Raw genomic sequence first — 129,458 nt, forward strand, 5'->3', positions numbered from 1 at the left:
TGGAACTACAAAAACAGCATAAAATGATAACTTGGGATTCATGTCTGTAGTTTCTATAAAGTTGCTGTACAGACACTGTAGTGTTTTACTGTTACCTTCCCTTCTGTTCAAAGTCTACCTATGGGGATTGTTTAACACAACGTTAAAATTATTTATTAATCCCGATTCTACTGAGCGCTCACCTTCTGTTCTAAAATAAATAACTTAGGGCTTGGCTTGAGGTGTCTTAACCATTCCAAAGTGATACTGAATTTGATGTGTGTGGCATCCAAAGTCCTTTCAGGCCTTTTCTCTATCACTTTATATGCAGGCATAACTTTGTCTCTCAGAATGAAATTCTGCCCTCGTGTAAGAGAGAGACTTGGGGATAGATGGTCGCTCAGGTGACTTGAGTAGAAATCATTAAGGCTTTACATAGAACTGGATTTTAATTTTTTTACTAGCAACAAATGCCAATCATGGGATGGACTCTCATCCCTTTACCAAGGACCCTTTCCAGTATATGACAATAATGCATTATCATTTTTATACCAACAATACTAATAATATTGTTAATACTAACATTTTGGCCTTTAGGGCTTGCTTAGAAAGAACACTGTGTCACCAGGCACACTTACTATTTTGCCAAAAATAAAGCCACTTACTGGAATACACGATTTATAAAAGCACAGAGTACTGGGAAGTATCGCAGAGATCTGAAGAAATCCTCAGCCAGTGTCTGTTTTGAATGCTTGAAATCAGTTATGGCTTCAATGAGAAGTTATTTTGCAAACTGAGAATGCTCCAAGACTCTCAAAAGACATGTTGGAACAACTGACACGGCTTGCAGATACCCCTGAGCAGCTCCAAGGTCCAGAACAAAATGGAAGACTCTGGAATCAGTGCGTCCTCACATAGACATTCAAGAATGAGAAGCCAGCCAATGGATTTGCAGGGTAGTCTGCAACAGCCTGTTATCAATTGCCCATAGATATCTGTGATTTCTGACCCATTTTCCTGCTAGCTTGGTAAGTAGGTATCCAATGAGGAATAAAAGTAGAGAGAGAGATAGTGAATAGTAATGAGCAGGGGATGCTGAAACACTAGGGCAGCTAGAAGGAGTTGAAGGGAAATGTGTATACAGGCTGTCTTGTGTGTCTTTATTATTTAAGCATCAAACTCTGGGTTGTCGCTGGAGCCGCGTGAAAAGCAGAGGTTTTAGTTTGCCAGGCTGTCAGGGAACCTTTACGTTGCCTTTATTTTGCATGCGTTTGCATCTCTAATATTTGCTTGGAGTTTCAGTTTAACTTTCATTTTAAAAGCATATATCAAAACTTTGCTGAAGCTGCCAAGTTTTCCCTTATTTTGTCTGAAGCCACAAAGATCTCTTGGCATTACCTCCTCCAGCCTCAACGGAGAGAGCAGACACTGGATTCTGACTTCTGGAAGCAGCTTTAGACCAGGCTCTCTGATGCTCAGAATTCAGCTGTCCTCTGTTCACAGACATCCCCTCCACTGTCTTCTGAGGAATGGGACATCCGGTGATCCTTACCTCTACCAAGTCTTCAGGGGTGACCAGATGGCAGCCACCGGAGTTTCACTAACACTACTTATCTGAGGCACAGCTATCAGTCAGCTGAGGAGGTTGCCAAGCAAACAGATTGAACTAACAGTTGAATGGTTAGATCAGAGAACTCCAGGCTTAGGTAGCTTTACACTTGGACTCTGAAGGCAACAGGTTGGTTAGGAGGACACAGTCATATTCTCCTTTGTCACTGTAGGTCATGCATAACAGCTGCTGCTGGGTGAAAGGGATAATCAAAGAATGAAACAATGCAAAGAACAGGATAAAATGTGAATCAGGCTGGATACAAAAAAGAGATGTAGTGTGGCAGCAAGAGAGGAGAGAGGAAAATATCTTTCACTTATAAGAACAGCAGAATGAGGGAGGGGGCTAAAACCTAAAGGAAATGAAAAGTTTTACAGCAATCTGTAAACCTTGTAGAAGTAGTTCAGAAGACCAAATCTGACTCCAGCATGCTCCGAAGGCGGTTTCACAGCTTTTCACTCATGCAGAGCAGCAGGAACACATCACCTCTGTCCTTACACTCTTCATGGCTTCCATTCCAGGGCCTGATTCAAAGATGCTCTGATTTATCCCTGGGCTTACACCACAGCACCCATCTCCACCCTCTTCTCTTTCTAAAATCAACTATGGATTTCCCTATGTTAGTGGGGACCAGCCTTTTTTGGTTGTGTGACAATTTAGCCCCCCATGCTCCCTGAGTGGCAGTTCAATTCCCTTTCCCTGACAGATCTGTTGTTTCATAGTTTCATAGTTGGTAGGGTTGGAAGGGACCTGAGCAGATCATCAAGTCTGACCCCTGCCATGGCAGGAAAGAGTATTGGGTCAAACGACCCCGGCAAGGTGTTCATCTAGCCTCCTTTTAAAGACCCCCAGGGTAGGAGCCAGCACCACTTCTCTTGGAAGTTGGTTCCAGATCCTAGCTGCCCTGACCGTGAGGTAGCGCCTCCTGATATCTAACCTGAATCTACCCTCTGCCAGCTTGTGACTGTTATTCCTGGTCACTCCTGGTAGTGCTCGGGGGAACAGGGACTCTCCCAGTGCCTGCTGGTTCCCCTTGGCCAGTTTATAGATGGCCACCAGATCCCCTCTCAGCCTTCTCTTGTGGAGGCTGAACAAGTTCAGGTCCTGTAGCCGCCCTTTGTAGGGCCTGCCCTGCCGATCGCTGATCATGTGAGTGGCCCTCCTCTGGACCCTCTTGATGCTGGCCACATCTCTCCTGAAGTGCAGCACCCTGAACTGGACGCAGTACTCCAACTGCAGCCTGACAAATGTCATATAGATGGGGAGGATCACCTCCTTGGACCTGCTCATGATGCATCTGTGGATGCATGACAAAGTGTGGTTAGCCTTACTGACTGTGTCCTCACATTGTTGGCCCATGTTCATCTTGGAATCAATAGTGATTCCAAGATCCTTTTCTGCCTCTGCACTGATGAGAAGGGAGTTCCCCAGCCTGTAGGTATGATGCTGGTTCTTCCTCCCCAGGTGCATCACCTTGCACTTGTCAGTATTGAAACCTGTCCTGTTCTCATCCGCCCACCCCGTAACCTGTCCAGATCTAATTGCAGCATGTCCCTCTCCTCTAGTGTGCCCATTTCTCCCCACATCTCCCCACATCTTAGTGTCATCTGTGAATTTGAACGAGGTGCTTTTCACTTCCTCATCCAAGTCACTGATGGAGATGTTGAACAGTGCGGACCTGAGGACTGAGTCCAGGGGGACCCCACTGCCCACATCCCTCCAGGTCGAAAATGACCCATCCACCACCACTCTCTGGTGTGTGGCCAATTGGCGACCCATTTGACTGTGTAGGTGTTGACACTACAGTTGCCTAATATTTTAATGAGAATGGGGTGAGAGACGATGTTGAAGGCCTTCCTAAAGTCCAGAAAGGCTATGTCCACCGCAACACCTGCATCTAAGGATTTGGTTACCTGATCATAGAAGGCAACAAGGTTGGTTTGACAGGACCTGCCTCTAATGAACCCGTGTTGGTTGCCCCTAAGCATAACCTCCCCCGCTGGTCCCTCGTGGACATGTGCCAGAATAATTCTCTCAAAAAGCTTACCCAGGTTCAAGGTAAGACTAATTGGCCTATAGTGTCCCAGGTCCTCTTTCCTCCCTTTTTTGAAAATGGGGACCACATTGGCCCTTTTCAAGTCCTCTGGCACCTCACCAGAGCACCACGAGTGCTCTTAAAGCTGTGCCAGGGGTCCCACAATGACCTCTGCTAATTCCCTCAACACTCTGGGGTGGAGATCATCAGGACCTGCTGATTTGAACACATCCATTCCCACCAGAAGTTCCCTGACTAGGTCCTCCCTGACTCTGGGCCTGGCTGTGCCTCCCCTGGGACCATCAGGGATCCCAGTGGGGGTGGGGATGACCTGGTCCCTTCTCAGAAAAATGGAGGCAAAGAAATGGTTAAAGAGATTAGCTTTGTCTTCTGGTGAGACCACCAGATTTCCTAGCGTGTCCTGCAGAGGCCCCATGTTACCCGGTGCCTTCTTTTTACCCCCTTTGTATTTAAAAAAAGACTTCTTGTTATCTTTGATGCAGGTAGCTAGTCCCAGTTTCATCTCCGCCTTGGCCTTCCTGACTGCCCCCTACAATCTCGAGCCAAGGAGGTATAATTCTCCTTGGTGATGGCCCCTCCCTTCCATTGGGTGTATGCCTCTTTTTTAGCTTTGAGACACTCCTATGTGCTTTTGGTGAGCCATGGGGGCTTTTGAGTACTCTTGACCCCTTTGATCCGTGTTGGGATTGCTACCCTTTGGGCTTGGAGGATCATCTCCTTCAGGAACGACCGCTCTTCTTGGACTCCCAAGTCCCCACCCCTCCGGGACCTCAGTGCCTCCCCAGCTAGTCTCCTTAGCTAACTGAAGTCCACGGCTGCTGCCTTCCTTCAGGCCTTTGCCACCTTGCACTGGATGGTGAATTCCAATAGGTGATGATCATTGTCACCCAGGTGGTCGAGCACCCACAGTCCCCTCACCAGGTTGTCGCTTGTGGCCAAGACCAGGTCCAATAAGACATTTCCCTTGGTGGGACTGTGCACCTCCTGGGTTAGATGGAGGTCCTGTAACTTGGCTAGGAACTTACGTGAGCGGTCAGTCCTGGCTGACTGCTCTTCCCAGCAGATGTCTGGATAGCTTAGGTCACCCATGATAATCACGTTCTTTGACTTAACTGCCTCTATGAGCTGACCTGAGAATTCCTGGTCTAGCTTTTCTCCCTGGTTGGGTGGTCTGTAGTAGACCCCCACCGTTAAGTAGTAGGAGGGAAAGTCCTGTTCCACCCAACCCCCTTGTTCTTCTTTCACTTCCTGCCCTGTGTTCCCTTTTCCATCTACTGCTCTTTCTACTTCCTGCTCCAGTTGCCACTGTTTTGTTTGTCCCCTTCATCTAATCTATCACACACAGAGGCTGCCCATGCCACTTGTGGCATGCATGCTGCAGGTTGACTGCCCCTGGTCTAGCTTATGAAAAGAGGTTATGCTAGCCCTAGTTTAATTTCAACATCATTAACCTAAACAAACACTAAGTGATTTCTGTTTCTAGTCTAATGGTGTATAAAGCTAACAGAGGTGCATCTTGGAAAAGGGGGAGCTCCAGCATGACACACTTCAAGGAATGTGAGCCTCTGGCTCAGCTCTTCTGCAGTCACAATAGCAAATTCTTTGCTATTGGCAGCAGACACCATTCTCCATCTTGCCATTGAAATCCCTAATGCAATAAGGACTTCCCAAATCACCAGTGATCCCATGCTGATTATAATCTAAACTCAGGCATGCAATTTGGGGTGAGGATTGCCTCAAAAGTGAAACAACTTCTGGCCAGCCCCGGGCTGCTCGGGGAAATCCTCGCCCAGCCAGGACTGCTCCAGAGGCAGGACTGTTCCTGGCCAGTCCACAGCTGGGTGGGGAAGCAGAGAGCCAGGAGCCAAGCAGCTTAGGGATAGGGTGGGGCATGGTACCCCATCCCAGTGCTGCTCAGGTAGATCCCCACACACCTGGGGGCTGCCTGGGAGCTGCGCAAGGAGTGAGACAGCTCCTGACCAGCCCCCAGGTGTGTGGAAAAGCTCCAGTCTGTGCCAAAAAGGGCAGATGCCGGTGAGCCCCATGTCCCCCTGCCTGGCTGGCAGAAAGATTCCCAGCAGCTGCCCCAAACCCAGGGCACTCCCAGAGAACCCACAGCTGGGCAGGGAATCTCTACCCAGCAGGGGGCTTGCTGGCAGCTGTGTGTCCTGATGGGCATAGGGCCAGGACCTTGGGAAAGCCTGGAGCTCCCTCTGGCTACTGCAACCCTGTGCAGATTTGCTCCCAACAGTGAGCACATACAGACGTGCTCCCAGGGAATGCCTAGTGCTCAGTATTTTACTGTGCAGTAAGCCTTTATAGCATTAATAGTATGTGTAGATACACCCAGTGGGAGGTCCCAGATGCCCACAAAGCAGTTTTCTCCTTTCCAGGAGAAGGGGAAGGAGTTGTTCTGCATGATTCCTGTTGTACTGTAGGCAAATGCATGTTGTTTTCACTGTGTGTGGGAATAAAAGGGGATTGGTTTAAGGCTTGCATGCAGAACTACCAACCCCAGGTGTTAAAATATGTCAGACATCAGCTAATTATGAGATTAGCTTAGTAATTGTAAGAGTCCTTTATAAGAAATAAATGTAGGGTTATTTTTACTTGTCTTCTGATCTCTGAAGCTTCGAGGGGCACTTAGCATAGGTTTTCTAATGCTTCCCAGCCCCCATGAGGGCTAGAGAGTTAAAAAAAAAAATGCTAAGATTATTGTGAATTACTTGATTCTCAGAGCTGTAACTTTATATGAAAGATTTGTTGTATTTTTTGAAAATATGGGACCAGAGAGTTTATTTTGGGCTTGGGGTGTGTGCTTCAGTGCATTGAAGGGTTGCTTAGGGAAAGGGGTTTGGAATAGAGCTGCCATATCATATATCTCATAGGATACCCTGTTGCCCCACTACCTTAAATTCTCACGTGCTCAGCTGAGAGGCAGTAGGTAGCTTTCTGCAATTACTTCTTGCTGGCCATGGTAGGAGCCTGTTGATCACAGAAACTGTGGTTGTCAAACAGACAGGAAGACTGTCCCTACTATTGGTGAGAGCTGAAGGTCACCATAGACCAGCATGAAAGGACAGGCAGTGCAGAGATGGCAGGAGAAAAGGCCACGGGACCTTTCCTGTCTAAAGTACCCAACCACAAAAGAACACCAAAGAGCCCATGAGATTTTCCTGCTGCCATCTCTAAGGCAGGGTTGTTGGATTCTTGTATGAATGAGCTCTTCTGCCACCAGCTGGTCTCCTGCATTGTGTTTAGCTTGATTGTAATACTCACGGTAGATTTGTGTGTACATCTCCCATCTCCACCTTCTAATGCTCAAGTGAAGAAAATTTGTGACTTTTGTCCAGAAAAAGTGTCACATACAGGGCTTCATAAAACTTGACAAATATCTGTAGGACAAGTGTGAAATGCATCTGGATGTGTATGCATGTAATGCTTCATGATGATAGAAGGTGATTGTATATTGTACCTACCCTTCCAATCTGGACACTTCCCCAAATTGTGGTGTGAGGAGATAATTACCTCAGCATACAAAATAAGGGATGCCTTCAGCACAGGAGTTACAGATGAATCTGTGTTACATGGAACATAATGAAACTATTTCTGCAGCATCATCAATAAAAGAATAATACCACATCTAACCAACAACATAATACATGAAAGTCAAACTGGGTTCCTTCCCAAGAAACAAGCGCTGACCACATATTTACTCTGCATCTCATAAATAAACATGAGGAATGCAGACGCTGAAGAAGATATTTGCCTACTTTATAGACTATTTAAAAAGCTTTTGGCTTAGTCTGGCACTTGGGGCCGAACTGTAAATTGCTACAAAATGGAACTGATGGAAAAAGTTGGCAGTATTGAATGCACATAACAGTCCATCTTATGTAGGTCATAAGTAAACAACAGGCAAAGGGAGACTTTCAAGCAAGAAAGAAGAGTAACACAGGGACATAACCTCAGCCATGTTCTTTTCAGCACACGTATCAATGACCTTCCAACTCCCTGGAAAGAGTTCCCAAACTGAATCACTTTGTTAAGTGATCAAAATAAAATGTCTTTCAATACAGAGAAATGCAAGGTGATACATCTGGGAACAAGGGATGCAGGCTACAATTACAAAATGGTGAAGAAATCTTGGAAAGCAGTGACTCAGAAAGAGATTTGGGGGTCATCACAGATAACAGCCTTAACCTGAGCTCTCAGAGCTCTCTGCTGTAGCTAGAAGGGCTAATGTGATCTTTGGATGAATAAAGAGGAGGAATACTGAGTAAAAATAGAAAAGGGAGCTTGCCTCTGTCTCTAATATTGCTGCTAAAGTACTATTGTTAATGAGTTAATGAGCACTGGTGCCCACATTTCAAGCAGGATGTGGAAATGCTGGTGAGAGACCAAGAGGGTCCCAGGAATGATCCAGGAGCTGGCAAAGGAAGGCACTGACTCTATTGAGTTTGTCAGGGAGAAAGCTGAGAGGTGACTTGGTTAAGTATTTGTACAAGAAAAAAAAATTGGATAGTGGTGTGGGGCTTTGCAGTTTTTCTGACAAAGGCATAACAAGATACAGTAGCTGGAAGGTGAAGTTAGACAAATTCAGCCTTGAAATAAAATGCAGTTTCTTAGTAGGGAGGGTAATTAAACACTGGAGCAGCTTACTAAAAGAAGTGGTGCAGTCACCATTGCATGGAGTCCTTAGGTTAATGTTACATGGCTTTCTGAAAGCACGATTTAACCTGCCTTCTGGAAATATATTGTATGGTTTGTGCATTATACGGGAAGCCAAATTAGATGATTCAAGTGGGTCTCTTCTCTCTTGGACTCTACAAATTTATGCAAAAAAAGTCAAAGGGTCTAAGCATGTGACTAATTAACTGTGCAGTAAACATCTCAGCATCTACATGTACACCTCTGTTAGAGCACATGAAACTAATAAACACTGCAGCACAAGTCCTAACCTGCTCTGGAGTTTTTTCGTGCACAGCAGCACATGTGTAGATGCTACCCCAGCTGGCTGTGGCACAGGGAAAGCCAGCAGGCACCCCCACGCTGAAGCACCCTTGCACCTCAGCCATCCCTTCTGCAGCATGTGGAGCCCAGCTGGAGCAACGCTGGGCTTGTAGGCTGACCCCACCACCCAGGCCACTATTAGCCCAAGCTGCTTTGACAGGGCTCCATGTGCTGTTCATGAATAAATTCGGGAGCAATAAGATCTGGAGTTTATTTGTGTGCATTAATTGCATGTGTAGACATGCCCCACTTTGTATGGTCATTTGCATTTTTGCACAGTGAGTGCAATATACTACCAAAACAGAAGGGTAGCAGTTTGCACTTTCTTTACCTTGACATTAATAACTACTCTAAGGCAATAATGAGTTGAAGCCAGTACACCTGAATTTTTTACTAGTTATATTAGGAAGCTTCAGATGGACTGTTAAAGCATCCTAAGTGTAAATTTGATCACGTGCTGCATGCTTGACTATGGTTAGGTTCTAGAACAGGGGTGAGCAATGATTTGGGCCAGAGGGCCACTGTGGGAGTTTGGGTGAGCTGTTGCAGGCCAGGTTACCCGCCCCCCCAGCAGCTTGCTAAAATTCCCTAAGTGGACCTCCAGCCCAAATAACTGCCCACCCCTGATCTAAGGGCAGAGAGGACAAAGGTTAGGGGAATCTAAACTCCCTCACCTTTCCCCTGCACTCTCTCCTCTACCCCAAGTCCCCAGCATGCAGCTGGGCTGATGCCACACTGCGTTCCTGCATGCCTACATTGAACACCTGCAAGAGAAATTTGGATGCTTGTCTTGCTGGGATACTATGACCCCAGTTGATTTCTTGCCCTTCAGGCAGGGGCTGGACTCGATGATCTTCCGAGGTCCCTTCCAGCCCTAATGTCTATGAAATCTATGCCGCTTTGGGCCATGTGGATGCAGCTGGTGTGGCATCTGTCTGACCCGGCCATGTACCACAGATTTGGGGTCATGCAGGAGCCACATCAGCTGCTCTAGCTGCACCCGTGATGTAGCCAGAAGTGGCATGTGGGAACATAGCGCAGCACCGTGTTAGTGCAGCACATGCCCCTACCAAGCCCCAGCCTGGCACAGTCTGGATAACCTCTGTCCCCCTGTACTCCCTCCCCCACCAGCAGGGAGGACCTTACCTGAGCTTTGACTCACTGGGGGTTGACCTTTCTTGTCTGTGAAGAGCTGCATGGCCAGAGCTGCACACAGACAGCCTTGCCAAGTAGAATCCTGGCCAGGAGCTTGGCGTCCTCTATCTTGGAGCATAAACTGCAGGTTGCGGGGTGGGACAGTATAGCAGAGCTGGAGAGGGGAGTGGTGGCTGCTGCTGTTGCAGCCTGCTGGCATGGGGAAGGGAGTAGGGCAAGAGGTGCCAAATGCCAGGGCAGCTATGGGCTGGATACAATTTTCCTTCAGAGGACCAGCTGTGGGCCAGATAAAATCATTTGGTGGAATGGATCCAGCCCACAGGCCATATATTGCCCACCCCAGTTCTAGAATGGTAGCTTTGTGTATTCTTCATCTGCATGCCCTCAGTATACAGGTGTGAGAGGCTACTCACACTTATTTTCACTCACACTTATTTTCACTGTTTGTCAGTGTGGGTTATACCAGGGGTGTTCCAGATCTTGTCCCCAGTGCTATGTCATCTGGGTCATGAGGCTCCCAATGGATCTGTAGGTAGCCCTGTGAGCTGTGGTTCTATGGCCTAGATTGGGAAAGCAGGGCAGTGCAGGGCCCAATCCTGGTGCACAGGGGCTGGGTGGGGGCAGCACAGGTCCCCAGAGCCTGATCTTGGTCAGGCAGAGGTGGCATGGGGATCCTGGATCCCCATCCTGGACCCAATCCCAGCTCCAGGACCCAATCCCAGCATGCGGAGGCAGCGCGGAGCCCAATCCAGTCCACAGACCTGCCCCTCACCATTAAAGTAGCCCATGGGGCCAAAACTGTGAGCACAGTTGTGTGATACTATTTGAGATTACAGCGTGCAGGGGTAAAGGGTAGGTGGATCAGATTTTGTGTCCACTCATGGGTGACTGGTGCCTCTTGAGTTTGGGGGGGGGGGCGGAGGGCATGTGCAGACAGATCTTTCTGACCGGGGGGAGTGTCCCCCGGTGGCCAATCACGCTGACGGAGGTTAGTCTCTTGCATCCGATTTTGCTCACCAAAAAGCAGCCGTGCCACTTCCGGAAATCCCGCAGCCACTTCTGGAAGCGGCTCAGCCACTTTTGCTGGCAGCCCTGCTCCCCTGCTGGCTAAACAGGGAGTGTGGCCTGACAGGGGGTGCACCAGCACTCTCCCACCCCCATGCACCCCCTATGTGTCACCACTCACTGACCCTACCTTCCAAAACTGTAAGCATGGAAACGCTGTCAATACCAAGTTATACAAACTTTGCTAAAAGGTCAGCCCTTACAGTAAGGTCTGCAGTGGGGTGGCCCTCAGTTTTAGGGTCAAGTGTGGGGAGTAGGAAGATGCCAGACAGAAGTCATTCTGTGGATGCCTTATAATCAATTTAAGATAAAGGTACTTCTTAGCATAAGAATCTATAATTTGTCAGGCACTGATCCTTCCGGATCATGGTGAATACATGAGAGGTCACCCAGACTTTTGATGCATACACCTAGGCAGGAGGTTTTTGGAGGAGTGGTGGCTTCCCAAAACTTTCACCCTTCTTTAGGGCACTGAAACAGAATTCAAAGGCCAGACTGGATTCAGACATTTGGTGCCTCCATGGCTGTATTTTGTAGGGCTGTGCGAAACAGCACCATTTCATTTCAACTTCAGTCTTACCGTTTCAAAGGGACAGTGTTTCTTTGTTTCATTTAGTTTTGAAGCACTGTTCCATTTTGTTTCATCAAAACTGTTTCGCTGTTTTGACGTGTTTCGACATTTTGTGTGCAGATCGCAGGCCCGTGCCCCCCAGGAAGAGCTGAGGAAATGATCAGAGAGCTGGGGGATGCAATCAGAGAGCTGGGGAATCAAACAGGGAGCTAAATGTCAATATCAGAGCAGTCCTTACCCCCTCTTCCCCCTCCCTCTCTTTAGTTTCTGTTTAGCTGCAGCCAACTGGGCTTTGAAACTTGAAATGTTTCGAAACTTTCAAAATGTTTGAAGCTGTTTTGCAGCTTTTTGTTTCATTTTGATTTCCCTGTTTTGAGCTCAAAACACATTGAAACAGTTTTGAAACAAAATATCCATCGAAATTTCACACAGCCCTAGTATTTTTTGCATAAGTGTCCAGAAATTGAACCCAGGTCTCCTGTACAAGAATTCTACCACTGAACCACAGGGGACTTCCAGAATCTGTAGTAGGTTTGGATAAAAGCCTAAGATTCATTGTAGTAAAAAGAGCTAAGAAAAATCCCTGGACCTATAACTGGTATAGGGCAGGGTCTAAAACAGCTGGGATTGCAACAGCAACCCACCCATAGAGTAGTGATAGAGACTCCTGGCAGCTTGAAGGAGCAGTGGAGACCAATGAAAACAGCAGGCAGAGCAATGCTCCTTGTATCAGTGGCAGCAACTCCTGCATAGACCTCCCTAACCAGCCCTCACTATTTTCACTGGTGTTGCTGGTAGAGCCCCAGATAGCAGCCCTGGGTAAGACTCCCTTCCCAACTGACTGGACTATGTGGTTCCTCGCTGGGTTTGACGGTGACTGTGACCTGTTTTGAGTTATAGTTAAGGTTTAATAGTTAAGTTTTTCTGTACGGTGTATGTTTGCTCCCTTTTCCCCTTGTAATAAACAATATTTTAGTTTAACATTTGCTTGTGAATGGGGAAGTTTGTTCTTTTCTCAGGTTTCTGGGTAGGGACTCAAAATTTGAACAGTTTGTATAAAACCCCTAAATATGTATAGAAGCTCTTTGTTACTGCAGTCTGTTTCCTGGCAGGAGGGTTGCATAAACAAGACAGGTGTTAAGGCCTCCTGTGATAACAACACCACTAAATAAATGCAAACTCTTGGACCAAACAGCCACCAACACTATTCACCAGTACTATTCAGGCCATGAGCTGATCTTCAGAAACTAGAGAGGGAAACAGAGAATCAGAATACAGTGCAAGCAAGGGTCCTTGTTTTGCAAGTGCTCATGCACACAAGTAGATGTCTGTAATCCCATTGATGTTATTAGGACTACTCATGCAAGCAAGGCTAGGCACATGGGTGCAGGATAGAGGTTAGAGAGAGGAGCAACTGCTTAACCAGTGTGGCAAGGTAGGGGGAGAAATGGAGAGAGCTTTTCTAAGCAGTTTGCCAATTTATAAACCTGCAAAATCTTCATAAATATTGTCATTAAAAGTATTCAGGAAAGGAAACTGTATACTAATCCTAGGAGAAAGCATTAGATAGTGCAGGGCTAATCAAGACAAGGTAGTAAGGACAAACAGACATGGGATAATATTCTAAATCTAAACTAAAGCACTTATATGCAGACTGTGCCTCCCAAGTCACAAGTGGGTTGTCAGCTTAATGCCTGGGGCTCTTTGCAGAAATGTTATCAGCATTGTTTTTTTCCTTCTTGTATTCATTGCATTGTATAAAGTACATATACAAGGTCATATACCAGTGCTACTCTGTTAGAAATTTGACATACAGCCCTATATGATGTACTGTAGTTTTTTCTTTTGAACTGGAGTATGTTTGCTGCAATCTCCTGAGAGACAAATTGGTTAAGCCTCTTTGGTTAAGCACAGTTGTCATTACCTGGGCATGCATGTGATGTCTGTCTCATTTACACTTTGCAGATCCATAAGTTGTAGTTTCTGCTGGACTTTGTCCTATTTAGACAGGACAAATTATGACAGAGCTTCCAAGCCAACACAAGCACTCAAGGAAGTGCACCAGGCAGAAGTAGAATGAGTCTCCCTCCTAATAGATTTACACACATAAAAAGAAACTTCTGGTGCCCCCTCCCAGCCTGGCAATGAACAATCCCTCCACTTGCAGAGCACTAGAGAATTAATTTTTTTAAAAAACAAAATCCAGTCCTGTAATTCTTCCTAAGTATCAGCATAACACTAACTTCCTGATCAGAGAAGTGAACAATCTTGCCCAACTCTAAAGAATGCACCGGCTCCTTAGAACAAAGCTTGCCATGCCAATAACCTGGCAAAGTCACTGGGAGGAACAGCTCAGACCCAGCAGCAGAGATTGTTGGAAATCCCTGTACCTCAAACTTTATAAAACTGAGGAAGCAACCCTAGGTAGAGGGTAGACCACACAAAATGGGAGGAAACAGGGTAAAAGCTTTGCAAGGAAGGTGGCAGGCAGGCTGAAAAGAACATTTCTTTATTGTGGGTAGGCATGTCTGTCAGGTAATTGGGAACATTTGTCATTAAGACATCCCCCTCCAAAAAAAACCCCAACCCTCCAAAACTTCTGTGAGCAATCTAGGGAGAAAGGACTAGAGACAGCAGAGGTAGCATTAACCTGGGCAGCAACCTGTCCTGATATCACATGGGGGACAATTGGGATAACTAAACCTCACAACTCCTCTATCCCCAGACAGATACTGGCTGTGGGGTGATGGAGGGGAGCAGGGACAGCCCCAAGCATGGTGCTGTGCTATCCTGATCAGGTGTGTCCAGGTTTGGATTGGCTTCTGAAGTTTTCTGCCTGCACTGTTGAAGCGTTACACAGCTCAAGTGTCCCACAGGGGTGCATTGTGTACATGTGTGAAGTGATGGGGGGTGGATCCCTCCTGCCCTGTGTGTGTGTACAGTACATGTGTGTGGTTGGGATGGGGGGGAGCACCTCTTTGTGCTCTGTGCGTGTGTGTGTACACATGTGTGTGGTGATGGGGAAAGGATGGCACCTCTGTGCGTCTGTGTACACGTATACACCTGTGTGCTCTGTGTGTGTATATGTGTGGTGGTTATGGGGAGGGGGATGGCACCTTTTCATGCTCTGTGGGTGTGTACCTGTGTGTGGTGCCGGGGTGATGGTACTTTGCTGTGTGTGGTGACATGGGGGGTGGTTTGTGTGTGTATGTGGTGATGGAGTGTTGGCACCCCTCCGTGCTCTGTGTACATCTGTGTGGTAATGGGGGTGGGCTGTGTGTGTGTGTGTACACGTGTGTGTGGTGATGAGGTGCCGGCACCCCTCAGTGCTGTGTGTGTGGTGGTGGTGGTGGTGGTGGTGTGTGTGTGGGGGGGGGGGTTGGCACCTCTGTGTGTGGTGACATGGAGTGGGGGGGGTGACCTCTCAGTGCTGTGTGTGTGTGCAGTGCTGGGGTGCTGGCACCCCTCCGTGCTCCGTGTACATCTACGAATCTGTGTAGTAATGGGGAGACGGGACGGGAGTGTGCTGTGCGTGTGTGCATGTGTGTGCGGTGATGAGGGGCTGCCCTGTCTGTGCTCCGTGTGCACACCTGGAGCGTGCACCCCTCCGTGCCGCGTGTACGTCACGCGGCCGCCGCCCTCCGCACCCAGCCCTGCCCCGGCCCGCGCCTCCGCTCCTCGCCCTGCGGCGCCTCCCCCCGGTACCTGCGGGGGCTGCAGCGGGGAAAGTTTGTGCCCGCGCCTGGCGGGAGCTGCTGCTCCGCCGCGCCGCCGCCTTCCCCGCGCAGGCGGAGCCTCCCCGCCCCTCGCGGCCGAGCGCTGCCGGGCGGGGGGCTGCGGGTCTGCTAGCCGCGTCCCGAGCCGGCATGGGGCCCCTGCCCCTGCCCAGGCTGCTCCTGCTCCTGCTCCTGCCGGGTGAGTGCGGGCGTGGCGGGGAGCGGGGGGTGGCCCGCCGGGGCGTGGGGGCAGCCGGGGGCCGCCCGCCTGCATGCTGGCGCACACGCGGGGAAGGGCCCCCCACACTCTCTCTCTCCTAGGAAGATCGCACTTACACACACACACTGAAGAAAGATTCACCTCTACACACACGCGCGCACACAAAAGATTCTCCCTTACACATGCAAGAAAGATCTCCCTAGTGCACACTCGCTCTCTTTCTCTGTGTGTCTCGCTGTCTCATGGGGGAGATCTCTCTCTCTCTCACACAGACACACACGGGCTCTCTCTCTCTCTCTCTCTCACACACACACACACACACACACACACACACACACACACACGCACGCTGGCTCTCTCTCTCTCTCTCTAAGGAAAGATTTCCCCCTTACATGCACACATGGGAAAGATTCACCCCTACACACACACGCAGAGAAAAGATCTCCCCAGGACCTGTGCACACACACACACACAAAATTCCCGCTTACACACACACACACTGTCTCTCAGGAAATCTCCCCAGTGCACACTCACTCTCTTTCTCCGTGTGTGTGTGTGTCTCTCTCATGGGGAAGATCTCCCTTACACATGCACTCTGAGGAAAGATTTCTCACTTACACACGGGGAAGAAGATTTACCTCCACACACACACACACACACACAGACACACCCGGAGGAAAGATCTGACCTGTGTGCACACACACAATATTCCCTCTTACACACTTGTGAGAGATTCTCCCCTACATTACATACATACACATGCAGGAAAGATCTCCCCACCCACCCCCACTGTGGCATTATGGGCAGCAGCGGGAGAGCCGCACCCCTGCTGCCCCACCCTGTGTGGCAGGCACAGGTCACTTTGCCTGGTACAGTTGTGTGTGTGTGTGGGGGGGGGAGGGGTTAGGTGCTCCTGTGAGCTTCCCTGTGCTGCCTCATTATGTGCACAGAGGTAAGGCTGCTGCCAGGGTGCGTTCACCATGGGCAGTTCCTTCCCCCCCCAGTCCTAGGCACAACCTGGGCAGGTCCTGGTCCAAGCTATGCTTTGGCCTCACCTTGAACAGGGGTGGAAAATCTTTCTGCTGGACCTAGTCAAGCAAGCAGGACTGAATCCAGAGCTCCTTATGCTGCCCAGCAGCACCGTTGCTTTCAAAGCCTGCTTGGCACCCATTGTTAGCCTTGTGAACTCTAGTCCCAAGCCAGCCCTGCCAGTTCATGCCTGCCACGTTGTGGGGGGGCGCTGATTCATGTACGGAGCCTGCTTTGAGCTGTGTTAGCTGTGGGTGACCCTGCTAGACAGGGAAGAGGGTGCACATTGCTCTGGGGCAGGCACTCCTTTTAGATGCTGTGCAGCCTTTCTCCGTAGGTCTAAGGATCCCCTTTTCATGGCAGGCAGGTGAAGTACGTGAGCTGGGATAACCCCTGAGCAATTAATTGTTGGATAATAATTTCTAGCTGCTTTAGACTAGATGGAATATGTTATATGACTCTCGCAGACTCAGTAAAATAACTGAGATGTACAAAATACTGCTCTTCTTCTTGTCACTCTCAAGGGACATTTAAAATAGAAATAAAAGGAAACATTACTTCACACAGTGCATCACTATCCTGTGGAATTAATTTCCAAATGAGGTCAGTTGTAAGGTAGCTGGAATTATAAGGCATTGGGATGATTCTGATGTTATGAAATTTCTTGCTAATTATATTGTCTTTTATATCATAAAAGAATGATCTGTTTAAGTGTAATGAGATCTTCTATTTTATGGCATAAAAAAGGCTCACTTTAGGGTTTAGGAAGGGATTTTTCTCTTACACTCCACAAGTGGCAAGGTGCATTATGTCATCTCCCTTTGAAATGTTGGGTATTGGCTACTATCTGAGGTAAGATACAGTATTTGATAGACTAGTGTTGTTGAATTAAATACTAGGGGTCTGTGTTCTCCTGTCACATCATGTAGGTTGCTGGGGTAATTGCATAATTAGCATAGTTTTATTGTTTGTTTGCTAGTGCTGGACAATGTATAAAAATAAAGCTAGTCTGCTCTGAACAGTATGCAGTTTTAGTATTTTTTTTCTCCAGAAATGTTTGCTGTGTAGCTCTGTGGCTGCTAGACGTGTTGAAGTAGTAGCATATTTAGGTAGAGAACAAAGAGACTTAGAGAACTTATGCAAGACAGAATTGCACACAGTACTTCAATGGTGCTGTGTCATATCTGTAATTGGGTAGAGGTGCTGTAGGTGTTTGCTCATGGACATACCACACCACACCTAATTCTTCTGGGCAGGCCTTGAGGAAACCATTTGGTTAATTGCAAGTAACAAGTGGGAAACTTCCTATGGTAAGTGGTGCTTGTGGATTGAGGGGAGAGGTGGGTGCTCACACCTACATTTTTGCAAAATGTAACCTTCCATTTAATGCTAAGTTTCTAGCCCACACAGTAGCCAGAGAGAATCTCCCAGAGTCAACTTGTAGCTACCTCCAGTAGAGTTGAATATGGAAGAAGGGATGTCAAGCAGAGACCAAGGTGCTATTGCTGGGTCCCAACCACGCTCTCCCCCTCTAGACATTTGAAGTCAGGACTGAGGTTTGCACCAGTCTTTTACCTAATTAGTGATGCCCTCTCTCCTTCAAATTCCTATAGGTGTTCTGGTAATAGGAGTGTGTTTTAAAAAGAACAGGAGGTTGGAAAGGACCTCCCGGATCACTGAGTCCAGCATGTGGTATTGAAATTAAATGATTAATTTAGATTAAGATAAATCTCAAAGGCTTCTTAGTAGTGCTACCCTTGTAAGAGATGAAAGGGGAATGAAACTCCTGTTTAAAAGAATGATCTGAGGCTCAGCAGGCAGAGTGAAAGTAGGGACTCCTGGATCTTATTTCACTGATTCCCTGTGTGATCTTGAACAGGTCCTGTTAGGAAAAAAAAAACCCCTTTGCAGTTATAGTTCTGTTTTTTAAATTTTTAAAAGCAAACCTGTATGGACCTCGTGCTGCTATTTATGGTGTAGTTTGTCTAAGTATTCTGGGTGGTTGTAGTGGCCTGTTGATTTTTTTTCATTTATGTAGGGAATTGCTCTAGTAAAGCTGGAGGCACTGCTGTGCCTCAACATCTGAGCCTGCCAGGGCTGCCTGGTGAGAAGGGGTATGGTTTGGGGCTTAGATTTCTTTTGGTGTAACAAGAGAAGCCTGGAGGTAGCAATAAGAGGATTGTAAAAGACTGCTGGACTAAGTTTGGGGAAGTATGTTCTCTGATGTTCTGGTGTACAAGGTCTATGCATTTTTAACAAATTCTGTCTTTTAAAACAATCTGTTTAACAAATGCAGACCAGATTCTCTGCATCGACCTGTCTGTTTTAAAGCAATGCTTGCAGATACTCAGTTTACTACTCAGAGCCTTTGGTAGGTTGGGAAAAGGATTTTGAGGTCTATAAAAGTTCATTCCTCACACACAATTATTTCATGAGGTTTTGTATCGCTCATAAGTGTAATGCAGCAAATGATACGTGTGGCTTTAAGTGTTTGTCTGTTGTATTAGCAACTCTCATTGTTATCAGAGCGGGTAGCTATATAAAGAAAACAACCATCACCACACTTGTCGACTAGGGACCCATTAGTGCCAGTCTGCAGGAATGTTTTGGAGACTAGACTCCATTCCTGCTCCTTATTTCTGTGACTTTTTCAGGGCAGGATTGGAGCATATGGGCTGGGCAGCTTGAGAGAAGCTTGCTCTGCCATGGCTCATGCTGTGCATGACTTCATTCTCCAGGGCTGTCATGCCAACACCTTTTATCACATGAAAATTGCTAAGAAGACCAAAGCATCCATAATAGGGCTTTGAAACATCCATAGCAGGGTTGTGGAGTTTTTTTTTGTTTTGTTTTTTGTTTTTTTGTTGTTTTTTTTTACCCCCCCCCCCCGAAAAATTGTTTTTTGTTTCTAGGACTCAGTATATTAAATCACTGACCTGAATAACTGCATTTTCAGTTATGACTATTTGAAAGTAGAGGTAAGTATTTCAACCCTTTTTTTTAATAGCTGGTGGTGGTTTATAGAAGAAGTGGCTGTTTCTGATCCCAGTTTCTCTCGAGTTAGGCCTCCCTCAGTAGGAACACTTCCCTTGTGCTTTCCCATGCACAAGATTCTTCTTCCTTGCCACAGATGCCCTTGGGACAATTTTCTCTCTCCTGTATGCAGGCTCTGTCTAGTATTATGGCTGTTCTAGAGATCACCTTATATGGATCTCTTGGCTTATTTGTTATGGCTTGCAGCTGAAGTTGTTTGTTATTGGATGCAACAATAAGCAGTAATTTGAATCAAGGTTTAATTCAATCTCTGCAGTAAAAGGCCTCCAGTAATTAGTTGCCTGTGAGTTGCTACAATCATGAACATTACGGAAAAGTCTTTTTATTCTTTTCTCTGCACCTGCAGTTAGTTTCAGGGAGCATTAGAAAAGCAGAAAACTGGGGAGTCTTCAGGTTCCAGACAGCGGGATGGCGGAGAGGAGAGGAGAGGAAGGGTACAGGGGTTAGCAGCTGTGTTAGAATAAAACCATCAGCAGCTGTACATGTACATCAGCAAGCCCCGTATTTCCCTTGCTGGTGCCTGGGCAGCTGCTAGTGAGTTCACCAACAAATAACTGGTATTCTTGTTGGTGGCCTTCTTCATTTGCCTCTAGGAGGAAAATGAATGATGGAGCTTGTGTCCCCACTGATGTTTGGACAAATACAAGTCCTGAGCTTAACTTAGTGGCTTGTGGGTTTGCATTAACTGTGAGACCCTCTGACACTTCTCATGGCCTTGGGGGAACTTTGTTCCTTGCAGATGTTCATTTTTTCAAGCCAGTATTGCCCAGGGTTAGGCTTGGCAGGATTTGATCCTTATTGATAGACACCAATAAACATCGATTTCACCCGATGCTAACAGACTAACAGAAAAATTGGTAATCAGTGGAATTTACTGAAAGGAGACCAAAAATAAAAAAAGACATCTAGGATGGAGGTAAGAAAATCTGGGGTAGGGGGTGTTGTACATGTGCATGCACATACGGAGGCTGCTGCAGGTGCTAGGGACTGTGCTGGCAAAGCTGTGCTGAGAGTAGGGTTTGGAGGGTCAGGGCTGGTAGCAGCAGGGAGCCTGTTGCTGCTGCTGTTTGCTTTGCCCAGGTCCCAGCTGGGGCAGGGACCACATTCCTACAGAGCCTGGCCTGGCCTCTGTGGGAGTTTGGCCTCTGCCCCAATCATACAGGCCTGGCTTTGTGAGAGTTTGGCTTCTGCCCTAGTTGGGATCTAGGCAGAGCAAGGGGCCAGGAGGCACTGGTTTCCCAGATGTTACCAGCCCTGCTCCTCCCACCCTCCCTCCCAGCACAGCCTTAGCAGCACAGCCCTCAGCTCCTGCAGTGGCCACTGTGCATGCGTGAATGGGATAAATTGATTAAAAAATTGAAAAACACCCCCAATTCCATATAACTCTGAAAATTTCAATCAATGAAAATTGAAATAAATGCTTAAAAATAAACTGATCTCTAGCTGTCTAAATTAAAAACAAAATCAAATTTTGCCAAGGCTAACCATAATGCATTACTTTCTCAGTCCTGCTGCCCATGGATTAGTGAAGGTTGAGGACCACTTTCACTTTTCCTCAGAGGTAGACAGAAGGCCCCCAAGGGAGCGATTGCAAAGAAGCCTGCTGTCTGTGCTACTGCTAACCTTGCAAGGAGTAGCTTTTTAGAGTCAGCTAGCCCTCTACTTCCTAGCTCCATTCTGTCGTCTCTGGGAAAGGGAATTATTATATATACATATTAATGACATCATTATTATATATTCTTCAAGTGTGTGTGTTGGGGAGAGGAGGGAGATGTAGGAGTAATGGGAAGAAGTGCTCATCCATGCCCCCTTCCCAAGGAATGGTCAGAGGCAAATATTGGAACTGTTTTTTCACTTGGAAGCTAGGCTGCCACAGCTGACTTTTAAGGGGGCACAGAGGCTACTTACTATTCTGTTGAGAAGTAGTGGTAGTTCTCCTTTTGCCCTCCACTCTCCACCCTTTCTGGCTGAAAAGCTGTAGCTTGTTCACCTTCTCAAGATCATTCTCATCTTTGGAGTGATGTTTCTCATCTGCCTGCCCAAAACTGCCTTGGAGAGGTAGGCAGCACAGGTGTGTGATTCTTGAATTCTTCCTACCTTCACCCTCTTGTGGCAGCAGCTGCTGGTTCCACGTAGATAATATTGTGTTTATCCCAGTTACCTACTCCTGATATAAACACCTGCTTGATCAGGCTCAGTTTCCCCCTCTCCCTACAAAAAGTCCAGCCATACCTTTTCAAAAGAAGTTCCCTCTTACTTAATGTATATATGTGCATGTAAGTCAACCTCATTACAGAAACTCTTTTCCATAATTATTCTATGCAACTTACAGAACTCAGTAGGCTGTAACTTCTGTAGCACCTCTAGCAAATCTTACAATATTCAGAGACAGTTACAGACACTTCCAGTTTTCAGATCTAATAAGTCTAAAATTTTCTACCTCACTCAAAATTATCCAGCCTCCAGTTCTTGTTAATCACTAGTGTATAAAGCAAATTTGAATTCATTCTGTATATAAAGGGAGTTACAAAAGAACCAACACATTTTTTTAATAGAGAAGATACAGTTGTCCTAATAGTAAAGTTCCAGAGGATGGGAAAAGATTGTTTATTTGAAAATGTGAGATAATTTTGATATGTAGAGAAACCAATCATTCAACAATGTCTTATTGTTTAAACAAATTGTCTAAGCTAGCTAGGTCCAAATAAGGCTTACAATAGAGTATTTCAGCTTCAGCGGTCATTACCTTCTGGCTCAGTAATTCCTGGGGAGGGGAGGGCGGAGAACTACTTTAAGATAGAGTTAAAGTTGAGTGCATATATTGGTAACTTAAGAGTAAAAAAACCAAACAATTACAGCTATGTTATAATTATCCCTAAAGCAGGCACAACTCAGTCTCAGTTCTCCCCTCCCTACAAAAAGTCCAGCCATACCTTTTAAAAAGAAGTTCCCTCTTACTTAATGTATATATGTGCATGTAAGTCAAGAACTGGAGGCTGGATAATTTTGAGTGAGGTAGAAAATTTTAGACTTGTTAGATCTGAAACTGGAAGCGTCTGTAACTGTCTCTGAATATTTGTTGTTTGTAGACCTTTTAAGATAAAATGAAATCTTCAACATCTGTAAGCACTCTGGTAAACAAAAATGTTCAAGAAACAGCCTGGGTAGCTTAATGAGGGTTGTCCTTTGAAATGCATTTGTATCTGGAGTACTAAGCTGTTCCCTGTTATAGGTGACATGATTCTTGTGCTGAGGAAAGAATGCTGTAAAGACCCCTACCAATAGTAGGGTAAAAGGAATGTATCAGTTAGCGCATTAGTGTGGACCTACTGTGCGACTTACTGGTTAAATGTTTGTTTTTTAGATCAGAAATTGTTTGTTTTCCCAACCATAGAACTGATTGCCAACAAGTTAATCCAGTCCAAAATCTTTTAACTTTGAAGACTCCTTCCAAAGTTCATCTGTTTATAGACAAATTCTAAAATTAACTATCTAACTGTTTTTAAAGTTTTGATGCATTTGACTTTACTGAGGACAAAAGAATAAAATAGATGTTTAGTTTTTACACTAAAATCCTTTTGATATTGAACATCTTTCTACAGCAAATCTAAATAAGTGAAATTCAGTTTTAAGTGGAAGTTGAGGCACTCCTGATGTTAGAAATTTCATATCTCAAAAAGGCTCAGATATATTGATAGGCATAAAAATAATTCAGATAATTTGTCTGAATAAGTGTGAGAGATAAGACAGGATGGGCTTCTGTCAGAGTGAGATGAAGTCTTGGAATTAGACTTCTAAGGTTGTGAGAGAATTTCCATTAACTGTGGCATTATAATTAAGCTTAACATCCTTAGAGGCAAGCTTTCTGAGAGGTAGGGTGAGGCTACTAAATTTCAAGGAGACTTTTTTTTTTTTTTTTTAAGAGAAGCAATTAGTTGGGGCCTGAAGGAGGAAGTTAGTAAATTAGAATCAATATAGACTCAATGCAATTGTCATGGTGGCTGCTTAAGATGTACCATGGAATCTCATGGAACGTATTCCTACTGCAGAACATAAAAGGAGGTAAAATTCAGGAAAAATCCTAGCATAGCTAAGTGTTAACGACCAGGGTTCATGTGGGCTCTAAAAATAACCCTTTAGCAGATGGAAATCCAGTTTAACTAATGCTCACAGAAAAGAACAATCATTGACTAGTAAATTGGTGATTAAGGTTCTGATCCAAAGTATACAATGAGGGAAACTGAGGTAGCCTGACTATAGGAGGGGCAAATAGTGCTCTGAGAGAGGGGTAAAAACATACAGTATTTACTCAAATGGAAGATGAAGTTCCCCCTGCTCCCCCATCAACATGGGGGAAGAAGCCCCTTGTCTTATTTGCTTACAAAGCAGGTAGGGGAGCAGGTGGCGAGGGGGAAGAAGAGTGGGGGGGGGCATTCAGGACAACCTTTCAGTACTTATATTCTGTACCTGAAAAGTTACAACAAATGTATACATTTTCTATATATAGAATTTAATTTTGGTTTTTTTTGGGGGGGGGGAGTTGTCTTATATTTAGGGTCATCTTAGATCATAGAATAGTAGGGCTGGAAGAGACCCCAAATGATCATTGGGTTCAGCCCCCTGCACGAGCAGGAAAGACATCTGGGATCAGACAACCCCAGCTAGGTGATTGTCCAGTCTTCTCTCAAAGACCTCTAGGGTAGATGATTGCACCCCCTCTCTGGGGAGCTTGTTCCATAGTCTGGACACCCTAGTTGTAAAGAAGTTTTTCCTAATGTTCAGCCTGAAACTATCTTCCAAGAGTTTGTGGCCGTTGTTTCTAGTTTTCCCCCAGGGAGCCGTGGTGAACAGTTGTTCATTGAGCCTCTGATGTATGCCTCTGATATGGCAATAACTTGCAATCAGGTCTCCTCTCAGCCTTCTTTTCTTTTGGTTGAAGAGTCCAAGATTCCTCAACTTCTACTCACATGGCTTGCCATGCAAGTCCCTGATTACATGGGTGGCCCTTCTCTGGACCCTCTTGAGCTTTAGCCCATCATTGTTGAAGTGCAGTGCCCAGAACTGAAACAGAAGAAAGCTGTTGAGTTTCAAGTAGGAAGTGTAGTGCGTCTTTCTTATACCCAGGGTACAAAAGAGCCATCTGACAGTATGGAGTACATCACCTTGTACCACAAGGAACCATGAGAAAAGAGCTACTTGGGGAAGTTGCTACCTAAAAAGAAGGTGAGGTAAAATACTGTCATAAAGGGGTATCAGGAAGTGCTGAAACAAGTCAAATGGTATCTGGTCCTGATGATTATTACTTGGATGTTTTAAAGGAGCTAAAGAATTAGCTGAGCCACTGACAAAAATAGCTCATTTAGTAGGAGGCTGAAATTTAGACCAATATTGTGCTCTACTTTTAGAAGGAATCTAACGATGGCCTTTGGAATTAATTGACCACTGAACTTTCATATCAGGAATAATAGATGAGGAACTAATTAAAGGCTGAATTCGAAAGCAAACTACCACAGCTGCTAATAGGCAGAGCTGGTAGCAGTGTTTACCGTTAAGTGTGCCTGACACCTTCCATTGTAAGACTGTTTTCAGTTGCTGATTAGTCTGCCAAATTTTAAACATTTGGGCTGAAATTTTCCAGGCTGTGTTTCTTCCTCAGGTGAAGTCTCTTTCTTTCTCTTTTTTGACTTTTTAAAACTTTACTGTACAAATTTTAAAAACAAGCACTGAAAGTGCAAAGGTATGTGGTCTTCCCAGGGGCCAAGCACAAAATACTTGTCATCAACAAAAAACACCAGATCATCAGAGACTGAAACCTCTTTTTCTGTGCCCTTTGTGGGGTTATCTATGTAGGACCAGATGTCTGTCTTCCACCTTGCAGAGCCTAGCATGACACAACTGGTCCATGCTTTGTTGCAAGATGAAGCATCCAAATTTAATTATGATGTGCCTGGACCAAAAAGCAGTAGAGTTGGAGGGTTTTGTCTGAGTTGGGCCCCATGAACCAGTTTCTGCAGTTTTTCAGTCACCATTTGGGCCTGGATCAGCAGGAAACTGGCCAGGACAGATTATTCTCCTTTTGATTGCTTGGTATGGGATGGAGAAGATGTAGGCAGTCTTAGAGAAGTTCAAGTCTGGTATGCCAGAGAAGGTGCTGAGAGCAGCAAAGAGCACCTGCAGCCGGGGGACAGTCTGCGAGGGTGTGGAAGAGTCTCCTCTACCTCCTCTTTGCAGAAAGGGCAGGCTGCTGATGCTGCTGGGTCTAAATGGCAGACAGAGATGCCCATGGCCAGCATCCCACGCAGCAGCTGCCACTGGAGGTAACCACTTCTCGTGGTGATGGGCAGCTTGTACAGGGTGTGCCAGGCTGGGTGGGTTTGGTCTGGTGCTGTTGCTAATAGATATTGCCTCTAAGTTATGTCAGGGTAGGGTGGCGTGCTGCGTTTTGACTGTCGGCATATATGGTGCCTTTCCAGACAGGATTTCAAAGCAGCTCCCACTGGGCATGGGGAGGGAGAGCAGAGTGCCAAGCCTGCCACTCTTATTGCTGTTTATTTCCTGGAAAAATGTTTCCATTATCAAGGTGAGGCAGAAATGCCCTTGGGGAAAAAATTGTTAGGGAAGTCCTGCTTGGGTCAGAAATGTGCTCTTTTTGCTGCTTAAAATTTGACCATTTTAAGCCTTAGAGAAATAGTTTGGTACTTGTTCAGTGGGAGCTCAGGTCCAGGTACTCAAAGATATTTAGAGACCCAACTCACATTGATTTGATTCTGCCTCATTCGTGGCACATCTTCCAAACACTGACTAATGAAGCAAAGATCCTATAGCTAACAGCCTCTAACTGTACATGTTATGGTCATATCCAGAGCAAGTCCACTTCATTCATTGGAGGCAGGAGTCCCATGAAAACATACGCTATAAAATAATTAGACTAGCATAATATGCATGCATGCACAGGGGCTAAATTAACTTCCTTTCTGGTACTTTCTTACTCAATTGCTGTGGCATCCTTAGTGTATATATTTTTTTAAATAAAAGTACAAACATGCGACTAACCTGATAAATTTGCAGATGAAAACAAACAGGTAGACATAATTGCAGAATGAATGAGTTAGTATAGAAAACTTGTAAGTGTGAAAACAGATGAAGTTATGAGATGTAAGAGGTGAAGAATATAGACTGGCTGATTATTTCATGGAAAGAGGTGATCACAAGACCAGGACTTATTGTCATGGAGTAATTGGCTGCTCTGGGATGGAAGTGCATAGATGACACTTCTGCTGGTCTGACTTATACCAGGGGATTTTTTTCCCCTGGGATAATTCTGTACTACAATTGAGTAAATTTACATGGGGCAAGGAATTAATGTTGTCTGTCTTCTGCTTGCTCACACCAGTATAAACATGGCATGCATCCAAGCCCATAATTTGAGGGGAATTAAAAAATCACATATTTTTGAATGTTAGATGACAGAAGTGAGAAGTAAGAAAGCTTGAAACTGCCTAAGTATCCAGTGGCAGTATTCACAGTCTTGAGGTCTATTCCCAGATCCTGAGAAAGTGCTCCCTGCTTTGTGCTGCTCCCTCAGTGCCACAGTGCAGTCTTTCTTCTTTCTCTGATGCAAGTTCTCTCTCCTGGTCTCATGGTGCTGCTGCCTTCAGCCTTGCCACCCTGGATCTCTTGCTAGACCCTGGGAGAGTCCTTGGTTCAGTTCTGCCACCACTGGCAAAGCACCCTCTCCCTTCCCCTGTCTCCTCTTCCGAGAAGCCTTTAGCTTCTTGTGGGCCAGCAAATCCTCGGCTGGTCCACTTCTCCTAGGCAGCCTGCAGTCTGCCTACTGCCTCAAGCTGGGCTGTAGTCCCTGCCAATCTGCAGGCCCCTAGAGCCGGGAGTGTGAAGGCTGCTGCATGCTTCTGCCAGTCAGCCTGCTATAGCTAGGCATATAGGTGTACAGTAAAATAATGGATATTATAAGCAAGGTCACCCTGTTGGTTCTGTGGACCCGATTCAGACCGGCTCTGGTGCCACTGCACAGGGCCAGTCTAGTGGGGCACCACATGCAGTGTGCTCCCTAGACTGGCTCTCTGTGCTGTATGAAGCATCTGCAGTGCCAGGTCTGGTCTGTGTCTTGTACAGTGTGCGCCAGACTGGCTCTGTGTACCTCAGGCATCCCACAGGGACTAGTGCTAGTGCCACATGCAGCATACAGGGTTGGTTCGAGACTTGTGGGCCAGAGCTGGCCTGCTGGCCATATCTCTGACACCTGTGGCATGGACAGAGAAGGAAATTTGGTAGAGGGAAAAGGCAATGCATTCAGCAGATAAAGGGCAATAACAATTTGGTTTGGCTGTAACTTGTATTTCCATAGCCACCTAGCAAGGCAAATAGGCTTCTTCATTGAGGACCACCTTGACCATGCAACTTAAATATCTTATGATTACCTGACCATCCCTGGAATGAAGCAAACAATTTATATTATTTTTAAAACCGCCTGTTTATGTGCCAGCTTATTTCTCCCCTAGGTGGTTGATTAGGATAGGTTTCTCTCTCTCTCTCTTTTTTTTTTTTTTTCTTGACCCTGGATAGCTAAATAATCTTCATTTACTCTAGGTATATTAAGTGCAGCAGCCAACGTGCTCTAGATGTGGTTTGATCATTAATGGGGGTCAGAAAGGAAAGATCTCTTTTACTACAGTTACAGATTTCTAGTAGCCATATTGTGGAGGTTCCCTTTTTCTCTGGCTATCATTGAGTCAGAATACAAATTTAAGTGGCTCACCGATCTGTTCCACTCTGTGTATTTCTATGCCTACTCATATAAAATGGATATCCCTCTTCCACTTGTGGCTTTCTTTAAAACCAAATAACATTCTGAGTAGTTGTTTTGACTGGTACTTGTTTTCTGGCTTTTATTCTATTCCCAAGCATTTCCTCAGGCATCCCTTTTTATCCTTTTACCTCTAGCAGACATTTTAATAGCTCCTTCCTCTGCTGCTGCTACAGTTCCTTTCAGGAAACTGGAGCAAGCTGCCATTCCACTTTTTGGCTTTAATTGTGATCAGCCTGGGCCCACTACCCTGCTTGAAAGGCTCAGTTTAGGCATGCTGCTGCACACACACTTCATGAGTGCAGTCCGAGACTTTCGTTCCTCCTGAAGGCATTTACTCAGTTGCCACAGGGGTAGGCATAGAAATGAGTCATTTCTGGGTCACAACCAGACTTCCCCTTGGATGGCAGGCCTCAGGTCCCAGTAAATTTGTTAGTGTTAAAAGGACAGTCATCAAAGCAATGGATTGAAAGCAGTTTCAGCATGAGTTCTACTTTTGGCTGAACTGCAGGGGTATAACATGGCTTAGGTCTTTTTAATGATTATTTATTTCTCTTCAGATGATATGGGCATAGGGAATATTTGAATAGGCTGGAGCAATAAGGTTTTCCCCGCACATTTTGCATACAGTAAACCGAATGCTGCAGGAGAGGAAGTCATGGGGACCTCTGCCAGTTATTAATGGATTCTGTTGTATATCCTATGGCCATGGAATTTGCCTCTGAATCCACCCTATAAAATGCAATTAGAAATGGAATCCTAACTTATTTTAAAAGCTCCCTGCCCCTGTGTTAGCAAAGCAAACCATCCAAATATATATCAAACTGGAATTAACCTGACAGTCTCTATCTGAATTTTCAGACAACCAGAAATCCCTGCAATTTTTTCAAAGTAGTTCTTTTATTATTTGGCTGTTAAATGGGCATCTTGACGATTCAAGTTTAAAAATTTTAATGCCATTACATTGCTGATAATTTTAATAGAAATATATCCACTAATGGACTTATTCATTGTGGTTGCATACATTGATTGGTGTTGAAGTTTGCTGAGACTCTTGGGCATGGAGTTGAAAAGAGGCATATCCTTTCCCAGTGCCCAAAACTACTAATGCTTTCCATATACCAAAGAACCATCAATATTGCCTACCTGGGTGCCAAAACTTCTAGTTTTTCCTATGTAAGAGTTGTATTGGTAGTACAGAAACTGTATATCATTTTGTATATTTAGGGAGGTATAAAATGGATGGAACTTGAGGCGTCTTTAAACATGCTCTTGGGTGGGGGGCTCTTTAATTAGAGTGGCTCCAAGAGCTGTTGTAATTAAAGTGCCCACAGCATCACGTATTCAAGGTCCTGTGATTCAGAATGGTGGTGGGGGTGCTTTCTTTAAAGCTTGTTCAATGAACTTTAGTTAAAGTGCCCCTGCTGCCATTTCTAAGTGCGGGGATGCTGAATACACATGCCATGGAGGCTGCTGGAGCATGCTAATTAGCATACTTCAGCAGACTTAATTAACTGAGTCAGCTCCAATACATGCTAATTAGAACGCATTGAAGCAGACGTCTGGCATGTGTATAGGCGCCCTTGATGTCTATTCATGTTTAATTCAGCTGAAAACTCAAACTTAATTGAATTCACTGCAGAATTTTCAGCCTGCTGCAGAAACCTTGCCCTGTTTGGAACTCTAAGTTTGCTTTGGTGCATGTCATATGGCACTTTCCACTTGGTTTAGCTGAGTGTCAGAAGGAAGCTTCATCCATGATTGCATGCACTGCTTTGGTGGCTATCCTTTTGTGAATAACCTGTAAAAGTGGCATTTCTTTTAAGCCGTGATGATTCTGGGAAGGATGCCTATTTTAAGTAAAAAAGTAAAAAGGCATAGCCGTTTATTTTACTACCTTAAAAACAGTATTTATTTTGGGGGTGAGGGATAAAGCAGGTTTAGTCTCCTTATGTCTTTGGAAGGCTTAGCACAAAGGGGCTGAATGGATCTTATTTGGGCTATTGACTTAAGGCTGTGCATAAGTCTGTCAATGGCATAAAGCTACTGACCAGCACTGGTTTGTGGGAAGTTAGAAGGAACAAAACATGCAGCCAGGAAATAGACTGTGGGCACCGAAGGGTGGCTTGTTCAAATGCTAGAGGAAAAAAGACCAGAGGACAGCCATGGAATGGGAGACAAAAATGCCAAAAGCCAGAAAGAAAGGGAAAGAGGTCTGTGAAATGATAGAAAACCATCAACAAGAAACAGTCCTAGTGTAATCATATCCAAGGTTTGCAAGCTGCAAATTCCCCTGTGTAACTGTCTGTGGGGAACAGGACATTTATATTGGCGAATAGTAGATTTAAGCCGTTAACTTACACCAAAACAAAAATCAAGATATTGCATTCTGTTCCTTTTTGGTTGTGGAGGTGCACTATGGAATGTGAATTGATTCAATTTTGCTTACCGAGTTTGTGGATAGTTCTGACACTGCTGCTTATGCCTGGGAAAATGACACGGGCTTTGAAGTGGTTTTATTGATGCTACACATTACCATGTGGCTACGTTAGAACTGACAAGGATTGCATCCATTTTTTTGCTGCTGCTACTTGGGACATCTGTAGGCTGGAGCTTTTCAGAAGAAATGAGGAACTGGAGGTTGGGAAATGGATACAGAAACAGTGATCTTTTCTCCTATGGAATTGGCAGTTGCCTGAGAAGATCAATGTTCTCTTTGACAGGATAGTCTCCTTGCTGGCAGCAACAGAAGAGGACCCTCATTTGTTCACCTGCTGGGGAAAGGCTGTTGCAAATAAGAAGACACTGAGCAGGCACTAGGTGTGTCCCAGTAGCAGGTGGCATTGGGCAGGTGGTGGGGGGGGAAAGCCAAAACCTTGGACCTAGTGTCCACGCTGTATGGTGCCCTTGAGGCTTCAGTGTGTATAAACAAGTCATAGTAACTCTGACACAATTCAGTTGTGTTTCTGATGATCACTTCCTTTATTGTGTGTTGCGCACACTTTTTTTTTTTCCAGGGGAGGCTGCAGTGGCAACTCGGTGGTAGCTCTGCAGATTCTTCAGAGAGGGAATAAATACAGTCCTTCCAATCTTAGATGCACTGATATCAGGTCCATGGAAAGTAAAATTCCTGTATATGAAGGTCACCTGGATCAAGGTGGCATGGTGCCTGCTATATTTCCTTGGGGTCACACTATGCCTGTGGGTGTGCTTTAGCAGCCTCTGTAATGATGCAATTCAACATGGATCTAATCTAGTCTAGTTGAACTGAAGCTTTTTTACTTTTAGTAGAAAAAGATGACGTGTATGCACTGAACTGAAGTGTATAAAGAGCTGCTAATTCCTGCTGAGAAACTTGAATAGTGCTAATTTAAAGATGTGGGCTTATCTGACGTGTATTATAGTCTTTCTTTTTCATTATCAGCAGGAATATGGGAACATAGGTACTCTTCTGGCTTTTTTTTTTTAAGAGCTCTTCTCTTTCTGCACACAGTCATAACCCTGTCTTTTTTTTCTTGCCTGTCTTTATCCTGCTCCTGTTAACTCTTCCTGCTCTAATGCAGTGTCTTCCCTATAGTGCCCGAAGAGCGAAGACTGAAATGCTCATCGATTTTTCTCCTGGGCATTGTGCTGCTTCTCCTTTTGACTGTGCTGGAGAGCCAGGCGCCAGTGGAGCTGTGTTTCTGATTTTAAGAATGTGGGAGGTGGGAAGTCAGGAGATGCCCACAGGTCTGTGTTGAATTTAGTCCTTAATGGACAGAGGATTATAACCAAATTATTTGGTACTCTACCTCATTAGGATTAAAAGACAGTAATTCTTTGATTCTGAGTAACAATTCTGATTATGATTTCTGCATTTACATACTGAATTGTGTACCGGGTAGAGACTTCTGCAGTAACTTCAAGTAAACTCAAAACAGGATATTATAATCAAAATAACTTTGAAAATGAATAATAGTACAGCATTTCATATCTGTATTGTGATGTACAGTTCTGTTGAAACTTCTGTTTTGGAAATTTATAATGCCACCAAGTTTTAAATTTGTTGCACAGATTTGGATTTCTGATGTAGAATGCTAAAAGCCACTACTGGATTTGAAGTAAAGGTTTTGTTGCTTGAGGTCAGATTTTCCCCATGAGTTCACAGGAGCCTGTGTGGGGTGAAGCTTGTGGCAGGGGATAGGACATGTTATATTCTCTTCTTGATGCATGCAGAGGGAGATACGGAGTGAAGTTCTCTTAAACTTCCTTAGTGTCTTGTTCTGGCAACCATCAACACCATACTGCATCACCGAACTGCCTTCAGTGTTTGCATCTGGCAGAAGCAAATAGATAGAGTTGTTGGGTATTTCTCCTAAAATTAATAGTCAGATAACTAATAATGAAGATACTAAACTTGCCAACATAGGCATTTTGAGTTCATATCCAACAATAATGATTGAGGCGGCTTCCCTCTTGGCTGTTGTTTCAGGTTATCTGTAGATTCATGACTTCATTGGTTTACATTAGATTTTTGTTTTGGAGATTTTCTTGCCAACCATAATTACCAAAAAGTCAACTGTTAAAAAAATGTTTAGATTCTTGCATTCAGTTCTGTGTCACAGGCTGGATTCTGTTGCCTTTTGCAGCTACAGAAACACCAAAAATAGGGCTATGATTATGACTTCAAGTTGAGAACAAACAGTACAAGTAGAAGAATTCATTAAGAGGCCAAAGCTCTCATCTTACAAACTTGTTTATATTGCAGCAGCAACCAGATGCCCTCCTCAGGCGGGGAGGAGGTGCTCCTCTGTGCATGAACTCCTGAAGAAAGCTTACCAGCTAGAGCAGTGATTCCCAACTAGAGTGCTGTGACATCTTTTCAAGGATGCTACAGGGTGCTATGCAATATTAGCAGGGTTAGGTGTGCAGACACACCTACACATGATGCACCAGATTAAACCGAGAGATTTAAATAGGAATCCATAGTATCAAAAACATTCTGACCTGTTATGGTCTTTCGTCTTTCTGATTTTTTTTTTTTTTTTTTTTCAGCAGAAGAATTCTATCATTTTTTCTATAGTCAGGTGAAAGCTAAGAGGTGGCGTTTCTCAAAGACTGCTTTGAGTTCAGAAAGTCTGAGAACCACTGAACTAGAGAGTAGGAGGTGTATAGAGTGACTTATAAGAACTTAAGTGCAGCTTCTATCATGAAGACTGTACAAATTACTCACCCCTGAGTTCACTCATCCATCAATGGAGTGAAAGCAGAATGGGATAGATATCAGGGGGAAGATGGTTACTGAATGTGTAAAATGATAAATAAAAGGGGGTATGTCCTGAGGCACAAAACAGGTATTTACCATATTTACTCAAATACAGGATGAACTTTTTTCCCCAAAATATTTATTTATATATATTGATACCTCTACCAATCTGTCTTGTGCCAGTTGTGGTTCATTTGACAGCTCAAAACACACTTTTACAGTTACACCATTCCTAGTCCCGTTACAGAGACTGTACTACACCCATGTATCCATGTGCCTGTTACCATCATTTTTAATTGTTACAATTATGCAAAAGACTTCCTCAGTGCCTCCCTCCCCCCCCCTTACCAGTTCCCCTGCCTGTTTGCCCAGTCCATTCACTTGTCATTGTATTCGTTGTCATCTCCATCATCATTGTTGTCCTCATTGTCCTCTTCCTAATTGTTCTCCTTGGAGGGCTTGTCTGTGAGTACCTACCAGTGCAACCCATCTGAACAAGAGCTAGTGCTCATTATGCTCAATTCCCCATAGCACTGACACTTTCAAGTCATGGTGAGCCAGAAGGTCCTGAGCCAGAAGGTATGTACGTTGCATACATTTTGACTACTTCTTCACTCTGATAGCTGAGCTGTGCCGTTCTTTCCCATTTCCACGAATTCTTGGTGGTTTACCAGCCTTAAATGTCTGGAAAACATCACCAAATTGGGCCCCAAATAGTTCACCCACAATCCCTCTGTCACCTCCTCTCTCAGCCTCCATGAGGTGAAGCCAAATCAGGTTGTCTGCACCTCATCTGCATATACATTTTTGGAGGATCCCAGGATGTGTGACAAGAACACCCAGTTCCAGTCATGAGTTAGGGCTAAGGAGCACATAGCTTCTTTTTTGGGGGGTATTTGGATACACACACATACTAAATATTGATGAGTCATGGGGTTGCCATGGCTTGGAATATTGACTCTGTTGGGGCCCAGCCCAATGAACTGTATGGTAAATCATGAGCCTTTTGGCTTTGTAATAATATTATGTGTAATATATCAAGCAATGGCTTCTCGGCCATTTGGGTAAGATCAAGTGTGCCAGGGGAGATCTGAATTCTGAGGTCTCTGGACTTGGGGCTTGCACATTGGGATGCCTGTCTAGATTTTGGGAGTATCCAAAGCCTTAGATTGATGGGTCTGGGAGGGAGGATACTTGCCTGGTGGGTGAGCTACACAGACTTGATGACTGAGTTCTGTTTAGTCCAATTTTGGAACTTGATTATTGGGTTTTGCCCAATTGAATTTGGAACTGATTTGACCTTGATAATGTTTTTAAACTAAAAATAAACCTCTATTATATCTTTTAACTTTACTTCAGAAAATATTTTGTCTTGATTTATATGTTTTTGAGTAGTGTATTTAGAGGTGATTGCATAAGAGCTCAAAATAAAGTTTTACTCTTGTATGTTGTATGTGGGGTGGTTGGGGGGTGGGTTTGTATGCGAGTGTGGTAGGGTGTGGGGGAGGTATGCAGGGGTGTATAGTGGGGTGTGTGGTTGTAGTGTGGGGTGGGTTGGGTGTGCATGTATTGGGGGCTGCCTGAGTGCTAAGACATGGGAGCTGGTCGGGGGTGAGTGGGGGAGGCAGGGTCAGGGGTGCGTGCAGCAGAGCTCAGCTGGGTGGTACAAGTGCAGACCTTTGGCCTTGGCACTCCACATGGGGCCAAGCCCCACCTGTTCTTTCTTACCCAGTATAGATTAAAAAAACCAAATCGTATACTAAATCATGCCCTGTTCTCTCACCTGTACCTACCTCATGCTTCCTCCTGGAATGACCCCATCCAATGCACACAGCTTTCTAGTAGAGCCACCTTCTACCCGCTGGGCTGCTCACAAGTAGCTGCAAATCATGCTGGGTGGGTGGGAGCTGAAGCCCGCCATGCTGGGGCAGGAACCCTTTAGTGTCTCCTCTCTGCCCGCCCCCACTTCCCCTCTTGACTGAACTGCCCAGAGTGCTGCACCAGGGACAGGAGGAGGAGCCTCTGGAGGCAGGGGAGCAGAGCAGTTCCAGCTGGAGCCCCAGCCGAATCCCGGGAGCCGCCCATGGTGGCAGAGCATGGGCCAGGCCAGCCCCACCCCATTGTCCAGATCCCACGAGCTGCATATGGCAGCAGAGGACAGGCTGGGCTGACCCAACCCTGTTGCCCGTGGCTCCCAGCTGGAGTCCCAGGAGCCCCGTGGAGGCATAAAGGCAGGCTGGTCTGGCCCAGCACAACTGGGCGGGGCTCCATCAGCTCCCAGCCTCCAGCTCCTCCTGCCTTGTGGCTGAGGGTGGGGTGTGTCAGACCAGGCTGGGGTGGCTGCAGAGAAGCAACCATGGGCTGGTGATAATTATCTTTTGGAGGGGCCCTGAAGGCCAGATAGAATCACCTGGTGGGCTGGATGTGACCTGCAGGCTATATTTTTCCCACCCCTGGTTTAAACTGAATCAGATGCATGCCCTGTAGTCTACTTACTGATTTATGAGCAGAGGGGTTGTGAGCTGTGTAGGCCTGAAGTCAGGCAGATGGCAGGGTAGAGTTGTACCTCCTAAACTAATTCAGAGATATATAAGCTTTTGGAAGCAACATTGGGTGAGTTGTTACTTATGAAGCTTATGCATCTCTGAATTAGCCTATAAGGTGCGACTGTACTTTGTTTCTTCTCTGTTAATTGTTGGTAGTCTTAGCTATAAAACGACAAACACTGCTGCTCTTCTGGTGTTATTTGACACAATATCTTCATTTGATATTGTGTAGTTTAATTAGGCTGATCTCTTGGGAAATGCCCAGCAAATGATTAACTTTTTAAAAAAAAATTCAGTTCTAGTTTACAAGAAATTAGTGAGAATAAATTGACTTGTTATTTACGATCCCACAAATGTTGTAGCTCTTCTGCTGGTTCTTCATTGGCCATATAAGGGCTTATTAGTTTTTCTTTAGTAAGTGTAATAACTCTGATTACTTTTTAATAATTAACCAACTTTATTTCAGGATGTTATTGTTAACCTCACTGATGATATTGCTGTTCACGCACGGAAGTAAAAACGAGTTAATTTGGGATGCACTAGAAGAAAAAATGTCTTACTGAATGGGAAGCGGGGGAGGGAGGGAGATGGATGAACACGGGGTTTTTTTTTAAGCTTCAAAGAAGGAATTGCAAACAATAAAGAATTCAGAATGAAAATTACTTTTAGTGGGTTACCAAGTGAAAAAGGTGTTGCTCTTTTACCGTGCCTTTTAAATTCACATATTGTGATGTTATATATGGTTTACATGCACTTTAGAATAAATCTTTTAATTAAAAAAATGTTGACAAAACTGGCTTTATAGTTTTTCCTTTTGTATAATTCTTTTTCACACTCCATTCATAGCATATGATGAAGTAGACTAGGAGTGGGCAATTATTTTGGTTGGTGGGCCACTCAACGAGTTTTGGTGAGCTGTTGAGGGCCGTGCACACAATCTTTCAGAAGATATTATTTTAATGAATTATAGATTAGTAAAACAAATCATATACTAAAAATCAAACATCTACTATAACATATCTTAATTCCAAAGATAATTTTTGTCTTGATTTATGTTTCTTTGAGTAGTATATATAAAGACAATTGCATAATAGTTCAAAATAAAGTGTTGCTCTTGTATATTGTATACTGCCCCATGCCTGCTGATGTCCCCAGCCAGCATGCACAGCTTCCTGGCGGGGTTGCTTCTGGTGTGGCTGCAGCTGTCTGGGTACCGCTAAGCTTCCATTTGCTCCTCCTCTTCCTCCTGTCCCTACTGTGCTGATATGGGCAGTGAGGAAGCAGCAGGGGCCATAGGGACAGGTGCCTAGCCAGGTGGGCAGGAAGCTGCAACTGGGTGGAGCCTGCTCCAGCATGTGGAGCTCCAGCTTCTGGCTACCCTCTCACCATTCGGCTATCCCCAGGGGCCAGGACTGGGGCAATGCTGTCAGCAGGAGTCGGGGGGGTTTAGGTGGGAGTGTGGTGCAGGTTGTCCTGGATGGGAGTGCGGCACAGGTTGCCCCAGGCGGCAGCAGGTGTGTCTTGGCCCCATGCGGAGCACTGTGGGGGCAGCCCTGAATCAGATGCAGTGAACTGGCAGGCTGTATTTTGCCCCTCCTGAAATAGACTGTTACCTACAAAAGCTTATGAGTTTCTGAACAAGTTAGTCTGTGAGGTGCTGACTTGCCCAGCCTTCTGCCTGGCTTCAGACTAACACAGCCTAGTACCACTCAACTCCTTTTCTTCTGTCTGTTAGGGCTTTGTTAATACAACATGTTGGCTCTTTCAAGATACGTTGGCATCTGAGATGCCATCCTGAGAACAACAAAGGGGATTTTTCTATGTCACATGGCCTTCAATGCCTCTTGTTCATCCTGTTTTTGATAAATATATCTGACAACAGGCTTTCAGTTCAGAATTTTTTTGCATGGAAATTGACAGAATGTTGTCAGTTTTCTAACAGGTTCCCCCTTCCCCCCCTTCCAGAAGAGCCAAGGGCTCCGTTTTTTGGAGGGGTATCTCCCCGATTAGTCTAAAAGATGTGCAGACTCATGTCTTCAGCACTAAGGCCGGAGTAGTGGAAGTCCTTGTGTGCCCACTAGCGTGGATATTTTAAAGCACTGATGCATGCTTTTCTGACTGGACATAATCAACCACCTCTCTGAAAACCTGACCCCAGGCATGTAAGTCCTTTGTTACCCAAGTGCTATTCACAAGCTGAGGGGCCATGCCGGGAGCTGGTAACAAAAGCTACATGTTAGTCTTTTATATGGTATTGTTTATTTAGAAGGATCTAAGTTTACAGAATATGCATTAAAAGCCTCATGGTGTTTTTATCTGGACCAAACTTCAGTTTAAGATTTTCAACTCAATTCAGACTTGTTTGTGACTTTCAAATTGGATGTTACATTCATTCTTTGATTCACGTTGTAAGCTTCTGTGAAGGACACTAATGCTTTGCACATCATAATAAGGGTGGCAGTAGCCAAGAGTCTTGTTTGCATCACTGGGTTCCTGGATGGTTGTGTTATCTTGTGCCATGGTTGGCTAAAACTTGGTTCTAGAATCTTTTGCTAGACAAACCTGCAATCACATAGTATAGGATATGTACGACAAGAGGTGGGAAGATACACATTGTCATATGCAGTCTGTCTTCCTCCCATTGCAATATGTGTTTAAGTATGCGGCCAACAGTAGGTTTGTTTTGTTACGTTTATTTTGATATTCTTCTAAGCTAATTTTCAGTTTCAGGTAATTGTGTAACCCAAAGATCAGCAGCTTCCATGTACAATAAGCTCTGGCTAGTTTGCCTATGGGGTAATTTTGCCATCCTTTTCACTTACCCTTATTCCTATATCCCTAGTGGCTCCTTTTCCATCCCAACCCCAATGATTAACTCCTTATAACTGGTCACTGCTGGATAATTTTCCATTGTTTGCCTTCCCTTTGGAGTGGCGAATTAACCAGTTTACTGTCTAGTCGTAAGAGTAATTATGGCTTCCTTTTTGTTTGCTGGATATTTGCATAACATAACTGACGAAGAACAACCCTACAACCCATCATCAGCAATAAGAAATAGCATGATCTCCACTAATGCCGAAGGGAGAGAAATTGCTTAGAATTTTGCGCTTGGTATTTTGTGAAAATTCTATCTTAAGATATCTGAAGCTGAGAGTTGTAAATCATTAGTCATTTCTAAAAATCTTATTCTCTGTATCTAGCTGGCTGTTTCTTACCAGGCTGGAATAGTAAGTAGCAGGCATGTTCTTCAGATAAGGATAATTTTCATTTAAAGTTCAGGAGTTGTGTATCTCTCTTTCTCATGTCCTCTCTCCCCCAACTGAAGCTTTCATCTCAGCTACTGTTTTAAAAAAAATTACTCTGTTGCCCAGTACAGTACCATTTGCCTTTTAGCTGGAAGCGTAGCTCTTCAGGTGTGCCGTTCATGTACTGAGGTGGGTCATACGGCTAATGAAAGTCATGCAAGCTCTTGTAGCTCTATTTAAAATTACAGTTTGGAGAAGGGTCTAAAGTAATTTCAGCAAGTTCTTTCTAAATTCACTGTGGGGTAGTGTGCAATGTGATCATGCTTCTGGTCAGGACCAAACTCATTTTGTGACATGAGATTAGAATTTTGACAGCTGAAAAAACTCCTTTGCAGTCAGGGTGTCCAAACTGTGGAATAAGATCCCTCCAGAGGTGGTCCAGTCACTTACTCCGGAGGTTTTCAAGAGGAGACTGGACAGTCACCTCGCTGGGGTCACCTAACCCCAGTTAACTTTCTGCCTAGAGCGGGGGAGCTGGAGCCCATGATCTGCAAGGTCCCCTCAAGCCCCTAACAATCTATGAATCTAGAAAATTCAAGTTGTGAGGGTTAAAATGCCCAGTGGCTCATTTAGCATCCATCAGTACACTTGCAAATATCAGGAGTTGTACCACAGTTATAAACCTGATGTATGGTGATTCACTCTGAAGTAAGCAAGAGTGCCATCCTGGGTTATGGTTGCAATTGAGGATTGTTATGCTCAGTTTATAGTAATCTTGAACATGTAACCAGGTTGAATCTGGTTTTGTTAATGTTGAATTTGGCTAGGTTTTTGAGAACTCTTCTCCCCACTGCCCCATTTTTGTGCTCTCTGACCCTTGGTAACATTGATGACTACTGAGGTACAACCAGTGGAAACTGGCTTGCAGAAACATCTGGTGGCATTTATTACTGTGCCTTAATACACTGAGGTCTGGAGCATAGACTTTGGTGATAGAGGATGTAGTCTGGAGATTTTTCCTTATGTAGATGACAGAGATGGGAACTGGGAGATGGTCCCTCAGTCAAGCTAGTTGAATGATTTCAGCCAGGGTGCCACACAATTATATCATTGTGAGATGTGTAGATTCACAAGATTAACCCAGAGATTTCAAATAGGAACTCATAGTTTTAAAAACATGCTGCCCTGTTGCAGACTTTATGCATTCTTTGCAGCAGAAGAATTGCTCCAATAGTTTCCTGTGGTAAAAAACAAACAAACCTAAGAGCTAGCATCTTCTGAGGGGTGCCCTGAGTCTAAAAAGGTTGAGCTAAAAACTGAGCTAGTTACAGCCAGATAGAAGGTTTGCAAAGGTTGTCTACTGATGTATGATCACCAGGGATCTGGGTTTTCCATTCACCACAAAAAAAAATGGGAAAACCTGGATTTTCTCCTTTAAAGGAGAAAAATGTGGGAAATAGTGGGTTTCCCCTTGTAGGCTGGCAGAGATCCAGCCTGCAAGGGGCTTGGGGGAGTGGGAGGAGGCCAATCAGGAAAGGGGCACCATGTGCATGTGTACATACATGCACATGGCCATCGGGCAACCTTGAGAGCAGCTCCTGCAGGTAAGTCTGGGGGCGTGGGGGGATTGAGACCCCTATAGTGATGGAGGGAATTGAGTAGGGCTGGGGCTGCTGCCCATCCTAGGGGGTGCATGGGGCTTGGGGCCTGGATGCATGGCTGCAGGGTGGGGGCTGCCAGTGGCTCGTCCAGGGGGTAAGGGAAGGGGCTGGCTCTCTGCTGCTGCATGCACTCCTGGGGGAGGGGCCACATGTCCCTCAGATTTGTTCGTGGGGTGGAGAGTGGGTGCGGGCTGGCCTCTGCAAGCTTGGGGCTCTATTCCCTGTTGCCCTCCCCTAGGGGCCTACACAACTCAGTGAGCGGGACTTGTCACGGCAGGGCAGAGCAGGTCGGGAAGCTTGGTGCCACTGCTGCAAGCTCCATATCACCATAGCTGGCAGGGGGAGCTCTGATTTTCCATGATAAACAATCCAAAATCAAACACCAAAATATACAGGTATTTAGAATTTATTTTATTATAGTGATTGAGGCACGGGTAGGCTTCCAAATTGCTTTCAAAATTTGTAAATATATCCATAAAGCATTGTTCTCAACAGACATATATAGATAGTGATATTTCATTTTAATCACAGAAAAATATGGATTTTGTGGGGCTTTTAATCAGAGATTTTGCAATTTTTAAACAGAGAAAACCAGGATCCCTGATAATCACGGTTTATTAGTTCTCACTCGTATGCTGTCTTTATTGAACTCTGTGGTCACTAGAGACCACTCCTTTCATGTCTTTCTGAAAGTTTCTTTTAGGCCCCCAGTCTTTTCCATCCCTTTCCCTGGCTCCTAGTTTCATGAGATGGAGAGAAAAAATAACTGTAATGAAAAATTGCCTCGTGTTAAACCAGTGGCGCTTTAACATCCCTGTTTTTGCCTAGGACTGGAGTTGGAGGACTTTGCCTGGGATGAGAGGGTTTTTCTTTGGGCCCTTCTACAAGTTCAAATAAAAGCTAGATAGAAACCAACTATAGAGTTTTTGCATATTTTCAAGCACTAAGTTTATAACTGGTTTGCTCTTTTAATGCTCTGGTTGGTTCATGATAATCATTTTTATCATGTATAATTACTTTGCAAATGTGGCCACTCTAAGTTTACTGCATGTTTAACCAATGAATTGTGTAATATATGTAATGTGTAGCAGGGGCTTTTGTTATGGTCATAACAAATAATAAAGGTGCAGTAGCAAGGACTAAATATGTGATGCCTCTATTTTCAATTCAGAAGTGTCTACACAAATCTTGTATCGGAGGAGGAAAAGCTCTACTGTGTCTCATACGGGGTGGAGGGGGGATGAGGGAGTATGTACACATGCCCCCACAAGATCCTTTCCAGCCTTGGGCAGAGGAAGGAGGGGTAGCAGGGTGGGCAGTGGGAAACATCTTTGTTCCTGTTTACCCAGATGCTGTACAGATTAGCTTACTAAACAGGGCTGCTCTTTTCTGCGTGACCTGAAATTGGCTCTTAAGTGCTAATTGGGGATCCAGTGGTCCCAAGAGAATGGGTCTGAAAACAAGAGGCTTGCATTGGTTTTCCATGTCATCGCTGTGCCCATGAGGTGGCAGATTGCCTTTCATTAGCTGAGATGCCCAAATGAAAGTTTCCAGTAGGGGCTATTAAACTACAGGGACACCATCTGGTGGAGGAGAAATCAAACGGTCTGCTACCCCACCTTTGTTTCTGCTTTTACAATATCCAATGTAGTAAGCCTTAGCTCATGACAGTTTCTGTGTGCTTTTGCACATGCACGTGAACTTTTGGTAAGTCTGTGAGGTACACGTGTACCCTATCTTCTACCTGAACTGCCACAGGCTGCATCTCAGGTTGCATAATTTAGTGTGGTAGTATCAAAGCCATCCAGCCCCGTGGGCTGGATAAGGACTGCTGGGCTGGACTGGGACTGATTCCTTGTGCAGTGCCTGGGGTGTTGCTGGGTCCAGCCTCCTCGCTGCATCATAGGACCTGGGGACTACTGTGCATGTGGCAGCAGGTCCAGCATGAAACACATGCTGCCTGCAGTGCATGGGCTGAACCTCATGCTTCAGGCAACACTGAAGTCTGGGCCAGAGCCCCATGTTGGCTCTGCATGCCATATGCACTACAAGCCCCATGGGTGGGGTGTGCTGCATGTGGCATGTAGAGCTGGACTTGCCACACGCCCTACATGCAGCACAGGGGGCTGGCACAGGGCACAAACTGCATGTGGCACCCAGCCAGTTTGGCCCTGTGCACTGGTTTTGGCATAGCCTGATCTGGGTTGGTTTTGGAGCTAGCATGCAAAGCCAATCTAATGAGAAGCTGCATGCAGCACATGCTCCAAAGTGAGTCCCCTGGGCTATGTGCGGGGTATGCGGCACCAGCTCCATGCTGCGTGCAGGGCCAGGGCCAGTGCATGAGGTCAGTATAGCGACCCATGGGCCAGGTGGCCAAATGGTCAAATGACTTTGTGGGCTGGATCTGGCTCATGGGCCGTATGTTTAACACCCCTGATATAGTGACATGGAAACTAGGAATGCCTGACTGTCACTGATTCACCACATGAGCTCGGACAAGTTAGCTAAGCTGCCTGGAGGATGTCTACAGTTGCAAAATAACTAAATTACATCACAGAATCATAGAAAATTAGGGTTGGGAGGGACCACAGGAGGTTGTCTAGTCCAGCCTTATGTTCAAAGCAGGACCAGCCCCAGTTAGATCATCCCAGCCAACGCTTTGTCTAGTCAAGTCTTAAAAACCTCCAAGGATGGAGATTCCACCACCTCTGTGGGTAACCTGTTCCAGTGTTTTACTACCCTCCCAGTGAGAGAGTTTTTCCTAATATCTAACCTAAACCTCCCTTGCTGCAACTTGGGGCCATTGCTTCTGTTCTGTCACCTGCCACCAATGAAAACAGTCTAGCTCCATCCTTTTGGAACCCCCCTTCAGGTAGCTACTATCAAATCCCCCTTCAGTCTTCTTTTCTTTCTGCAGACTAAATAAGCCCAGTTCCCTCAGCCTGTCCTCAGAAGTCATGCACCCCAGGCCTCAAACCATTTTTGTTGCTCACTGCTGGAATCTCTCCAATTTGTCCACATCCTTTCTGTAGTGGGGTCCCAAACCAGACACAGGACTCCCTGTGTGGCCTCACCAGTGCAGAATAGAAGGGAATAATGACTTCCCTTGATCTGCTGGCAGTGCTCCTGCTAATGCATGGTACTCATGTACCATGGTGGCATTGCCATACTTGTACTACGTGCCCAGAAAGAGCATGGACAGTATTACCATCCTGCCATAACACCGAAGCTGAATGTTTTTATTGTCAGTGCTTTTACCTTGGCTCCCTGTGCAGCTGATTTTATAGTGAAGATGGAGCTTTAGATAATTTTCCGTAATTTACCTGTCCTACAAACATCAGATTTGTCTCAGAAAATGCAGCTGTGAATACACTGTCAAGCATGGGACCAGGGTGCTCCTGTACTGCATATTGTACTGCTTGTTCAGCATCTCCAGCAACCTTACTGCTCATTCAGCACCTTACACAATCTGCAGTGACCGCATGTGTAAATGGAGCAGAAAACTCTGCAAGAGTAAGACAAGCTGGACAGACTAGAGCTGGCATACTCATGTTGGATATGTCAGTCTTGTACCTGCTGCTGCCTGTAATTTGGCTGGGCTGCACAGGTCAGGTTTTTTTTTTTTTTTAAGACTAAGATGCTAGTTTCTTTTAGTTGAAGTGCAAGTTTCTACAAAATCAATCTGTATGGAGGCTGATTTCAAATGGTTTCCAAAAAGTGGAACATGGACAGGAAGTTGTAGGCATGTAAAGGGAGGAATAAGTTGTGCCTGAAAGTTTTCTGTGAACATGGATAAAACTATATAGCTTAAATCAGAATTGGGGTAGAGTAGTGGGATGAGTTGTGTGACCATAACCAGTTAGGACTGCATGAATGACTGATTTTTATTTTGTTCATTGATGGTTTTGAAAAACTAAAAGACTTTGCTTTGGGTTGCATGAAAATGTTTATTCAGATTTCAAGTAATGTTAAAACTGCTAGCTTTTCGTTCAATGTTCAAAACATCATTTCACAATGAAAGATCTGTTACCTGCCCACACACCACCGCTCCCATACCAGAAGTGCCAAACATCTGGCCCTCAGAGCCATGCCATTGCCATCTGGCATCCAGTGTTGACCCAGCAGAGCCTGGGATGCATACCATTTGCAGTGCCTGCCCTGGCTGCTTCAGAACTGTGTCTCACAGCTGAGTGCATGACACAGATCCTGGAGTGGCTGGAACAGGCGCTGTCTGTGGCACAGTCTGGCCAGGCATGCATAGTGCAGATCCCAGAAGCACTATTCTTAGTGCCTGCCCCAGTTGGGCTGTGTTACACATGGCACCTGCCATGGTAGCTCTGAGACTGTGGTACATGTGGTGCCTGCTCCAGTCAGTCTAGAACCTGCAGAGCATGGCACCTGTAAGTGCCACATGAAGCCCTGGGTCCTGACCTGGCTGAGCAGGTACCGTGTGCAGGGTGGTTCCCAGAGCTGCTAGCACTAGCACTATGGGTGGTGTGTGTTCTGGTGTGGGAACTGTGTGGTGTAGTCTGCCTGGGGTGGGCACCAGGTGTTGCACATCTGGGATCCGTGCTACAACATGCCCTTGGTCAGGAGGCACTGCATGCAGTGCTCATGCCAGCTACTCTAGGATCCGAGTCATATATGCCTGCCCTTGTAGAACAGCTCTGGGATCTGTGCTGCATGCACACAGCACTCAGGCACTCTGGGATCTGCTTTGCATACAGCACAAGTCCCAGACTGGTTCATCTGGGTCATGAACTGCCACTCTTCCAGTCTGTGTGGCCACATGAGTTTGATACTCCTGATATATATGGTGAACCCCCCCCCCCACACACACACACTTTTTTAAATGTTGAAATGAAACATGTGAGTTGCCTCCTCTGTGTTAGGTCTTGTTTAAAATACATTTAGTTAAAATGCAGGTTCATTTATTGATATGTTTGCCAAGATAAAACCTGACTAGTATTGCTATGTGGGGCCAGTCTCTGAAGTGTCTTGTGAGGTTGAATCAAGAATAGAAATATTTCAGGTTCCAGGGTGTGCTCTGTGCTGTATGTTGTACAGAGAGAGAGCTAGTCCCTACCAGAAGAACTTTGAATCTTTAGTAAAGCACAAATGTCTAAAGGCCATGGGCTGGCCCTGCTCTGGGAAGACTGGAGACAATAGTTATGACCATAGAGCCTTCCAGTAATCAATGATTTTACCTAAGTGTGATCCTGTAAATTCCAGTTAGCCAACACTTCAATGCATAAATATTTGCAGCTTGGTTTAGCATTGCAATTCTCCCCCCTTCCACCCCAAATTTTCACGAACCTATTTCCACAAACCTTTTCCAGCTTGTGCAAATTTCTCAGTGCTGAACTTGTTCTTTTCACTGTTGGTGGCTCTTCAACTTGTTCTTTCTTAGTGCAAGTCATTCAGCATTCCTCTTAAGACTCCAGTAGCACCTTCGGCTGAACATCAGAGAATTCTTTCTCTAGCTGGGAGGTCAAAGTATCAGTTTTGAAATACCTGAACTCCTGGAACCAGAGGTTTAAATGCCTGCATGGGCTACTCAGTCTGTTTATTCCTTGGAGATAGGTAGACTGAGTCTCAGGCAGATTATGATGTGTGGGCCTTTTAGGTTAGACTCATAAAAAGCACAGTTTTGGGTTTTTATCGACTTTTTCCCTCCTCCCCCTTGGATGCTTTGTGTAGACTTATCACAAATGGCTCTTCTGTGCAGCCTTTTATCTTTTAATGGTCAGTGGCAGTGAAAGGAAATTGAGCTTTGCATTTGATAGTTTCCTCTTAAATCTGAATGCAGCTCTAAAATGCAATTTTAGCAAAGGTGTCTAAACTTTACTTACCAAGGGCTGACGTACCAACTTCTGACAAGCTGCAGTCTTCTCTGATGAATGTAATCCTTTATACAGGGGTGGTCAGGAGACCACATTGCTCTGTCTTTATCTGATTTATCTTGCTATGTGATGTGCATGTAGCGCTGCACGCTGGGACATGGTGTTCTCAGTAGACTGATACAGAAGAGTGCTGTAGGCCATATTTAATTAGTGCCCCATTTTGGTATCGTGGCTGCCAGCCACTCCTTCCTTATATATTCCTGCTTAGTTTACCAGTCCCTTTTTTCCACCAACGATGCAGCAGTGTATTCCTGAGGCAGCTTGGACAGATTCCCCTGGTTCCTCCTGGCAGCCAGAGAAAATAGGCTGCCAGCCTTTTTAAGAAGAGTGCAGTAGGGTTGTTTTTAAAAGGTAAGGGCAAGAAGGGTGGATACCCTTTGTCTCCTTAATGTCTAGAGCTCAGTAGTCTGGAATGTTGCTATCTGTGCAGGATAAGAGAATTCAGGGTGAGTGGCAGTCAGCCTTTCCTCCCTTCCTTGGTGGTGGATAGGAGAACTGTTCCACAGCAGGTGAGTTGTAGTCAGATGTGGTTAGCAGCCCTAGGTTTTTTGTATGTGAAGTGTGTGCTCACAAGCAAAGTTTCTCTCATCTCCTTTTCTGCAACCCCTGAAGTAGACATGGGGCTTTCCTCTTTCTGTTGTTCCCGCCTGACTTTGATCTGGCCCATTACACACAGATTTCTCAGGTGCGGGCAGGAAGGAGGTGGAGTTGAACTGGGCATTCATTTGGCTCATCATCGGGGATCCTGGTTTTCTCTGATTAAAAAATCACATATTCTCTGATGAAACCCCTCAAATCCATGGTTAAAATGGAAGGCCCACCCACAACCCCCCAATCCTGCTGTGACTCTCACCACCTGCCCACAGCTCCTGCTTCCTCAGCCCTGCTGGAGGGGGGTCCCAGCTATCAGGACTATGGGGCTAGGGACTGGGGTCTGCAGCCCCCTGCCCTGGGCATGAGACAGTGACTCCTGCAGCAGAACAGAGCATGGAGCCAACACCCCCCTCCCCCCCGGCTGCCTGCCTGCACAGCTGCAGCGTGGGGCTATGCGCAGGGGATGCGGGCAGTGTAGAGCTCACAGCGCCAGGCAACTTGTGTAGCTGTGCTGTTCCCTGCAGCACCAGGTTGTACATGCTGGGTTGCAGAGGCCCTTGGTGAGGGCAGCAAGGCAGGAGCCCAAGCCTGAAGCAGGCAACATGCAGCCCTGTGCCCCATGCACAGAACTGGGGGGCATGGGTCCCTTCTGCTCCCTGGGGTTGCATGTAGTGGTGGGAAGCAGCTTCCCCCTGCCCAAGCCCACAGCGGGCAGCCCGCACCCACCCCGCATACAGACCTTGGGGTAGTGGGTCCTCCCTGCCCCCCAGGAATGCCCACAGTGGTGGGGAACCAGCCCCTCCTCCGTGCCCTCCAGGCGAGCTGCCTGCAGCCCCATCTCTCTCTCTCTCGCTCTCTCTCTCGTATATAATATGTGCACACGGCCACCAGGCAACCAGGAGAGCAGCTCCTGCAGGTAAGGGGTGGGGGCAAGAATTGAGGCCCCCATGAGGGAGGGAGTTGGGCAGGGCTGTGGCTGGGGCTGTTGCTCAGCTGGGCTGTGAATGGGGCTTGGAGCCTGGGCTGCAATATATATATATATTCCCCCCCCACACAACTATTTAAGTTGGTCTAAGAACCCAAAGAACCTTGTCTGCCTATGTCCTGAGACCAACACAGCTACAACCTGCCTCCATGTGTTATATTGCACATGACACCCCCTTCCTGACCTCCAGGTGCCTCCCAGGCTCCTGCAGGCTGGAACTCTGCCAGCCTGCAGGGAGCGCATTGCAAAACTGCAAAATCTGCAGGTTTCTCCGGTAAAATGAGAAATCTGCGTTTACTTCTGGTAAAAGATAAAATCCACAGTTTATTTCGTTTTTCTGTGGAAAACAGAAAACCAGAATCTCTGCCATATGCTGAGACCATAGAATGTCCTGCCCTTCCAGCAGAGCTCCTTCTCCCTCAATGCAACTTATTCATTGTGTCAAAATCATCTGACTTGAAAGCTTCACCTCTCTGAGACCCCAGGTGCATAGCTGCCTACGTGGGGAGCTTCAACATGACTTCCTAGTCACCTAGTGGAAGGATTGTTATTGCAGCCCTGCTATGCCATTTATGGTGAGTACTTTTTCCCTTTGGATGTGCAGTCTCCTGGTGCCCACTTAAGAAGCACTGAGTTCTATATTGCTCAAATGAGTTGAAACAGTGTTTCCTGGAGGAGAAAAAGGACAGCAGGCCAATAATGTAATTTGAACACTTTTCATTTCCTATATATGGAGCCAGTCCTCAGGTGGGTTGGATGGGGATTTGGGAGATACTAAACTTGGGGAGAGAGAGGTAGATGGACACCTATCTTGGCTGTCTCAGATGGCACTAGGATTAGAATAGTCTATCTGAATTACAGTCTGATCACATTTCTGAGGCTTCACTTAAGATGCAATATGCGTTTCCTGAGCCTGATAGAGATAATAGGTTTTAAGTAATTACACCCAGGCTAATTCCTTTTGATAAGCTTTCTACATTATCTAAAAAAAGAACCCTGGCCGCCTGGGAAAGAACAATGTAAATGTCTCTCTCATGCACTCTTCCATTCAATCTTTACTGTCTTGCTATGATTCGCTGCAGATCTATCAAGTCATAAAAATCTACAAGTCATGTTTTATGTAGACAGTAATGCAGTCAGGGAGGTATAACAATGCTGTTGGTAGGCATTGTTATGGAGCAGGATATGGAGCCCTACATGCTTGGGACACTCCAGTGCCTGTATGATGCTTACAGCTTAGCTATAAAGAATGAAATTTGGCCTCCCTTAATGGAGCCCCTGGTGCTCTCCCTATTTAGGCTCTCTGATTGTGAGATGGCAGGCTGCTCTGCTGATCAGGGTGATCTGAATTCTGCCACTCGAGGAAGGAGTGGTGAGACCCTGCCTGCCATTTCATTAGAGATGAACCCAGCCCTTACTGTGTGTTTTGTCTGCAGTAGGGAGTGGGATACAGTGCTTGTGCATATGAGATGTAGGGAGTGCAAGAGATTTCTCTTAGGTTTAAACTGAGGAATATAGCTAAATTTCTGACGCTATGAAAGGAATTTCACCATCTGCCTAACTTCTTACCAGAGTGCAAAGCATAATAAAGTAAAGGTTATAATTGGATGGATTTAAAGAAAAAATGTTCATCTAAGCATGCCATTTTTAGGGAGGCTATATTATAAAACATACAAAGCAGCAATGTCAGAGGATTTTCATGTGCAGTGTGGGACACTTTTCTTTTCTGTTTCTTCTTTTTACTTGGAGATTTACTGCATTAGCTCCTTGATTGGTGCTGTCTAATGGAAACCCAGATGGGGATCAGATCCTTGTGCTCTGGGCTAGGAGGGCTGAAGTGCTGCCAAGGGAGTTAGCAAAGGAATGGCACAACTGCCCCTCCCAGGGCTGCATTGTCCCCAGATAACAGGTAGATGAATAGCTCCTGGCAGAGGTCTGAATAGAGCTTTTTCATTGGCAGGAAGGTTGTTCTGGTGCGCTTGTTTGGATATCTGCTCTTGGGAGTACAAAAGGGGCATAAGGGACAAGTTTTCTTACTATGCTGTAGTGCTGTTACGTGCATCACAGCGTTAGTGCGTTTTCAGTGCAGAATGGAAGAGGGAGATCTGGCACTTTGCTTAGAAATAGGAAGTAATATCTTGTGAGCTTTCTGGGAAGCAGAGCTGGATCATTTCAATTTATGACTGATTATGGGTACTTTTCCTTTCTGACAAAACAATACATTAGATCAATGCCCACATAGTATTGTTTGCAATCCCTCTCCCCATGTAAGTACTTTGTTTCGGAGCTGGATACAGCACTCTTCCTGTTGCAAACTGTTGTGCACTGTGAAAGAGCTATTTTTCAGTTTAGATATAGCCATATTTTGTTGGCTGATTGGGCAAAACTTTGTATCTGTTTAAAACTATTCTGCAGTCATTCAGGGTTAAAAAACTCTGCACGTTTATCCATTTCCTTATGAGGCATTGTTCAAGCATCTCACTAGGCATTTCTAGAATCCTTGCTTTGTCTGAATCTGAGACTTGAAGTGCTTAGTATCAGCCAGTTTGCTCATTTTTCTTCTCCCTCTTTCTGGCTCTTCAATGGCCATTTAATTGGCTTTCCTACTTTGTGTCACATCATGTTTCCCTTTGAGTGGCTGACATGGCAAGTTGACCTTCACCCAGCTGTTCAGGAAATGTGTTGTTCCATTATATAGAGCAGTAGAAGGCTGCAGAGAGAACTTCGTACAAGGGAATGGTGACCAACACAGTGGTCTGCTTTGTGGTGGTAGTACAGAAGAAAGGCTTACTGGGTCCTGAGACCTGAATGGACGAATTTTTTTTGTGGCAAAGAAGGGGAAAGATTCCCTAATTGCCTTAAAGTACACATTTCCACATCCAAAATAATACAGTATAGCAGCTTAAAACTGACATTAGCCTATATTTCTATCATTCCAATAAAGAGAAGTCCTCTCTCCCAGGGTGAGATTTTCAGTGCTGTAACCCAGGTGCCTGCCTTAGGAATACATTCATTCTGCTCCCTTTGCAATAGGGAAAGGGACTGATGTGGGGTTGCAGGGAGAGGCTATTTATTCAAGACATTTCAGCGTTTCATAAATGGCATTTCAAGTAGCTTCTCTGCCTTCCTCTTTTTACGTGAAACTGATAATGAAGAAGCCCCTAGAAGTTCAGCAGCTTGCCTTTTCTCATTAGGATTCTTGTTGATTGAAGCATGGGCTGCACATTGGTAATGATGGAGGGGATAACTGAGTGGAGATATTTTTCTTCATGTGTGTTGTGCAGTATACTTCATTGTTAATGGTACGAATCTATAGAACACTGGAGGTTTGTCCTGCTTTTACTTCACTTACCTTTTTCATCACTCCAGAGCCACAAGTTACTGTTTTAATAATCTTAGTATCAATAGCCAGTCTTTTCAGTCCTCAGCCTCCTTGCTTTCTCACCCTCCACTCCAGAATGTGTTTTTTGTTTTTTTTTTTATCTCAGGAAAATAATGAAACTGTGTGTACAGGTGATTCAGAGAGAAGCCAGCAGGGCAGGTAAATGTGCATTCTGTGTGGAAGGGAAACGAGAAAGAATGACATGGAAGTCTGGTTTTGAGGGCTCTGAGTGAGAGTGACCACAGTTGACCAAAGTGTGGTCTATTAGTTCTAAAGGTGCAGACAGGAGATCAGCCCCCCGTTGTAACTTATGGCACTTCTCAGGAAGCATCATGAGTTATAATAATCCACTGAACCCACAGGGAGTTCACTGTTGGGTTCCAGGGGTTGGGGAATCCAGCTGCTGGCTGCAAATCTGCGGCTGGTCTCTCCTAGCAATGCCTCTCTCGTCTCCCAGCCCTGGCATTGGTTTTAGAATGGGAGAGGGGAAAGAGAGAACTCTTTCTGGGGGTTCTCCAGCTGGGGATGGAGGATGGGGTGGGTGGTGCACTTCCCAAGTACCCCCACTTCTCCGTGCTGTCACCGCGTATCCCCTGGGGCCTTCCCAGGTATCCCCAGGGGTACACATGCCCCCAGCGGACGCCCCCAGCGGACACCCCCAAGCTATAATGTTCTCAGTGGTGGCTCGGCAGCAGGTGCAAGGCGACAGGCAGCAGCACACGGCGGCATGCTTCCCAAGTATTCCCACTTCTCTAGGCCGCCGCCGCATACCCCTGGGGCCTTCCCAAGTACCCCCAGGGGTACACGTACTCCCAGTTGACAACCCCTGAGGCAGACTGTTCTCAGTGGTGGTAGATGACAGAACAAAGAGCAGTTGTCTTGAGTTGTAGCAGGGGAGGTTTAGGTTAGGTATTAGAATTTTTTCACTAGTGAAACACTGGAACAGGTTACCCAGCGATGCTGTGGAATCTCCATCCTTGGAGGTTTTTAAGACCCGGCTAGACAAAGCTTTGGCTGTGATGATCTAGTTGGGGATGATCCTGCTTTGAGCAGGGGATTGGACTAGATGACCTCCTGAAGTCCCTTCCAGCCCTCATTTTCTATGTTTCTATGAACTCCCTCTTCCATTCTGAAAGCAGTGCCAGGGCTAGGAAGTGGCGCAGACACAAGTTACTGAAGGTACTCTGTTTCTGGGATCAGGCCCTTTTAAAGTGGTCTGCAGCCATGTACTTCTGTTTGGTCAGGGCTGTAGAGTGCTTTCAGGCACCAGATCTAGTGAAAATTGTCACTTCTGTCTGTGCCGCAAGTGCCTTCAACCTGTATAAAAAGAGGAAGGATGTTGAAGTGTTCTCTTTAAATGTTTGACAAATGTCCAGCAAAGCCCTCTGGTATCCCTTCGTTTGGGGTCTCCTTGGTTGCCCCACTGTTCTTTGCTTGACCCCATTACCTGTATAATTGTTCTTAGGAATATTTGCTCATCTTCTACATTTGTGTTGGCCTTGGTACAAAGATTCCTTTATTTTTTGTTTTGGAAAGTTTCTCCTAGTTCTTCTGCTGTGCTAATAAGTCTGTAAAATAATTTAGCATTTATGCAGTCTTCTGCTCAGACAGGTTCAGTGCAATAATTCAGTTTATTATATAGAAGACAGTTACTTGAGTCCACATTAAGTAAACATAGCTGGTGGTCTTTGTTACTTTATAAAATACTGAAATTTTAAATGCTCTGTTAGCATATAAACCATGCTGTATTGTTTCCATCTGCTTCTACAGTTAAACAAGATTTCAATTAATTTTATTAGGAACATGTCACTGTATATTAACAGTGAAGTGCATTAGATTCCCAGTAAACCTCCAGTTTGGGAATGTCTTGCATATTGTGGAAGTTGAACTTTGGCTGCTCTGGTAGCTGAGGAAAACACCGGTTTAAAACACATTTGTAAAATATTTTATTTTTCTCATACAGCAGAATGCAGTTTACTGTTGCTAACAATGCCTTATAGGGACCAATGGGTGCTTTCAGGGGGTTGCAGGGAGGGGGATGCGACAGAAGGAACCTTAGCTCTGGAATCTTATTTATCTGATGCAGCAGACTGCAGCTGTCCTTCTGCCAAGTCTGGAGTTCATGGCCCCCCTTTTGCTACAGTTACATGCAGTGTTAATCTCTCATGTGTAATAAAGAGCATACCACCTTGTTTGACTTTCAGGATTATGGCCTCCATTGGCTGTAACATGAGGAAAAGTGGAACCCCAGATTCAAAATCTGGTAGGATAACAAGCCCTTTAAGTCACTTGTGACCATGTGGAATGAGATCTGTGGCAGGACTTGTTCAGTTACAGGTGTCTCGGATGACACAACAGTTGGACTTACGAGGTGGCTCTGTGCTTTGTCATGGTGTTCAGAAACTGAGAAAATACTCCAGGATTTGGAGCGGCTGAGCTCGGGCTCACAGCTGTATTCTCAACAAATGCAATTTAAGAAAACTCCAGCATGTTTGCTTCTCTCCCCTTCAGCCTTCCTTCCACTTTAAATATGGGAATGAATCCTTCCCTGTTGCCAAAAGTGTGCTGCAAGGAGAGGGTTGGTTAGCTTAGCACTTCACCAGCATGGGTGCCAACTACTCATGCTAAATCTGACTGTCACTTGATGTTCATGGGATCTGTAGTAACCTGGGAGGTTGAGGAGCTGAGCTGAGCTGACTTAATTCCAGTATTTATCTGCAGGTCATGCCTTTGCCACCCTTAGATTGGATTAACATGGTACAGTGTGTAGGGCTACAACTGAAGACTCATGCAGAGCATGACTACCTGCTTGCTTACTGTTGCTAACAATGCCTTTTAGGGACCAGTGGGTGCTTTCAAGAGGTTGCAGGCATGGGGTTGTAAGGAAGGAGCCCTAACTCTGGAATTTGTTCCATGCCCTGGTTTGTCAAAGGCTGTTTGATGTCCAGGACATGCCTCAAGGATCATCCACTGCTCACTGTCCTTTGTAAGAAGTGAACTGTAAAGGGTTGGGAGGGGGTTTAAGTTGAAGCTAACTGAAGTTTAAATAGACTCCAGTCCTCAGCTGATGCTGGTTTGGATTGTTTTTGTATTAATGATTTAATGGGTTGGAGTACATATGTAGAGAGATGATAAACGTAACTATAAAACAGTAAGCTATTACTGCTAACTTCTGTCTGGCATCCTACAGGATTATGTCTCCCTGCTGATCCACATCTGCTTTCTTATACTGCAGACAGCAAACCACTTTGGCTCTGCCTCTTTCTGGGTGGGATGTGCATATGGGGGCCTATGAATGTGTATTAAGGCTGAGTTGGGGAAAGGGATAGAAACATACTTGTGTGGTGCAGTGAAGGCCAGTTTCCTTTACTGGTAACAAATGTATGACTTGATTGGACATGTAATGACACTATGTCCTGCTGTTTTGATTTGGTCTGTTATAGTGCTTTCTTTCTTTTTCTTTTTTTTTTGTTCCCCAGAAGTAAGAAGTTAGATATAATAGAGCACTGAAGTTGAAAATGTAATGGTATAGAAGTCAGGAAATTAGCTAAGGTTATCTCAATGCTAACTTTACCATACAAAAAACGTGCCCAGTAGAAATGAGCATTGTCTAAGATGAAGTGCTGCATTTTGGCTGCAGTTCCCTGGGGAGATGCTTTATAGAAGTTAAGAGGTGAGGTGCTGAAGACAACATATTCATTCTTGGTTCGTCTCTTAGTTGAATAGCTATATAAAGCTCTTGCTGACTATAATTAGGGATAAAGAAGATAATTTGTATTATCTTGTATGATTGTGTTTAATGTTCTCTACACATAACCGTATATATCAGTTATATTTTATGTGATTTTTAGTTCTTAATGTTTTCGTAGTTGGTGCTGCGCTGAACCAGCCAGTTTCTTTAAGCAGTTTCCATATTATGTTTTTTCATAGTCAGTTTTGGCATGCTTTCTTACTGACCCAAAATTTCTAAGTCAACAGCATGACTTTAATCAATGGAATGATTTTGTTGGAAATTTGATGTCCAGCATCTTAAATAAGGCTCTGTGTCCTAGGGGGTGGAGGAAGGGAGAGGGTAAGAGAGAAAGGGGGAGAGAGGCTTTTTAAACCTCTGTTATTTTTTAAAAAGTTAAAAGCAAAGACTGGAATCGCAGTAAGGTGCACCCCACCCAGGGGCTGAGCATGAAACGTTGTCAGTAACAAAGTACCCATATCCCTAGAGATTGAAATCATCTCTTTTGCAATGCCCTTTGTGGGGTTCCTCATTTAGGATGGCTGTCCATCTTCTACCTGCAGAGTTACCCCCATGATGACCCAGTGTGACACAAACTGGTCTACAAACTGGTCAAGACTCAAACATGATGTATACCCAGACCAGAAAATGGAAGAGTTGTAGGGTGTCATTGGAGCTGCCTCTGCAAGCCAGTTTCTGCATCTCTTTAGAGCTGCCATCTTGTCTCGATCCAGCAGAAAACTGGCCAGGCAAATCATGCTCCCCTTGGCCGGGCAGTACAGGAAGAAAAAATGTACACAGTCTTAAAGAAGTCCACGTCCAGCATGCCAAAGAGGCTGCTGAGGGCAGCAAGGAGTGGCCACAGTCAGAGACAGTCCAAGAAGGCATGGAAGAGCATCTTTTCTACCTCCTCCTTACAGAAAGGGCAGGCTGCCAATGCCACTGGGGCTAAGTGGTGGACAAAGATGCCAGTGGCCAGCACCCTGTGCAACAGCCATTACTGGATGTTGCTACTTCTCTTGGTACAGGGTGCATCAGACTGTACAGGCCTGCTTTGCTGTTCCTGCTGCTAGGCAATGCCGCTGGAGATGGAGAGAGATGCAAACTAGGGTGTAATTTAATGCAACTAATTCTTTCCCTGTTGAACCCTCCTCCTCCCAAACAAATAATTGATCTTGGAAGAGGAACATAAATAACTTTGCAGTATGATTTAGAGAAGCAGAACCACTGCAGCCCAACAACCTTTATTTCTTTAAATTGGCATTAGTTCAGGTTTCTGGTCTGAGTAGTGTCTCTGGAAGTCAAGGGCACCTGCCCTTACATATGGTCCTAGAATCCTGAGTGGTTCAGGATGTCAAATCCTCCAAACATCTTGTTTGATCTCAGTGTTCCCACACAAATTATATTGATGCGTCTTGGTTTGGATATATAGTTAATGGTGAGAGAGCAGGATTACCAGTTTGTATGTAACTTTGTTCGACGACCTGAATTTGAAAGGTTTGGGTCCCCTGATGAGAGCAAATGTCTGTCACAGAAATTTTGGGGCTATGAATCTAGCCAGTACTGTCATTCACTCTTTGGCTTTAGGAGGTTAGCTTGCTTCCCATCTGCAGCTGCAGAGGTTATTCTCTGGGCTGAGGAGCCAAAGCCACTGGAAAGGCTCATGACTTTCTTTGCCAGATCATCTGGCTAATTTAAATGGTTTGCATCTGTGCCAGAGAATAATGTATTGCTTCTCCAGACTTCTGCATTTTGGAATTATTATGGTCTTTTGTATATATGTGGTGGTGGGGTCTAGAGAATTTATGGGACTGTCTTCCTTTATGATCTGTACAGCTCAAAGCATACTGTTGTTTTTTTTAAATAAATACTCCCAGTATTAACTAGTCTGTTATGTATCACCAAGTGCCAGTGATCCAAAGCACAATTCAGCTAGCATAGACCTCCCATAGCTATTGCTGTGCTGCTGGAGTGCTTGATGGAGAAAGTACTGACATTTCTTTTTGGCATTGAGTTTTGGGGTTACATTTCTAAGCTTTTTTTCTTGAATAAGAAGCTGTTTCCTCATTTGTTATGTCATGCATTTAGATTGGATAGTTTTATTCTTGTAGTGTAAGGAGAAGAAGCCTCTTTCCTGTTTGAAATGCCAGGGAACATAAATTGGATAGCATTCACATTTCCCCACTCAAATTTGGAGTGAGCGGAAGAGGGAGGACCTTGTTGTTTGCAGTTGCAACTACCTGTGTTACCTTGACTTACCCATGGATGGTCAATACCTGTTCCCTTAGACTGTGTTATAGATGCTAAATATATTTTTAAAAATTGCCAGTAATGAGATGCACATTTAGTGGCCTGCTATGTTAGCATGACTAGGGCATAGAGGAGAGAGACCTAGCACTGGGACCAGCCATTTTTGGATCCACTGTCTGAGTAGGTGTTTGCAGTTGCTTCAAGTTGAGAGCAAGGCTTGAATTCATGCTTCCAGTTCCATAGCAACACAGGTTAAGCCCTTTGCCACCATGCCCTGTAGGCAGAATGTAGCATCCAGTGAACAATAGCTGACTCCCTCCCATGCTGTCCAAGTCTGCCTAGGAAAGCGACTTCTTGGCTTTGACTCAAATTTTGATTACAGAAAAAATACTAGAACAATTCTGGTTGCAAAGAACTTCTGTTCTCTTCTGTTAGAGAGACCACAGGTGAGAGAGAGTGCTTTTGACACTATGGATTCCTATTTGAAATCTCTGGGTTTAGTTTGTCTTGTGTAAGTGTTTGCATACCTAACAGTGCTATGTTGTATGTCACCCTTAAATATTTCATGGCACTCCAGGGTGTTGTGGTACCATGGTTGAGCATCACTGCATTAGACAAACTCTTTTTTCTGCCTTTTTATCTTTTCCTTTCCTGTAGTACATATCTATCTTTTCACCTTTGTGCTTAACATGGCAGTAGACTAGAAGAAGGAATGCAATTAAATATTTATACATCTCTTTAAAATAGTAAGCTTTTAGGGTTAATACTCCAGTGAGGTTAATCATATCTAGGAAAGTTCTCATCTGAGTTACTTCAAGCTTTCTGCAGCCAGAATGAGACAGTGCTGCACTCTTATCCTCTTCTCATTCGGAAAGTGTTCTTTGCAATCCAGATGTTTAAAACTGTTTATTATTAAAAAAATAAGTTCTGTATATTCTGTGAATGTCATGTACATACATCACATACTGGTCCCATCCTCAGACCATGTTTGATGCATCTGGGGATAGGAAAGATTAGGTGCCTGAAGGCTCTGGATATGTACTGAAGGTCCTAGGTATGTACTGTACCTCATTCCTAGCTTAGGGGGGAAGGTGTTGAATTAATAGGCCAAGCCAGTGCATCCAGGCCTGAAAGTATCATGGTTTCTGACTTTTCCTTTATACCTGGATAGCAAATAGCCTGTCCAGAGCCCATGTTCCTCTTGTCAGCTAACCTCTGTGCAGAATGCCATGTGTTCAGTTGAGATATTCTGTTGGCAGAAGCCTTATGGTAATAAGATCAGGTGATGCACTAAAAATTAACTGCCTCTGCCTCAGCACTGCTAGGATTATTCGATAAAGGCACTTGCAGGGGTTCCTGAGCAACTGGAATAAGGGAAAGATCAAAGTATACTATGTGCAGAACAGTAAATTCTTCATAGATTTCATAGACATTAGGAAAGGAAGTTAACTAGGGTCAGATGACCCCAGCAAGGTAAGCATCCCGGCGTTTCTTGAACATGTCCAGAACAGGTGCTTGCACCCCTTCTGTGGGTAGTCTATTCCAGACTTTGGAGACTTGGACAGTAAAGAAGTTTTTCCAACAGTTTGTGACCATTTGACCTTGTCTTTCCTTGAGGGGCCTTGGTGAACAGACGTTCTCCCAGTTCCTGATGCACATCCCTTATGTACTTACAGGCTGCACCAAGTCGCCCCTGAGCCTTCTCTTCTCCAGGCTGATGAATCCCATGCCTCTCAGCCTTTCCTCATAAGGCCTTTCTCTTGACCTCTAATCATGTGTATGGCTCTTCTCTGGACTCTTTTGTTGGATGTCCTCATTTTAATGAGTTTCTTAATGTGTGAACTTCACTTGACACTCCAGGAATGTGGAAATTCCTTTATGGATAATGTTGCTAAGCAAACAGTGATAAGCAATAATATTTGGTTTGACAGTATGTTCATGTAAATCCCTGATTCAGCCTCATTTGGATGACTGTTTTCATGTAAAGTCAATCCATCTCAGGTTTTATTGGGAAAAGAAAGGGTATGATAGTGGGTGACAAAAGTTATGAGTTTGGAAAGACTTGCATCTGAGGAGAAATCAATAAGCAGGGGTCTAGGTTTTCCATTTGCTATGGCAAAACATGGATTTTCTCCTTTAAAGAGACAAATGCAGGAAACCACAGGTTTCCCCTTACAGGCTGGCAGAGTTCCAGCCTGCAAGGGGCTGCTTGGGGTTGTGGGGAGTGGGAGGAAGCGGGTGTCACATGCGTGTGCAGGCAGTGTGGTAGGGATCAGTTCCCTCCAGGGAAGTCTACAGAGGTGGGGCAGGGGGCACAGGCAACATGGCTGGGGAATGAGGGACAGAGGTGATGTGTGGGGGGGGGCACATGTACCCCCTCCAGATTTCTGTGTCCACTGCAGGGCATGGGGCTGCAGACAGGCTGGACCAGTTCTGGGCAGGAGGCACCTCTAAACGTCCAGCGGGTGGGAGCTGGCTCAGGAGGCAGCGCTGTGTTGCTATGGATGCCAAGGTGAGGTGTCCCCTGCCTGCCTGGCAACCGCAGGGTGCACAACTCCTTGCCACTGCCTCCGTGCCTCACCTTGGCAGCCATGGTGACATGGAACTCGCTCCTGTGTTACGTTTTGGCTGCGAAGGCAGCTCCTTTCTGGAGCTAGTTCAACTCAGCTGCAGCCCCATGCCCCTCTGCAGGCACAGAAATCTTTAACGCCCCCCGCACCACCTACCCCCTGTAGTTTCAGGCTGTGTCCAGCCAAATCACAATTTTCTGGGACTTTGGGGGGAACACTCAATTTCAGGCTTTCCTGTGAAATTCCCCGAAACCCAATTTACAGTGGTTCATAACTATACCTAAGTAGCACTTTAATGTCTACTTATAAGTATGTTTATTCAGTACCTGTGTTAAAACTTGCAGCTGTTTAAAAAAAATGAAATGCATCAATTCTGGATGAATTAAGTCTATGGGTATATGCAAATTACTATAGCTATGTTTATTTGAAGGTCATTGTTTTCAAATTAGCTACTCGCTTCCATGTGCTCAGGGAGAGCAGGGTCTGACAGTAAGCAGGGGGAAAGGTGATGTAGAATGAAGAAGCTGGGGAGCAGAGGGCAAAGGAGCTACCTGATCTTCCAGATTTATTTTCCCTGCTATAGCAGCAGGAAAGGGACACATTTAAGACAGACTTCCAATAATTGGATTCTGTACTTGGGAAATTATAATAAGTTAAAAAAATTTCCATGTATAGAATCTAATTGTTGGGCGGGGGGGGGGTTACCTTGTATCAGGTATGTCTTATATTGAAGTAAATACTGTATTATGATTCTGCACATAGGTGCATTTCTTCTTGTTCTCCTGAACCATGGTAGCAATTGGACTAGTGGGACACCTGATTTCATTCAACATATTAATTTCTATGCTAACTGTGTTTTTGTTTTTTTCCTGCTTAGTTTTCTGCAGAGGACGGATTGTCAGAGTGCCCACCAGTCCCCTTATTCGAGTAGAGGGCACAGAGGTGGTGATTCCTTGCAGTGTTAGTGAGTATGATGGACCCACAGAACAGAACTTTGAGTGGGAGTTTTGGAAGGAAAGTAAATATGTGCGCATAGTGAGTACCTGGGACACCACGTTCACCTCTGAGGAGTACCAAAAACGGGTTGACAGCAAAGAGATCAAGCTGAGACGGAATACCAATGATGCCGTGGAACTTGTGATCAAAAACACTCAGCCAGCTGACAAAGGAGAATACAAGTGCACCACCCCCAGCACAGATGCTACTGTTCAGGGGAATTACTATGCTACAGTTGACCTGAAAGGTATTTCTGAAGGGTGAGGGGGATTCATAAGTGGTACCAAGTGGAAACATGTTGTTGGGTATTCCCATACCTTCTGTGCTTCTGTACAATACCAGGAATAGTCGTTGGCCCTGTTTTTGCCTAAATCCCTGTTACAGATTGTCTGTGACAGTTCTCTTCTCCAGATCCTTTCCTAAAGCTGCTTTTCAAAAAATATGCTGGTCAGTATATTAGTGGTAGTAGCAGAGGGAAATGAGGTAAGATGAAAGGGGTGTCATGTCATAAATTCTATCAAAATTTTATTTTTACCAGCTAGCACAAAAGAAAAAAAGCAGGAAAAGAAAAGTAGGGGCACTCAACTTCTGGCCTGTGAGTTGTATACGGCCCATGGAGGCATTGCATCTGGCCTGCAGGGCACTCCATGGGCTGGGAAATCTGGTGCTGGGGGAGCAGTGGTAAGTAATACTGCCACCCCTCAGGGCTGGATTGGGCTAGGCTGCACCCCCTTCTCTTCCTCAGCCTGTGGGGCTGGATTCAGGCTGGGTTGTGCCCCTCCTGCTCCTCTCAACTCCCCCCATACACACACATGGCTGGATCAAGGCAAAGCCATGCCCTGTTCCCCACCCTCTGTGGGCAGATCAGGGCTGGGCCACACTGCCTCCCCCAAACATGGCTGGATAGGGGTTGGGCTGCTCCCTGACCTCGCATGGGCAGATTAAGCCGTGCCTCACTGTCTTGCATGCTGTATCTGGCCTTTGGATGGACTGAGCACTGTCCATCTCATCCACAGTGAAAAAGGTTAGGCACCACTACTCTGAAGAATCTAATGTAAACCTCCTAGATGTTGAGGCAGGAAGGCTAAATTATAAGTAGGAGAAAGGGAATAAAAGGGAGAGGGTATGTTTACAGCTGAGAGTATCATCTAGGGGTTTTCAACTAAGGCAGTAGTAATCTTCCTCTTTCTGGAGAGCCTGATATCCTTCAGCAGCATGGTAGTAGGGAATCTTTTTTTTCTTAGTGAATTTATAGCATTGTCTTGCACACTGAACACATCTACAAAAGACACTAAGTGTGCAGTAGCCTTATAACACTGCACAGTAGTGTGCCAGGCAAAGCCCCTGGTAATACACTACTGTGCAGTAGTATTAGGCTACTGCCCAGTTAGCATCACTAAAAAACCAAGTGCTGGCACTACTGTGCCGTAGCTCAAATTACTGCTCATTGATTTAGTGCTTGATAATCCAAGTACTAAACTTAATGCACAGTAACTGTGGCGCATTAATGAATGTGTAGAACAGATGCTCCCACTGGTAGGCAAAATTTGGAAGTGAACCTATTGATTTTGATTTTGCCATTAGTGACAGAACTTGGGGATGGGGGTAGGCATCAGGCTGAGCACTTCAGTAGGGACTTGCTTTGATAAAATAATGGTGTTTGAATGATTTTGAGTGATTTTTGGGAAGAGATGATTAGCCAAAATGACATGTATAACAAATTTGGGGCTAGCCATTCAACTGTATTCCTGATCATCACCACTTTTTTTATTTTCTGGGGGAACATGAGTTGGGGAGGGGGCTTTTTTAGTTGACTCATTTTTATTGTTTGGTGTGCTTATAATAATTTCTTCTTTGATTAGTGATTGCCGATGGCTTAAAAGTGAATCGCTGCAATACCCAGTCTTCAGCATCCCTCAGGCTGTCTGAGGGAGTCTCGTTTGAGTTGTGCTGTTCAGCTTCTACCCACACTTCAGAGCACACTCACCTACATGTTACCTGGCAAGTGAAGAGTGGCCCATCTTGGAGGGAAGTTCTTTCTCTGACGCACGAGGGCAAGTTCCATTCCAGCCCCGAGTATGGGGAGCGCTACCACAGTGGAGACGTACGCTTCGATGCAGCAACAAATGACACTTACTGGTTGTCGGTGTCTCAGGCAATGCCAGTGGATGAAGGTGCCTACAGGTGTCTAGTGAGTGAGTGGGTAACAGGGACAGATGGTTTGTGGCAGAAGATTCAGGAGAAGAGTGTGGAGACAGCAAGCGTGGTGATCCAACAGACAGGTGTGTTTCAGGGTGATGTGGGATGTATATGTTTTAAAACTGATCTTCCGCCCTTCCACATCTGGGTCATGTGAATTAGCAAGAGCAGAAGAAAGATAAAGGCTGGATAGTGTTTTAACCTGGCTGTCACCTGGGAAAGCCTCAAATGTGGTAGGAAATAATGTTGGTGGCTCTCTCCTTTCATAGGGACAGGTTCTATGCAACATGATGGAGAACAATAAATTGATATGCGATAATACATTTATTGATCTTTTTAAACGAGAGAGAAAATCTAAATCCAGATCACCTGAGGGCTGGTTTTAGTTCTGTCACACATCTCCAAAGAGTCATTTGTGTTCTGGTTCTGTATCCTACACCCAGACCTTCTTGGGTCTTTGCATTTTGTGTCTTCAAACTTACCCTTCCACATACTCATTTCCTGTCTCAGACTGCAGTGGATGTTGATCTGTACTGTTAAACAGCTGCCGCTTTCCATCCTAAAGGTAGTTGTGTATCAGTGGCAGGTGTGAAGTATTTCTCATTTATACTAAATATTAAAATGAATTAGTTAAACGAAATAAAGGCAACAATGATTTCCAAGTATGGTTTTATTTTTTCAGCTCTGCAGTGTTGATTTTGCTGCCTCAGCTTTCTTGGGGTACTTGTGGTACCATGTTGGCAGTGGTGTAGGGAAGCAGTTTTTCTGCTAAGTACTTACTGCATGCTTGACTAAGGAGCTGTAAATTGCATGTTTGGGAAACATATACTTGTAGTCCTGGACTCTGACTATCCAGATATCCTCAGCCCAGAGCTTTTATGAATAGATTTGCTAGTCCTGGCAAAGTGTGCAGCTGTGTGTGTGTAGCAGCCTGGATAATGCATCGTATCACTGAGTGGGTATAAAAGCAGACAAGATGGTCCCTTAGAAATGTGCGATTATGACATTATTTTAGGCAGTGTTCAGACAGTAAGGGCATCTGCCTTTTGAAATCCTTTATTCGCCACAGGGAGAACTCAGAACTGCTGTTTGGATAGCTAATTTGGATGCAATTTAGTGTCCTAGTACTGCTTAGTCTGTGAGATATGACAGAATCAGCCTGCCCCTTCTTCCCCAAGATAGCATGGATGCTAGACAGCACAGTTGGCACAAGTTCTCTACTGGGAGTACTGATCAGGGGCTGTAATTCTCCCTTTGTCAAGTTTTTAAGTTACTGGATAAGCTGAATTAGCAAGGTGGGGTTGAATCACTGGTTGGATAAAAGATGGAAATGGAAGGCACCAGAAACGGTGCTTGAGCAGGGACAGATTTTTTAAAAATAATTTTGGCCATCAAATTCAGCTCAGTCATTTGTAGACCTGCCTGTTCTGTTGGTAGCACAAGGGCCTCTCTTAACTTGTCTCAAGTGGAGTGGATCTTGTCCCACCTCTAAAATATTAGTGTTATAGCCTGTGTGTAATATGTGTACCCCCACGTAATGTGATCTGATAGCCAGGACTTGAGAGCAGTGTGTACTCGGACCTGTAGTCTGCATAAGCTGCACCTTCACATAAAAGGCAAGGGTGAGCATAGCATATTCTGGGGAATGTTTTGGCCACCTTGGATTTAAAAGCTGTTGTGTTCTTTTTATGTAAAATAAGAGTTTTATGCCCCCGTCCTCCTACATCAGATGATCCAGTACCATTTTGGGTGCATACAAATTAGCTGTATGACTGCCTGAACTTCCTGCTATTTCCTTTGCCCCCCCCACATTGCTCCCATCCCTTCTATTAGCTGTTATCTAAGATCCTGGAAAAGATCCTAAGATTTCTAGATGAGAGATTGTCTCTTCCTGTGTGTTTGCATGATGTAATGGGTTTATAATCCCATTGGAGTCTTCAGGCACTTCTGCAATAATAATTGTTTAAAAAGAGCTTTAAGGAGAGAATGTGTATGGGTGAAATCCTTACAAAAATTTCTGCTTTATTAGATATCTAGTATTTCTTGTGTTTAACAGATGCTTGTTTCTTGGAAAACCTATTATGCTTCTCCTCGTTATTGAGTCCTAATCTTGCGTTTGATATTAGTATATTACATTATGAATTGAGAGGCTTAGTCAATTTTCACGTCACAATTATAATGCAGAGAGGGGGGAACAAACCATCTGCTTGCCTGTCAAAATTATTACTTGGGGCATGCAGGTGATGGGAGCTTGACAAGTGCGTGCTGTTGTGTGACCAAGTGAGCTTACTGACTTTTTTGTGCTGTCAGAAGCAGTGTTAGACTGGAAGAGGGGCAAGCCTTGGTCTTAAAGACAGCAGCTTTAATAATTTAAGGAGTGATTGATTCTTAAATTTAGAGAGCATCTTTCATTACAAAAAATCACAAAGTGCTTTACAAACAGTGCGTAAGTGCTGCAGTGTGCATACATGGAAATCACTTCATCTGTCATTTAAATGTAGCTTCCTGTTAAGGGGGAACTTGGCCACTGATTCCATCAGGGGAACACTGGTGCTAGTTTAGCAAAATCAGCAGACTTCACTCAGGATTAGAGCACTACATATTTTACAAACAAAAGGCATTACAGCCCCTACCCAAAGAGCTCATAGGCTTGTGCTTGGACAGTATGCAGTAGGTGAATAGACTTAAATTGCTATGAGACAAAAGGGGACAAGATAAGATACCACTTGAATCTTGTGCCAGGAGGTTAAAAATAGCATGTGTTAAACTCACCTCTTCACTTCTTACTTTCCAGTTCCTTTTTCTAAAACACTGCCAGTTATTTTGGATCTCAAAGGCCTCTTTTTTTTTTTTAATGTGATAGCATGTGTTATAGGGATTGAATACAGTCACTGGCCAGGAGAGGAGTCTGATAATATGCCTAAGCTACTGTTGTAGCGATGTAAAGTCTTCAAGCATGTATTGGATACTGTTAAAATTAGAGCAGTAGCCGTGTAGCTTTGCTTTCTGTTAACTTCTGTTTCTAATCTTGGTAATGGTGTTGAGGTAGGTCAGGAATTCAGGACTTAGCCAAGGCTGTTTATATGAAGACAGCTACACTAGGAGGAATATGACTTCCATCAGGGGAACACAAAACAGAAGTGACTGACTGGTGCTCTGATATAAACAGGTGCAGCACCTATTGACTCCAGTGGAGACTGACTTGTGTGACTTTAGTTGCATTATAAGCCTGGGAAATTTACCCTTACTTCTGGGAAAGTAGATGCAAGGACTTTGACTGGCTCAACCTCACCCAGGCAGTCTCTGGCATAGCTGGGAATAAAATATTAAAGTCCCTATAAATTTGTCATTAATCAAGCAGTTTGTAGGAATTTATATACTTTTAGATTTGGAGAAGATACTAGATCTTTCACAAGTCTGTCAAAAACTAACACCTTGTGGGGGTGTTTCTCTTGATTTAGCTCTAGATGTGGTCCTCATCACAAACAACGTATCTGTAACTGAAAGAGACTCTCTGGACCTCACCTGCAACATCACAACAGACAGAAGTGGCATTTTCCAAGCAGAAGTCACATGGTATTTCAGTGAGTCGGCCAGCGGTACCTTTTCTGATGCCCAGGTTTTGCTGAGTTGGGACCGTGATTCTGTTCTCAGTGACTCTGCCTTTGTCAGCCTGAGTCGCATGGATGGAAATTCGTATCGCCTGTTGGTACATGATGTGGATGTGGAAAACTCTGGCTTCTACTTCTGCCAAGCCACTATCTGGGTGCCATTGCACAATAGGAGCTGGCACAAGGTGGCAGAAACAACATCAGCACCAGTCAACGTGGTCGTGACATCATTAGGTGAGTGCTTCTGTTGAAAAACTCTACAGATAAACCATTATTTTCCTTAGTTCAATTACAGCATTGTGTATGCAGGACAAAGACATTGCAAGGTCTCTTCTGGGTATTCCACTGTCTCAAAGGCCATATATGTGAGAGTCTTGAGCCATATACCTTTTGAAATATGGTTCACATTCATCCTTTTCAGTTTTGTTATTAATTATGTATTCTAGAATAAAGGAATGTGATAGACCTGCCAGGAGCTGAAAGGCCTTGTATTACAACCTACATAAATTGGTGAAAATTGGAGTGGCCACACACTGAATAGCTTGATAATGATCTGTGGGGTTCTTTAATTTTATTTATTTATTTTTTACTGTCCTATAACAAATTGCTGTGAAAGTGTGGCTTAGTAACCCAGACCCAGCAAGTGCTTCCATGTTAAGGGAGATGGCTAATAATATAGATGTACCAAGATTACTGTTCTCCGTTTGCTACCTTTTTATAAAACTCTTTAAAGAGCACGTTGTTCTAAGGTACCCCAATGATGATACAAAGGAGTTTATGCTTGTTTGCATGTTTACAGTTGCTACTAAGCCACATTATTGCATAGCTGATATTTGTTCTCGTGGGCAGGATTTTGTTGTAAAATCAAACTGGAGATGGAAAGGATGTAGTGGGCTCCAGGACCTCACTTTATGTACAAAGGCAGGTTAGTAGTGCTCTTCTTCCCCCAAGGACTGAATCTGTGTTTAGACTCATAACCTGCTGTCTTATGCAACACCAGATACTGACTTTACCAGCTTTTGCTTTGTTACCATGGCTAAACTCTTTAGCTCTGGAGAGTCTGTCTTTACGCAGATATCCTGAGAAGTCAGCAGTTCTTCAGGAGTGATATCAGAAATGAAACCCAAGCAAAATTTCTAAAACCCTCCCCCCCGCCCGTATTTTCCAGTTTGTTATGACATATCACAGCTATCTCAAAGAATAATAATAATAATAAAGTAATTGATTTCAACCATTGCAAACCTGATGGCTTCTAACTGTATTTCGGACAGAGTCAAGAGGCACTTCTAGCTCACCCCTGCTAAAATCTACACGTCAGTGACTATTTTAGAGCCATGAGTGAGCTTGGTACCAGTTACAGATGTGAACCATACCTCAGTCCTGGCTTAGTCCATGCTGTTCCCGTTTAGTGTCTCTTGTAATCGGAGAATAAAAACAATGCCTGGTCAGTGGTGGTAGTCTTGAGGTGGGGGAGGAGGGAAGAAAGAGACAGATCAAGAAACCTAGATTAGGTTCTGAACCCAGGTTTAGAAGTAAAATGCCAAGTTACAGTGCTGATAGTCTTACTGAGATCCTGGTAGTTACCCTTCTTGCTTTCCATATACCTGCACTTTTGGGGCAATAGGCACTTCTGTCTCTCTGTCCAAATCTTTAGCATTTTAAACCCTGGGCTGTCTTCCTGTCCCTGGGGCAGTGGGCTGGACTTGATGATCTTCAGGGTCCCTTCCAGCCCTAAAATCCATGAAATCAATGAAAATGGTCCCCATGTGCCTTGGAGACATGGTTGTATGTGCTAACCTGCTGTGTTCTGTTTCTTCCTTTAAAACAATCTTTTGGTTATAACAATCACCTGGTCAAAACCTAATTCAACATCTTTACTTTGTACTGAAGCATCCTGTAGGCTGCTTGGAAGTTTGGTCCTTTTTTCACCAAACAGTAATTTATTTTGGGTCAAGAGCAATAAAAACAACTCTTCAAGCAGGATTGCATTGCTTGGGGACAGAGGGACTGGAAGAAGAATGTTTCTTAGCATATGAGGTTCTAAAAACTGCATCCTGGATTCTCCTTCCTCCATGCTTGAAGCTGAGCTGGCGGGGTATTAAGTCATTTAACTGTCAGCGAGGCTGTTTGTTGACAGGTGACAGAGTGGAAGAATGAGGTTTATCCAGCCAGGCCTTTATTCTTTCTAAATCCTCTGCTTGTGAGCATCAGTCAGCATGAAGCGCCTAGCTGGAGTGGTGCTGTCAAAGCCAAAAACTCTTTCTCCCTAGCAATCCTTCTCTTTACAAAAATAAATAAATACATACAATAAAATAAAGCTAAAGTGATTAACTGAAGTTCAGTTTTTCATCCCTTTCCTTGTCCTGTTCCTGGCCTGAAAAAAACTTCAGCCTTCATGTTCACTCACATTGGTACTGAGTTGATGATAATGCTCTCACAATACAGTACCTATAGACCCCTTAACCTCTGTTGCTTTGCAGGAGGTGGGGCACTACCTATTGGAGTGACATCCTGTGGCATTATGGCCTGAGGACTGCTATCATCAGTGAAGGGGATATGAAGGACAGTCTAGCTGTCTAGGATCAGAGAGGATTTAGTTCCCAGAAGGAAGAGGTGTCAGTGGTTGTGGTTGCTGTCATTTACCAATGATCCTGTTATAGTGAAGGATCTTGTGGATATTTTTTAAGGTCTGGCTGATGTTCAGAATCAATGGAGATATCTTAGAGTTGCTGTTACTAGAAGCTGTGGGAGCACTAATATAGGCTGGTTACGAACATTTTTACCTCTTATCTAAGTCAGCTAAGAAGTTGTTATTTAAATAATGTCTGGTCTCTGTTAGTGGCCCCCATGTTGGCTGTAGTAAAGATGCTGCATCAAAAATAGCAACTGTTGAAGGTTTCTCTAAAATTGCCTGACCAGATGCAGGCCAAGTACTTTTTAAGTGGTACCACTGCTATCAAATATACCCTAAGACTGCTAACACCTGCACACAAAAGGGTCTAAGGCAGTGATTCTCAACCAGGGTTGAGAACCGCTAGTCTAAGGGTTATCTCACAGTAGATTTGTTAAGGTTGTTTTTGTATCATGCTTCAGAGGTAGGTACATTTTAGCCTTTATTTCTTTCTCTGTCCTAATTGCAGTTACAATGACTGTTTGCTAAAGGAAAGAAAAATATCAGCTACAAGGAGAAGCGAAGAATAAAATTTATAACATACACAATCGTGGTGGAAGTATTAGTCATAAAGCAAGGCTAGCCTGTAAAAGGCAATGCAGGAAAAATCATTTTATTACTGGCAAATGAGCACTCATTTCCTTTGTCAGAATTTGCTGCTAATAGCGTCTTACAGTAATCTCTTTATTTTGCTGTCTCTCTGTTCCGCTAGAGAATAAGGTCGTATAACTGCTCTATACTTTCCAGGATTAAGACAACTGGCCATTTCAGCCTTAAATACAGGTGCTCAGTTTTTAACCTCTGAACTTAGGCACTCATTTCCTCTGACATTTTGTGACCTGTATGAGGTTGTAGTCACTTTCCAGTTAAAACTCCAAGTTGCTTTTCTTACCCGTGTCATTGGTGTTTGTCAGCCAGCTGAAGATGTTCTGGTGCTTATGGGACTTAATATTGCAATTGTGTAGGCATTGTCCAGTGCCAAGGCAGGAGATACTTTTAGTACCTCTTGTTGGAAGATGCCCTCTCTGTGGTCATGTATATGGTACTCTACAAGGGATAGGATTGATAGTATCACTTCTGGCAGTGAAAATGGTCTTTTTATCCTGGAGGCATGGGGTATCTTGAACCAGTTTCTCTGAAACACCATGATGACAAGCTCTTACATTTTACGTATTAGCCTGAACTTTGGGGGAAAGTGTAAAAGGTTATCAAAATCTGGGGTGCTGTAGACAGAACATAGAAGGAAATAGTAATATTTCTTAGGTTCTGCATGTTCAGATGTTTTGGACCTGGTTTTCCGGAAGAGCTTGGCTCTGATTGTTCTAGCTCAAGTATATGTGAACTAAAAATCAAGGCCAGCATGCAGGTTAGATACCTAAAATGAAAGGTGGCTGTTGGAAAATGTTGGCTTATGTTTCTGGTCCTTTACTTTTTATAAGTAAGACATTATATTCTGGTCCTTTGTATTTATCTCAGGTGCTGTTATGTGTAGGGATTGCCATCACTAATTATCTTAAATGCACTTGCATAGTTACTCTGCATTCTCTTGCTTTGTTGACCCCAGCCTTACACATTTGGCTTTCTTCCCATTTTCTCCATTCATCTATAGACCCTGACTACCAGGTACTTCTGAATGCTTCTAAAGCACCTAAGTTCTCAGATGATCCCACAGAACTGGAGTGCAGGATTATGAATGCACAGAACACAGAAGAAGGAAACATACGTTTTACAGTCTCTTGGTACTACAGGCCATATATACGTAGTGATGATGTGGTGACAGATGAACTACTTGGTACTATGGACGCAGACTGGATGCTACTGGTTGGGGACAGGAGCAGACAACGGGCAGAGAATGGAGAAATTATTTTCTCTAAACAAGCTGTGGACACCTTCAGTTTACGAATCCAATGGACATCTGAAACAGACCGAGGGGATTATTACTGTGTCATCTCTGCCTGGATCAGGCATCGCAACAACAGCTGGGTAAAAAGCAAAGATGTACCTTCCGCACTTGTCAGCATTTTCTGGGCTACACAAGGTAGGGGCTTTAAACTTACTGATCTAAATACCGAGATACTGACAGCTGATGGTTTCATAGTTTTTCTCGTATTGTAACACCCACCTGCCAGAAGTAGGCAAATGAACTTTGGAAATGTACAGAAATAGATGATTGTAATAATACGGATTTCTTTACCTGTCACAGAAGTGCAACCATGTCTGGGGTGGTAGGGAACGCATCCATGTGTGACAACAAATACTGTGAAGCAGTTTTGGAAAGGAAGTGAAGAGTAACAATGTTTCCATCAAACTGCAGTGGGAATTTGGGGAGGGAAAAGATCACTTCCTGAGTTGGAATCTGGCCAGGCCACTGCAACTGTTACCCATTCTATTGAGAATGGCCCTAGGATGTGAACCACACAGAGCTAGAATTTGCTGCCTCTTCAGGATTTCTCAGGATGCATCTTATTGCCAGCAACTGGGGCATTCACTCTGGCTCTGCATTACCTTTAGCAAGGAACCAGTACTTGCTGCTTTGGCACATATTTAACCTTGCTCCCTACTTGAAAACTTACAAACCTGTGAGCACTTTTTTCCCTCCCACCTTTTATCAGCAACAGCTGCTTTTTGATGGGATCATCGTGGGAAACATGCAGGCATGTAAGGAATTGGCTAGTGAAAAAGTAAGGATAAATGAGAGAGTTGATTTACTGGAAAGAGGGTGGATGGGTAAAAGGCACATCTTTAGCTGGAGCTGAAAGGGTTACCCAAGCTATTTCTGAACACTTGTTCAGGCTTATTATGTTTTAGCTAGGCAGTTTTAGTTGGCTCCAAAGTATGTCTAAAGAATAGCAGCAGTGTTCCTGCTTGGAGGTAGGGTCATGCAGGTCTGCTGTGCTGGGAGCTGGGGAGTAGATTATAGTGTCGCGTTCAGGCAAGGTACTCGTGAAAATGACTTTCTGTTCTATCGTGTGCATCTCCTGGGACAGCTTGGCCAGTCCATGGTGGAGAGGGCTAGACTGTTTAAACAGTGTTTCATATCTAGATAGCCTGAACCAGTCCAGAACTGTTTGGGGCCTCTTTACACATACTTCAGGGTAGAGGAGGGGGGAGGCACTTTAATTAGAGCTGCTCTAAGAGCTGCTCCAATTACAGTGCCCAGAGTGTCACATTTATTCAGCATCTTCAAAATGGTGGCAGGGGTGCTTTAACTAAAGCTCGTCCGATGAGCTTTAGTTAAATTCCCCCCACTGCCATTTTAAAGTGTGGGGTTGCTGAGTACATGACTTGGAGGCTGCTGGAGCATGCTTATTAGCATACTCCAGTGACTTAATTAATCAAGTCTGTTCCAGCACGTGCTAATTAGCATGTTGGAGGAGATGTCTGGAACATGTATAGGTGCCCTTTAGAGTAGAGGGATACCAGAGTGAGCAGGAGAATCCCAGTAGAGGCTTGTTTCAGGAAGATAGAGGAGCGGTGGGGAACACAAATTCTGCAAACAAATGTTGCCTTTGTGCCCTAGCAAATGCATGTCCTTTTTCACACCACAAATACCCTAGTTTGCAAGTGCAATGATTCCCACGCATAGTTTGTGCTGCCTTTTCCACAGCCAGTATTTGTTTAATTATGGCAGGAGTGTGTGGGCAGCGTGGGGCTGTTCATGGTTTCCAGCTGCCCCAAACAGGTGCTTCCTGAGGTTTCAGGGGCGTGATCCTGTATGCCCCAGGAATCCTGCAGGGGGATTCCCAGACTGTGCACTTTTTGTTGCCATGCCCTGGGAATCCACATATCACCCTGCTGTAGCACAGCTAAGGATGTGCGTCTGCAAGTGGGGGTATCTCTGTGGGGGTCCCCCACTGCCAGACATGCTCCCTAAGTCAGGGCACATCAGGGGCCCATGCCTCAATGTTTGCAGACCCCAAGCAAGCAGATCAGCTGTGCCAGGACACACCTGCCTCTTCTGACTATACCTCATGCCTCTTCTGAAGTTATTAAATGTGTTACTGCTCACAGCATAGTGCTGGTGCTGGGGCAGAATTGGAGGGAAACCTCTGTTTTTGGACAAGGCTATTGTTTAGAGAAGGCTTTATGGGTGGGCAGTCGCCCAGGATACCATGGTCAGGGGGTTGCCAAACACACATACAGACACACATGCGAGCAGCCCCATGCTTGCAGCAGCGTTCTCTTCCTTCCCTGCCCTGGCCAATCCCCACCTCAGCCCAGCCTGCTCCTCTGCCTCTAGCTGCTGCTTAGGAGGATCCAGGCCAGGCAGTGTCATTGGATGGTGCCTGCTCCAGTTCACCTGCCTTGTTCCCATGCAGCAGCAACAGAGTTTGCCCCCCGTTGCCTGCCTGGCACGCTATACACCACGCTGCTCCATCTCCCCGCTGGACTGCGTGCCCTGCACCCCTGCCTGTCTGCTGGTGCCTGCAGGAGTGCTGCTGACTTGTGTGGAGGGGGGGCAGGGAATGCAAGTTCTCCCAAGGCACCATTTTCTGTAAAGCTGGCTCTCCTGGCATTCAGCTACATCTTACTAAAAGGAAACAACTTGTTGCATTCATAGCTTGGCTAGCAAGCGGAGGTAGTCAGACTACAAAGGTCCTGCCGTGAAGTGTAAATACTACGTGAAGAGATCAGGGCCTTCTGTTTTGGCTTGTATTGTACATGGACTCACTCATTTGTACATTAATGTGAGGCATTTTATCCACCTTTGTTCATCCTGCTGAAACCATCGAAGTCCAAATGTTTTTTCTGCTTGCTCACCTTTGCATATGCTTTCTGTCTTTAGCACATATTGCAGGCTGGTGAATGACAGTCTGGGGTGGGAAGGAATGAAACTTTTTTTTCCTTTTTTGTTGCTGAATAAAACTTTCACCTAAACCAAAACAAAATCCCCTCCCCCCATCAGCTTTTACATTTATACCTTAGATTACTTTTAAACCAAAAGGTTTTTGACCATATACATTGCTAATCTATTTGCTGCTAGCATATAAAACACCATTGTCTACTTGTTGGAGTATGCTACACTGGCTTGGTTTTCATGGGGTGATCAACAGTGGTTGAATTTGGGATGGAAGCAGCGCTTGGGAATGTTCAAATAAATGAAGGTGGTTTTTTCTTAAAACAGTATTAAGTCTTTAAGCCTCCATACAACAGGGTTTTGTAAACCTTCATATTCTGTGCAAAATCTAAGTAGTTGATTTTTAGATGCCAAGTTCAAAGTTCCATGTGTCTGTTACCCTGGGCTCAATTGGAGGAACAGGCAGCATTGTTACTCAGAAATTAGTGACAATGGAAGCTTAACCCTGTTGCAGCTTCTTGACCATTGCTCATATATGATAATTAGTCTTCACTTGGAGCAGTGGGGCCCAACCAGAGTGCCTCGGTGATTCCCTTCCCGTGTTTAGTCGTCTTCTCTGCTTTTTTTGCTCCCTGCTCAATCTGTTGCTCTGCTTTCTGCTCTGTTTCCAATCAGCCACTGTTCTTTCTGCTCCCTTCCTGATTTGCCATGCGCCCCACACACAAGTTGCCTGTGTCACTTATGGCATGCACATTATGAACTGGCCACCCATGATTTGGAGACTGTGCTATGTTAATTCTAGATCTGGGGTGTTGATTTGGAGATTATCCTTCACAATGCCTATACTGCAGTCAGAAGTATGACAGCAGCAAATGTATGAGAACCAGCTTTAATCTAGTTAGCTAGGTTACCAGTCAGTGAAGCTGTAGTGTCCCAGGCTTCACTGCAGCCTGAAGAAGCAGCCTTGAGACCCTGGCTTCTTTTGGAAACTAAACTTGTGCTGAAGACTGATTTCCCCCTCCCCCCCCCCCCCGCTTCTAGTAGCTGAACTAGCTAGATTGCAGTTGCAGTCTAGTGCATTTATATTGTAAACACCATCAGATCATATTCCTTCAGCATTTGCAGTGCTCCTGTGCTTACAGTGTATGGATTGTCATGGGGGCATCACAAACAGTGAAGTGATGTAGATGTTTTATGGGTAACTTTTCAGTGCCAGTTCCTCCTGACTGGCCACAATTATCCTGTTTTTAAAAAATTGAGAGACAGACTTTTTGACTTTTTAAAACATTTATTATAAAAATATTAAAAACAAGTGGTGAAAGTAGAAAGGTGCATGGCCTTCCCAAGGGCTGAGCATAAAACATTTGTCAGCGACAGAAAACATCCTTTTACCAAAGATTGAAACCCCTCTTCCTCCATGCCCCTCTCGGGGTTACACACACAGGACTAGCTGTCCATGTTCCACCTTGCAGAAGATCCTCTTGATGGCCCAGCATGACACAACCTGGTCCACATCTTATTGCAGGATGAAGTGTCCAATTTCAAATGTGACACATGCCCAGATAAAGAAGCTTAAGTGTTGTTCATGAGCTGGTTTCTCTGGATTTTCAGAGTCTCCATCTCGGCCTGGCCCAACAGGAAATTTGCCAGACAGATCATGCTCCCCTTAGCTGCTTGGTATGGGATAGAGAAGATACACACAGTCTCAGAGAAGTCTGAGTCCAGCATGCCAAAGAGGGTGCTTGCTGAGGGCAACAAAGAGCAGCTGCAGCTAGAGGCAATTCAGGAAGGAATGGAAGAGAGTCTCTCCTACCTCCTCCTTGCTGAAAGGACAGGCTGGTGACATTGAGGGGTCTAAATGGCAGACAAAGGTGCCCATAGCCAGGGCCTCAGGAAGCAGCCACTTCTGGAAGTTGCCAGTTCTCTGGCATTGGGTAGGTTGCACAGGGTGTGCCAGGCCAGGTGGGTTTGCTCTGGTATTGCTGCTACAAGGTGCCAGTTCCAAGTCCTGTCAGGGCAGGTGATGAGGATGTGGGCATGACAAGATTGCCCATGTGTACAATGTCGTCTTCAACAGGATCTCAAGCAGATCCTACCACAGAGAGAGAGACAGAGAAGAGATCCTGCTTTTAGAGACTTTTCTTGCTTTGCAATCTGCAGCGATCTTTCTTTAACAACTCCCATTCTAGCTGCATCTTTATTTATTTTGAACTGATGATCCTGTTTGAAAACACTTGCAGTCATTACCCAAGAAATGTATTCTGCACTTATTGCTAAGGTCTTGAAAGGAGTGTACGTTTAGCAGCAAATGCAATTGAAAAAGAATACTGGGGTATTTAAACTCTAAACAGCCAGTGACAAGAGTAAGTAAGTGTAACAAAGACCCAGCACAATTTTTCACTTCAGCCTAATGAGAAAACTGAGTAGGATTTCTGTTGCCTCTAGCATCAGTCTGTTTTCTTTATAGCCAATCTGGAAGTTATTCTAGTGGGAGTAGTTTCCGTATAATATTTCCCCCTCTGCCAACGTAAACTGCACCAGCTGTGCCCTTTGTATGTGGAACCACTGGATTGGATTGTGTTACATTTTTTTTTAGCCATTTCATGAACAGAAGTTACAGACTGTGTGTTAGCATTAGTTTGGGCTGTGGCAGCAGGAGGAAAGAAGGAACTGGGCGTTGTTCAGTAAACCCTTTCCCACTTCCTTTGCATGTCCCAGAAGAGATCCAGCCATGTTTTGTGGCAGAGAACTCCTTTGTTTGACTACTCTGGCACATCTTTCTTTAAAGGTTGACAAGTTATTAAGCAAGGGAGTATCTAGGAAGTGACATTTGTTAGCGGTTCTCAATTTTTTTAGACTCAAGTCACCCCTCAGAAAATGCCAGGTCTTCGTTTCCCCTCGTTTTTTGACTATGGGGGAAAAAAAACCCAAAGCATTTTTTTTTCTTGTTCCAAAGAACTAGGAAAGACCTCAACAGGTCAGAATGGCTTAAGCACTACGGATTCCTGTCTGCTATCTCTCAGTTCATCTTGTGAATCATGTTTGCATACCTAATGGGGCTAACATTATGTGGCATCCTGCAGAAGTTTTCAAGGCATCCCAGGGTACTGCAGCACCCTGGTTAAGAATCACTGACTTAAAGATCACCAGCCCTTGAATGAAGTTAAATGCCCAGTACTTGTTTTTCCCCTGTAATAGCACCATACTTCCACACTTGCCTTCTGCTATTTTCTGGACAACTAAGACAATTTGGGGATTCAGTAGGATTAATAGATCAATATCCTTAAACAGTATGACTACCTTTTTAGGGCAGATCGTACCACTGTCTTTTCAGGCAGCTTTCCTCTTATTAGCAGTATGACTCTTGTCTTGCATGGACTAAGCCAGAGCCGATTAACACTGATTCAAGGTTTATTTCCCCTCAGGCAGATTCAAGAAAAATGTGGTTTATCATCTGGGTGCAATGAAAAGGAGGAAGTGTGCTGAATGGTGTCCACTTGCAACTGTAACTCTTTGCTTTTGTGTGTATGTGTGTACATTATGTTGCCATCCCTAATTGCTTAATCACAAAATAGAGTTTTCAAATTAATAAAAACATGAATCCATTTTTTCCTACAAGAAACTTACTCATTTGTATCATTTTGCTATAGTCTGTACACTGCTGAATGCAAGCTTGTATTGCTTCTGTTTAATAATTTATTTTTCTAGCCATTCTCCTTATACAGCATACTACAGATTAAGTGTGTGTATAAGTGTGTGTGTGTGTGGATACATACGTACATATATATATATACTCTGTGTGTGTGTGTATATCTATATATATCTATACATATATATAATGGTATCGTACAATGTATATAGTAAAAATGTTCCGACATAGTCCCGTACAAAATTGTTTGAAATTGAAAGTGTATAAATATTTTAAGTGTATGTAGACTGCCAAAAATATTGCCATAAAAAAGATGACTTTTAGAGATAAAGATAGAATTCTACATTTACCCAGAGTTGCACTTAAAAAATCAGCTACAATCTTAATTCTGGCCCAGCTGAGGTAACATATACCAACATTCACATTGTGTGGATTTGACAGGGAGTATTGAGTGCCATGGCAAGGAGCTTGCTATAAAGAACCTGAATTGAACAGAACACTCCATTACTGTAACCGGTCCTCAGGAGAGGCTGTAACAGCTGCAGAAAGAACTGGCTTTGAATTACTGCAAAATGCTCTGCCTTCTACACTTACTGTCTATACGTACAGTTGAATCTACTGGCTTTATCTGTTATGACTCTGAATAGTGAAAACTACTTTCAAGCTAAAGACAACAAGTTAAACTCCTTTTTCTCTTTTGAGAGCTGGGAGCTGAATGGTGATGCTTGGCATGTTCTTAAATTACATGTGCTTGTTTCATAGTTTCATAGTTTCATAGTAGCTAGAGTCGGAAGGGACCTAGGTAGATCATCTAGTCTGACCCCCTGCCTTAGCAGGAAAGAGCACCGGGGTCAGATGACCCCGGCAAGGTGCTCATCTAACTTCCTTTTAAAAATCCCCAGGCTAGGAGCCTGCACCACTTCCCCTGGAAGCTGGTTCCAGGCCCTAGCCGCCCTGACTGTGAAGTAGCGCCTCCTAATATCTAATCTAAACTTACCCTCCGCCAGTTTGTGACCGTTATTCCTGGTCACTCCTGGCAGCGCACGGGGGAACAGGGACTCCCCCAATACCTGCTGATCCCCCCTGACCAGTTTGTAGCAGGCCACAAGGTCCCCCCTTAACCTTCTCTTGTGGAGGCTAAACAGGTTCAGGTCCCGTAGCCTCTCTTCATAAGGCCTGCCCTGCTGACCCCTGATCATACGAGTGGCCCTCCTCTGAACTCTTTCCATATTGTCCACGTCCCTCTTGAAGTGTGGCGCCCAGAACTGGACGCAGTACTCCAGCTGCGGCCTGACCAGTGCCGCATAGAGGGGGAGGATCACCTCCCTGGACCTGCTCGAGATGCATCTGTGGATGCATGACAGGGTACGGTTGGCCTTCTTGACTGCCTCCCCACACTGCCGGCCCATGTTCATCGTGGAGTCAATGACGACTCCAAGATCCTTTTCCGTCTCCGTGCTGGCAAGAGGGGAGTTCCCCAACCTGTTATAATCGCTCAAGATACCTTTACATCATTAAGCCCATGTTCATAGCAAACTGCTTGCATGCATCAGTGCATGACTAAAGTCACACATCAAGATGGGACAGTACTGTAATCTACTTCTTATGCTCATTGTATGTTTGAAAATAACAAATGCACTCGCTCAGGAACTTGGGGCACTTTGTAATAATTAGCTATATCAAGACATTATAATAAAATAACCTTCCAGTTAAGATGTTTGTCAAGGAGAAGGACATTTGTTCCATAAATCCAAATTATCAGTTTTGCCAGCACTCTGCTGCAATATTCATCTGAATGGGGTTGTAGCATTTTGTGCTTTATCTGTGCACTCAGAATCATGTGTCTGCAACCTTCACTACATTTCAATTTTTATTGAGTTATTTTTTAATTATATTTTATTTAAGACTACCACAGCAGTAATTAGAATAATGGAAAATTAGGGTTGGAAGGGACCTCAGGAGGTCATCTAGTCCAACCCCCTGCTCAAAGCAGGACCATCCCCAACTCTCTTATCCCAGCCAAGGCGTTGTCTAGCCAGGTCTTAGAAACCTCCAAGGATGGAGATTCCACAGTCTCTCTAGGTAGCCAGTGCTTTACTACCCTCCTTGTAGAAGGTTTTCCCTTGCATCTAACCTTGCTGCAACTTGAGACCATTGCTGCTTGTTCTATCATCTGCCATCACTGAGAACAGTCCGGCTCCATCCTCTTTGGAACCCCCTTCAGGTAGTTGAAAGCTGCTCTTAAGTCCCCTCTCAATCTTCTCTTCTCTGGACTAAATAAGCCCAGTTCCCTCAGCCTCTCCTCACAAGTCATGTGTCCCAGCACCTTAACCATTTTCATTGTCCTCCACTGGGCTCTCTCCATTTGTCCACGTCCTTTCTGTAAGGGGGGAAGGCACAAAACTGGACACAGTTCTCCAGCTGTAGCCTCATCAGTATTGAAGCAAAGAATTGCTTCCCTAGACCTGCTGGCAACACTCATACCAATGCAGCCCAGTATGCCATTAGCCTTCTTGGCAACAAGGGCCCACTGTCGGCTCATATTTAGCTTTCTGTCCACTGTAACCCCCAATTCCTTTTCTGCAGAGCTGTTGCTTAGCCAGTTGGTCCACCGGTGCATGGGATTATTCTGTCCTAAATGCAGGACTTTGGACTTGTCCTTATTGAACCTCATGAGATTTCTTTTGGTCCAATCCTCCGATTTGTTGAGGTCTCTCTGAATCCTAGCCCTACCCTTCAGCTTATCTACTACTCCCCTCCCACCCCACCCAACTTGGTGTCATCTGCAGACTTGCTGAGGGTGCACTTCATCCTATTTTCCAGATTGTTGGATGAAAATATTTAACAAATCTGGCCCCAGCACTGACCTCCAGGGCATTTCACTTGGTACCAGCTGCCAGCTAGTTTTGAGCCATTGATTTACTACCTTCTGAGCCCAACAGTCCAGATAGTTTTCTACCTTACGGTCCATTCATCCAACCCATAATTTCTTAGCTTGCTTCCAAGAACGTTGGGGAGATCATATCAAAAGCCTTGCTAAAGTCAAGGTATATCATGTCCACTGCTTTCCCTGCATCCACAGAGCCAGTCATCCCATCATAGAAGGCAGTCAGGTTGGCCTTGGTGAATCCATGCTTACTGTTTCTAATCATATTATTCTCCTTGAGGACCTGCTGTATGATTTTTCCAGACTGAAGTGAGACTGACCAGTGTATAGTTCCCTGGATCCTCCTTCTTTCCTTTATTAAAGATAGGCATTATATTTGCCCGTTTCCAGTCAATTGGAGCCTCTTCCAGTCACCACAAGTTTTCAAAGATAATGGCCAGCAGCTCTGCAGTTACATTGACTAACTCCCTCAGCACCCTCGGGTGCATGGCATCTGGCCCCACGTCCAGCTTTTCTAAAAAGTCCCTAACCTGTTCTTTTGCCACTGTTGGCTGCTCGCCTCCTCACCAAACTGTGCTGCCAGGTGCACTAGTCTGGGAACTGACCTTGCATGTGAAGACTAAGGTGAAAAAGGCATTGAGCACTTCAGCCTTTTCCACATCATTGGTCACTGGTTGCCTCCTGCATTCAGTAAGGGACCCACACTTTCCCTAATCTGTCTGTTGTTGACATAAATAATTATGTCCCTTTTTTTTGCCCTTCATGTCCTGTGCTAGCTTCATCTCCAGATGTGCTTTGGCCTTTCCTTCCTGCATGCCCGAGCAGTACTCTTGCATTCCTCCCTAGTAATTTATTCTAGTTTCTTATAGTTTCATAGTTGGTAGGGTCGGAAGGGACCTGAGCAGATCATCTAGTCCGACCCCCTGCCATGGCAGGAAAGAGTACTGGGGTCAAACGACCCCAGCAAGATGTTCATCTAACCTCCTCTTAAACACCCCACTTCTCTTGGAAGTTGGTTCCAGACCCTAGCCGCCCTGACTGTGAAGTAGCGCCTCCTGATATCTAACCTAAACCTACCCTCCGCCAGCTTGTGACCGTTATTCCTGGTCACTCCTGGCGGTGCTCAGGGGAACAGGGACTCCCCCAGTGCCTGCTGATCCCCCCCTGACTAGTTTGTAACAGGCCACAAGATCCCCCCTCAGCCTTCTCTTTTGGAGGCTGAACAGGTTCAGGTCCCGTAGCCTGTCCTCATAGGGCCTGCCCTGTTGTCCCCTGATCATACGAGTGGCCCTCCTCTGGACCCTCTCCATGCTGTTGACATTCTTGTAAGCTTCCTTTTTGTGTGTTAGCTCAGTGAAGAGTTCTCTGCTGACCCAAACTGGTCTTCTGTCATACTTGCTAGTCTTCCTGCACATCAGGATGATTTGTTCCTGTGCCCTTAGTAAGGTTTTTCTAAAATACAGCCAGCTCTCCTGGACTTCTTTTCCCCTCAGATTGGCCTCCCAGAGCATCCTGCTCATCAGCTCCCTGAGAAAGTCAAGGTCTGAAGGTCTGCTTTTCTAAAGTCCGGTGTTCTTACTGAAGTCCAGTTTTGACCTTGTCAGAGGTGTACCATTTCACAAGAGAGGACCCCTAACCAAGGAGTCCTTAGTAGGCCAGTACATGCTTTTTAAATAATATATGATGAGCCTCCAGTGTAGTATCCTTTGGAGGAGAGTTTGGATTCTATTTACGTAAGGTCTGCAAAACAGCCCCGATCCTCTGAACTGTATTAAATTGGAGCCTCTCTCTGAATGAAGAAATCCATTTCATAGTGTCTGCTAGACTGGGGCTGCCCTAAAGTCTCCAGGAAAAAAGGATTTATGAGACTTTAGGATTGGAATGAGATCTGAACTTGATCAGAATCTGGTGAAAGAATATTTTCCCCCTGCCTACAAAAACATCCTTCTGCTGGATGACTTCACTGGAGAGGATCATATAAATTCTTTCCTTGGTCCTTTTACTGCCTTCTAATACGTCACAGACCTGATGAGCTCACTGTGTTCTTCCTGGCTCTTCTTTCCCACTGTCCTAATGTGTTTTAATCTTGAGCTGTGGAGCAATCCTTAAGTAGTACACTGTGGTTGACAGACTGGAAAGGATCTCCAGGGTCACAGTGTTTTAGTCCCTTCCTATTGCAAGCAAAAATATCCTATAGTGCCACCCCTAAATTGATCAAGTACCATCTTAAAAGCCCCACTACTGTTGGGAGAATGTTTTGCAGAATTTTACTTTTCTGATGGTTATGAACCTTTTTGTATTTTCTAGTTGTATTCATGGCCAGTTATTGGTAAATCTCATTAGTATTTGTATCGACTTTGTCCTTCAGCCTGGATATTTGTGTTTGGCTTTTCATGCTTGTATTTATACACAGTAGTTGTATTCCCCCCAGTCTTTGTTTTGGTAGACTGAATAAGCCATGCCCTTTTAGTCTCCTTATCTTAAGACAAGCTCTTCATATGTGTACTCATCCAGGAAGACCCTTCTCTGCATCTGTTCTAATACGATTGCATTCCTCTGAATAGCTAGGAATAATGGTCACATATTGACAGAGAGCAAATTTAGGTTGGACATTAGAAAGAATTTCTTCACAGTAAGGGTTTCCAGAATCTGGAATGGGCTTTCAAGGGAGGTGGTGCTTTCCCCTACCTTGGAGGTCTTCAAGAGGAGACTGGACAAGCACCTAGCTGGGGTCATCTGACACTAGCACTCTTTGCTGCCCAGGGCAGGGGGTTGGATTCGATGTACTGAGGTCCCTTCCAACCCTAACACCTACTAAACTATGAATAGATCTGACTAGCATTGTACACAGTAAAGTATTTCAGCTGAAATCTCACTAGTGGCTTGCACAGTGGCCTTAATTTTTCCTTCTGCTGAAAAAGTCTTGTGCCATATATTCAAGGCCACGTTTTGTCTTTCAAGGCTGCATCATATTGGCAACTGACAGTCATCTTGTGAGCGACTGGCATCCCAGGTGCTCCTCCACCTTGCTTATCTTTTAAGCAATGAATTCATAGTTTACAGCAGATATTCATACTGCTCCCTATATGTATGACATTGCCCTTTGTGCTGTTGGATTTCATCCTATGTTTTCTGTTATTTCAGTCCTCAAGGTTGCCCTGTTTTCCTCTATTGTTAATACTTCCTGACTTTTATCAGCACACTCCTACTTTTTTTGTGCAAATCATTAATGAAGATATTAAACAAGATTGGTCCCAAGACTGATCCTTGAGAAGTTCTGTTAGTAGTCTCCTCCATCCTGATGTTTCCCCTTTCAGCACAGCTCAGTGTCATTTCCTTTTTTAGCCAGTTCCTTATTTTTCTAACCTTCATCTTTTCCAGTTTAATAGCTTCCCTTGTGGCACTACATCAAATGCTTTACTGAAGTTCAGCTAGAGGAGATAACTACGTCCTTTGTCTGGAAAATACTTTTTGCTATTCTCAAACCAAGTGATACCATCCCTAAATTGATCGTGCACTAAAAATCCATCTTATCAGACCTGTGGTGTCCTATGCCAGTTCATTCAGATTTATGGATGAAGAGGATCTGTTTTTTCTACCCTTCCTGCCCCTCTGAATTTGAGTGTGTTGAGATTTGTATTTGCTTTTCACCTTTGCTGTAGTAACTTGCAGTTTTATTCCCTCATCCCATTAGCCATCTATCCTTTGTCCCCATGTTTCAAATCCTTTTGCTTTGTGAAAACTGAGGCAAAGTATTCCATCTAACTTTGGGGCAATACTTTTATTCTCTCTCATCCCTACCCATGATCTCTGTATTATTCACACAATTAGTTTGTGATGTTTGTTTGTTTCTGTCTTTCCTGAATTGTACATGTCCTTTCATACCTGTGTTTCAGTCATGACTGCCATTCCACCATGTTTTTCCCTGTAACATCAAGTCTGACATTTTTGTATCTTCTAGTACACAGTCCTCCATGTGGTTGCTCATACTTCTTGCACCGGCATGCAGACATTCTTACTGACTGCAGTTAATTCCCTAGCTGGTTGGGCACAGAAGGTAATAATATTGCCTCTTGGACTACTGTTCTCAACAACAGTAATTTCTCCCCTTGCCTTGCCAGCAGTCCCTTCTCTATCTGATATACCTCTTATCTATTGTTGTATCTTCATTTGTCTGATGCATCAACAATCCTCACCTTATTTACTTAAATTTGCTAGGACAATTCCACCAATATTGTCATTTTAACCTGTCGGTTTGGAAACTGAGCCAAAATTGGACCTGCACTGGAAATGCACATGCCCTTCACTGCCTTTAGTACAGTTGTCTACAGTGAAATTACACCAGTAATTATTTTAATAACTAAAACCAGGGTATTTCACTGTTATCCCTTGTTCTTACCAAAGTTACTGCCTCATACAATTGAGTATTTTGTATGAGGTTATGCTAACAGGTGAATGGGGAAGGGGAAAATCCACTGTCAAACTTGTCTAATTAGAAACATCATGATATTCAAATCAGTAATGTGAGAATCAAAGGACTGTAAATTATTTCAGATTAACTTTATTAATCTTGAAATACTTTAAGGACAAAGACAAGTCTGTTAAAAGTATAAAGCCAAGCGTACTCCTGCTTCAGTGATACTGCTAAGTATTTTATAATAAAAGACCTAGTTAATGCAGCTGTGTGTGTTTAAGATACTAATAAGGTATGATGCTGCAGGCAGTTGAGAGCCGTCTGCAAGAGATCCAAGCATTTCCACATGCAGTTGGTTTCATGCTGCTCTAAAACCAGGACCAAATGCCTATTGATGTTAGAACAAGCAAGGCTGAGCTCATTGATTTGTGGAAATTTGAATGTGCTGGCTGTTTCTGTCCAGGGCCTTGTCTGTCCATCAAGGAGAAAAAAGTCTCTTAAAGGCATAGTAGACAGAGGTTGAAAATTAATTTAATGAAGAGACTTTAGTATCCAACTGCCTTAAAGGCCTGGTTTTGAGGCTGTGTTATAATGGAGGATTATTCTAAGAAAAATTAGAAGATAAGTAGTTTTAAAAGTTGGGTCTACAGAGGAATGAATTTTTTCCCTTTTACCATATAGTTTCTGTCCCAAGACAGTATTATGCACTATATGTAAAACTACAACAATACAAATAATGGCTTCAAATTGTTGCAGAGACGGTAAGATAAAATGGATTTGAAAAATATCTAATCATATGATTAGATTGCAGCGTGTATGGACAGGAGAGCAGAGACTTGAGTCATTTTGGTGTTACTGACTTCTTAGCATTTAATTGAATATCTCTACTAATCTGAATTCTTTTTTGTTTAGAATAAAAAATACAGATAGCTGGTAGAAAACCTTGTTCCTTTTCTTCTGAAATTACTTTGTATAGGATGGAACTGTGATCTACTTTATACAGCACAGATTTAAAATGTTCATACCAAATTCCTCACTTGTGAGTTATGTTTAGGCATTGTGCACACTGCTTCCTTGAAGGCAAAACACTGCAAAATGTAATCAGAAGTGATTTTTGCTCTCATGGGGGAGGGCAAGCATCCCAGAATTGGTTACATTTTTGGGGAGGAGGTTACAATCTCACCATAGTTTATTTCCCTCTGGTCTTATAAGGTTTCATCCTGCATGCAAGTGGACTGCGTCTTAACATACAAGCAGTCTCTTTCTATAAAGAAAATGCACTATACCAGAAACAGTACAAAACTGGATATTCATCAAACTTGGATATTCACATTTTGTAAGAAAGTAGGAAATGTGGGTTGAAGGCATACTCACCCAGGTCAGGTTAATATGGTCTTTTAAATGGCCATGAGGCATTACACTTAAAAAGGAACAGTCCACCTGTGTTTCGGAGGGGATGAGCAAGGTAAACCAATAAACAGTTTTGATTTCATTATGCACAAGATAGTGAGTATATACTCACTCTGGCTACAGGAACTCATGAGATTCACAATCAGTAAGTCAGAGATGCAGGAAGGATATTGGTGTCACCTGAAAGCCTTGCTTTCTGCATCATGGGATTGGCCATGAAGACATTATGGCAATTCTTCAAAACCCTGGCATTTACCCAGGCAATCTAAACTAGTAAATCGATACATAATGGACCATATGACCATAAATGAGGAGGGAATTTTTAAAATTAATATTACAGATATTGGGGTAGCTTCTGTGTGCTAACCTGACCTCAGATATTGTGGTCTTTTGGTGTCTTAAGAGACCCATTTTTTTGAGGCAATTATTACGTGCATGGTACCTAGCCTTCCTTTATTGACCAAGAAATCTACTTAATTGTTTGCTGAGATAACTTATCACTATGATCTTATTCATTAGGCTAACTTGTCATCTATTGAAGCATAAGTAGTCATTTCTAAATGTGCATGCCTACTAAATCACAATAGAATTTTTCTGATAAACAGCTTAAAAGTTGTCCTCCATAGCACCTTTCAAGCCAAATGATACTTACAAAGCACTGGATACTCATCAGCTATTCTTGGCTCAAGACATAATGATCAACTGTTCTATTTTGCAGAATTATCTTCTATTCTGGCAATGAGTGAATGTAATCAAGCAAAGCAAAAATCTTTGACTAATTATTTTACTTCATTATAAATCATGTAATTCTCATCATGTATGGAGCATTCTGAATTTTTTTAATAAAAAACTTTATATTACACATTTATCTGTGTAATCTTTTATGATTCTCATATGGCAAACCAGATTGTGTCCAATTTGCAGTTAAAGTTTTTTGTAATATTTTTTAATCATAAATGTTAAAAATCATTCTTTACTGCATCTTGATTTGGTATACACAACACATCTCAGGAAAAGTTGAAAATGGATAACAACTGGTGATTACTTGGTGATAATATCCCCTTGCTATGATGAATTATCTAGATTTTACTTTACTTTTTTCACTTGCCTATAATTTTCTGAATTTTGTTTTCTTGATCTCAGATATTTTTATGTTGGAGGTCTCTACCCAACTCCAATATCCTATTGTTGAAGGATCCCATGGATTTGGGGAAAAGTGAAAAAAAGGAGTGGGCTGGGGAAAAGGAACAAAGTTGTAATTTTTATGATACTGTTGTTGCAATTTGTGTAAAATTTGTTGGAGGGATGCTAAAACCTCCTGACAGACTTAAGTGAATGGGTTGACTGCAGCGATTCTGCAGTTCTTCCCCAAATTTATCCATGCGCTTGGGAAATTTTATTTCTGCAAGAAAACTCCTTTATGTTGTGGTCCTAATTGGTTTGCAGGCTAACCCAAATCAAACTCAAGCACTGCTTGGCTAAGTCTCCAAGGAAAACCTAAAATATGATCGGAAGTACTGGTGGGACTGCCTGCTAGATTGTTTTCATTTTGAGCTGTAGGCATGGGACCAGTATCCTAGTACTCTGCTACCAAAAGTGCCATTTTAGTTATGAGCTAAAACTCAGGCCCTAATACCATAGGACACTTTCTTGCCCCTCCCCACTGCCAAGAGTAGGGGAGCTAGTCCTAATGATACTAGCAACTTTCTAACTTGAGTAAGTTGTGCCTTTTCTCTGCAGTGTTTATGAAGACTTATAGCTGAGCTTCACATCCTGCTCTGGCTGTTGTGTTGTGTCACTATGTGCTGTTACGTGCTTTCTGTACTCTTCTCCTGTAGTGGGTGAAGTCTTCTGTGGCTATGTATATTAACTGGTGAATCACTATGGAATCTAAGTTGAAAGGTGATGCAGGCGACTGTATACTAATCCCTCCATTGCTGCTTATTTCCTTCCTTTCTTCAGATTACAAGCTGACAGTGGAGGCTGTGAAACTGAAGTCGTTCTTTGTGGCAGGTCACACCTTTGAGATGACATGCAAGGTGTCTTCCAAGAATATCAAGACACCACGCTACTCCGTGCTCATCACAGCAGAGAAACCTCCGACAGACCAGTCTAACCCCAATGGGACCACTCGCATAATTTCCTTGAATCAGGATTCAGTAGTGAGGTTGGAAGACTGGAAAGACCAGGCTCGAGTGGACGGTGTGGTCCTGGAGAAGGTCCAGGAGAATGAGTTCCGCTACAGGATGTACCAGACCCAGATTTCTGATGCTGGGCTGTATCGCTGTGTTGTGACTGCCTGGTCCCCAGGCGGTGGTGGCATGTGGCGAGAAGCAGTGAATGGCTTATCCAATCCTATCCAGATAGCTTTCCAGAACTCAGGTCAGTACAGAACTAATTGGTGTGTATTTAGGGTGGTGGAAGAGAGGAGTACTATAAAGTGCTTGTGACAGTGATGCTCATGTCTCTGGGGTTGTGGCTCCTGCCGTTTAGCTGGAACTGAGAGCATCACTGTACTGATGGCTTTGCTGTAGGCTTTGCACATCTCTCCTGCATTGGCACTTTCATCGTTCTTCCAAGACTGGGATTAACCTTGGTATCTTGCCTATGAGATTTCTTTCACTAATACAGGTTTTAAGAGCCCACATTGTGGGGGCCTGTTTCCGAGTGCAGCATGGCTACCACACTTGCCAGCTCAATCTCACTAAATTGCTTCTATTTAAAAATTGCTTTGGGAGAACCTTAATTAAAAGCTGTGAAAAAACCCCGTTAATGTTTCTGTTCCTGTTCCAAAACAAACTTAATTAGCTCACAACCAAATTGCCCAAGTTCATTTCCTAAAAACGTAATCACTAAAAATCCAGAAACTCGTCTTGGCCAGTTTAGCTTGCATACCTTGCTATCCAAATCCCTGAATAAGCCATCATACTTAGACTCCAGTTCTGCATGCCATCCTGAATACCTATATATGCGGTCTGTTTCCCAGAATCCCACTCAAACTCGCAACCTGAACTGCAGTGTCAGCTAGATGCAGATATTTCTTATATACTTGTAGCTACCCTCTAACTTCGGGGCCATACTTTTAGATATGCTGCCTGTACACTGTTGTCATCAAGTCTGAGTCACAGTATGTGTGTGTAGGGGCTGGTATCAGGGCTGTCCCTAGGGTATGGTGAATCAGGGCAACTGCCCTGGGCCCCATGCTTCAACATGCTGGCTCTGAGGGCTGCAGCAGAGGTGCTGCCTAGTGCCTGCCTCACAGCACAGCCTGGCCTTGAGCTCCTGCAAGGCTGCTGGGCACTGCGGCTCAGCTCGGGGCCCCCTGCCTCAAAGGAGTTCCCAATCCAGCCTGGCCCGCCTGGTGCAGCCCTCACCTTGGCTGCCCCACACTGCAAGTGACCCCTGGGGTGGGCTGTACCAGCAGGAGCACCCTCAGTGCCAGCGCCACAGCCAGGGCTGCTGCCTCCATCCCGCTCTATAAAAATATTAAGGGGTCCCCGCACTCCCTTATGGTTGGCTCTGGCCAGTATAGAATGAATTCAGAGTCAGTTTGTGGTGGTGTTGGAGAGCTGGTGTTTAGCTTGACTATACATGAATTGAGGCTGGTTAGTACATTGATATGAGTGTAACTGGCAATTTCTTGGATTAAGCAGATAGAAGTGCATGTGGGCAGCTTAATTCTGAGCTAATGGGTATTTGTTGGGGAATCTTAGAAAGGAACTTGTAAAGAAATGTATCGGTGGAGTTAACTTTTTATCTCTGTCTCTCCCTGTACTGCTGTGTTCCTGTTAGGCCTTCTCCCTCATCTGTCATACAGATTCTCATTTCTGTGTCCCCCATACACTGTTTTGTGCAGTATTTAAAACCTATTAGGGGTGGAGAGGTTGGATTTTAGTGGTTTCAAGGATAGAAGTTTACATACACTTCTGCTTGTCCAGTTAGTTTAACAATACTTCGGCCATTCACCGATCCCCCTCAGCTAGGCAGTTACTATTATAACTTCTTACAACAGCCACAGTGAAGTGAGGGCCACAGGCACAGCCTTGGGTATCATTCCAAGATGTTTTCTATTACGTTTGTGTGGTGTCCTGACCTTGTCAGAAACCAGCAGTGTTGGAAGTGCCACTTCACTTTAATGGTGGGAACTAAACTTTCAAGATGAGTTTCACTTCTAGACAACTCTTCTCCTTTTAATGTAAAAACGGAGCCTGAAAAAGAAAGCATTAATTATCCATGCTGAACCAGTCTGTAGTGTCACGGGGCTTATCGCTGGAACAGGGTAGACATTATCTAAGTTTGTGTTGCCATTTCAAAACCGTTTAGTGAGCTGTCACTTGCACTTTCTTGGTCTCACTGTTCTGTCACTGCATTTGCTGGGAATTATTTGAAAACTCTGAGAAGACTGAAAGGGTGAGATTTTTTTCATACCAAGGGCCTGGCCATCTTTTCTCCTCCCTGCGATTTGCTAATGATACTTCCAAATATATTCACTTTGTCTTACTACTGAAATAGTTTAAGAATAAGGCACTTGATTAATTTCCCCTGTAGGCAGGAAAGCCTTGGAGCCAAGCAAGGGGGTGATGTGTGTAGGCATCTTTTTGCTAAGAAAGTCTCCTAAGAAAGAGGCTTTCATTTCTCTTCATTCTTCCAGAAGATGAGATTTCACCCCCCCAACAAAAAAAATAAAAATAAAACTGGCAAATAGCAATGGCTGACTTAAAATTTCCACATTCCCATGATGAGTTGCTTTTGGAGGAGGGAGAGGAGGGGCACTTTGCAGCCTTGTCTAGCTAGAACTATATTATCTGCTCTGGATTTTCCATGTGAGCTACTGCTTGTAAAAACAGTTCTTCTAAAACCTTTCTGCTGTCTTGACCTGCTGCTTAACTATTTGACACTATTAAAACCTGTTTATCTAGAGTTTATTTGGACTCTTGTCCTGAATTCTGGTTCAATACAGTTTGTGTCAATATGTATTCAAGTTTTGATGTTGTCTGAAGCATCTCTAGAGGAAAAGGAGATCATTAGGCTCAGTTAGAACAGACCCTGGCAAACACACTCGAACAAAACACATGACTTCCCGCTCATGCTCAGAAACCTGGGCATGCAAAAGTCTTTTCCACACCTCTCTGTGCGTCTCTTGCTGCTCCTGCCTGCTCTGTCCTTTGGATTTGTGCAGTTTAATTTTTCTTTTTTCTACTTTATGGAATAGAGAAGGTGGTATCCCAGTCTTTTACTGAGGAGAAAATGGGCACAAATTTTGATCTGAATGAAAGTTGAAGGCAGGCTATTCCAGACAGCAGGATTGCAGAGGATGTGGTGGCACTTGTAGAGACTAGGGGAGAAAGCCAATGGAAAAGGAAATCTTAGAAGTAGGTTGGAACAAGTTCATGGACTTATAAATCCAAAAATGTTCCACTGTGTATGATGTCTTGAGTTGACTAGATTCCTGCTGAGGGTAACCTAACTTGCTTTGATGTGTATTTGTCCCCCACAAAATATTACCATTTTTTAAATTCCTGACTCTGTAGAACAGGGGTTTTCAACCTTTTTTTTTTTTTCAGTTGAGGACCCCCCAAAATTTTGAATGGTGATGCAGACCCCTTTGCTTTGTAAGTGTGGTAGATAATCATACTTTTGATTGATCATCTTCTCAGCTCCCTTAGACATAGTCTGTGGACCGCCCCAGAGTCCGCGATCCACAGGTAGAAAACCATTGCTCTAGAACCATTGCTGTATACCAACCAGGGATTTTAACTGCTGCTGGTGGATTATAATTGGGTAACTTAGCGTAATGATTCACAACCAGAGTGTGTTCAAGTCTGCCAGTCTGAAAACTTGATCTCTTAAGAACATACTGAGTTTACGCCTTGAGGGATGGGAGGGGGAAAGAGATCAATAAGAAAGCAGAGGAACTCTCAGCAGAGGAAGTTCTTAAAGAGTTTTACATAAAAGCTTTTAGTGGCAGTAGGAATATCCTTCTCTATCGTCTTTATTGATTTCTCTTTGGAGCTTGGGGACTTGTTTGGATTAGAAATCCTTTCCTCAGTCCTGGCTTCCACCCAGAACTGTCTTGTAACATCACTTTGTCCGAGTTCAGCTGTGTTTCAAGGAAAGCTTTTTATTGCACGTACACATTGTGAAATGCTATCTGTTTGAACTGTAGGAGGCCTGTAAGATTTTATATATGAGCAGGAGACTGCACACACACACAGGCATATACGCACACTCCTGCCACAATAACCTTGAAATGTGGCGGTTTTCTAAAATGTTTTTCCATGAACATCTGTAGAAAAATGTCTTGTTCAGATTCTTTCCAGTGAAGGCAGAACTTGCTAGCTAAAGGCAGAGACCTCATCCCTTTTCTTTCCTTATTTACTACTTCATAGAAATAAAGTTACTTCAGTTAATTTATGATCTGAAACATAAGGAAATTTCTTCCTCAAGTTGAAAATGAAATGTGGTTGTATATTATCAAATGATAGACTGGAAGGTTTAAAGGAAGGGAAAATATTACTTGGTCATCTAGCATACGTACTGAGTGAATAGGAGCATTGTTTTGCAGTATATTGATCCCCTAGCTTTGAAATCTATTTAATATCTGAGATCCTCCTGGCTGATCTCATGCATAATAATATGGGACATAAGAATTCCACAAAATGTCAAGCTTGTGTCTAGTCCAGAATTGATGGGGCATGAGGGACGGGATGGTTCAAGACAAACTACCCATCTTGGTTGAAAGACTTGAAGTGGGGCTGGATTGGATTTAAAATGTTCTTGACAAATGATTAGAAGTGTCTCCTGAAACGGGAGTTCACTTTCTCTTGAGAGACTGATCAGCAGTCTAACAGGTGGCACTACTAATAAATGCTCCTTGAACTCAGTCTGGAATCTTCTTTTTAACTTTGTTATTTTGATCCTGGTTGACATCTCTCAAAATCCTAAACAGTTCCTCCTTCTCCGTAGTGCACACACTCTTCAGATAAGTGCATATGTGCCCTCTCCTTAGCCTGCCCATGCTAGATGCATTTACTACGTTCCTCTAAAGCAGGGGTGGGCAATTATTTTGGGCAGAGTGCTGCTTACCCAGTTTTGGCAAGCTGTCAAGGGCCGCATGGGTAGTTCCACCCCTTGACAGGTGCCCTGCCCCCTGGTCACTATCTTGGGACCAATGTCCTAATGTCTTGGGACCAATGTCTCGGGGTCAGCACCGGTGGGGCCCAAAGTGGGGCGCAGGCTGGTAGGGGTCTGTGGAGCCGGGCTGAGCTGCACCAGCAGGGAGAGGGGGATTGGGATCCTGTACTCCTGCTGCCCTGCTCTGGGACCTGCTGGCACAGGCCCTGGGACACTAGTGCGGGCCCCATGCTCCCACTGACTCCTGCACCCACTCACTCCCAGGGTCACCCCAGCCTCGTGGTACAAGCGGAGGGCAGCATGCAGCCCTGACCCCCTGCTCACTGGCAGGGGATGAGCTGGTGCTGAGTGCGGGGAAAAGCAGCCCCATGCCTGCCCCATGGCCAGTGTCCAGCACTGCAGCTGCTCACAGCCCACGTGGGGCTGCCTGTGCCTGCTCAGGACAGCCCCACGTGGGCTGTGAGTGCTTGCAGCAGGGAGCACAGGCCAAAAGGCGGGGGAGGGGGTCGCTTTTCCCCATGCTCAGCACAAGCTCCTTCCCTGCCCTTCCCCTCCCCCCCGTTACCTGAGTTTCTGGTTCTGTGCAGCCTTATTGTCCCAGGCCAGCAGCCCCTGCTGGGTCTTCTGGCTGGGGGGGAAGGTGGAGCTGGGTGGGCTGTATGGTTGCAGGAGCCTGGCGGGGCTTCCCCTGGGTCCTGCTGCCCCTGGCTCAGTCATTTTTTACAGGAACCAAGGGCAGATAAATATTAATTTTCTAAAACTTTTAGGGGCCTCATGGGCCAGATAGATTGGCCTTGAGGACTGGATACAGCCTGTGGGCTGTATTTTGCCCACCTCTGCTCTAAAGAGTACAAGAGCTCATATGATAACTCTTCCAGAAGTCTGTACTTCTGGATTCCAAAGAGCCCTCCAGCACACCAGGCCCTCCATCACGCCCTTTCTAGCCCTCGATCATACCACACCTCTTCACTTTAAATACAAAGTGTGTTTATTGCTTTTCTCAGGTTCCAACCAGAGTGTTGCACCCTGGGATGCTGAGAGAGAGCCTTTTGAGGGTACCCTAAGGTGCTGTTCAATATTACCACTGTCAGATGTGCAAATACCTATACAAGAGAGACCCAGAAGTTTCAAATAGGAATCTGTAGTGTCAAAAACATTCTGACCTGTTGTGGGCTTAGAGAAATTCTTTTGTGGCAAAGAATTCAGTTACAATTTTTACTTACATACCACATGCACCTTTTCCAGAAAAAATTGCTTTCCAAAATTGAGGTACATGTCTTAAGCAGGGAAGATGATTTTTCTGCTGAGAAGAGAAACATGCCTCACCATGGTGGCTCGTTTTTGTTCTCGTTTTCATTCTCTTCCCTCCAGGAGCCAGGGGGAGAGAGTTAGAGACTCCAGTAGGTGCAGATTGCTGGGGAGGAAAGACCATGTGGTGATGCAGTTGCCCTCCCTCCCCACTCCCTTTAATTCCTGCTACACCCAAATTTAAAAGACAGCTGCCTGGCAACTGCAGTGGCAGTTCTATACAGGCAGTGCTGAGGGAGTAAATTGACTTAGTGGCTCATTATAATCTACCTGATTCCTGCTAATTGCTCTTTACTCAGCAGGTGTTAATGACCTTCTCTCCTTGTTAGTCATCTTCATGTTCCACTAATCGAGCTATCAGTTTTGCTGTCTGTTAGCTCCTCTTGGTCTCTCTTCCCCTATTTCCAAGCCCTGCAGACTGCTTTTATCTCTTTTCAAAATCCTGGATCTACCCATGGAATCCAGCCTTCAGCAGCAGCTACTGTTTCAGCTCTTGGCTGAGCTCTGTTCTGCTGAGAAAGAGTTAAAACTATAGCTTTTGCCTGTGCAGGAAAGGGAGGGTGAGTGAACTGAATATTAGGTTCTGTCCTTGCTCTGTGCAGCCATAAATGGTAAAATCTTTTTTCTACATTCTGTCTTTCCAAAAAGCAAGCTGCATGTCTTATTTGGAGGCCATGTGGCATGTGAGAAAATACAATGTTTTTCCATAACCAAAACATGAGCGAAAGCTAACAGCTGGTACTTTCCAAGGGATGCCTTGAGTCTAAAAAAATGGAGAACAACTGTCCTATGCTACTTGATAAACAAGTGCTTGAGTTCCCCAATTTAAAATATGTTTAGTCTCTTAGGAAAAATAAATTCTCCAACCTCCTGCTGGCATAGGTCATTTTAGAAGCTCAGAGGAGCCAGCTCAATAGCCCTGAAAACTGAAGTGCATTGTATTCACAGGGTAACACTAAGGGAAGGGAATGTGATTTCTTATGGTCTTTTTCATGCTTCCACCTCTGCTGAGCTGGCCAACCAAGGGCCAATGATAGGAACTTATGTCTGTTTGGAACTGGTTGAGGCCCAAGCATACATCTCACATGGGTCATTTGATTCTGATGGTTTGGTCTTTTCCAACAGGGCTGGGTTTGAGCCAGTGGCCTTGATGTGGAAAACTCCCTCTTTTATCTCAAGATCTGATCCTCCAGAAATCCAGGTGGTTGATACTGTAATGCTGAATTTTTCACCATCACCATTCCCCTTAAGGCTGTGATTTAGAATCAATCCCCTGTCCCATAATCCAGATATTCACTGCAGCATTTTTCATTCTGCAAAAGTGATGGAGGAAGATGGGGGGGAAAGAGGGAAAATTCTCATTTTGTTTATAGAAGTACATGAAGAGGGAGAGAGCAGTCTGGAGCCTGGCTTTACTCTGAGCTGGCTTGACCCGGAACAACCCAGCAAAGGGTGAAAGCTGGGGAGAGACAGAAACAAGAGTTTCTTAATGCAGACTTCAGTTCTGGATTACATCTTCCTATGAGCTCATTACACAGCAATGTTATATCATTCATTTTGGAAAGAGTGAAGACAAACAGATGACTATTGAAATATGAGCAGATCGGCAGATCATTTGACTTTAAACTGGTGATTAAAATAAACTCTGCCCTGTACTGACCCAGAGCTCTGACTTAGACCTTTGTTTTTTCTTCTTTCTTGCTAAAATGCATATAAATGCTAGCTTCATGAAAGAGTTGAGAGAAATATAGTAGAAACTCCCTGGCAAGAAAACTCTGTATTTTCTGCCCCGTTAGTGGGTAGAAATGTGCTTTGTCATTGTTTTTTTCCTTCCTTTTGTCAATTTGTAACTGGAAATGCAAACCACAGATTAAAGTGTTGAGGATTCTTTCCAGTAATAATTATGTGATTTGGGATGCAGCCGGTTAGGGAACGAGTGTATGAAAGAACAGGAATGGGAGTGAGGTTTCAGTTGAGTAAGGAGTTCATTATATAGGGAACAGATGATAGTATCTTCAGTGCAATAGCAGATGATTTGATGCCAGGGCATATATGAGTAATATTTTGGAATTGAGAGGACTTGCAGATTGCATCGGTTTTTCCTCTCTTGGTTTGTGGCAGTGGTTGTTTTCAGATGGAGAAGGCATAAGACAGCCATCGCAGGACAATTGGTGAAGAACAGAGGATAACAGGACTCTTTGGTTGTATTTCAGATTCCTTTGTTAGGCTTCTCAATGCTCCACCTTACCTGCCCTTAAATGGGGATACCACTTGGCTGTATTAAGATAAATGTAATTCTTTGTAACATGTTTTGAGGGCATTAGAATGAGAAAATACAAAATTGGCCAAGGGTTGTTAAGATTGCCATCTTTCAGGTTTGTAAAGCCATCTTTCAGGTTTGTTTTGGGTTTTTTTTATTTTATAAGACTATTTTCTATTGAAAATGGAGGTTTGTGTTTTTATTTTTATTTTTTTCAGATCATTGGCTAAAAACCAAGTAAGTTGGGGAAAGTGCAAGTGATACCAGTTATGCTGGGTTTTTTTTTCTAATTTTGCCTCCTTTTCAAAGAAAAAACAACCTTGTAAATTCAAGTTTTGTTGAAACATAATTCACTCAACTGGACTAATTTTTTCAAGTATGGCTTGTGTTGCATCTCCTTGAACTCTAAGCCAAAATTTGTCCCTATGAACCATTAGTATTTTTCCGTTAAGTGCACAGAACAGTTTGAGGGAGAGGGCGTGTGTGCACGCGAGATACAGGGGGTAATGTAAAGTATTCTATTTTTGGACTAATGCGAGCCAAATTTCACCTGAAGTTTGGCCTGAGGGAGTTCATCAGTAAGGGGACATTAGGCAAGAAGCATCAGAAATAGAACTTGATCCTGGAACTTAGGAGAAACCTCTACTCTACAAAAAATATTGGTGTAATGTGAAGCTTGAATAATTAGTTTCTCAAAAGTCAAGGGGAGTTAAAGTTCCATTTGAGTTCTGCCCTGCATATATGTCTTTTTAATGCAAAAACACTGACTACTAATAAAATTAAAGCAGATACTACTTACATAGCCTTAGAAGATAAGGTACAGTACATACAGACTTCTCCAGTTCTCTCGCTTTGCTCTTGGACTGATTTAAGTTTCTGAGATCTTCAGAATATCCCAGATTAAAAGAAAACTAATTTGCTAATTTTAAAATGAATGATTGATTCTAGGTTGGCATCCAAAATTGTTCATTGGATTTCTTGGAATAAAGTAAACCTACATCAGCTCAGAGTGTGATTTTTAGTATCCTCAGGTCAGTCAGTTTTAAGCATGCGTAGCTTTAAAACTGCTGAAAAATTTTCTTCAGATGTGACTCAGTTTAGGTCTCAATGAGCTTTTTACAAGTCAGCAAGTCTAATTTGTCTGCCCAACAACTGAAATGGATTCTTATTTAATGATGAGAGAGATTATCATTGTGTAGTTAATATCACTATTAAATTATAATAGTGACTGGCCATATTTCAGGATATTAAATATAGGTTTCAGGATTAAGATAGCAATACGTGCATTTCCAGGCATTAATATTGCCTAAACTTCACAAGATTTTTGACATTGAGTTAATATTATACACCCCTTTTTAAAGTTGAAGGTGTTGTTGGCAGGCTGAGGCTACCGGCTGGCTGAAGCTACTGCCCATCAGGTTAACTGACTCTTACCTTGTGGTTTCCTTGTACTCCCTTCTGTTTTTCTGATCTTGGTCTCTGTCCCAAAGGTCTTACAGCTTAGCTTTGTCTTTTGTGTTTGTCCAGTGCTTAGCCCTGTGGGGTCCTCATACAAGATTAGGGTTTCTAGGCACTATGGTACTGCCAAACAGTAATAATATATTGATGCTACTAATAAGAGTGAAGAACGACCAGCTTGATTTGTACAAACCTCCCAGATTTTAATTCAACTACACTTATAACTCAAGCAGCCCTGTTCTAAAAGGTATGTCTAAAAGCAGCTGTTGTTGCTCTAATGCTAATGCTTGCCAAGATGCTTTTATTGGGGTTCTCCAAAATCAAATCTCCTGATAATGGTGCTTTGTGTGCTTCAGTTATTATCAGATCCCAATTGAAAAAGGTTCACAGTTAATTCTGCTCAGCTTTTCCTATTACCAGGTAGGGCAAACTGATTAAATTGGAGAACATAAATCAGGGAGGTCTCACTCTCATTAAAAGTAGTAAAGTTTACTTTCTTAAAAAAAAAAAAAGCACAGTTAAATACAGTTGAGGCACTGGTGGCTGCAGAAGATTTCTAATGAAATTATGGGGCACTCTGCAGCAGCTTTTTTATGTTGAAATGATATTTCAGAATCCTGTCCAGATCTTTGTCCCCTTGTTCCCTTCTAATGATGGCTTCGTGGTTTCTGTGGCCCAATCAGTTCACTCTTGTTTAACATGTGTCCATATAATAACCATGGCCATGAATTGTTCACATTGCTTGAAGTTTCTACAAAGTCAAAGAACTCAGTGAACCACAACTAGCTATCTTTTTCTTCCCTGAAATGAGCGGTCTTAGACTAGGGCCATGAAAGGTGTTGATGGAAAGTGTGGGATGGTGCCTCCTGGCAAAGCTACTCCTACCTATGTTATAATGGTGTGGATAGAGTCTCCAGGACTGTCCTCACAGCAGCTTCATACCATGAAAAACTTGCTGAAAACAGTCTTAAAGAGAGGAAACCCAAGCTTTGTATCTCTCAGTTGCATCAGGGGAAGACAGTGGTCCCTAAGGTATGTCGGGGCTTTCTGTTGAAATCCAGGCCTTGTGACAGAGGCGTATTTCAATTCACCCTTCCTGCTGTTTTCTGTGGACTTCAAATGAAAAATTCTTGAAAGCTAGATTTAGTTGTAGGAGATGAGAATTCTGGAAGGGAACAGGTTACTGTGGTCACCAATGGGAAGTATGATTATTAAATAACGGAGAAGCTCTTCTTCGCCTTCCTTTTATTGATTCAATATTTGCCCCTCAGGCGTGAACTTTTCACACTGGCAACAAATGTGAGGCATGGCTACCAGCCAGAAAGCAGGAAAGTTGCATGGAGATATGAAATATTGCACTTTTACTTCTGATTTTATGAGGAAGGGGTGTTCGAACTTTACGCAGTTGAGATACTGTGTCTACAACATGCTGGGGGCTGCAACCCATGTCCATCAAATTAAGTTGATTGCAAATGGCTTAATCTTTACTGTACAGATGTGACTGCAGAGAATATAACTCACAGTTTGCACTGTTCTTTCTTAACTCTCCACTTTGCATCCATACCCAGTAGTAGAGTAGCAAGGCTGTGCTTCATGCATGTGGTATATCCTTACCAGGACAAAACAATAGACAAGGACCGCATGATTCTTATCTAACTCACTATTTTTCAGCGGCCTTTAGAGAAGAGGTGGTGTGTACAGGAACACAGTTTTCTTTCTGTAATTAGTTTTGGTGTCAGGATCTGTGGAACACGTTTTCTTTTTGCCCTGGTGAGGGAATTCATTTTCTAACGCCTGAAGTGCTGCCATTACTTAGACTGGGATGCATATGTAATGGCATTTGGTTAAGGTTCTGCTTGTGTCAGGTATATGCTGTAGTGCATTGGAGACTGGAAGAACAGCAATGCATCAGGCAAATGTGGCAGTCAGCCATTAGCCTTTTGCTGATACTATAGCTCATAGATGACTGGGGATTTTTATTTACATTTATAAAATGGAGAGAGCGCTAGCCAAAATGCTGTGGTTGATCTTGATTTTTAATGTCTAGCTCTATAGCTCACTAAAGACTGAACAGAAGAACTCTTGATTTGTTTTAGCAGGAGGATAAACTCTACAACAAAGCTTGTAATGGAAGTTTTGGCTGACTCGGAAACAAATTGAGTTTTCATAGAAAGGGCTCGGAGAGAATCTGAGGAAAAAGGTTACATTAAACTCCTTCCCTTTTCTCCTCTCCCCTCCCCCCCCCAAGGTCTTAACACATTAAAACTCTTTAATTATGAATGTAACCTACTAATGCAGCTATAAGGCAGCCATCACCAAAGTATCTGAACTTCAAACTACAGTATTTATTTCCTTAAATATGTTCAGGCAGCTTTTTTAAAAATATCAGTCAATAGTTCATTTGACCTCTGATGTTTCTCTCAGGTGCTCTTATCTCCATTTTTGAGGCATAGCTGACTGTTTAACATGTGCCTTTGCATGGAAAGTAATTTGAAAAAAACACTATATGCATCGATTGCTTTGTCATTGCTGAAATGCAGCTACTTCTCAGGCAGAAAAGAGAAGCATTAAATGCAGGGGCGGACAAAATTGGGCCATGGGCTGGCCCACTAGGCTATTTCATTCAGCCTGGAGGTGGGTGTCTACCAGTTCACCGATACCCCACACGCTCCTCCACCACCCCCTCCACAATATACAAGCATAAGACTTCATTTTGAGCCATTATGCAATTGTTTCTCTCTCTCTCTTTCTCTCTCTCTCTCTCTATATATATGACACAAACACATAAATCAAGACAAAAATATTATTTGAAATAAAATTAAAATATGTTATTGTAGATGTTTGATTTTTAGTATATAATTTTTTTTCTGGTTCTAAGACTGCAAATGAGTACTTATGGGGAGCAAGGGGAGAGACTTCTGGTGGCAAAGTTCAGTGGGTTAGGGGCAGGACTTCCAGTCCCAAGACGGCGACCGGGGGCCAGAGCACCTGTCAAGGAGCAGGGCTATCCTTGCAACCTGCAGGAACTTACCAAAACTTGTTAAGCGTCCCTCCAGCCAAAATAATTGCCCACCCCTGGCTTAATGGCACATAAGAATATTACATGCTGAAGTTAATGACAAAGTAAAGAAAATTGTGCACAGATGAAACTGTAGGGGGAATTGAGGAAGCCACAAAGTAATTACTTCAGTTTAATTGGAATTTGGCTCTTATGAAATGTGCCAAGTAATCTCTACTGACCAAAGTAGTTGGGCCCCTGCGGTCTCTAATATCTCAACCAAAAAATTACACCTCCAGCCACACAGTATCACCTCCAGCCACACAGTTCCAGAGCATTAGTTCAATAGCAACCTGAGGGAAAAGTACAGGTTGAATGACTAACACAGCTTCCTGTAGGAACATTGGAGGCTTTCCATCAGAGACCAAGCTTGGCTTGGCTGGACTCTAAAAGGATATGAAATGTATGGCATTTAAAGTGAAAATTGGGGTACAGAGCAAAGGAAAGAACCATAGAGGCTGATTCTCCTTGCTCTCCTCTATTATGTCAATAGAAAACACAAACATTCAGTGTTCAGCCTAAAAGTTAAAGTGCATGAGTAGTGTTCTATCATTAATCTTACAGCATAGGTTTGGTGGTCATCACAAGTGTGTGCTTTGCTTTATAGGCTCTGGCCTGGTGGGGACTGTCCATAGATTAACAGTATGTTGTCTCTGATCCCAGAGTGCTTTACAAGCTAGCATACAGTGGTTTTGAACACTGACTTAAAATCTTTGGGGTAATGTCAGCAAAGGATCTTGAATGCATAATAGGATTAAATATACTCTCTTTTTAGGTCCTGTATTTAATGTCTCGGTGCATTCGGACAACCCGACCATTTACCAAGGTGAACTGGCAGATTTGCTCTGCATCATCACGAGTGAAGGAGTGCCACTGGAGCCAGGTATCCCCCTCCCCCTGAGCTATATTGCCTTTTCTTTTCACTAGTAATTGGGTTACCTTCACCATACTGATTTGATGCTGGCAGTTGGGACCCTAAGAGGCCTAAAATTCTCCTAAGGATCAAAAACACCTCAAAGCACCATAGGGTTAGCCCAATCAAGGGAGACTATGAATGATAAGGTGGCTTTTTTTCCCCCCGTGTGTATATAATACCAGCTAGTTGGCTGTCATTTCATTTCTATTAATAGATGCAAAAATCTCTCTTACAGTTTGCACTGAACCAACCCATTGTTGGCAGTCTCGGTCAAAAGCCAGGGGTCTGGATCAGGCTACAAAAACTATCCTGATCACCCTTTGTCAGGAATGAAGTACACTGGCAGGACAGTCCCTTTTGTAGATAGTCTTAAGTTGCTAGGTCTATCAGTTTAGTTCCTTTCACCAAACAATTTAAGCTCATTTTAAAACCTGTTGGGTTTTTTTAAAAAAGGTTAAGATGTTGAAAATTCCTGTTACTGCTGATCCTTTCAGTGACAAACCTGCTTCAAATGTAGGATATTCTGGTATGAAATAGCAAAAAAAAAAAAAAAAAAAGATGCATCTGAGTATGTTCATAATCAGAATAGAATACATGCAATAGGCATTCAGACAGGGTCAGAGAAACATTCAGAGGTCAGGTTTTTACTCGATACTAATTTTCCTTATTTTTGTTTTGGTAAAAAAATACATTGAGAATCCCTTTGATTTGCTTTTTTCCTGATATGGAAAGTTAATCACTTATTCATAGTTCAAAAGCTCAGGTTGATAGGAGATTGCAGTAATGGTTTGATTTGATTTCTATCTTATTCTTTTAAAAAAAAAAAGGTATCTTGTCCCTGTTTGTTATGTAAATTGTTAGGTCATAAGTGTGGTGGTGATCCAGATTAGAGTGAACTTTTTTCACTATAGTAGCTGGAGACATGATATACTGATATTTAATCAAAATTCACTGTGTCTTAAAGTTCTACATGGCTTACTATTAAATATACAGGCAAAGAGTTGCTAGTTTACTGCGCTGAGCCACCTGTGAACATGTAGTAGCAATCTATGTGTAGCAGCTGTTAAGAGAGTGTGTGCATGTAGCAGAGGGCTGAAGGATGAGGAGGAGAGTTGAGCAAACTTGCAGCAGATGAGAACTGTCTGCAGCAACGTAAGTATGTTCTCTTCTTGTGTTTGTATATGCCTACATTCCCCCATCTGCTGCTCTCTGTAGAAGCTTCCTCTAAGACTCACTGGACAGTTCAGTCTCCACAGCTGTCTTGTAGTTTTTTGCCTCAGATTTTCAAGGAGGAGGTAAATCCTGAGGCAGCTTTTGATGGGGATTTTGATAAGGTAATGTTTTGGAAGCACAGAGAATGAGAGAGATGATAGAGGTTTTCTGGTGGAAGGCCAGCTCTGTACAGAACTGCCCATCTTTATAGCCAGTCAGCCCATCTGTGGATGGAAGCCTCGTCCTTCAGGCATGGGTGTTAAAGGCAGCTGGATGTGATGCTGGCCACATCACTCCTTTAACAAAGCGTGTGTAATCCATTCCACTGCTGGAAGCTGTGTTATGCTTGGAAGGCTTCATTTCAAGTATCTGAAGTCTGAAACAGCTGGGCAAACAGAGACCCTATTCAGCTTGGACATTGGATGTACACAGTAGGGCATGACTAAGTGTGGCATTGTGACAGGTGCTAAGGAAACTTTAATCAATGCTTTTAGCCTCCCTTTGTTTAATTTAAACAGTATTTGGGGTTCAACCAGCTCCATTTGAGTCATCATGAAGTCACTGCATCTGGGCCCTTTGGACATGCCTGAGAAAATGGCATCTCTCCAAATTGTGTGCTGAACCTGTGGACGGGAATCTGGAGGAGGAGATACAAGGGACAACTGGAACGCCCATAGTGGCTGTTAGGTGCCAGCTTTCCTTGACACTCCACCCTGTTGACTGATAGAGTCCGTGAGCCAGGGTAATGGGTTTCCCCAGAGCAAGGATTGCCAGCCTGCAGCTCTTCAGAGGTTAATATGACTCTCCTTGAATCTTTGCACAAGCACACGGTGACCAGCTTCCATAGCCATTATGTCACGTCATGCAACTGCTCGCAGTGAGCGCATTACTCAGTTTGGACTTGAAATTTGGACTCCAGAGCTGCAAGTTGGCTACCCCTGCCCCAGAGGATTAGACTTGGAGGTAAAGAACCTTATAGATTCTTTACTTATCATCCACCTCCAGACCACGTAAGTAATAACCACGTGATTTTTGAGGGTTAGGTGGCAGGCTGCCCTGTCTTAGCGGGGTATGTCTCCATATTGCAACATTGATCTCAGAGCTGCAAAAAGTGGATTCTTAATTATGAAGTGGCAGAGAATTGAAAAGGCCTTGCTTTCCTATAAATGGCATTCCCCAAAATAAAATCGAGGCACAATGCTGGGGAGTGCCTACCCTGACTAACCAAATATGAGGATTGAGAGTTGATTTGCTGGTCAGGGTGACAGCTTTTAAGGGAACTGGATCAATTCAGGGCAGGTCCCTCTGTGCCAGGGAATTAAAACTGGCAAGGAAAATGAAAGCACACCACACTGGTCATTAGTGTAAAACAAGCATGAAAAGATCTCGAACACTGTCTCAGAGCACATGTTCTAGGATATTATGGATGTCAAAAGTCCCCATGTTCAGTGCTTGTTGTTCTGGCCTCTGTTCTGGAATGATGTGCTCTAGGTCACTTACTGTGAACTGTAGGCTGGTGGATTTCAGAGGATCTTATGCTAAAGTAAGTATCCTGGCTGTTGAAGACATTCAGCACAAATCTGGGCTTAGCTATTTTCAGTTAAGCTTTGCAGCTCACCTCACAAATGTGTAATTCTGATAGGTGTTTATATTTCATGGAATAAGTTAAGGAAACATCTGGTACAATCTGTTCCCTCGCTCTTAATCTTTAATTTCCATTGCCATATGTGTAAAGTGCTTACAGGAAGATTTTGAAATACTTGCTGTTCTGAGAGAAGCCAAATGACCTTCTCTGTCTGTCAGCCCCTCTTTGTCTTGTACCTAGGATCAATCTGTTTACCTCAAGCACTAAAGCCCCCCACCAGACCCTTAGGTGGGATGCTTCAACCTGTTTTAGCAAGCCTTGGATGTATCCAGCACTAGAGGCTCTTTTGGAAGGACACTGCAGTGTTCTGCTGTGGCAGCTGTGCTCTTCAGCGAGTGCTCCCTGCTGGAGCTTGTCTTATCGAAGACTGGGATGTCCAGCCTTCAGATTTTTCATCTGGAAGAGCCATTCTGTTACTTCAGTATCCATGATTATTACTGCAATGAGTTAGAAGTGTTAGAATGAAAGGGATTTTTTTTTTATTTGTAGGGTAGTATCTCTGTTGTCCCAAAGAGAGTCTCCTCTAATATTGTGATAAAATGCATAGCCTGGATCTTCCAAGTGACCCCTTCACAAGGCCACAGTGTTAGCAATTTCAGAGTATTGCTTTCTGACAGATTTTTATCTGCTCCAGACAGACCCCAGTGAGTGCCCTGGAGAATTCACAAAAGCAGCTTTCTTACCTTTTGTGTAGCTTGAAGTGGTATGCCCGGCTCTCTAGGAAACTCTATTCAGCCTCATTTAAATGTAGTAAACAAAAAGGATCTCAAAATTGTGATTCAGCACAGTAACAAGATGCTAAAAGAGCTCCATTCTGTCAATTGGAAATGCATGGTGTCTAATAGCTGGGCTGGAAATAGGATTCACTATCTTGAGGACTGATTGGCCAGGGAAGCAGCTAAAACCCAGACAGCTTAGTCCTGTGTGTCAAATCAGAATGTGCATGATATGTGCTTTACATGTTGATGACTTTAGCCAGCCTAGAGGGAGAAAGCACAGCATCACCATTAGTCTGCCTGGAGAGAGTATTTTAAGTGTTCCATTCCCACTGTTTCAGGATGGTTTAGAAAGGGTTTACTTCTCAGAGCTGCGGGGAGCCAAGGGTTCAGTAGCCCTCTGGATTTATCCCTGGTATGTTCTGCTTCTTAGTTAAACACAGAGGCCCCTTGCCTCCCTTTTCTAGGTGCCTTGCACCTGCTAGGCATAACTGTATGGGAGGAGCCAGGAAGACTGACAGTTACTTTGTGGTCAATATGTTAGAGGCAATATCTTATTATAAGACAATACAAGATAATATAAAACATCATGTCTAGTACACTGCCTGCTTGTTTTCTTAGACCAGCACAGCTACAACTTTTATTCCAGTTATTTTGTGGATCATAGCAGAAGCCTTTGTGTCAGTTGTGGCATGTTTCAGTGTTCCCACAAGCCAGAAAAGGAGAATTTTTGTCCTCTAATAGACTTGGTTTGAACGACTAACATGGGGAGGGGGTTGAGGGAAGATTGCTACTTTAGTATGTAACTGAAACTTGTTAAATAGTTTATCAGTTCTTGGGAACAGCAAGACATGTTTGCCTCTGATTTTAAACAACGTCTGATTCATAACCTGAAATTGCTAAATCTCCCTGTGTTTCGTAACGTGGATAAAAAAATCACATGCAAACCAGAAATAAAGCAAATGACTTTGTTATACAGCCCCTTCAAGGAATCAAATGGCAAGGAATATCTCTGCAGCTGAACTCTCCCTCCGTCTCTCAGTGTGTGTCTGTAGTGAGTCACTAATTGCACACTGTGTATACTGACTAATAAAATATATTGACATAACACTATAGTCCCATGTTGTAATTACAGAAGATAGATTTTGCAATTTCAAAATGACAGCAAGCATCTCATGTGAAGGGAAAAGAGCTTCAAATGAACAATTTAAAAATAAATGGAAAACAATTCTCCAAAGGCATAAACCTGCCTGAGAATTTAAGAAATTGGTTTCTAATCCTATGGAAGTGGGCATGTATGGGGCAGCTTTATTATCTTTAGCCTCAGTTGCCTTTGAGTGCCTCTGGTAGCTGATGGCTGCTTGGATGGTCTTTAAAAAGAGTGGGTTTCCATCAGGTACCCTTTACCACATTTGGCACTAATGGCAGAAACAGATGTCGCCTGATGATGCATTTGTACCACCTTAATGGTGAGAAATAAACATCTGCCTCCTGTGTAGTGCCACATCAGTGGTCATAACAAAAGGTAGTAGAAAATAGCACTGCTCTATTGCAGCTGACATCTATTTGCTCTGTGGCGAGAGTGGGCACAGAGCTGTCTGCACTCCAGCTGCCCTGACAGTGCTCCAGGGGCTTTAGGAGCCCAGTCCTGTCCACCCCAGAAATTCACAAGATTGGGCTCCTCAAGCCCTGAGAGCAGGACTTGCAGGGGAATCTCAGGATGCCTCTCTGTAAGCAGGGAAAGTCTGTTCAGGTCCTGGCAGGCACAGGACCCAGGTAATCCCTGGTGCCCCATGCTTCCACACTATGACCTGTACCACAGCCGTTACTCATAGAATAATAGAATCATAGAAAATTAGGGTTGGAAGGGAAGTCAACTAGTCCAACCCCCGACTCCGAGCAGGACAAATCCAACTGTATCATTCCAGCCAGGGCTTTGCTGAGCCAAGCCTTAAATGTCCCTTTCTTTGAGGACCTGCTCCATGATTTTTCTGAAGACTGAGGTCAGGCTGACCTGTTTGTAGTTCCCTGGATCCTCCTTATTTCCTTTCTTAAATATGGCACTGTATTTTGCCTTTTCCCAATCACCTGGGACCTCCTCTGATAGCTACAAGTTTTCAGAGATAATGGCCAGTGTCTCTGCAGTTGCATCAGCCAGCTCCCTCACCACCCTCAGATGCATTGCATACAGCCCCACGGACTTGTATATGTCCAGCTTTTCTAAATGGGCCCTAACCTGTTTTTTCACCACTGCGGGCTGCTCCCCTCTTCCCCAAAATGTGCTGCCTGGTGTAGTAGTCCGGGAGCTGACCTTGCCTGTGAAGACTGAGGTGAAAAAGGCATCGAGTACTTCAGCCTTTTCCTCCTCATTTGTGACTAGGTTGCTTCCCCCATTCAGTAAGGACCCACACTTTCCCTGATCTTCCTTTTGTTCCTACATATTTGTAGAAACACTTCTTGTTGCCCTTCACATTGCTTGCTAGCTACAACTCCTGATGTGCTTTGACCTTCCTGACTTCATTTCTGCATGCCTGAGCAATATTCTTGTACTCCTTCCAAGCTCTTTGTCCAAGCTTCTAGTTCTTGTAAGCTTCTTTTTTGTGTTTAAGCTCACTGAAGAGTTCTCTGCTAAGCCAGGCTGGACACTTGTCACTTTTGCTAGTCTTCCTGCACATCGGGATGGTTTGTTCCTGTGCCCTCAGTAAGATTTCTTTAAAATACAACCAGCTCTCCTGGATTCCTTTCCCCCTCAGACTGGCCTCCCAGAGCATCCTGCCCATCAGTTCCCTGAGGGAGTCAAAGTCTGCTTTTCTGAAGTCCAGGGTCCTTACTCTGCAGCTTTTCTTCCTTCCTTGTGTCCTGATCCTAAACTCAATCATTTCATGGTCAGTGCTGCCCAACTTGACATCCACATGTACACCCCCTACCACTTCTTCCTTGTTTATGAGCAGTAGGTCAAGAAGAGCATGACCCCTACTTGATCTCTCCAACACTTGCATCAGGCAGCTGTCTTCAATGCTCTCCAAAAACTTCCTGGATTGACTGTGCATTGCTGTATTGACCTCCCAGCAGATGTCAGGGTGATTGAAATCCCCCATAAGAACCAGGGCCTGTGATCTGAAAGCTTCTGCTACTTGTGTGAAGAAAGCCTCATCTGCCTCATCCTCCTGATCCAGTGGTCTATAGCAGTCACCCACCATGACATCACCCTTGTTGCTCTCCCCTCTAACCTTAACCTCGAGACTTTCAACAGGTCCATCCCCAGTTTTATACTGAAGCGCTGAGCTGCATGATTGCTAAATTACATAATGCACAACTCCTCCTTCTCTTCTGCCCTGCCTGTCCTTCCTGAATAGTTTGTACCCATCCATGTCAGTGCTTCAGTCATGCGAGCTATGCCGCCAAGTCTCTGTTATTCCAACTACATCATAGTTCCTTGACTGTGTGAGGATTTCCAATTCTTCCTGCTTGTTTCCCAGGCTCTGTGCATTCGTGTACAGACAGCTGAGGTGACTAGCCAATTGCCATACTTTCTCAGGAAGAATGAGGCCTCCCCATTTCCACTGTCCTACCTGTAAAACACAGGTCCCGGCCTGGAAGCACAGGGCCCTGTGAAGCATGTTTCTCAGTAAGGAGGTGCAGGCCAGTAAGGTACGTGGGGAGTTCCCTAGCAAAGCGAACATGTTGCCTGTTGTCCTGCATTGGGTCCCTGCACCAGGCAGGATAACAGGCAACATGTATTTTACCTAATAAAGTGGATCAACTGGGTTGGGGTGTCCCACCACAGCCAGTCAGTTTTGTTTGGTGACATGGGACTCTTTAGCCTGGAAAAGCGTAGGCTATGGGGTGATCTGATGGCCATGTATAAGTTTATCAGGGGTGACCACCAGGATCTGGGGGAACGTTTGTTCACCAGAGCGCCCCAAGGGATGACTAGGTCAAACGGTCATAAACTCCTGCAAGACCGTTTCAGGCTGGACATAAGGAAGAATTTCTTTACTGTCCGAGCCCCCAAGGTCTGGAATAGCCTGCCATCGGAGGTGGTTCAAGCACCTACATTGAACACCTTCAAGAGTAAATTGGATGCTTATCTTGCTGGGATCCTATGACCCCAGCTGACTTCCTGCCCTTTGGGTGGGGGGCTGGACTCGATGATCTCCCGAGGTCCCTTCCAGCCCTGGTGTCTATGAAATCTATGAAATTTTTACCCTAAGTCTCACTTTTTAGCAACTGCACCAGAGACATAGTAGATAACAGAGACAGGCCTCTCCCCTAGATGTGGTACCTACTAGGTGTGGAAGTGTGCATGGCAGTGTGACATCCTGGTCCCACTGAAGTCTGTTGGAGTTGTTCCATTGACTTTAGTGGGACTGGGATTTTACCCTTAGTATTTGAAAAGTAGCTGCGTAACAGCTGCTCCTATGTACTGTCTCAGTAAATATTCTGGAAGGCAGAAGCTGATATCTAGGTAGAGTAGGGCATATGTTTCCCTCTTAACAGAACAGCAGCATGTTTCAGGTGTTTCATCAGGGTTCTGTGTTACCTCTGGTACTCTGCAAATATTAAGTCCAACCAAAATATAACATGAATAACAACCTGTACCCAAAATCTATATTAAGGATTTCAGCTTCCAGTTTTGGCCTATCTGCTTGGCTAATCTGTGCGGGACAAAGATACAGGTCACTATCTGCAGAAGCAGCAGACTTGTGTTTAAAGCAGCAGACTTGTGCTTAAGGCCCACTCATGATTTAGACTTAAAATCAAATTAGCCACACCCACATATCTGTGGCTATGGACACACAAATAAGTTAATCCACGGCAAATCAAATTGTCTTAATTTTATATGACAAACAAGGGGCATGGTATGGGTAAGGCCATTGAGCACATGGCTGCAGTCCAAAAATCAATGTAGATCCTCCCCCAAAGTTGCAGATCTATCTCTGGATGAATCAGGACTGCTTTCTCACATATTCAAAAGTTTGCCTTTTAGTGCAGAGCCTTCTCATTTCTTCTCCCACACTCAAATGAGCGGCCTGCTATGCTGGGATTCACTTCAAGTTAATCCCCCAATCTTGCCCCTCCATTCATATGTCCATGGTCTTCAGATGCTTTTGATCCACCCTGGTAAAGAAGACTGGTTATCTTCTGAGTAAAAACTGCTCACCATTATGTAGAACAGTGGTTCTCAACTTTTTTTTGTACCAGGAGCTATTTTTAAACATTGATGGCCAGTCCCAACTCTCTGCCCTCAGGCCCCAGCCCCCCAAGTATGTGGAACAGTGAGTGGCCAGGGTGGGGAGCAGGGGTGTTGTGACATAAGCCCCTTGCAGGTTTCCTTGCAAAGTTTTTTTTTTTTTTTTTTTTTTTTTTTCCTTTAAAGGTGAATCCATTTTTTAAATTTGTTGATCCATTCTTAAAGTTTGTTTCCAACCCTTTCATATATTCTTGTGACCCACTTTTGGGTTGTGACCCACGGGTTGAGAAACACTGATTTAGAGGGTGCTCTGCCAAGTTATTACATCCTGGATAAAAATCCCTGTGATGATCAGAGTAATGGTGTCACCCTGTCACCAATGCCTCCCTCCCTGCTTGCTTATCTTCCTGCTGTTATGGATAGGCCCAGTAGAGACCCCCATAATCTCTACCCACAGACTGCGATAATATTACCTGATTACTGTCAGGCAAGTTCCATTTTCAGCAGGGGATTTAGAACAAAAATCAGTGTCAAATCCTATTTTGGTTCTTAAGGCGTCTCTCTCTCTCTCCTTAATGGTTTTCTGCTTGTTGTTAGAATGTGATAGTGTCCGAGCTTTGTTTCTAACCTGCTCTAGGCATTAACAGAGGATGGTGCAGTGATTAAAAAACATCCTCAGCTACCAGCCTAACACAGCTAATGTGTTGATCTGCTAATAAGATCAACATGATCGTGCATGGACTCTGACTGTCTGTCAGCTCACATTAAAGGTGGGAAGGCACTACAAAGCCACTTAGTAGCTTATCTCCTTGGATAGTAAAACTTGTGCAAGGCTTGCTCCCTGATGGCACACAACTAATGTAAAACCAATGAAGAAAGGTAGGACTTATATTTTATAGGTGGTATGTGATAGTGGACAGTGCTTTGTGATGCCTTTGTCTTTCTTTGTGTGATCTGTGTAGAATCTGGCTATCAGCCTTTGTTTGATCACACTGACTAATTAGCAGTCTTGCCCTTAAAGAGGCTTTCTGTCTGTGAGCAGGTATGGTAGACAAGGACAGAGTTCAGAAAGGGTTTTTGCTAGCAGACATTTTGCATTCCACTCTTGTGGCCCCTGTGCTTTAGTTCTTTGCATGGGAGAAGAACTCCCAAGGGGGTTATTTTTACCCGTAAGGTAAAAAAAAAAATTAAAGGTTCCATTTAGCAAGGTAGATAAATAATGGTGAGATCCCACTCTTTCTGTTTCCTTTCAATTAAGAATCCTGTCCTTCTGCCAGCTTCAGTAACCTTCCCAAACTTGCATTCCCTCCCAGCTCTCAGGAAGGACCTGCACATGCACACCACTTCTTCCGCTGTGGTTGAACAACCTCTTAATATCACTTTTTTTTTTCCAGGTGCCAAGCTCTCCTATGCTGACCTGTACCATTGTGTCCATTTGAGTTTCCCCTCTACCTGACTCTTGTGTTTTTCCACAGTCCTTCACCAGGTCCAACTGACAGCCTTTTCTAAGTACTGAAATTCTCTGACTGTCCCCTGAAAAAACAAACCCAAGCTACAGCTTTCTCATCAAGTGCCACAGCATTAACTCCTTCCCTTCAATGTATGATCTAGCCTTTGCTCAAGACATGCAGGTATCTATGCACAGTAGTGAGTTAGTATTCTAGCAGACAGTTACCTATACTGCCTTGTGTATCTGCCCGGTTAAGAAGTACAGTTCCTGTGTTTTGGGGTGAGTGCATTCATGTCACAATCTGTATTGTTACTCATGCCTGTGTGGGAATGCTGAATCTGTGAAGGGCAGGGACTACCAGAAAGAATCTTGTCTGGTATTTTGAGACATCTGGATATAATGCTCATTTATGTTCAGAGATGCCAAGTTCTTCTCCTCTGCTGATTGACAGCAAATGTTCTGAGCTTATTGTCCTTGCCAAATTCTGTTTGTTTCCACTTCCAGAGGATATGTCCTTCGATGTCTCCTGGTTTGCTGTGCGTTCCTTTGCTCTGGATAGGGAACCAGTCTTTCTCGCCTCGTTGGATCGGACAGGAATAGTGACCCAGGCCAGGAGGAATGGGAGCAGCGATCTCAGCCTGGAGAGGATCAGCCCCTTGGAATTCCGGCTTCGTGTGCACAGCAGTGAGGACCACGACTTCGGCAACCACTACTGCTCAGTGACACCTTGGGTGCATTCACCCACGGGTGTCTGGCAGCAGGAACCAGAGATCAAGTCCAAGCCCATATTTCTGTCTGTGAAGATGGATGGTAAGGATTTTTAGAGAACTTCCCCTGGTTGAGGCTAGGGGACGTATTTGCCACAGCCCCTGTTGGAGATGCAAAGGCCAAATATCCCTCATTCTGCATCCGCTCCGCCTTAGAGGCTGCTGTGTTGTAGCCTCTTCTCTGCAGGCAAAGACTGTACAGCACACTTCAGAATCCATTGGTATCTCTGCTTTATACTGTCAGTGGAGCGGTACTCCATGGCACTGCACACTGCCAACCTCTACTTTTTACAATGCAAGAACAGATAGATTTAAAATTCCTAATCGTACTCTCTGCTCAGGCCTGTTATGTTTTACATAGGTGAAGTGAAGTGCTTCCCTTTCTCAAGTCAAGTTGCTGGCAGATGTTACATTTGTTGCACTTTACATGGGAATTTAGCACAAAACAAGTGAATGTTCAGACATCACACTGGTCGACACAACCACACCATCAGATACAAAAATGGCAGATCCAGGACGGAAAAGGTGCTGTTTCAAACAGCAGCTTCTTTATCAAGGAAGATTTGCCATCACAAATTTTATAGCGCGTACAGGTCTGAGACACCTGCCCACCCCTCTCAGTATCCCATAGTGCTCTATTCTATATTTCTCCTCCTCTAATGGGGAGGAAAGGACAGAGTGGCTGGTTCCCTAATAGCCTGCAGGAGCCCATGTCTGGGCAGCCCTATTCCCTTTGCTGCCCAGGGCCCAGCACTGGCAGTTTTTATACTGTAGGGTGTTGGTGCTTTTATCATTCCTGCTGGCTCTAGGCAAGGGCTGATTGGGACAACCTAATCATTCCTTGACCCTGCTGGCAGGTTTTAGACCACAGCAACAGCTGAACAGGCAAATTTATCAGTGAATCTGTCCCACTCGGTGATAGGCTTCCCTGGGGTCTTGGGGAGCTAACGAGTAGCTCCTGATAGCCACTCTATTTAAAGAGAGGGCTGATTGTGATAGCGTCAAGTCCATGTTGCAGTTAAGCACTTATACCCAGCAAGTAACTAAACAGTAGCATTAATCTAAGAATCATTTTGTCGTAATTATTTATCAAAACACGTTCTTTCCTGGCTATTCAAGGAATGGCTTCACTAGGAGGCTCCAAAGAAGATGGAGTGAAACTTATGCCTTTGCTGTCCCCTGTGCGCAGATAGTGAATTATCCAAAGACCAGACAAATTGCCTTTTAACTCTTCCCATTCTCCAGTTGGTTAACCCTTGAGTTCAGTACTCTCCGTATCAGCCATGGTGAGAGCTGCAGCAGAGTCTGTCTCTTGCCTGACTCTTCTGGGTTGTCTGTCACCTGGGTGATTGCCCTCAGTTTCCTATATGGCTCTGCCTTACAAACTCTTTATTCCCCTGAGTTGATGGCAGCAGGCAGAAAAGCACTTCAAAAATTAGGCCACTTGTACAGGCACCTGATTATGGGATTGGTTGAACACTGCTAAGCGGCTCAAGTTAATTTCTTCCTTACCTAGCTCTAAATCTATAGTAGACTTTTGTTATTGAAGTCAGACCTTCTTCATTTGGGAGCCCGATTCTAAATGGAAAGGCTTTCCACCAGACATATTTAAATGGCTGTTAAACGAACGTCAAGATTTATGGTTGGATGCTTCGTAGAACCAGGGCAGCCCTCGGAATTGGCTAGGCTGGAGCTGGTTATCTTGCAACAGGGTTTCTCTTGGAAGAGCCTGGTATTTTTGGTTCCCTGTGGGCTGGGAATTGGGGGAAATTTAGATGGTGAAGGGATGAATTGGTGAGGGGAAAGGATTCTTTTTCAGAAACTTAAAAGGGTGAAGGTAGGAAATAGAGAGCTGTTCTTATTCCTTTATGAAATGAGTTAATCCATCCCGAACTGAAACGTGGGGGTTTTATTTATTTATGTATTTCCTTAGGCAGAACAAATGTGTTTGGCACTTACCAGGATGCTCTAATGATTTTTCGTTTCTTCTTTTTCCATCCTCTCCCCAGTGCTGAACGCTTTCAAATATCCACTGTTGATAGGCACTGGTCTAGCCACCCTCATTGGACTCTTATCCTGCCTTATTGGCTACTGCAGTTCCCATTGGTGTTGCAAGAAGGAAGTTCAGGAAACCAGACGGGAGCGACGCCGGCTGATGTCTATGGAAATGGACTGAGCAAGGGAATGAGACGCACGCACATTTTGGGAGAGATTCAGAGGGATTGTCCAGAGGCTGCTTTTAAACTGAAAGTGTTTAACACTTAAATGTCCCTCAGATGGTGTTTTTTCTCTCTGATCTCAGCCAGGATCTAGTGCTTCTCCTCTCTACATGCTAAGTACTGAGAGCACAGGCCATATTTATCAACACAGAGCTCTCCTCTTCCTGTGGCACTTTCTGTGGGGATATATCCTGCACTCAGACTGTCTAGCCTTCTTTCATCAGGGCCTTTTAGACAAAAATTGCAGTTAAATCTTTTTATCTCATTTTTAAGATCTCTCTGGTGTGATCACATGATTGGGAGGAGGGATTTGCCATGGAGCGGGCAGAGGTTGGAAAAAGCATTTGCCTGTCATACAATCTGCTGACCTGCTCCAGCACCCCAGCCCCACCCTGCCCCAGTGACTCATTCAGATCTCTAGTGTTGGGAGGAAAGCTGCAGTCTGGGTTGCTCTGGACTTGTCACAATAAGGTGCTGTAGTCAAGGGCTGGTTTGTAATTATCAGTGTACCCTCCTTCCCCTATTTTCAGGGGCTTTGCCATTAACTCCAGAAGAGAGTGTACACAGAGGACTCCTGAGATGTGTTTTAGTAATTTTTTTTCTTTTTACCAATTTCTTTAAGAAAACATGAAATCCTTCTTGATCTCAATTCTGGTGACAGATGTTGGCTTGCAATCTCCCAGGACTGAATAAGAATTTCATGCTTTTCTGTCCCTTACAATCCCCCTCTGTGTGCCTGAACACTGCCCGATAAGGCTACTGCTTGTAGTAAGAAGGGAATTTAGTTTTTATGGCCTGCCCAGTTTTGCCTCTGTGCACAGATTGCCAGCAAAGCATCAGTTAATGGTGATGGCATGTGCTGTGAGAGCAGTCCCTCTCCTTAAAGAGTTAAATGAGCTTCACCAAATCTTTTAAAGATAGCTAGCCAGCCAACCTTAGGCTGGAAAGGGCTTGGAAGCCAACTGTTGCCAGTGCAATGTACTGTGTAATGTACTGGCAGTAGGTTTTATAATAATTTTCACTTTATTTCCTTGCAGTTGCCTAGGCAAATCACTACAACCCTTGAATTTTGGCAGCAGAGAGGTCATGATCTATAGGATCTGAGTTACAACTCAGAACAGAAACAGAAACAGCCCAAGATGAATAAAAGGTCCACAGGGTTTGATGATATTTTTGTAAAATGCAGTGATTTCTACCTGTCAACAGCCCCTTGTCCATTGTGATGCCCAGCACTAGAGATCTCCTGGTGGGGTTTATGAGGTATACTCCTAGGTGCTATAGTAGAGAAGCCCAGCTCCAGTCTTCCACATTCTCCTGGAATGGCTCTGAAGAAGGTGCTCCCTGTTGTCTAGGCAGCTCTGTGTTCCAGCCTGGCTGGCGTTTTTAAGCAATAAGAGTTAGACTATAGACATTGTGTACACAACCAAATTTACTGATATCACACCCAGAGTTTTTGGCTTAAATCAACAATGAGGAAGATTCAGAGTTGAGGCCTGTGCTTCATCCATCTCCACTTTGTTTAGGAATAAAGGGCAAATGGTAGGAGAGGCCATCTCCAAAAGGTCAAGGCACCATCGTATTGTTAACAGTCCAGACTTTACAGGGTTAGTCTTATCTGTAATTACTTATCCACCTCGGTGTACTCTCCTTAGGTGCTGCAGGATCTAACTTCCTAACAGGACTATATTTCCCATCCGTGCTCATAGGCTCTAATGAAGCAGTGACTACAAATAACTTTTGGGGTGCATTTTCTCTTTCTTACATTCAATTGCCTATGTCCTGACTTGTTCTGAAGCTGCCATAAAACTTTTCTCCAGGAGACATAGGCTAAGATTTCCACGTGGAATGAGCTATTTTGGGTCTAGTCTGAGACTCCCCCCAAAAAAAGTTTTGTATTTTTTTCCCCAGAGAGTGTATGTATGCTAAGCAGTTTTTTTGTCTTTAAGTGTGTGTGGTTTAATTGGAACCTCTTTAATGTTTCATTTGGGCACCCCAAAACTGGCACCCAAAATTACTAGTTGCACTTGAGGTATCTTGGTCAGAATCTCCACAGCAGCCTTCTTTAATACCAGTCTTTTCCTGGAGAAGAGCCTTGAGAGTTTTTTTTTGTTTGTTTTGTTTTTGTTTTTTTTAAATCACCTTCCTGAAGCTGCAGGCAGACAGAGGCTGTCCAGCAAGGAACACGCAGCAGCCGTAGATGCTTCCCTGTTTTATAATACAGGAAACAGTATTTACTCTACTTTCCAAAGAAGAAAAGTAGTGGAGCTGATTCATTAGAGCAGGGGATGCTCCTCTTCTCGAACCAGCACAGGATGTTTGTCATCTTCTCCTACTCTGCCAACCACAGAGGCAGCCCACTTTTCTCTGGTCATGCAGGATGTTGTGTCGTCTCTTCAGATTACTTTTGCCCTTCCCGCATGCAGAGCAGCAACTCTGCTTGTTTTCTTTCCTGCTTTAATGTTGGCTTTCCTCATAACATAGCAGTATTTTTTTTAAAGAAAAAAATAAAGTTCCAAGCGTGTCTTTTGTTGGGAAGGAAAAAGAGTTACCCAAAGCACAAGTTACTCGCTCTCCTGGCTGGTTTAGCCCTTGTCTTTGTTGCTTTTTGGTTATGTTGTGGAAGAAGGGAACCGTGACTGTAATGCGGTGATTGTGGAATGAGTGAGCAGGGAGTGGCCAGCAGCTCCTTAGTACACGCCGTGCTCTGGCGTGAAGACAAAAATCTCAGGGTTATTTTGGCTTGGGGCTCTTTGCCCATCAGTCAGGGGTTCCTGTGTCTTATCTAATGTTGACTTCCCTTTAGAGACCATAATAAAACACCTTCTTCCCACACAAAATAAAATGAGCTAGTCCCTAAGCTACACAGCTGCTAGCTCTTTGGAAGGTGATGCTGCATCCTCTTAAATCCTGGTCTTGGTGTGTTTTGAAGGCTGAAATCCTGGGTAAAGAAGTTTCTCAGCAAGTCTCCTTCAAGCTGTGCCAATTTTGTATTAACTCTTTTTTATATAATGGTAATCTGTCTCCAGCTATAAAAAAATAAGGTGTGTCAGTCACTCCTTCCTATGTTTTTTTACCACTTGTGTGCATTTGAAGACAGGTGGGTACCAGAAGAATATGTCACATAAGGCACAGTGTGAGGTTCAGTACCATCCATGCTGCAACCCTTGGTATTGACTGCCAATAGCCAAGTATCCAAAGGGCTCCTGTCAGTCTTACTCTGTTCACATTGCCACACATTTCCTACTTAGTTACAGCTGGGAAATTCCTCTGAACACTTGGCATTTGAACTGGGAATAGCTTGAAAATGACTTAATGAAAGGACAGGATTTTGAAGTTAAGGGAAAAAATGGTGTTTTGGCACAATTCTGGAATGCAGGAATTGAATAGTTCTAATGATGCTGTGTAATGTTTCTTTTTATGTTAAAATAAAGAGCGAGTCTTTTGATTAAATCACTCTGTAATCAGAATGTTTGCCCTACAGGTACTTCTCCTTAATACCTTCATGAACATGGATGTCGGGGTTAAGCCTTGGACCCTGTTTCTACAGCTCCCCCAGTGAAGTAGCCATTACCCTGTTTTGCAGAAATTTCAGTGGTTTGCTTAAGACCACAGAGTGAACCAGCAAATGGGCAAGGTCAACACAGGGAGCCTTGGCCTTTGCTTCCTTTCTGTACCCACCCTCTACACTCCTATCTCAGATAACAGTTTGCTTTTCCTCTTTTCTGCTGAAGGATTGTTGTGAGTGAATGCCTGCTGTATCCTATAAAACCAAGGCAAGGCCTACTGGCTGGTGCTCCTGACTTCCCCGAAAGCGTTTTCTTCCTGAGCTTCTGTCAGAAAAAGCAGCTGTGGTTATAGCTAAAAATCTTGTTTTCATACTCTTCCTGCTAATGTATCAGCCTGGGATTTTATTTCTTCTTCTACAAATGGTAAGGCTGCCAAAAGCTATGGCAGTAGGAAGAACATCCCTCACTGCTGTGCTGTAACACTTGTACTTTTCTCTATAGGTATTTACATCTGATGAGGCAGAAGAAGCATTTTTAGGCTCTGGGCTCTGTTATGGCAATGTAAAAGCCATAGAATCAGGAGACCTCCAGGGTCATTTTAATCCAAACATCTGCATAGATGCAGGTTACCCTATCCCTAAGACAACCTAAACAAATTCATATCCAGCCTCTTTTTGAAAACTTCTGATGGAGGAGATTCTACAACTTTGAGACCAGTCTTTCATGTCACTAGCACCCTTCAGCTTGACTAATACTATAGCCACTTCCCTGTGGTAGGCAATGCCACTATGTGATGACTCGCACTGAAGTTCTCTGTTCCCTTGATTCTGCATGCTTAAATCCTGGATCTAGTCCCCTAAGAAAAGGCTGTGACAAAATCCATATGTATCCATGGTGGAATCTGGGAGGTAGCATAGGTCAGAGGATCTTTGGGAAGGGACTTTTGTTTGAAATAATTGTATTGTACCTTGTGCACTGTTGTCCTTGAGTGCTGTCAGAATGCAAATAAGTGAGATATCTGAGGGAGTGGGTGGTGGTGCAGCAACATTTGCCCTGTGGCACTGCTGTGCTGACAACATACCTACTTGGTATGGGTTTTCCCCATGAACTTGTCTTACCCCAGCATTATTCTGCTATGTGGCCACTTCTTATGTAACAGCAAATTAAGACCCAATAATCATGACAACGTTTCCTTGCTCTTCTGGATTTTTGGCTGCACTACAAGCTTAGTGCATGAAAGATATGTCTGCATTATCGTGTAAATGATTTAGGGAAGCAGGAAGCCACACTCTACACTCCAGGGTCAAACCATGGTTAGATGACATAGTGTACAGTTTTGTTTCACCTAGACTGACTAACTGAAAAAAGGTTCAGCCTTGTTGACTAACTGTTGAAAAAATTTGTTCAGACAGCAAAATGCCATAGGCTAGCCTAGGCTGTACCTAACTTATCACAACGTATCACCTGCATCCTGTGATAAAGGCCTTGAAGAGTCTGGAGGAATGTAATATGTGGGAGAGATTAGGTTTCCCCAGCCTCTACCTCTTGCTTTGAATCATGGCTCAGGGCTGGAGCTCAATCTTGAAACTCATTTGTGGGAGCAGCTTTCATTTACATAAATGACTTGCCTCCTAGCTTCATACGGGCTCAGCCCTATGGCATGTTTATAACCTGTGCTAGTATTCCAAGAGCAAGCCTTTACATGGCTCCAAAGCTGACTTTTAAATCTGAGGATAAAAATAATGCTCAATTCATGGCTTGTCAGGTTAAGAGGAGCTGGAGCACTTGGGAAAGGGGAAAAAGGAAAGGTGAGATCATGGTTTAGGCCAGCAATGACCATCCACTTTGACAAACATGCTACAAATTAAATATAAAGTATGAAAGTCTCTAATAATCAACCATTGCCATTGCCTACTGCTGTTGTACCCCATTGCTCCTGGGATATGGCAACACTGAATTTGGTAGTACACACACCTGCTATACTTGGGGTCAAACCCTTGAGCCTACATAGATCCCTGAATCCTGCCCCTCCCCAACTGTTTCTCTGATCCCCTTCTCCTCTCTGAATACTGCCGTGACTCCTAGTGCTGGTGCCTCCTTTAAATCAGCACTCAGGGCTTGCATGCTAAATGTACCAGCTACTTGTGCTACTTGGGCTAGAGACAGACATTCAAAAAGCCTGAGCCTGAATTGATTCAATCTTAGTCTAACCTGCAAAGCTTGAACTGATTTGGAGGTGGATAGACATTCCCTTTTCACTCCAGGAATGCAGGCACATGCCTGCAGTGGCTTAGGCTAGAAGCTGGGGGGCACTAAAGCAGCCCTCCCTTCCCTTCCACTAGGCTGAGCTGAGGGGAGGCATGGCCAGCCCCAGCAAGATGATCTGATTAAGGAGCACCCCCCCCAACCCAGCAGGGAGTTGATAAGTGTCAATCACCCCTAACTCAGTGTTTATCAGCCTATCAACCAAACAAAAGGATCTCTCATTAGTTCAAGCTCTTCTTAAACAGCTTCTCAAAGGAAGGAATGGAAGGATGCTACCAGCTACCTGTTGATTAGCTCCAAAAAGCCCTAAACCGACACTGCTGTCTGCCTTTGTCCTATCTCCCACAGCACAGATGGTAGCCAGCATGTAGTATGCTAGCTAATGCTGAGAGGTTTCTATGTAAGGCAGAGGGGGGGTGGGATCCCTGCTTAAGCAAGGAGTGGTAAGGGGGAGAGGGGAGCAGGAGGAAGCCAGGCAGACCCTTCTGTATGTGCAGTCTCTGCCAGAGCTGCAGCCAGGGAGCAGCAAAGAGGTGCCAGCTCAGCTCTCTGGAGCAGAGAGCCCTGCCCAGCCCAGAGAGTATGCAGGGATGCTGGGGGAGTCTGATTTAACTTAAACCAGAAAAGGGTCTGGGACAGACATTGCATAAACCAGTTTGACCCAAATCAGTTAAGTCTGATACTACATTCAACCAGATTTATCTCAAACCGGTTTTAGCCATTCTCAAACTGGTTTATGTGCACTGATCGTCTGTTCTGCTACAGGCTTAAACCAGTTTCTGATCACTTAAACTGGTTTATGTGCAATGTCCCTAGCCTGTGTGTATGTATCTTTAATAGTTCAAGTGTTTGGGAATCTTTTAGATGGCAGACCCTCCGAAAATGTAAGGTAGCTATTGCCAGCTGATAATGTTGTTGTGACTTATCATTTGTTAAGTTCCTTTTAAAGTCCCTCCTCATTCTACAGCCATTTCTGACAATGGGAATAACAAGGTAGAGAGTGCTTCATGATAGAGACATGCATACAGTGTACCTTTAAAAAAAAAAAAAAGTTTTGACTACACTGACTCATCCACACCTCAAGGTTAATCTAAAATATTTGAGAACTTTGGTTTCAAGAGGAGTTGTAGATGGAGACAAGAAGGCTTTGGGAGGTTGTAGTAAGCCAGAGTGTGCCACTCCAGGCATTGAGATGGAGCTTTTATAGACTTGCTCCTGCCTTTCAATAAGGAGCATTAACAGAAATGCAAACCTGTTTCTGCTTAGAGTAGAGTTGCATGGATGGAACAAAGACACTGCTTCTGGGTGAACTGTAGATGTAACACTGATGAAAGTGATGAATTCATAGCACAGGGCAGAGTCAGGCATAGAAGTAGATTCAGAAGCTAAGCAAACCATGGAGCTGTGCTAGCTCCCCAAGCTCCTGAATTGACATGTTTCTCCCTATTCTCATCCTAAATGTTAAGCCCTGCCCCTTTTGCCTTGGCATGCTGTATCCATTAATGATCTGACTGTCTGTGCACAGTACCTGGATTCACTGTGCTGGGCATGCAGCTATCTGCAGCTCCTTTCTCATTGCAAGTCTGCCCCCTCCAGAGGTCTCTTCCTGAGATGCCATCCTTGCTGCTCTAAACCTCCTCTGTCCTGAAAGTGGGGTCTCCAGTCTGATATAAGTACTTTGGCCAGGTGCTGTAAGGGAAGTGCCCTGTTCTCACCTGCTTTCTGGGGCGGCAGGCATCCACCTCCAATACTTTTTGCTGTTTTAAATCAATATTGTGAAGGTAAGTAAGTCCCTGGTCTTTAATCACAGTCACTGGTACATTTGGGGCAAAGGCTTTTTGGCTGCTGGTGTTATCACTTTTTGCAGTTGGTCAGACTTAACAATTGGCTGCTGCAACGGCTGCTTAATTCTCTTTTTAATGTTTCCAGTGCAGCCACTTAATTGAGGGGGAGTGGGGGGAGGAGGAATAAACCCTCTGATTCTGGAAATCCTGTAATCGAATCCAAGCTCTGTCAATCTAATTAGTTTTGAAATGCAGTATCTCCAGAACTTAGAGACATAAATAAGCAGCTTAATATTAAGACCTAGCTGCTTTCCCTAACACTTAATACTATTATATATTCCAGAACAGGCATTTTCAGTAAACAGAATCCTCAGCTGTGGTGTCTATTCCCACTTCCCCCTTGGTAGCATTATTTTACCCTTGGCATTTGCCCTCAAAGCAGCTGGCAGGAAGCTTCAAGACCAGGTAGGCAACATCATGTATTGGCTCTTCCTTCTCTCTCAACTAGGCATCCTGAGTCCTGCTTCACTACAGTGCTGGCTAAAAAGATGCTAATGCAGCTTTAAATCCCAGGGCAGGCAAGATTTAACTGTGTTACATAACCAATTTAATGCTATGCTATAGCCTTGCAGGTTATAGTCCCAGTGTTCTCAAGTGTTTATGTGATTAGGTCTTGCCTCTGCTGGAAAAGAGCTAGTGCTGTTATTTAAGAACATGCTGGCCATATGCCTCAAGGCTGTACTGCTTGTCCCTTGGGGCCTGATCTGAAGCTGGGTCATGAAAGGGGATCTGTTGACTTGCTCCTTACTAGTTGGAGATGGCTGTATGGCCCAGTAAGTTTTCAGGCAGGAGCAGGAGGGAAGCTGCATTCTCCCAGCTCTCCATCCAGCTGCTGCTACCCCTGCTCTGTGTTCTCAGCACCTCTTGGAGCAGAGCTGTGGGTGCATCTACACATGTGCTTTAATATGCAGTAAACCATTTTACTGCACATTAAAGCGTCACGTAAAAAAATGATGTTATGCTAATGCGCAGTAAAATAGTCTGCACGTTAAGTGTCACTAAAGAAGTGTGCAAATGTGCTACTACACATTAGTGTAGCCTAATGCACATTAATTGAGTACCTCACATTGGAGGTACTCAATTTAATGCACATTAGACAAGGTGTGTTAATGCATGTGTAGATGCTCCCTGTGGGCAGAAAAGGGAGAAGGGAAGTTGATGTTGGAGCAGCACCAAAGCCTCCATGTAACCACCCCCTTCCTCGCATCAGAGCCCCAAATTATTAGCAGATAGTTCAAATCTTATTGGGAGTAGCATAGAGTTGTGAAACAAGTCTTCAGGCATTTTGCAGGTGGGAGAGCCAGAAAGGCTGAAAACTACTTGTCTGGCATAGGAGATGAGACTCAGGCAAGCAGGGTTTTAATTCTGACTGTTACCACTGGTGCGACCTTTGGCAAGTCTTAGCTGCTTGCTCCCTTGGTTTCCTCATTTGGAAAATTAGAATGCTACTTGAGCTTTCTTAACCCTTTTTGATGTCTGGGGATCAAGACCGCAGCTGCATAGTTTTGTCACTGGCCATCAGATTTACTGGTGAAGAGAAGGCAAGTGTTAGAGCACGGGTTCCCTTGAATAATATTTGAGTAGTTCTCATCTGGCTACTGTAGTTTGCCACCTAGCTGTTGTCAGCATCACCTGAGAGGTCTTTCTCTGGCCTGCCCCTCCTCCTCCCAAGCTCTTTCCACTTTTTTTTTAAATATGCCTTTTTCCCCCCCAAGCTACCAAATCAATAACCTTTCCACGCCAGCTCGTTACAAATGCATTTAGCCCTAGAAGCAGAAAGGCAGTGTGGTTCTTGCATGCCAAGCCTCTCTTATCAGAAGCCTTCCTGTTATCTGAAATGGGGTCATGTCCTGGGGGAGGGGGGCCTTAGATAAGTGAGGTTCAAGTAACAGCAGCAGCAGGCCGTGTTCCCCAGGCAGCTGCTCCCTGCTGGCAGAATGGCAATTTTATCCCCCTTGCTTGGATCCAGCCAGCTGGCTTCCCCAAGGCTGGCTGGCTCCGTGACACTTTGGTGCACAGCTGTTTACCTGCTGAAATCTCACTTGACTCTGCACAGCCCATAGGCAAAAGCGAGATTACAGGCAGGCCGAGCTGTCTGCTGAAGCGAATGGGGAAACTGGCCTGTGCAAGAGCTGGATGATTCGGATACTTGCGTTCCAGCATGAGATTTCAACACAAGAAAACGCACATGTGGGATTGCAGCTGATCTGGCCAGTTGTAGGAAGGCCAGCCAGCCGGCCAGCTCTTGCTCTGTAATTGGGGGAACAAAACAGCAGGCTTTGAAGTCTGATGAGGGCTGAGAGAACCTGGCTACACACTTCAAAGTCTGTTGTGCCAGCTCCCCTGACACTGGGGTAATGGCAGCAGGACTCTACTGCCGCCCACTCCCTCCTGTGCCTCCCCGCTGACCTTTTATTTGCTAGGGCACTGTTTCTCAACATTTTTAGACTCAAGGCATCCATCATTAGACTCCAGACACCCTTGGAAAATGTTAGCTCTTTGTTTTCATTAGATTTTTAATTACTGAAATATAATAGAGCAATACTTTCATTGCAAAGAACTCAAAAAGACCACAACAGGTCAGAATGCGGTTAACATTGTGGATGCCTGTTGGAAATCTCTGGATTTTCCTCATGAATCATGTATGCAGACCTAAAAGTGCTAACGCTCCATGGTACCGCTACCGCTGGGACCCTTGAAAGGATATCAAAGCACCCCAGGGTCTTGGAGCACCTTGTTGGAGAATCGCTGTGCTTGAGCTCACTGCCACTCCATGTGGGCATGAACCGAATCCTCAGAGCTGGCCCTGCTGTAAAACAGGACCATAAGCTGCAGTGAGCTCTCAGAATGAGTTATGCCAGTGGCTTTTGCTGTTGGTGCTAAAACCCAAATAAGCTGAGTGCAACCTGAATACTTGGGGTATTATCATGCTGTTACCCACAGTTCTGTACCGTGTACCTGAGCTAATGTTAACATTAGCAGGAATTTTCCAGGTCAGCTGCCTTAAGTAAGGCCCTGGGCTTGATCAGCCTGCTTTCTGTAAGTTCCTGGGTTGAAATGCCACAGGGGAACTTGTCAACAGGCCCTGGCTGAGCCATGGTGACACTGGCTGCGGGCACAGCACAGCTAAGCCACCGAAGTACAGGGTGATGATTGTATTAAAACAATCTTTCTTCACAGCGGGACTTGGGATGCCAAGCAGAGGGGCTGAAATGGTACGATGGCAGCAGCATTTCTAGTCGGGCAGTGCTGAGGGAGTCACTTGACTTCATGGCTCATTGTAAGCTACTGGATCCCTTCTAAATTCTCCATTCCACTGGTGTGAACAATACTTTCTTTTTAATGGTCTTGTTGTTTCACCAATCAAGCCAGCCTTTCTTCTGCAAGCCTGCTGTCTGCTAGCTGCTCCTGGTCACAAAGCTCCTGTGTCACAGCCCTGCAGATTGTTTTTAACTCATTCTAACAAAGTTATATGTGTTTGCTTCCATCTTAAACAGAACCATACAGCCCAAGACTACTAGTGAATCTTCTTGTTTCTTTTCAACTGGAGAAAAATGTATTGTTTTATATGCGATGGTGCACATACCATGTGCAACCCCTCCTTTTCAAAATTCCACATCTGTCCATGGCAGATCTTCTCACTTCAGCGTGAATTGCTTCTGTTTGCTATTGAAATGTGTAGCCTTGTTGTCCCCATCTTCAAATGCCGCCTCAGTCCAATGCAGATGCAAAGGAATGGTCTCACTTTCCATAGCCTCTTTCCAGAATATGTGATAGACCTCCACTCTCTTATGGTGCAGACAGATCAAGGGATCAATCTGATGCCAAAATCCTTTCACAATGCCAAACAGAGGATGAAATCAAATGCCATTTTCATGGACTATTACAGTTAGGACTGACAGCTCTGTGTCAGGTTTTCAGATTGTTTTCAGGGTTTTTTTTTATAATTTTGCCAACTTGAACTGTTTGGGTTGAAATTTTCCATTTTAGCGATTGCCACAAATGAAGCTACAGAAAGGCAGGGGCAGTTCTTTAAAAGAAATAAGAAACATTTTATGACATTAAAGGACGTCCCCAAGGCCAAGGGGATAAATTAAGATCGTCCAGGCCACAGTGTTTCTGGTACTTCCTAACCATTTGAGTGCTTGGCTTTGCAACCTAGTAGTATCTGGGGGTGGGGGGAGAGGGGGGGTTGTATGATAACAGATTTATAATGGGGCTCCCATGTTCCACTTATTTCAGTTGGGGATTGAGCTGACCCTGTAAAAGCAGCGAGAGATGACAGCATTTACCCCCAGAGGGCGCTAGGGTAACACTTGTCATGAAGCCATCAAGATGGACCAGGCACTTCATTGCAGATAAATATGTATTTAATTCCCTAGGAGCTCAGGTCAGGCTGGGCTGCTTTGTGTCTTTCACTCTCCCCTGTTCCTCTCTCCTCTCCCTCTCTTTTTCTGTCCTGGCAACTGGAAGATACATTTGCTAAGCAATCTCTATCACCTGATCTTGCTTCACTGATGTGGTTTCTAATGGAAATGACAACTTCTAACTGGCTTTGTAAAGACTTGTGATCCCTTCCCTCTTTCCAGCCTGCTGCCTTGATCAGTCCTGCCATATGTTTTGTTTTCCCACTTTACAAGGGAGCAGGAGTGTGATTTTTAGCCTGCTCAGTCCTGAGGGCAGAGCTGTCACATCCTTGTAAAGGGCTGTACACACCAGCAGTGCTGGGCAAAGCAGTGTTATCCTCTCTGGTTTTCTATTGCAAATGTAAAGATCAATTCACACATTTGTGTTAGACTGGGAACTATACTGCTCCCTTTTGTGCTTTTTTCCTACACTATGTGGAACTCAATGAGTTTGATCTCTCAGCTTCTCCCTGGTAGCTCTGTTGGGGCAACAATGCCAGTTTTCCACCCTTAGCACTGGTGAGGGCATGGGAGGGGAGTGTTGACTTGTGAACTTTGGCTCTGAAGAGCCAGGGTCATCCACTTACAGGAACTTAATTTCAGCATGGCCCCTGCTCCCTCCTTCCCATGAGTGTTTCACCTGAGGATGGAGTAACCAGGCAAAAATCACCATTGACTTACTCAAGGGACGTTGCCAAAGACTGGAGACATTTGTTTCATTGCATCCCACTCCACCACACCACACAGCCTCCCTTCCCAACTGATCTCCTTACCCACAATGCCTTACCTTCAATGGAGAGATGCTGTCAGGATTAATATGTCCCATGCTGGGTTGCCAACCTTCCAAGACTGGCCAGGAGTCTGCCAGAACTGGCATCGACCTCCTGGTGACTATTGAAAGCAATCCAGGAGATTGATATTGTGAATGGGTTGAACAGTATAATTAATGATATTACATCCAGTTGGGGGGAAAAAAATCTCCCAGTATAGCTTCAGTCAAAGTTGGCAACCCTAGTCCCATAGAGCTTGCTTTCCTTCCAAATGTGAACATGTTCAATGCATG

General features: G+C 44.3%; 1 protein-coding gene across 1 annotated transcript; it reads left to right on the forward strand.

The window, feature by feature from the left end:
• Nucleotides 1-15,157: 15,157 nt before the first annotated feature.
• Nucleotides 15,158-119,824, forward strand: PTGFRN (prostaglandin F2 receptor inhibitor). Its single transcript, XM_090059306.1, has 9 exons — nt 15,158-15,363; nt 61,280-61,645; nt 63,261-63,680; nt 67,059-67,442; nt 71,489-71,917; nt 89,000-89,419; nt 103,031-103,138; nt 113,893-114,198; nt 116,165-119,824. Exons 1-9 carry the CDS (start codon nt 15,315-15,317, stop codon nt 116,329-116,331), a joined length of 2,649 nt encoding a protein of 882 aa, XP_089915432.1. The 5' UTR covers nt 15,158-15,314; the 3' UTR covers nt 116,332-119,824.
• The last annotated feature ends 9,634 nt before the right edge of the window (nt 119,825-129,458 follow it).

The sequence above is a fragment of the Crocodylus siamensis genome, chromosome 1 (assembly GCF_052110815.1).
Source record: "Crocodylus siamensis isolate JL-2025a chromosome 1, ASM5211081v1, whole genome shotgun sequence".
In the NCBI taxonomy this organism is placed as follows: domain Eukaryota; kingdom Metazoa; phylum Chordata; order Crocodylia; family Crocodylidae; genus Crocodylus; species Crocodylus siamensis.

What these genes read in the sequence shown, in the direction of transcription:
- PTGFRN (XM_090059306.1), top strand. Translation starts at nt 15,315, where the DNA reads ATGGGGCCCCTGCCCCTGCCCAGGCTGCTCCTGCTCCTGCTCCTGCCG. An exon ending in TGCTACAGTTGACCTGAAAG is followed by an intron (nt 61,646 to 63,260) that starts GTATTTCTGAAG and finishes TTCTTTGATTAG; the next exon opens with TGATTGCCGATGGCTTAAAA. An exon ending in CGTGGTGATCCAACAGACAG is followed by an intron (nt 63,681 to 67,058) that starts GTGTGTTTCAGG and finishes CTCTTGATTTAG; the next exon opens with CTCTAGATGTGGTCCTCATC.